Source organism: Ceratotherium simum, chromosome 31 (genome assembly GCF_057802395.1).
Source record: "Ceratotherium simum simum isolate JZ-2026a chromosome 31, ASM5780239v1, whole genome shotgun sequence".
Lineage (NCBI taxonomy): Eukaryota > Metazoa > Chordata > Mammalia > Perissodactyla > Rhinocerotidae > Ceratotherium > Ceratotherium simum.
This window is the reverse complement of record NC_141930.1, coordinates 15785106-15929284: the sequence shown is the minus strand read 5'-3', so window position 1 is coordinate 15929284 and position 144179 is coordinate 15785106.

The window sequence follows — 144179 nt, the reverse complement described above, 5'->3', positions numbered from 1 at the left end:
CTTTCTGTTACTTTGTTGTTAGTGTATAGAAATGCAACTGATTTTTGTATGTTGATTTTGTGTCCTGCAACTTGACTGTATTCATTTATTATTTTTAAAGTTTTTGGTGGATTCTTTAGGGTTTTCTATATATAAAATAACATCATCTTGCAAATAGTGACAGTTTTACTTTTTCCTTTCCAATTTGGATCCCTTTTATTTGTTTTTTCTTGCCTGATTGCTCTGGCTAGGACTTCTAAAACCATGTTAAATAAGAGTGGTGAAAGTGGGCATCCTTGTCTGGTTCCTGTTCTTAGAGGGATAGCTTTCAGTTTTTCTCCATGGAGAATGATATTAGCTGCAGGTTTGTCATATACGGCCTTTATTATGTTGAGATATTTTCCTTCTATACTCATTTTCTTCAAAGTTTTTATCATAAATGGATTCTTTAACTTGTCGAATGCTTTCTCTACATCTTTTAAGATGGTAGTGTGATTTTTATTCTTCATTTTGTTAATGAGGCGTATCATGTTGTTTGATTTGCAGATGTTGAACCATCCCTGTGTCCCTAGAATAAATCCCACCTCATCATGGTGTATGATCTTTTTAATGTATTGTTGTATGCAATTTGCTAGTATTTTGTTGAGGATTTTTGCATCTATGTTCATCGGTGATATTGGCCTGTAATTTTCTTTTTTTGTGTTGTCCTTGTCTGGTTTTGGTATCAGGGTAATGTTGGCTTCATAGAATGAGTTAGGAAGCTTCCCCTCTTCAATATTTTGGAAGAGTTTGAGAGGGATAGGTATTAAATCCTCTTTGCATGTTTGGTAGAATTAACCAGGGAGGCCATCTGGTCCTGGACTTAAATTTTTTGGGATGTTTTTGATTACTGTTTCGATCTCCTTACTGGTGATTGGTCTATTCAAATTGTCTGTTTCTTCTTGATTCAGTTTTGGAAGGTGGTATGATTCTAAGAATTTATCCGTTTCTTCTAGATTATAAAATTTGTTGGCATATAGCATTTTGTAGTATTCTCTTAGAATCTTTTGTATTTCTGAGGTGTCCACTGTAATTTCTCCTGTTTCATTTCTGATTTTATTTATTTGAGCCTTCTCTCTTTTTTCTTGGTGAGTCTAGCTAAAGGTTTGTCAATTTTGTTCATCTTTTCAAAAACCACCTCTTAGTTTCATTGATTTTTTTCTTTTTTTTTTTTTACTCATTTTGGGCTTTGTTTATTCTTCTCTTTCCAGTTCCTCTAGGTGCTCTTTTCGATTGTTTATTTGAGATTTTTCTTATTTGTTGAGGTAGGCCTGTATTGCTATAAACTTCCCTCTTAGAACTGCTTTTGCTGTATCCCATAAATTTTGGCATGCTGTATTTTCATTTTCATTTGTCTCCAGGTATTTTTTGATTTCTCCTTTGATTTCTTCATTGACCCCATGTTGTTCAGTAGCATTTTATTTAATCTCCACATATTTGTGGCTTTTCTCATTTTCTTCCGTAGTTGATTTCTAGTTTCATACTGTTGTGGTCAGAAAAGATGGTTGGAATTACTTCAGTCTTCTTAAATTTATGGAGACTTGTTTTGTGGCCTAATATGTGATCTATCCTGGAGAATGTTCCATGTGCATTTGAAAAGAATGTGTATTCTGTGGCTTTTGGATGGAATGTTCTGTATATATCTACTAAGTCCATCTGGTCTAATGTGTCATTTATGGCCAATGTTTCCTTATTGATCTTCTGTTTGGATGATCTATCCATTGATGTAAGTGGAGTGTTAAAGTCTCCTACTATTATTGTGTTATTGTCTATTTCTCCTTTTATGTCTGTTAATAATTGCTTTATATATTTAGGTGCTCCTATGTTGGGTGCATAGATATTTACAAGTGTTATATCTTCTTGTTGCATTGTTCCCTTGATCATTATGTAATGCCCTTCTTTATCTGTTGTTACAATTTTTGTTTTAGAGTCTAATTGTCTGAGATAAGTATTGCTACCCCAGCTTTCTTTTCATTGCCATTTGCATGGAGTATCTTTTTCCATCCCTTCACTTTCAGTTTGTGAGTGTCCTTAGGTCTGAAGTGTGTCTCTTGTATGCAGAATATATATAGGCCTTGTTTTTTTTAATCCAATAAGCCACCCTATGTCTTTTGATTGGAGTATTTAGTCCATTAACATTTAAATTAGCTATTGATAAGTATGTACCTGTTGCCATTTTGTTACTTTTTTTCTGGGTGTTTTAGTAGTTCTTCTCTGTTCCTTTCTTCTTCTCTTACTCTCTTCTTTTGTGGTTTGATGGCTTTCTTTAGTATTATGTTTGGGTTCCTTTATTTTAACTTTTTTTGTATTTATTATAGGTTTCTGTTTGTGATTGCCATAAGGTTCATATATAATAACCTATGTATATAGCAATCTATATTAAGTTGATGGCCTCTTAAGTTTGACCTCGTGGTAAAAGCTCTACTCATTTACTCTCCTTCTCCCACATTTTATGTTTTTGACACCACATTTAACCTCCTTTTTGTGCATATGTATCCATTACCCTCTGTAGTTGCTTTTTAATTTGTCCAAAGTTTATAGTTGCAGTAGTACGAGAGAGGGGCTGTAGCAGGCTTACTCCATTTTGGCTGAAAGTGTCACCTTTGCTTTTTTTTCAATTTAATAATACATCTTGTAGATGTTTCCATATCAATACTTACAGATTTGCTTTATTCATTTTAAAGTGACAGAGTATTCCATTTTATGGATATATCATAGTTTATTTAACAAGTTGTCTATATATTTTTGCTATTAAAAAAGCCAAGACAACATTTTATACATATATCTTGCATATTTTTGTGAGTGCATCTGTAAGGTAAATTTGTAACTAGGGAATAATAGTTCAAAGGATGTGTGCATACACCTCCAGAAACAGTTCCTGAGAATGTCCGTTTCTCCACACCCATGTTTGACTAGAAAATTTAAAAATGTTTGCAGTCTCATAAGTGAAAAAGGTATCTTGTTTTGATTTACATTTCTTTTTTATAGAGGCTGAGCATTCTTTCATAACATATTGACCACTGTATTCCTTTTTCTGATAACTGCTTTGGGGTTGTGTTTAGTTAGAAAGGTCAATTCTTCACCATCCCCTACTCCACCCAGATTTTAAATAAATTAGCCCAGATCTTCCACTGGCTTCTTTATGACGTTATTCAGTATACATTCTTCACCACTAGCAACCAATACAAAAATGGTCAATTAAAAAGAAACTCCAACATTTTAGCATAGTTGGCTCGTGTATCCTTAAGTAGATTTTTCATACATGTCTTAAAGGTCTAAGTCTAATTTTGGAATAGAAAGAACTTGATTATTTGATTCCAAGACTTGAGTTTAGCACGTTATTAAACTTTACAGGGTAGCCTATGAAGGCTGACAAAGCAAAGTGGAAAGAAAAAAATACAACACATTAGCTTCTGTCCATGCATGTGGCCCTTTTAGTTCTAGGCCTAGAAGAAGGGACACTGGTGGGGTATATTCTCAGGGCCAAGCTGCTCTGCTTCATTTGCTGATCTGAGGGGATTTCTTCATCAACTTGATAATTATAGTGAATATTGGCCACACAAGCTATTGGCTAAAAGGTAAAACACTTATCTACATAAATTATCTACCATTCATCTTGAATGGTGAATTGAGAAAGAAAGTAGAGAATGGGTTTTCTATCCTTTCTCTGTTCATTCTGAAATGTTAGCTTAAAAGATATGGGGAGAATAAATGTGTTCCTGTTAATGGATATGCTTTTTCACACTGCTGTCTGTATTACTAATATATCCCTTCCTCTGATGAATGTATGAAAGGTTTTCCAAGATAATTAGGTTTATATGTATACAATATTTAACATTTTTTATTTTAAAATTTACATACAGTAAAATTCACTCTTTGGTGCACAGTTCTATGAGTTTTGACATTTGACAAATTTGACATTTGACAAATGCATAGTTTGTGTAACTACCACCACCATCAAGTTATAGTTCTAACACCCCTCAAATTTCCCTTGTGGTGCCCATTGGTTGTCAATCCTTTGTGCCCATTGGTTGTCAATCCTTTCTTCATTTCCAACTCAGCAGCCAACGATCTGTTATCTGTCTTACAGCTTTGCCTTTTCCGGAATCATATATAACATTTAAAAGTGGAAATGTGAAACATGCTAACACATTTTAGTCACCATTTCCTATGAAAATCACTATGCTTTGCCTGCTAGAGACCTATAAGGATTCTGTTTGAAATTCCATGGACTGTTTCATCTCTGCCCAATCTCTGTGGAGTCGTAAATATTTTCTCAAGGAGTCAGTAATCTTAGATTTTTGGTCAAAACATTGTTATAATGCTGTTTTGTATAAAATTTTGTGCAGTTAATAACAATTAATAGTGATAGAATAGATTACACTTCCTATTCATCATTGCTTTTTCAAAAGTCAGACATGCCTTTATGACAGTCTGGACTGAAACCATACCCACTGCCACGACTAAAGACTTTCTATTGATTGATATACCCATATGTTTAGAATTCCTCCCTCTCTCTCAACTTCTCTTTCTCTTCCTGTCTCCAAAACAGCATATGTACACTGAAGAAATGTTGAAAATATCGATGAGCATAGCACAATTGGTAAGGGGACATGATTTAACAACTAGTATCAATTCTTGTGCAGTATGGAAATGGTTAACTGTCTGTGATTGATATTTCAACCTACTTTAGACACCACAATAATAATTTCTGAAAGGTTGTTAACTTTTCTTATACTCAAACATGACCTCTAACTTTATTCTGTTTTGATCTTTATCATTTATTTAAAATATCACATTATATTTATTCTTTGCTTTGTAAGTTTTGCAAAGGACCTTGGCCAAAAACAATAATATTCTGATATAACCTGATCTAATTTGACTATTTGAATTAGGTTTAAATGCTAAAAATAGCTTAAATGCTAAAAATACTAAAAATAATTTGTGCCAGAGTTAAAAGGAAACTGTTGTTTCAGAAAACTGAGTAAGTGAAAATTGACATTTTATGACTATTGTCTTGTAATCTTATGCATATTATTCTCTTAAGTCTTTGGAACATTACTAAAGTAATCTCTGGGGATCTTTTTCAAGTTAAACCTATATTTTTTGTGTAAATGGACAAGGTTCGTTTTTGAAAAGTGTTCTGTGGCATTGAAATGAACATAAACTATGGCCCAAGTGCCTTGGATGGAGACTACTTCAATGAGGAGTAATTAATTCATGCATTCATACAGTTCTTACTGAGTACCTTTACTGCTAGGTACTGGGGATATAGAAAGGTGATTTCATTCTTTGCCTTCAAGGAGCTCACAATAACAATGACAATCCTCAAAAATGTGTTTTTAAATTCATATAATCTTTCTTTCCTTCACCAATCACGTCTAATCAATCACTAAGTTCTGTCAATATAACCCTCTCAATTGGTGGTTCTCAACGTTGACCGCACAGGTTAAAGCTCACCAGGGAGCGTTAAAAAAATACTGCTGCCTGGGTTCCACCCCTAGAGATCTGACTTGGGAAATGCAGATGATTCCAACGTGCAGCCAAGACTGAGAACCACTGCTCTAGATCAGGAGTTGGCAACCTTCCTGTAAGGGACTAGATAGTAAATATTTTAGGCTTTGGGCCATATGTTCCTTGTGGCTACTACTCAACTCTGTCATTGTAGTAGGAAAGCAGTCATAGACAATATGTAAACAAATGAATGTGACTGTGTTCCAATAAAACTTTACTTATGGACACTGATATTTGAATTTCATATAATTTTCATGTGTCATGAAATATTCTTCTTGATTTCTTTTCAACCACTTAAAAATGTAGAAACCATTCTTAGCTCACAGGCTGTACAAAAACAGGCAGTGGGTCAGATTTGGTCCATGGCTGCAGTTTGCTAACACCTGCTCTAGAACAGCTCAGAAATGTAGGTGCTCATCAGAATCATCTGTGACTTTTAGAAAAGTGCCTGGCCTTGCCCCTGGAGATTCTGATTCAGGAGGTCTGGATGCTACCAGAGGATTTTATTGTGCAAGCAGGGTTTAAGAATCGCTGTTGTGAAGATTTATTGAATCTTTCTTCTCCTCCAAATCCCCACCACCGTTTTTCCCTTTCAAGTCTTTATTTGCTGGCACCTGCACTATGGTAATAGCCTCTACCTACGTTTCCAGTCTAGACTCCCACTAATCAATCTTCTACACTGCCACATTTCTTAGCTTGCTTCAACCCTTCCAATGGCTTCCATTGCCTACAGGACAAAGTTCATACTCCCTAGCAAGTCACACAATGGTTTTTATTATCTGGCTTTTGCCTATGAACTTGTCTCCTGACACTCTTGATTCTTGGCAAAATGGGCTACTTGCAGTTCATACTGTGCTATTTCTTGTCTGTATGCTTGAGCTCATGTTGGTTCTCCTGTCTGGAAAGCCGTTTTCTGCTGGCAAATATCTACTTGTCCTTCAAGAGGCAGGAGTATTCTTTACCTCCTCTGTCTTCATGTCTGGGTTAGGTGTCTGGATTAGATGGCCCTCCCCACGGTCCCATAGCCCATTTGTTTACCTTTGCATAACATCTATCACATGAAATTGAAATAATCTGTTTGTAAGTGAATTATTTGAGATCAGGAACCCAGTTTTATCATAGCACTCAGTGCAATACTTGGTACGTAGTAGGTGCTCAATAAATGCTTATTGACCTGAACTCTGTAAAGAAAGCAGGGCAGGTAATATTTTTCCCATTGTACAGACAAGAGAACTGAGGCTCTGAGGCAAGGAATGACTTCCTCAGGATTTATCCAACAACTAAGTCAGAGAGCCAAGAACAAACTTCTAGTTTCTTACTGCCAGCCTTAGGCTTTCTCCCTCCTACCCTGATGTGCCTCTAGCACAGCTGCCTGCCATTTACAAGTGCTGCAGTTACTTCTTGTTGTGGAATGAGCACTAGGCTGGGAGTTAGGAAACCTGACCTCAAATCTCAGCTTTTCTACTAATTGGGGAAGGGACCCCAGCTTTCTAGCCTGTAAAATAAGGAGATTCAATTAGATTTTTAAGATTGTTCTGAATTCTTAAAAAAAATTAAGCTTTATGAAGTAGTTATTTTTACTTAATTTGTTTATTTTCAAGCCCATTTATTGGTAGAAACTGATACCAAACTAAAACACAGAAATGTGAAATAATTTGTTCAGAGACTCCCTGCAAACTGGTGGTAGGATAGGAAATGAACTTCTATTAGTTTTCTATTGCTGCCACGATAAATTATCACACATTAGTAGCTTAAAATAACACAAGTTTATTATCTCACAGTTTTGTAGGTCAGAAGTCTGGGTGGCTCAGCTGGTTTCTCTGTTGAGTCTCGTAAGGCCAAATTAAAACTGTCAGCTGGCCTGGGCTCTTACCTGGAGGCTCTAGGAAAGAATTAGCTTCCAGGCTCATGCAAATTATTGGCCAAATTCAGTTACATGTGGTTGTAGGACTGATGTCCTGTTTCCTTGCTGGCTACCAGCTGGAGGCTGTTCTCAGCGTCTAGATGCCACCCACATTCTTTGGCTTGTGGTTCTCTTTCTTCGTCTTCAAAACAATCAACTGGTGTATGCACACTGACCTTCTCTTCTGTTGCATCTCCTCTGACTCTCTGCCTTCCTTTTCTGCTTCTAAGGGCTCAAGTGATTATATTGTGCCTACTTGGTTAATGCAGGATAATCTCCCTCTATTAAGGACAGCTGATTAGTGACCTTAATTACATCTGCAGTGTCTTTTCATAGCAATATTTAGTGTCTGAATAACCAGGGGATGGGAATCTTGGGGGACCTGTTTAGAATTATGCCTATCACAAAGTCCAAATTATCTGATTTTTAAGCAGAAGTGCTGGCCATTATTGCTTATTTCCTAATACAAGTTTGTTTGTCTTGGTATTAAATAATTTTCAACAATCTCCTTTATTTACATAACTTGGTCACAGACATACCGTACCCACCTCATGTATGTGAGATAATACAAATTTAATATATATTTTTGGTGGAGCAGTTATTAGGGCCATCTATCTGTCTGTTAATTCATCAAATATTTATTAGATATATATTTTGTGTCAATAACACTAGTTCTAAGAGCTGAGGATATAATGACGTAAAAGTTGGAAACTTTACATACAAAGAAAACATTCTTTTATTTGTTTATCACATATTTATCTAGCACTTCTGTGTCAGGGACTCTTTTGGTTCTGGGAATACAGTGGTGAAATAATACATTGTTCTCATGAATTGTATGCCATATGTGGGAAGTCGAAACTAAACAAACGAACAAATGAATAGATAATACATTGCTGGGTGGTTATTAGTGCCATGAGGAAAAGTAAAGCAGGGTAAGGGGATAGAGAGTGATAAGATGGATGCAGTTTTAGATAGGATAGTCAGGTAAGGCTTCTTTTAGGTAGAGACCTGAGTAAAGTTAGAACATTTTAGTTGGGAAGACAGAAAATAGGCCAACAGTGACCACGCAGTGTGGTCAATGCTATGAGAGAAGTGAACATACATATGAGAGAGTAAGGGCATACAGAAGACTAGCATCTAAGTCAGAGGCCAGCGAAGCCTGGAGCAGGAGTTGATACCTAAGTCAACACTTGAAAGATGGGTATAAATTAGGAAGACACTCGAGTGAAGGAGGAGGGTGTTAAAGGCAAATGAGCAGCGTGTGGGAAAATATATATGTTACAAGAGACAGAGAGAAAATTGCATGTGGTTCAGAATGGCTGTGTTTGGAGTTTGGTGGGGGGAGAAATAATGGAAGATAAGACTAGTGACGAAGGCTGTATCCAATAATAAAGGATGTTGTTGTCTCTGTTTAGAAGTCTTATACAGAAGACTACTTGGAAACATTTTGAGCCCAAATGTGACATGATCAGATTTGTAGTTTTATAATACTACCAGAAGTGAAATGTGAATATGGAAAAACTAGAGGCAAGACTAGAGGAAGAGAGAAGAGCTATAGCCATACTACATGAAGACTAGACCTAGGTGGGTCTGGGGATAAAAGGAGGGGAAGAATCTAGAGATAAAGGTGTAAAATAGATAGGATTTGAAAGGCTTCTGGATGTGGGCGGTGAAAGCAACAGAATCAAGCGTCTGCCCTGGTTGACTGGGTACAGTAGTTCATGCACATAGGAAATACAGGAAGAAGAGACTTGGGGTAAAAGGTGAGGAGTCCAGTTTTTGACATATTGAATCTGGGTTCCCAAGGGATACTTAAATGAGCATTTTCAACAGTTAATTGAATATTCTTGTTTGGAGTTCAGACTGGAGATATTAGGAATTGTCATCATATTGATGGTAGTTGAAACCACAGCCATGAATGAGATCACCCAGGGGAAATGTATAGAACGGGAAGGGAAAATGGGCTTAAGAGAGAGGTGGCAGAAAAGAACCTGCAAAGGAAATTGAGAAGAATTGGCTTAAGAGGTAATTAGTGTCACAGAAGCCAAGAGAATTTCAAGAACTCTTTCTTTTTAATACCTTAAGAAATTCTACTACATCCTCTGAAATGACAAAGTAATTAAACAACAAAGATTAAGTGGTTAAACTCAAGTAACAACAAATACCAACCTTGCCCTGACTCCTCACTCCACTTCTCCAAAATAATGTGGACCAGAGGAAAGTTTTGTAGCGCACACAAAAAAATGAGAACTCATGGAAAATTAAAAGTCACCAAAATGAATGGTCCATAAGAGTGTTTTCCAAAGAGTAACGGGGGAGCGACTGCATCACAACAGTTGAGGTGTGTGTGAAAATGAACATCCCCAGTCTCTATCCCAAATCTTACTGAGTCAGAATTTCTGCTGAGAACAAGGATCATGCATTTTAATTAAACATGTTCCTCAAGTGATGTTTATGTACGTTATCAATTGAGAACCGATGGTCTTCAAGAGACACCAATTTTTCAAATGTTGAAAATCTGTTCTCAGAGAGTAGAAGGACAAACAAAACATATATTAAGCTTGAATAAAACTAAAAAGTATTACTAAATAGTGAAAACTGTGGTTGATAAGTATTGGAAATACTGAAGAGTATCAGTGAAACAGATTGTAAATCTGATAGATAATAATGTACCTATCAGATTTATATAATAATACATAATTATAATATGTATAATTCTAGAAGAAGAAAAATGACGTGGAATTTATAATAAAGAAAAACTTAGTAGAGAAAAATTTCCAGTAATTAAAAAATTATTAACTAATTAATAACAATTATTAACTAAAATGATGTATTATTATGGAAAGGGGTCATAGAGTCTTAGTCAATATTTTTTAATGCATTCTTTATTGGGTTCAACATTTGTGAAAGTATAATAATCATAAATATGTAGCTCGATGAATTGTCACAAAGTGAGCATACCTGTGTCACTATGGCCCAGATCAAGAAACAGAATATTACTAGTCCCCCAAAGTCCTACCTAAGTCCCTCCCAGGTCACTAGCCTCTCTCCTCCCCAAAGGTGGCTATCTTGACTTCTAATATCTTGGGTTATTTTGCCTGTTTTGGAACCTTATATAAATGGGATCATGTACTATGTATTCTTTTATCATATATTCTTTTATGCCTGCCTTTTTACACTCAACATTATGTTTGAGTTTTATCTATGTTGTGTGTAATAATAGTTTATTTCTTTTCATAGGTGACAGTATTCCTTGTATCAGTATACCATAATTTATTATACTGTTGATAGAAATGTGGGTTGTTTCCAGTTTTTGGAAACTATTATACTATGAACATTTTAAAACATCTTTTGGTGGTCATATGAACACATTTGTGTTGCGTATATACTTAGAAGTGGAATTGCTGCACCACAGAATATGCATATGTTTGCTTTTAGTAGACACAAATAATTTTCCACAGTGGCTGCACCAATTTACCCTTCCACTAGAAATGTATGTGAGTTCCAGTTGTTATGCATACTTGTCAATATTTAGCATTGTCGGTCTTTTTAATTTTAGATCTGGTGAGTGTGTAGTGGTATCTCATTGTAGCTTTGATTTTCATTTCTCTTTTGATTTATGAGGTTTATTGGCCATTTGGATATTTTGTGAAATGGCTTGTACAAATATTTTGCCCATTTTTCTGTTGGATTGTCTGTTTTTCTCTTATTGATTTGTGGGAATTCTTTATATATTCTGAACATGTCTTTTGTTGGATAGATGTATTATAAATATTTTCTCCCATTCACTAGCTTGCATTTTTACTCTCTTAATGGCATATTTTAATGAAAAGAAGTCCTTAATTTCAATTAAGTCCAATTTATAAATCTTTTCCTTTATGGTTACTGCTTTTGTAACCAGTTTCAAAATCTTTTCTTACCTTGAGGTCATGAAGATATTTTCTGGTACTACCTTCTAAAAGACTGATTTTTATTGCCTTTTGCATGAATCTACATTCCATCTAGAATTAGTTTTTGTGTTTGGTGTGAAGTAGAGACAAAGATTCATTTGTTTTCATATGAATATTTAATTGATCCAGTGTCTTTCACCATCCATTCTTCATTGCACCACAGTGGCATCTTTGACAAATCGAGTAATCATGTATGTCTGGGTCTGTTTCTGTATTCTCTATTCTGTTCCATTGATCTATTTTTGAACCACTTAGATGGGAGACTGCCTAGGAATACCGAGCACTGTAGGCTTAAAAAAAACTACTCTATCTTAATTACTGTAGCTTTATAATAACTCTTGATATATGGTAGTATAAGTCTTCCAACTTTGTTTTACTTCTTCAAGATTATCTTGGCTATTCTTGGCTCTTGAAATTTCTATAAAGATTTTAGAATCATTTTAATAATTTCCACAAAATATCTTGTTAGATTTTCAATTGACATTGTATTGCATCTATAGATAAATTTGTGGAGAATTAACATTTTTTAAAATATTGAGTCTTCTAATCCATGAACAGGATATATCCAGGATATATCTTTCTTAATTTCCTTCAGTAATGTTTTGCAGTTTTCTGTGCAGAAGTTTGTACGTCTTTCATAAGACTTGTTCCTAGGTATTTGATGTTTTTTGATACTAATGTAATTGGTATTATTAAAACATTTAATTTTCTATTTACTGCTAATTTATTGATATGCTGTTCATTTTTTTGTGTTGCCTTAGTGTCCAGGAATCTTGCTAAATCCAGTTGTTAATTCTAATAGTTTATCTGTAACTTCTTTGGGATTTTTCATGTATGTAATAATGTCGTTTGTAAATTTTGAGAGTTTTATTTCTTCTTTTCCATCTTGTAACTTTTCTTTCTTTATCTTGCCTTATTTGCTTTGGCTAAGATTTAAGTATATTGTTAAAGAAAAATGGTGCTAGAGGGTCTTCTTATTTTGATTTAGACCTCAGAGGGAAGATGATGACTGTTTTAAGGAAATTTCTTCTAATTTTAGTTTGCTGAGAAATTTGGAATTTTATTAGATTTTTCTTTCTGCGTCTATTAAGAAAATTATATGTTTCTTTTTCTTCTTTTATTCATTTAATGTGGGAAATTACATTGATTGATTTTTAAATGTTAAGCCATCTTTGAATTCCTGAAATGAAACCAATTTTGTCATGATATTATATGCTTTTTATACATTGCTGGCTTCAGTTTGCCTATACCTGTGTATGAATGCACATATATTTATATATTATGTATTACCATACAAATATAAATATATAATATATTATTTATATCTATTTAGGATTGTTCATGAAGGAGATTGACCTGTAAATTTTCTTTCCTTGAAATATTCAGCTTTGATATCAAGGTTATGTTGGTCTCTGCTTGGCTTTGTGTATTCCCTTGCACTGTTCCCCAGAGAGTCTGTTTTTTTGGAGCTCTCTCACCTCTTTTCCACTGTTATTTTCACTCAGATGCGTGGGAAGAGAGACAGTGGGGCATTCTTTGAGGTTCTAATTAAGCCTCAGTCTTAGGCAGGCAGTGTGAACCCGGGTCTCAGGGGTATGGCCTTCACAAGTGTTCTTGCCCCTTCTGTAGATGTGATGCTGGACCAAATCCTTTTCCTTCTCCCAGTGGTAGAGCTTCTTGCCCCCTCCTCCCACCATTCCTGTCCCTCAGATGCAGTGGGTTTCTATCAATGCTCTATGGCTACAGTTTTGATGCTCTTTTCCCTGAAGTTTAAAGCTTTTGTTCCATAGGGGAGATCAGGGAGGTAGTTCTGGATGGAGTTTTGGCAGTGGCTGCTGTTCCGCTTCTCCAGAAATCACCATGGAGGAAGATTTCTCAGCATTCTCCCTGATCTTCTCTGTGAGTACCTGGAAGCATTTCTGGAGGAAATGTCTACAAGAAGGTGCAAACTTTTCTTATGTCTGTGGCCACCAGGGGCTTCACACTCTCACGCTAGCCCAGACTCAGCCTTTAGCAATTTGTTAAAAATTTCTGGCATAATCTTCTTGCTGGCTGCTATGGACTGAATTCTGTCACTGCAAAATTCTAATGTGATGGTATTTGGGAGGTAATTAGGTTTAGATGAGCTCATGAGAGTGGAGATCCTCATGACAGGATTAGTGCCCTTATAAGATAAGACACACCAGAGAGCTTGATCTCTGTCTTTCTCTCTGCCATGTGAGGATGCAGTGAGAAGGCAGCTGTCTGCAAGCCAGGAAGAGAGCACTTCACTAGAACTTAACCGTGGTGCAACCTTGATCTCGCACTCCCAGCCTCAAGAACTAAGAGAAAATAAATTTCTGTTGTTTAAGCCACTCAGTCTATGGTATTTTGTTATGGCAGCCCAAGCTAACTAATACACTGGCTTAGGTGATGTTTGCCTGCATCTACCCCAGCTAAGCAAATGCTCCGGTCCTGTTTCTCCCTGCAGGTGCCAGTCTCTCTCTCAACTTGGAATTAGTTGTTCTGTGACTTCAGTTCTCTGACAGGTTCAAGAAAAATAATTAATTTTCAATTTGTCCAGCTTTTTCTTATTCTAAGAGCTTTTTCTAGCTCTTTTTTCTCTGAGATGAACTGTTAAGATTAATTAATGTCCTCTTGGTCACATTGCTCTAACCCACTTCAGTGATAGGGTGCAATAGAAATTTGCTTCAGATACAGTATTCAGAATGCTGGCGTTCTGCACAACAGATCTGCTGTAGGGCAACCCATAAGAGAAAAATAAATAAAAACTAAATTGGCTTTCTCTCCCTTCTTCATGTATATGTACCACAAACACATTTTCTGCACTAATAACGGGGGCACACTGTCTAGTACATGGTCTATAATGTCACCAAATGTTTGTAAATGGGGCTGTCTCAGAAAATCTGTCAGTACACGAGACATAAAACAAAATTGTGGTAGATATGCCACTTAGATCCCCCTTTAAGGAAGGACTTGCTACTCAGCTGTGGAGAGTGCTATCAGTAGATAGCATTCGGGTATTAGCTTCTTAAGGGTCTGCCTCAGCTACTAAGGGCTGCCTTGCTCAAAGTCACACCCTTCCCAGGGAGCTTGCGTCCTATAACTGAAAGGTGGGGTTATTTCTGACGGGCAATACTCACTCCAGGGCTCCCCACTGGTTTGGCCAAGAATTTGTCATCCTTGAATTACAGTTCAACTCCTCCGTCTCCCCAATCCTGCTTCCTCTTCTTTCCTTTCATGGTGTGAATCTCTAATAAATATCCAGCACTCCAAACTCCTATCAATAACTGCTTCCAGAGAAACCAACCTGAAACAGGCATTGTACTCTAATTTTTTCCTTTGTAGTTTTGTATCCTCATATTGTTCATAGTGGTCATCATGTTTTAAGTGCAAAAAAATATGTTGATTGATTGTTAACTGATGATTGATTAGAATCAATAAGAAATGGGATGGATACCACAAACTTAGTTTATTGTGGTATGCAGTGCACTACATTTTTTCACCCTTGACTCCGTCCCTTTCTCTCATTCCCCACATCCAGTCCATTCAAATGTCTTTGAAGTCCTACCTTCAAATTCTTCCATTCTTTCCCACCCCCAACCAATCTATTTTTCGCAAAGAAACCAGAGAGATCTTTTTAAAAATGTTAAGTTAGATCATATTCCTGACATAAAACGCTTTGATGGCTCCCCATTGCACTTAGAATAAAGTCCAGACTCCTTAATGTGGTCAAGAAGGCTTTGCTTGAGCTTCTCTGGTATTACCTTCTATTATTCTCCCCTTCACTCTGTGTCTGCCTATTCCTTGACTTCACTTGCTTATACCTCAGGGCCTTTTCCCTCACAGTTCCTTTAACCTGAATGCCTCACCAGATCGTTGGCTGGGTCAGTCTCACCTTTCAGTTCAAATAACACCTTTTCTGAAAGACTTTCTCTGATCATGCTCCCAAGATCATACTCCCAAATGCTTTCCTCTTTACACCACATTTTCCTTATATCACTTTTTATTATTTGAAATTACTTTATTTGTTATTTGCTTATGATCCATCTTACTCCAGTAGATTACAAGCCATAGGAGGTCAGATCACTTATCCATCTTGTTCACTTCTGTGTCCAGTTCCTAGAAGAGTATTGTTCCTGACTTTATAAATATTTATTTAAAGAATTAATAAATGCTGTGGTTGAATCTATTTAACTTTCTCCAAATGTTGGCATCTTGTAAACATGGATTATTGTCATAATCTTTAGAAGTATAGCAGTTAAGCATATGGGCTTTTAAGCCAGATTGCTTGGATTCAAATACCAGTTTTAGAGATTGCTAAATGATGTGATGTTGAGCAAGTTACATATTTCTGCAAGCCTCTTTCCTCCCCTTTCTCCCACCATGGGAATAATACTAGTTAGTATCTACCTCAAGGGTTCCTCCCACCATGGAGATAATACTAGTTAGTATCTACCTCAACCATGATGCTGGTTATATGAGATAATCCATGCAACATACTCAGAACAAAGCCAGGTACACAGTAAATGCTTCATAAATATTAGTTATTAATTGTAGCCTAGGGAGTTACGTGGAGACCTTGTCATAAATGTAGGTAGAATCAGCAGTCATCTGTGTGGTAAGCTTTGAGAGACAGTGGGAAAGTTCTCCCTTCAAAATCTTCTACATGTCTGCTAAATTGCTTGACATTTTACCTTTGGGTATGTTTTCCTTTGGATTTAGTCATGGTTCATCCTCACCAAGAAGCTATACAGGTTGAACAAGGAATGCTCAGGGCTGGAAGACAGAAGATAGTGTCCAGAGACTGGGGGAGACCAATACAGAAGGAAACCAACTAGGGTGGGTGCAGGTAGCACATAGACTGTATCAGGGAGACCCAGAGAGGGTGAGGACATAGCTGAAAGGTAGTACGTAAGAATGAGGCTCCTACCCTTGGAAGGAATTGGAGGAAATAAAGCCCTCAGATACAAAGGAACTGGATCTGGAAACCAAGTCAGAGATTAGGGAATAGAAAACATCTAGCTCCTGGACTGGAATATAAAATGGTTAATGCAACTGGGGAGCAACTCAGTTGGCCTCAGGCTGAGCCAAGGGGTCTTACAGAGCTCCTGTAAAGGGAATATTCGTCTCAGATTTGGCCATTTGGTTATAATATAACTAGAGGTGTTTAAAAGCTGGCATCCAAACTAGCATCCCAAATGATATATATCTAACAGAAGTTTTTTGGAAGATTAAGTGAGCTAACATGTGAAAGCATTCAACAGAGTTCCAGGCATGATACAGAAGGTCAATAAATGATAGTTTCTCTCCCTATTATTGGTCATTCATACATTAGGGTGAATGTTTCTGCATTTGCTCTATTAATAACAGTTGTTTTTGCCTGCCAAGGGTAAAACATTATAGCAATGAATGGTTTGATTAGGGGAAGGTGGAAAAAGAAAGGAAGAGGAAATACTATTGAATGTCAGGCCTGGTTGGAGTATGCAGTGGAGTATCACTGATATGCTCTCGAGTATTCCAGAGTAGTGCTTTAGCAACTGGGAAGAGTGGCTTGCACATGTCCAATTGACTCCTCCTCACCTTTCTCTTCACTTCCTCGAGGAAGTATTCTTTTTTCTTACTTCCCTGTCCAAATCACAGTGATTACAGAGTGTACCTTTGTTCTTGTGATTATTTGATTACTAGCTGTCTTCTTCACTGGGCTGCCTGCTCCATGAGGGCAGGGAACCTGTCTGTATGCAGTGTGCCCACAGTGTGCAAAATGACCGCAACAGCACCTAACCCATAGTAAGGGGGCACCAGGATTGGGAAGAGGAACATTAAAAAACTGAAAGCATTGGGATCATTTAAAACAAACCTTTCTTTATAGTTTGCCTCGTGCTGTCAGAATTGTTAAAATGCACAGATTAAGATTCCTTTGAGAGATTTTAGAGATTTATAAACTCTTATCATGGGCATAATTTCCTTTCTGAAAGGTCTTGATATAGTTACTTATAAGGCCTCTGCTGGTATCAGGAGCAGTGCACGTAATGCCTATAGGACAACAACTATATGGCTGCTACAGTGTTTCAAAGAGAATGAATATAAAGATTAGCTATACCTTGGTAAATTTCATAAAAATATGATATCTTAATAATAGATATTCCATCACACCTATTTTTAGAAATACATGTTTTTTTCACCAATGAATTTTTATTCATAGGAGTACCTAAAGGTGGAATCTCATTGTGAAAGTTGGATATTAAGGATAAACAAAACTTTGTCTAAAAATATTGTAAAGTATGAGACTTAGTGAAGAATGAAAATATAAAATTCTACTTTAAAAAGTATATTTACAATAAATTGTGTCTCTATATTAACTTTTATTATGATTTTTTGGTTCAATCATGGAAAATAACCTGAATGTTAAACAAAACTTTGCTTACCAGAACTTTTTTTGGCTTTAGCACAAAAATGAAGGTTGTTAAACTTGAACAGCTAGAAGTTTTTCTTGGACGAGTGGATATGAAATATGACATCTTCTCTTTTGATAAAACACCAAAAATAATGATGTGGAATTAAGTGAGTTCACTAGTTTTAAAATGCAAACAGTTCAGGGAAAAGAATGCATAAGAAGTAGACACTTAAGGGAAATTTTTGCACTCACCTATCTCAAATTGTTAGGACATGATTGTGATGTTTTCCTAGTAATCTGTCTACGTTTTTGAGTAATTGTTTCCATTATTTTGAAATAAAGCAAGCAAGAAAAAAAGTAATAAAAAATATTTTAACTTCACTAGAGTAAGTGAAATAAGCATTTTCTACATGCTTTCCTGAGCTACCATTTATTGACCCTGTATGGTGCCAAGTCCTTTAAACATGTTCTCACTGTCTTCACAACAGTTTCAGCTATTATTATCCCTTTTTTACAGATGCAGAAACTGATGCTTGCCCAAGGTCACACATTGAGTAGAAACAGCCTGAATTTTCACTTAGATCTGAATTTCCATTAAAATGTGTTGTACTCTCTGGATTAAAATTCTAAAAATGTTACCATGATAAATATAATTTTAAATGCTAAAAAGAAATCAAAGAATTCAATACAACAAAGTAGCTTCTTTTATAATGCATTCAATTTATAATAATAACATAGGGGCCGGCCCCGTGGCTTAGCAGTTAAGTGCGTGGGCTCTGCTGCTGGTGGCCCGGGGTTCGGATCCTGGGCGTGCACCGACACACCGCTTCTCTGGCCATGCTGAGGCCGCGTCCCACATACAGCAACTAGAAGGATGTGCAGCTATGACATACAACTATCTACTGGGGCTTTGGGGGGGAAAAATAGATAAAATTATATAATAATAGCATATATGAAAAGATTTTTATATGAATCTTTTTATATAACTCTCTTAACAAGTCTCTTAGATAAGGAATCACTACAGATAATGTCACTGATTTCCAATCCCCTTATTAGGGATAATTACCTATTGAGCTATTATAATGGTGACATTTTTCTTGGATAGAAAGGAGAAGGAAGACATTTTATCAGTGTAAACATTGACCCATTTAAAATTTGTTCCTAGGTGATTATGGGGTATTATCGTTATTGATGAGACGAAGAGGCTGAGAGAAACACATCAAAAAACTCCCTAACCTGGCTACTTGGCAAATAGCTTCTTTATCTGACAGAGAAAGGATATGCAGTCCCTCAAACCAACAATGACAGGATGCTCTCAGGCACAGCAGGATCTCTCTCTGCTCTTGCCTTGTGTGGCACATGACAAACAGTAGAGAAAAATTAGCAATTATTGGCATTTGTCAACTCTCTGGTCCTGTGGCAGGAAAACGGAAACGGCAGCAATCATGCTCAATTTAAGTCTCTGGTGATGTCAGGCTTTTCACGGACTCACACGGACATCAGAAGAGACTCAAAAAGGTTTACAGATGTGCAGGCAGCCATGACAGTGATGCTGCCAACGTGGCTTACGGATCAACTAACTATTAAGATATCAAAAGCGATCCCTGTAGCTTGCTGACAGCTGGTTCAATTGTTTGCACCTGTTTCCCCTGCATTACACATGTGTCTGGAATGGATTATTCTGGCTTGCACTAGATACATTTCACCTTTCCTCACTGTAACGTCCTTCAGGAGCATCACTGCCAAAGACCAGGCTGCTCTCGACAAGAGCCCACAGAAGGAAGAAGCCAGTGTGTTTTGAAAATGGCTCTGGGATGTGGGGGCTGACAAGGTTATCAGTAAAGCTTGGTTCTTGATAACAGTTAACAGTGATATATGAACAGTGCTTGCTTTCTCCGTGAATAAGGGAGAGAGCTCTGTGATCTCACGGTGATACTTTGCGCTCGCCTCCTCTTCGGGTAATAGTGTCACCCTTCACCAGCCATCTTGAGTCTGTTGTGGAACTAGATAGGAGCACGTGTAAGGAAGTAAATCAGTGAGCCATCCCCCGGTCTCCTGAATCTTCGTGTTACCCTGGATACCTCTTCACTCTCAGACACAAATTCACCATGAAGCTGACGAAGCTCGAGCTTTGAATTCTTGCAATTGCATGGGCCCTTCCCCAGGTTCTGAGAGTTGCCCTAGCAAGAGGTTCACATGGTTATATATTTTTGTAAAATGTGCAAAAGTAAGACGTTTTAACCACAGTGGGTTAAGCCTGCTGTTTCTTTCCACTTTGACTTCTCCTCTGACATGCTTCCCATCATGTGATGTGGTGTTGGAGCGGTTGTGGGCACTTCTAGTGTCTGGCTAAAGACGAGCTGAGTTGGGACACATTTAGTTTGGGTTTAGTGGGATATTTTTATGCGGTTTCCACGCACTTCCGTGTGTATTTAAGTTATTGCTGGCTTCCAGGAATACTCCTACTGTCCATTATTTATGCCTAATTTTGAATTCCTAGTTCTGCATTCTTTTTCTTAAGGAGGATTCCCCAAATTGTAAAAGCTTCAGTCCCCATAAAACCTGCTATCTCCTGCTTGCTCCTTATATCTAGTCACCAAATCCCATCAATTCCATCTAGTGGTATGCTGGTAACCTGGCTGTCTGAAAAAAAGCCCTGATTTATAGCATTTGCTAACTTCTGTGGCCGATTTCCATTGCTGATTCCAACTACCAATGGTTTAGCAACCAGCTCACAACATTTCTGAATATGTAATCATTGATCCTTGCAAGCTGGTACAAGATGGCTCCAGTATGTCACTAATTCCCCTTCAGAAATATTTCTATGAACTGGCTTCTTTTCTCGTCTTCATTTCTAATTACCTTAGTTCAGACTTCCATCTCTCCTCAACCCCATCCTCCCAAGACCATTGTAACAGCTTCTTATCCTGCTTTCAGCTACCTGGCTGTTCTGCGTTCAGTCTATCTTCTAAAATATCACCAGATTTTACTTCTTAAAATGCAAATTTGACCATGCGAGCCTCTTGCTTTGATCCTCCTCTGGCTTCTCTATTATCCTTTGGGGAAAAATGTAAATTCTCGAGCTTGCTTACAAGCTCCTTCATGTTCTGGCTCTTACCTGTCATCTGGCCTCATCTCCCTCCGTAGCAGTGAGGCTTGCTGAGTGAACTCAACACTTCCTAAACATGCTGAAACCATCACTTTTCTGTGCCTTTGTTCATGCTGTGCCTCTGCTTGGATTCTGCTTCTTTTCTTTCTCCACTTGGCAAACTTCTACACACATGTCTACACACTGGTTTGTTTTTCAGACTGTAGAAAAGTTTCTCTGCACCGAGGCCTCAAGGATGTCTTCTGTGGGGACTCACTAAATTCATGAAAGTTCACTTGAAGACCCAGGACAAAAAAAAGAGACAAAAGAACAAAACGTCTCCATATAAGGAGTTACATTTCCCCAGATTCCCTCTGCACCTGACCAAACAGTACCAAATAAAATGTTCCACTATACGAGACCACTCCTTTCAATGCTGGCTCTAAAACGACTTGCTCACTATTGCAGAATTAAAGAAATTGAGCTTGGATATAGGCTCCCTAAGCTGGGAATATCAAAATTTAACCTCAGGTTTTCTGCCCAAATCAGCTTTCGGGGTAGTCGTTAAAATAATGCGCTCTGCTTGCTGAAACTATAACCTGTGTGACATTGTCACATTTAAAAACCATTCTGTGTCTCTCTTGTACTTTCAGTTGCATTCCCTGTGAAGGTTATTCAACTTCATAAGGTTCTTAGGTCCTCTGGCAGGATTCTTTCCATACTTTTTACAGCACTCATGCCCTACGTTATTCCCACACCATTAGCGAGGGTCATACTTCCCTGGACTTGGTCTTGAATGACCAGAGTATCTCTCCTGCAAAGCTAGTCGGACTTCAAAGTTATGTAATCATCTGTTTATATGCCTATCTCCTATGACTAGACGGCACACTCCTCAAGAATAGGCACCATATCTCGTAAATCTTGGTATCTTTAATGCCTGACAAAGTGGATCCTCAATAGCATATATAAACCCTCAACAAATATGTGTTGAATAAAGAATGAATGGATGGATAAATGAATGAAAGGACAAAGTAGGCAAGGCAGTAGTCATGGTAGGATGCATAAGTTTTCCCATGTCCATGCAAGTGGCAATCAGAATACTCTACTTCCAGGATGATAGAATCAAACTACAACTCTGGAAATAAACTGAAGCTCTTCTTAATGTTCACAAGTGTAATGCCTTTATGAAATTAATCTTTATTCTTGATGTGTTAAATTTTAAACCTTAAAAAAAAGAGAGGTGGTTAGGATAATAGGAGAAAGTTCACTAGAATAGAAGGCTGGCTTATGCGTGTAGTGGATATATGATCAGCACCTAATGCATACTAAGTGTTGTTTAAGAAAAAGAGATAACAGGGCCCACGAGAGGAAGACATGGTAAGCTAAGAGATGAGAGAAGGAAAAGCAGTGTGCAAAAGAAATGCAGAGGAGACTGTTGTGATAATTAAAAAAAACACTTGCTAGTTGGGTATGTAGGAAAAACTGGGATGGGGCACAGGATGGAGGGAAGGAATGAATATTTAGAACAGATAGATATTCAGTAAACTAAGTGAGAAAATGATAGGAATTTCTGAAACGGGTGAGAAGATGGTTGCAGGCACTTATTTCACAGACTGATTTACAGAGAACTTTCTTATACATTATAAATACACATTATATAAATGATGTTTCTAAACTTTGTGACAGTGTTTCCCAAACTATGTTCTGTGCAACACTAATGTCTTCAAGATGGTAAAAGTTGTTTTACTGGAAAAATATTCCACATACCTTATAATCCTTCTTGTAGATTTATTACACTTACTTAGGTATTAAAGGCTCTGAGAATTAAAAAACATTTTTCCCTTTTTTTAACCCAACTTTTTCCAAACAGATCTAACCACTGAATGCTTCTTTTGTGAAATATCTGCTGAGACATCAAAGGATGAGAGTTTTCCTCAGAACACAGTTTGGTAAATATATGTATTTCACCCAATTCACTTCAAGGAGGACCCCGAGAGTGACATGGAGGGTAACTCTTTATTTCAACCAATCTTAATTTTTAGTAATTAGAGACAAAATATGCACAAGCGACTTACAATTTGAAGCTCAGTTGTCTTCTCCTTGGTGTGGTAATGGATGGCTGCCCTACCAACTTGTGAGGATGAAGGGGAATGGCACCTTTGAAAATACACTGGAAAAATTTAGAACAGCTGCTGGAAGGCAGCATGACCAGACCATCAGACTAGGAGTCAGGAGACCTAGGGCACCTGGGTTTGACCACCAGTCTTGCCATTAAGTATATGGGTTTACAAAAATTATATGAACTTTCAGGACTTCACTTGGATACGTATATTGCATACATACATACAAGGGACTCGGCCTAAAGGAGTTATAAGGTCCTGAGCTGGGATTATTTGATAGTAAGCTGAAAACAAGATGGGACATAGGATAAGTGCCCAGTGTAGGGGTGAGAAGTAGAAAGTAGCTGGGAATACTACAAAATAGAAGTAGGAGCCAACAGTGGAGAGAGGAGGGTGCCATTGATCAACCTTGGCTGGACCAGGAACCTCTGTGGGTGGTGGGTAACAAAACCAGGAGTGGAGGACAGTGGGGTGGCATCTCCTTTCCTGTCCCTACCTGTATATGTACCATCCCTGTGCCAGCTTGTCCCTGTCTTGGCTGCCTGTTATGATGTCTATACTTGGTGGTTTAGGTCATGGGCCAGTGGGTGCTGTATCTGGTGGTACAGAGAAAATCCTCTCTACTCTTTATAAGGAGAGTGGTCTGGGAATGGTCTGTTACCCCCCACTTATCTCACTAAGGCTGAACTGAGCTCCAGGGCCCATCTGAGCCTGAGGTGTAGACTTCCTGACCATTAATCCGTGTCTGTGGCCTGCTCAGTGCTAGGTGTAGGTGTTGGGCCCTCTGACTGGCTCTGTTTTGCCTACCTTCTGTATTTTCCCACCTTCCCAGGACCCTGGCATCTGGTTCTTCCTTCCATCTCCCTGGAATGACTTGAGTCCAGATTTGGCATTTCACCTAATTCCTGTATTTTCCTTTTCTGCCAGGGCTTAAACGAAAATCTGATTTTCAGGGTTTTACTAGGATATTTTGTTATTTGACTATGTGGTCTTACCACAGCCTTAGGAACATTCCTAAGCACACTCTGTGGGATGAAGATATCTGTTGCAAAATAAAAAAAGGCTTCAAATGTGATTTTTTTTTTTTAGGTTCATGAAATATGTGCAAATAACAAATAGGCCTGGTATAACATTGGTCAAAATTTTATCACCTTTCAGGAAAGCAATTCTGTGGCCTACCATCTATACTTTAGTTGATCTCTAGATTCATTGCCACCTTAAAGTCTGGGTGCTTTTCCTTGGTCTGTGCCCTACATTATCCCCACACCATTAGCGGGGGTCATACTTCCCTGGACTTGGTTTTGAATGACCAGAGTATCCCTTCTGTAAAGCTAGTCAGACTCTAAAGTTAGTCCCAACTTGTTCTCTTCTTCCAGATGGTCCAGGCATTCTGATTGCTAGCCTTCTGCAAAAAGGGAGTAGAAAGTTTACAGTGGAATCACATTATATGCACATTTGACTAAAACAAGTCCAACTATAGGAGTTCAGAGAGGTTGGGTGGAAATAATATAAATTTTATCCACCATTTTACAAATTGATTATGCATCTGGGAATGAGCAGGAAATGGAAGACAGAAATATATTTCCATTGATCAGTGTTAATTTCCTTTTATTTCTCCATGGTGTGAGCATCTTACAGGGCTGAATGTAATTACAATATTAAAGATACATATTTTACTTACCACATGGCGTTAAGTGCAATTCAGTTATACCATTTTCTGCTCAACCAAAGAAATAGTCATCTGGCCAAAGCTGCAAGAAAAGTGGTTCTTTTGGATCTTCCAGAGCAGTACTGTCCAATAGAACTTTTTGTGATGATGGGAAAGTTCTATAGTCTATAGTGTCTATAGTGTCCAATATGGTAGCAAGTAGCCACATGTGGCTATAGAGTACTTGACGTGTGGCTAGTGTGACAGAGGAATTTAAACTAATAAAAATTAATTTAGATGAAATAGATTCATGCTACTTATTGAACAGTACAGATCTAGAGAATTTCCAGTGTAGCATTGTATTAGTTTTTTATTTCTGTGTAGCAGATTACCACAAACTTAGCAGTTTACACACACTCCTTTATTAGCTCACAGTTCTTTAGGTCAGAAGTCTGGTTACTTTGACTGGGTTCTCTGCTTAGAGTCTCAAAAGACTGAAATCAAGGTGCTGGCTGGGCTGGACTCTTATCCTAAGACTCGAGAAGAATCTGCTTCCAGGCTCATTCAGGTTATCGGCAGAATTCAGTTTCTTGCAGTTGTAGGACTAAGGTTTTTGTTTCCTTGCTGGCTCTTGGCCAGGGATTGCTCTCAGTAGCTAGCAGCCAATCTCTGATCCTCCTGCATGGCCACTTCCATCTGCACCCTGCAATGGCGTAGGAATCCTTCTGGAACTTTGAATCTCTCTGATTTCCCCTTCTGCTACCAGCCTAAGAAAACTCTTTGCTTTTAAAGGGCTCAATTGATTGGGTCAGGCTCCCCCAGATAATCTCTGTATTTTAAGGCCAACTGACTAGGGACTTTGCATCTGCAAAATCCCTTCAAAGCAGTACTTAGGTGAGTGTTTGACTGAATAACTGGGGATGGGAATCTCCAGAGGCCACCTTTAGAATTCTGCCTACCACAATCACTTTCTTAAGATTTCCAATGGTAATTTTGACCAGGCTTGATTTTTGTATCTCACACTAACTCTAGAACCCAACTTCCAAGTAAAATATGATCTCATAGTAAGTAGAGTAACTTCATTGCTTTGGGTTTTGAATTTTTTTTCTGTTCTCAAGCATCACTTTAAAAATGTAGAAGCCTAGGAGTTAGTGGGTGGGGGTTGTATGTGGGGTGGAGTAGGAGAACGTAAGTTTATATCTACGAAGACTTTAACTTTTAACACTCTAGTTAAGATTAGGTAATATATAAGTGAGATGGGCTGGCTGAATTTGGGGGAAGAAGGATGAAGAGCCACCTGAGGAGGGTTGAGAGGAAGGACTCTAATGGGAGGATTTCATGGCTACCAAAGGACAACTTAATTCCTCTCTCTCAAAGTTATCTACCACTTTGGTATTTGGGCCATAGGTTGCCACTCCATGCCTCAGCATATATTGAGAGATATTAAGGTCAACAAAACAGCATGATTTGTTAAAAGAGAAAGATCCCTCAAATCCTTTCAAAGTGATATCAGTCTGAGTTAATGGAAGCATTATGTCCTAAACCAGAAAAAAAAAAATTATTTCCAGCAACTTGGCTCTAATCTTGCCTGAACATATTTCAACTGCTTTTAGTTTGGGATACCACATGTTGAAAAAGAGACAAATTAGAGAGAATTCAGAAAGCGGCAACGAACATGATAAAATGTCTAGCTAAAGGGTCACGGCGTGGCTCAGGGGATTGGTAATGGGATATAAATTCTCTCTCTCTCGTCAGCACTTCATTTTTATCAATGTCTATCTGATGGCTGTCGTCACTGCTTAGATTCAGAGACCAGCATGCGAGGAACTGACGGTCGGGGTATGGCTCAGATTGATGTAGTCCACATTCCAAATAGCATCACCATCAGAGCCTTTTTCACCTATCCAGTGAAGAAGTGAAGGGTTTAAACACAGAGGCTAAATCAGGTATTCACTTTGACTTAAGACAGTTAGTTGCAAGTTTGGCTGGGTGTATGCTAGTTACTCTGAGTAGTCGACTTTGCTATATTTGAATTAGGAATGAGAGAAATTCTTTTTCTCAAGTTTAAATAAATATCCACAGTAGTTGAACTATTTCCAAGAAGTTTGCAATCTGCTTCAAATTTAAGTTAAAAAAAATTAGAAGGCCAATTTATTTAACCACAATGAGAAATAAAACGATAATCTAAACTACAATGCTCATGTTGATGAGATCTGTGCATTCTATACTTATAGGAAGACCTCCAGTGGAAGCCAAATCACAATCAGAAGGTTCCTCTGTGTCGACAATTCTAAAATAGCTGGATGTATCCATCTACAATTTTTGATCAAGTCTGGATGAGTGACAGGTTGCTTGGTGAGATGGGGCCTAGGATTCAGGAGACCTCTGTTTCAGTCCTGGATCTGTTATTAACTCACTGGGTGATGCTTGGTGAATAGGTAAAATGAGAAACTGGAGATAAATGGTTTCTAAGACCTTTTTAGCTATAAAATTCTTTGACTTTATGTATATGCTCTATAGGTAGCTAAGTAGGTAGATAATTAACTGTTTTGGCTATATTCACTAAAGACCTCAAGGCTTTTTATAAATATCAGTTAATTCAATAAACATTTATTGATGGCTTCCTATGTGCAAATTATTGTTAGGCATGGAAGTAGACATGGTCTCTTCCCACAAGGAATTTAAATGACTAATTAAAATATGAATATTGTCATTATGAATTAATATAAATATTAATGAGATGAATGATAATATGAATATGATAGTATAATATGAATAATGACTGATGACTATATAAGCCAGAATTAAATAGAGCCAGCAATAGAAGTGCAGACACCTGTAGGATAGGATATGGAGTAGGGAAAAATATTTCATTTAAGGAGATTAGAGAAGAATTCATAGAGTATAATATTTGAGCTGGACTTTAAGGATGAGTGTGGTCAGCGGACTTCAAGAACCACTGGTCTAGGTCAGAGTTGGAGTTGCTATAATGGTGGTGTGAAATTCAGTTTGCCTGGTAGGAGAGGAGGATATAAGAAGAAGCTAGTTTCAGTGCTTCTCAACTGCATGAACCTGTTCTGTACTAGTTTACTAGGGCTGCAGTACCAAAATACCGCAGACTGGGAGGCTTAAACAACAGAAATTTCTTTTCCCAGTTTGGCAGGGATGATTTCCTCTGAGGCCTCTCTCATGGCTTGTTGTATGGCCACCTCTTGCTATGTCTTCACATGGCCTTTTCTCCGTGCGTGTGCATCCTGGTGTCTCTCTCTCCTCTTATAAGGACAGCAGTTGTATTGGATCAGGGCCCTACCCTTATGTTCTCATTAAACTTAAATTACCTCCTAAAAGGCCTTATTTCCAAATACAGTCATATTGGGGGTTAGGGCTTCTATATATGAATGTGGAGGCAGGGACAAAAAACAGTTCATAACAACTTCTAAGACTCTGAGAGGGACCCTAGCCTTAAATTCACATGATCATATGCTTTTTGTTAAAAGTAAGTTATTTTTGAATTCTTTGTCTTTAAGAGTGCCCCCCAAATGGAATAGGCTTCAGACCCCATAAAACCTGGGTCCACTTCTGCCTGGGAGCAAGATATTCAATAGGCCCATTGTTCAGCAGGGGAGGTAGCCCTGAGTAGGGATGATGTAAAGGGAAAGTAGGCAAATGAGAGAGGTTCCTTCATTGCCTGACATGGAGGACATAGGGGCTGATGTGAATCTCAAATTCTGATGGAGCTATGAATGATTTTAGATTGGGGATCAATACACAGAAAGTAAATGTGCGGGTCTACAGCAATCATCCTAATTTTCCCATCGTACACCACTAGTGTCAAAAGGAACCAACACTAATGGAAATCCAAACGAATGGGATGTAATGGAGCACTGAGGGCATTTAGGGCACAGAGGGATATGTTGTTAAACTTGGAAGAAAATGTGGTCAGAGTTGGTGGAGATGAAGGGGAGAACCATTCTGATTCCTTTTTTTTTCCCCCCTAGCATAACCCAAATATAAGTTAGATTTAGGACCGAGATTTCTTGGTCTCAGAGTCAGGAGAACGTAGTTAATGTTAGTAAAAAATGAAAAACCTTAGGGAGCAGGGGCGTGCATTCTATTCCTCTTTCTTCCTTTAAGGTCCTCTGCTCCTCCTCCTGAATCATTGCTTTTCTTTAGAATCACTTGGAGGTACTTGTGAAAAATGGGGATTCCCATGCCTAATGACTCAGAATCTTTGGTGGGTGGCACCCAGAAATCTTGTTTTGTAAGTTTAGATTTGATTTTTTTTAGTGTCTAGAGATTGGGATTTACTGCCCTACTTCCACAGCGAAGTTGAGTAGCACTGCTCTTAATTTCAGTATCGCCACCATTAATACGTATTAATTCTAACAAGAACTACCATTTTTGGACCACTTATTATGAGCTAAGTACTGTCCTGAGCAACGCACTCACCTGACTTTCACAGTAAACGTTTATGGTGATAATATTACTCCCATCTTGCAGATGAGAAACGAAGGCTCAGAAAAGTTAAACACATTTCTCAACACCACATTAATGTTATTCAAAAAAGTAAAAAGGAAAATAGAGAAGGAAAATTTTATGAACACTAATTTGCAAATATTTCTGTTATGCAAAAAACTACACTAGTGTTATATATTGCCGTAATTGTGTGGGTGTTAAAACAAATATTAACTCCTAAGATTCTCACCTGCTTGATCATTGCTGAGCTGTCCAGTTAAACTGATATTCTGATGAAATGGAATGCCGGGAAATTCCAGGAACTTGTGGCGGAAGAAATAGATTTCATGCACTTTTCTTGCCAATACTAACATCCTTCTATGACACTTATGAGGCTATGGAGACTTGTTTGGTTGGCTAATGTTCACATTTTTGGTGTGATAAGAAGGCAGCTTCAGGAATAAGGTATATAGTTTTGGAAAATATGCTCAAAAACCTACTGTGTGTAAGCTGTTTTATTTCAGTAGGGTATGCATCAATACATATGTTTCATTTTGTAAAGCAAAACGAAATAACTCATAGTCAAAACACTTATTGGGAATATTGTAATATTCCATCCTTTAGTCTTCCACAGTTTCACTTAAAAGAAGATAATTTCCATTCAATGCACCAAAAAATATAATAAAATTTCTTGAGGCAACACTTGCAATTACCATGTAAGCTTATAACACAAGCAATGCATTTTCATTCCTTCAACAAATTTGGATTTCAAATATACAAAAAGCAATAAAATATCCATGTTTATATTTTTAGACTGACTGGATATCAATTATAAGAGATGGCAAAGGAAAAGAGTCCAAGTTGATGTACTCATTTTAACAAATGTAGTTCTCCCTAAATTGAGGTCAATTATTTCATACATGTTTTATTCTGCAGATGATGAGAATAAATATTTACTTCTTTTAATATTTATTTAAATATAGGTTTGTGGTTTCTAAATGTTTTTATAGTTTAAAAATGTTTTGCAATATACTGAAAAATAAAAATAAATAGAATTCACCTGTCATTCTTCCATTATGTTTGGATTTTATAAAATAAGCATCCAAAGACCCCTTTCACTCATACATTTACTCCTCCCAGGATTAAAAACTATCAGCTAGGTATTTGATGTATATCCTTCCTCTTTCCTAGGTTTATACTTTACATGTACATATACATTTGATATGCTAAGTTAGAATATTATTAAGTATATTTATCTAGAATCAGTTTTATTTACTAAAAGTATAGTATGGAAATTTTTCTAGGTCACTTCATGCAGAACTTTTTAGCTTTTTAATGACTATGTATTGTTACTATTGAGCCATTCTCCTATTTAATTTTTTTATTTTTATTTTGATTTTTTCCTTTATTTAATCTTTTTGCTGTTGTAACCAATTTTTCAATGAATAGCCTTACAAGGTATGCACATTTCAAATTTCAATAGATATTGCCAACCAAATTACTTTCCACAAAATTTGTATATTTTCCCCATGTATTTGTATTTATGTATTTGTATTTGTATATTTTCCTCATGTTTGCTGTCACTGGCTGTTAGCAATCATTTTAATCACTGACAATATGCTGAGGGAAAATTATATTTTGTTTTACTTTGCAATAAAGAACTGGATGATTCTAAATGTTTTCGTATAGTTAAAATTTTTCTGGTATATTTCTAAAAGGTACTCTTAGAGTCAAGAATAAGAAAAGAAGATGCTTACTTAGGACTAAACATCACTTAAAACAACTACTATTTACATCTTTAACTTCAGATTCCAAGCATTTTTTATTTGCTAGGATGGGTAATTAATTTAAAATGTTTCAAACATTAACCTCGATTTTTGCAACTTCTGTAAGGGAACTAGATGAGGAATAAGTAATTCTGCTTGTTTGAGAAATTCAAACTGTTTTGTTTTTACCATCTGCACTTTGTTTTTGGGAACAATCTTCTTCTTTATTGCCCCATATGACAAATTATATTTTTAATTTTGAGATCTATATAAAACACCAAAGATAATGAGTTGGGGCAGTTTCTGACTAGTGCTAATTCATTTGAGCTTTTTCACTTGTGGTCTCTTAAATTAAAGCTATTTTTTTTCTTCTAAAATAAGTTATTGGATCTTAGCGGATAAGAAACTGAAAGGAGATGCTCTTGACTCAATCAAACGAGCAAATACGTCTGCAGGCTTAGTCATAAACCCCGCACGGAAATAATACTTGTCTCACAATCAGGTCAGAAATGATAACTGAAACCATGGAATCCTTAAGATAAGCTACCTGTGTAATCAGGGGAAATAGCTGAGAGCCTAATAGAAGGCTTTGTGTTGGAGGACAGTGATTGAAGTTCAGAAGGCTTAGCAGAGGTCAAGTTGGCAATGTCAGGTATTTCCCCAAGTTTACTTCATTCAATTAAGTTGAAACAATCTGCTCCTGTGAAAGAGTTAGTGGCTTTCCTTCCACGGGGGGGCCCAGGCAAAGGGATGCTCGATTTGCTCTGTACCAGAAGCCTTGTCTGGGATAATTTTAAAAAAAGAAATAGAGTTGATTTTCATGAACTCTTTGTGGGGAACCTATGTGCAATACAATGACTGTAAATCTTGTGAATTTACCAGACACATTTGTAAGGGATGGAAGATGCAATAACTTATCTGCATGTATTAGCCAATTATCAGCAACCAAATTCTTCTCAATCTTTTGTTGTTTCTAAATGGGATGACCATTCCTGTGTCTGTCACATTAATTGAGCTGGTTTTCTTCCTGTTTAGTCTAAACTACTGTTGATTGCCTTGACCCCTGCCCAGTTGAGGGAAAAATGCCCCGGATTGAGGGGTTTCTTAGGAGTGCCTTCTTTCTACCCTATTAGGGTAGAAAAGTGCCCCAAATTGCTCCTTTAAAAACTAAGTTTCACATGCTTAGGATTTTGTCTTTTTTCTCGGCACGTCATTTTTCTTTTTTCCTCTTTTGAAATGTACTGTCTTATTTCTTAGTTGGAGTAATTGTTTTACAAACATGACTGAACTCTGTGGAGGAATAGAAATGGGACATACCCTGACTGCAGCAAATGATCAGATTACAGAGATAAATTGATATATGAGAGGTTCCGGAATACTGGGTAATTACGGCACATACCTCCGGGAAATTCACACACACACAGAGACACCACATTAACCTCCTGCATATGTGTGCATATGTGACTATATGTATCTTAATTATAAGAAAGATTTAGGAGATAAAACCTATTTTTAAGTTGAATAGCACCAAATGTCATTATCAATGTGTTTATTACAGTTGAAGATATATTTCTAACAGCCTATAATCCAGTAACTATTCGTTAGTCAGATACTAGGCAAAACAAATGTGGACAAAAATGATTTCATGCAGTAGATCCTAAACCTGGCTAATTGTTAGATTCACTTGGGCCTATCCAAACCTCCTGAATCAGAATCTCCAAAATTAGGATCCAGGAATCTAGTATAACAAGGTCCCCAGATGATTTTGATAGTCAGCCAAGTTTGTGAAGCCTAAAAAAATCAGTCTAGAATAATAAGTCATTTTGTTCTAATCAGTTTGATGTTGAAGGAATTGTGCAATTTACTTAGGAACCATTAGTGCATGATTTTGGTGACGCGTATAAACACTATAGGCATACATTATCGCATAGGAGCTTCCCAATAGTCCCCTGACTTAGACATTGTGAGTTCCATTTTACAGATGAGGAAACTGATACTGTTAAAACAATTAATAACAGGGCCGGCCCAGTGGTGCAAGCAGTTAGGTGCGCGCACTCCACTGCGGTGGCCCGGAGTTTGCCAGTTCGGATCCTGGGAGCACACTGACGCACTGCTTGGCAAGCCATGCTGTGGCCGCGTCCCATGTAAAGTGGAGGAAGATGGGCACGGATGTTAGTCCAGGGCCAGTCTTCCTCAGCAAAAAAAGAGGAGGATTGGCAGATGTTAGCACAGGGCTGATCTCCTCCCGCCTCCCCCCAAAAAATTAAAATAAAATAAAATAATTAATAACATAAAGTTAATAACTAGAATAACCAGGATTCAGTCCCAAGCTCCTGGCTAGATGTCCGAGGCTTCCAGCACGTTGACTTCTAGTAGGCTTGAGGCAAAAATCATTAAAGCCTTTTTCCAGTAGGACCACTAGTTTAGATGTAGCATTTTATCTTTCTGTCATCCTAAAATAACTTTTGAGGTCAGCGTTATTTCAGTTTAGAACATGTTTGTTGAGTTGCTATATGCCTAACTTTGTGTCGGATGATGGGTTAGGCATCCGAGGGATGGGCGTTACCCTCAGAGAGGCTTGTTGGGGACATGAGATTTACTTGGGACAAGAGTAGAAAGCAACAGGCTAAAGTGATCAAACGTACAATGTGGACTTTCAGTGCTGTAGCGGTTCAGAGAAAACCATTTTGGGCTAAAATTTTCAGGGAAGACCCCAGGAGAAGCAGGATTTGATTTGGGTCTTAAAGAGTGGGATTTGGAAAGTCCAGGAGAAGACATTCCAAGTACGGGAACAGTAGGAGCAACAGAATGTGTGTGCGTCTGTGTATTTAGTCATACTCAGTGCTCAAGAGAGGATGGTCCAGCTGGGGAGCAGTGAGAGAGAGGGAACAGGCCACACCCCATCCTTCATGGTGGCGCCCCACGCTCCATAGTGCGCAGAGATTGTCAAGTCAAAAGATGCCTTTTGGAGTTACTGCCCTCTTCGTCCATGTGTTATTTATTATTCTCTCATGTATGTGCTCCCAGCCCCTAGAAAATACTTTAACCCAATGCTCCAAAAGCCTCTGTCATTGTCCAGAATCAAATTAAGCACAGTGAGTATGACCACCGCTCTGAGATACACATGGGATTTGGGATGTTGCAAGACACAAAAGCCTCAGCACAATAGACAGAGAATCAGCAGCTTCCCGGGATATGACTAATTTTTTTGTGGCTGTTTAGTAACAGGTGGTATTTATCTAAGCAGACTGCCCTGGGCAGCTGGTTGATGGGTTCCTCCAGCTGGACATCTTCTCCCCGTTTAGTCCAACCACACCTGCTTCAGACAGCAAACAAGAGCTTTTCTCATCTCCAGTGTCTACATATGGGGGGCTGGGGTGTAGATGAACCGTTCAGCTTCCAGCTGTAGTGTTTCATGGTGTTCAAGGATCCCATCTGGCCTCCCACCAGGAAAAAAAAAAGGAGGTTTTAGGTTTAGAGGTGCGCCTTTTTTTTCCAGGGAGTGGTTTTGCTCTGTTGGGTTGCTTTCTTTTAAAAAAGAGATTTCATCATCGCCTGCTATCATGTGATCAGACTTATCTCATACTAAAACTTCCTTTCCTTGAAGCATGCACTGACATGAGGGTGCCTGTCCCTTCAAGCTTTTATTGTAGTGCATTAAGGAATAGTAGAATAGTCTCATGAAAGATTAATCACTTCCTGTAAACATCGTGTACCTGCAGACAGGCAATTACTGAAATATGTCTGAAAGAAAACAAGAAAGGATGTTAAAATGTATGGGCCAGGTAGTTTTTGGCAGTGTGACCACGAAACTTGTTTGGGTGGCAGCTTTTTTGGAGCCAAAAAGGACTTCTGTGCTGAGTTAATGGATCATAGTTTGTTTTGTACACGAGTAGCAATGTTTTCTTTGTAATGATAGCGAAAACTTTGACACTGCACAGGTTTTTCTCTGGAGGCTGTACAACTGTGTGCATTCTTATTTATTTCCCTGTCTAAACTGAATGATAAATCAACCATCTGGATTAAATTGAGTCCTGGCAATTTAGGGAACCCTGTATCCCCAGTGCTGAGTCTGCTGGATAGTAGGTGTTCAATAAATATTTGATGAATAACAATCTATTTTATAGTTGTCAAAGGGTTTACAACAAAAGAGTGAGATTTTAGGGGAGATCATAGCCTCAGTCCTGAAAAATCCCACTAATCAATAGAGCACTGTGTTTACCACCACCTTGATTCGAAGCTTTCTATTTACCCACTATGCTCCAGACTTTGTACTAGAGGCTGGAGATAAAAAAACAACACGAGGTCTTTGCTTTTAAGAAGCTGAGAATTCCTGATAAGGGAAATAGTAATACAACAACAATATCAACAACAAAAACAACATTTACTGAGCACTTGCTATATTGTAGACCCTGCTATATTGTAAGCCCTTTGGATATATTAATTCATTTAATCCAGAATTATTATTAATATTGTTCTAGTTTTTCAGATCTGTAAACAGAGAGTTACACACCTTTCTGTAATTTACCCAAAGTTAGTAAGTGATGGAATTGGAATAAGAATAAAAATACAACCCAAACATTGAATTTGTGGAGTCCTCTGATGGGGTAAGCGCAGGGTGCAGAGAGGAGGCGCCTCAACTCAGTGTAACGGGGATTGGGGGCAAGTTTCAGGAGCAGTTGATGTCCAAGCCTTTTCCTCCTCACCTCTACTTTCGGCCCTGGGATCTGGGACATCTGTTTCTCCCCAGATCTTGTCCCAGTTCTCTCCGTGTCCTTTGCCACTGACAGGGAGCATCAGGCTCTACTATGTGACATCTCTCCACTGATGTCTCAACAAGTTATTCAGCTTCCGGTAGCTGTAATTATGTCCTGTATGATTGGCAGCCTGCTGTAGCGGCAGGTGTGTGGGCTCAGGGAGTCAGACACACTTAGATTTGCCTCTTGTCTTTCATTTGCAAGCTATGCAATATTGGGCAAGTTACTTAACTTTGTAGGGTTAAATATACTCTTCTCTTTGGTCTGTTTAAAGAATTAGTTGAGATAATGTATGTAAAATATTCATCATATAGAAGATGCTTAGTAAAGGCTAGTTTTATTTCTCTTGTAAGACTGCCATTTTTTGCCTGTTTCTCCCAGCACCTAGCACGGTTCCCCACAAATAGGAGATGATTGATACGTATTTGTTAATTTGACTTTATGGGAGAGGAGAAATAATTTATGTCAGTGTTATATTATTAAATCATCATACACACAACACCTTCCTGGAATATTTTTCTCTTCCTTTTCCTCATCCACATCTACCTTCCCTGCTTAGTCTAAACCAAACTTGTCTTTCAGGTCTCGGCTTCGATGTAATCCTCTCTAAAGAGTTTTCCCTGCCTGAATTAGGCTCCCCTTCTCTCTGCTTCTGGAGCACCTTGGACTATAGGAGCTATAGGTGCCAGACAAGATTTATTAGTATTTTTTTTTATTGAAGTGAAATTCACACAACATAAAATTAACCATTTTAAAGTGAACAATTCAGTGGCATTTAGTACATTCACAATGTTGTGCAACCTCCACCTCTACCTAGTTCTAAAACATTTTCATCACCTTACAATCAAACTCCATACCCATTACGTAGTTGCTCCCTATTCCCCCTCCCCCTAGCTTTTGGCAACCACCAATCTGCTTTCTGTCTCTATGGATTTACCTATTCTGGATATTTCAGATAAATGGAATCATACAATATGTGACCTTTTGTGTCTGGCTTCTTTTACTTAGCATAACACTTTTGAGGTTATAGAATTACCAGTACTTCTCTTCTTTTTATGGCTAATATTCCCATATTCCAAATGTGTAGGTATATAACACACTTTGCTTATTTATTCACTCATTTATGGACATGTGGGTTGTTTGACCTTTTGGTTACTGTGAATAGTGCTATTATGAACATTTGTGTACAAGTATTTGTTTGTATACTTGTTTTCAATTCTTTTGGGTATATATTTAGAGTGAAATTGCTGAGTCATAAGATAATTCTATGTTTAACTTTTTGAGCAAATGCCAGCTTTATTATTTTCTAATTTCAAAATGTTGCCCAAGTCAAACCTAAAGACAAGCCCAGGATCTGGAGTCAATTATACTTAAAGAAAGCCCAATGCCAGCAGATCTTGAAGACTTTGGTTCAGGGAAAAAAGATACCCAAGGTGGTACATATAAATCTTTTTCGTAAAGATCATTTTGCTGTACGACAATCTGACTATGAGACATTCTAATGGAGGAGAGAAGAATAAACAGTCTTAACCCAGCTCCCCAGAGTCCTCCCAAAGCCCCTGGGTTAACTCTTAGCAGCTGGGCTCTCTGAGATTTCACTGTTTATCCAGACTCTTCAGGTTGCATTTTAGAGAGCATCAACCTGGGCCGGCCCGTGGCTTAGCGGTTAAGTGCGCATGCTCCGCTGCTGACAGCCCGGGTTCGGATCCCGGGCGCGCACCGACGCACGGCTTCTCCGGCCATGCTGAGGCCGCGTCCCACATGCAGTAACTAGAAGGATGTGTAGCTATGACATACAACTATCTACTGGGGCTTTGGGGGAAAAAATAAATAAATAGAGAGCATCAACCCAAGCCTAATAACTCTAGCACCAAGAGCTGTCTGCAGAATGAAGAGAACTCAGATTTTGAATTATTGAACAGACACCGCCATGTGGAAGGCAGCACGCTGGGTGCTGAAGCAGGTATAATTTGGGGAGGATTTAGATTGATTTTATTGTACGTTATTTTCTTCATTTGAGGGACTAATAATTTAAGTGAAATTATGATGTTGAGACATAAAAAGATGATTAACTTTGCCGGGAAATGCATGATTATGCCACATGAATGCTACACAGGGGGACAGTCATAGGAAAAAGCAAACACTTTAGTGAGGATTATCAGAGAAAGCTTCAACAGAAAAAGGGGAACTTGAGCTGTTTTTAAAGATATGTAGGATTTGTATCTAGAGAGGAGAAGATGAGGGTTAGCTCCAGGTAAGAAATGATCTGAGGTAGGCCGCTGAGTTTGGCTATTGAGTTTGGTACTGAGCCGGCTTATTGTTTCAACAAAACAGAAAATAAAACCCAGAGCAGGTTGTAATCATTCCAGAGCAAGCTAACAGAGACAGCACATCTGAAAAGGGGAATGAATTTCCTTAAGAAAACAAAGAACTGAAATCTGGGTCAGAAATGGTGGCCAATTCAATCTGATGAAGGGGGTTTACTACAGAGGAACCCCAGGTGAAAGAAAATTGAGTGTCTCATATCTTAAAACTAGATGTGGAAGTGGCTCTGATAATAGTCTTAAAACTTCTAAATTCTCCTTATGTAAGTCCTGGGAGTAATTATAAAGGCTATCCCTGCCGAAAGTTAGTGTTCTCTATCTCTCTGGACTCAGGGGTGTGAATCTCCCTTTGATAAGATGTCTGTCTAAACACAAAACCAGTAGACACCTTTGTTCCATGATTTGGCTACTTTCAGCTCACTATTATTAGGTATTCACTTTGTTTTTCTTGGAGGGGCAACCTGGAGAAATAAAACTGTACAAGTTGCAGACTGGAAATCACACTCTATGTATCTGTTGAGAAAGGAATGCTGTTCTCTCCCAGAGTCTCTAACTTCCACCTAGATAAGGAACGCTACACCTGGTGCTCTCAAATCATGATTTCTGTCATGGAAAAGGATTTTATTTTTTCCATTTGGGTAATGTGCTTATTGAGTAGTTGTATTTTCATTTATGAATTCGCCTAGTCTCTGTGTAAGTTAAGAAAGTGTTTTAAGCAGGCTCTTGCTATAACAGTGGGGTCAGTCTAGTCCTTGGGTAATAGAGACACAAGATGCTTCCTTGTCTCCTAGAAACACATCACCTTGCAGCTAGTTAAAAAGTGATCATAGTTGATAACTATATTTGACTTTTGTGGTTCCCCAGGAACATTTCTATGATCTGCCTGGATAATATCTGGATTCAGATTAGAGGTAACTTTACAGCATTATGTTTTACAGGAACCTTGACATTAATCTCTTACTTACGTTCCTTGGTAACTTAAAAACAGGCAAAGGAGGGAGCAATAGTCCAAGGGCAGGGCGGCGTGGGAAAATCCTATAAGGGGGAAGTGACTGTTTGTCGCAGTCACAGCTGCATTCCCTGATTTTAAAGGCCTTCCTCACTGCAGTTTCATTTAGGAATGTGTAAGGGTGCCGGCTTTGGACACACACAGTCTTGAGGTTTAAACCAGGGCTCACCTTACCGGCCATGTAACCTGGGATCAGTTATTCAACCTTTCTAAACTTCAGTTTTCAGATCTCAAAATGGGGATAAAAATATTACTGACTTCTTAGGGTTTTTATGAGGGTTAAATAAAATAATGTGTATGGTGCATAGAGCACAATGCCTGGCACAGGATAAGCTCTTAGTAGATGGTAGCTGTTGTTGGAGTTCTGGTATCACATTCTGCGGCCAGTTGATAAGTCTTACCTCCATTTGCTGTTATATTCCCATTTTAAATGGGAAGTTCATTTTGCCAATCTCTTCCATACTTTTAGTAAACCTGTGTATTATTTCAAAGTCAGGCGAGATTTACATTTCAAAAATGGTTTATAAGAGCATATGGGAATTTATAATATACCCTAGAAAATGTATGAAAATTGTATTTATATTAGCCAAATTAATACTTGAAGGAAATAAAAGGCTGTCTCTGGCACTGTGATAAAATTTTCATTTCCTTTTTTTCCCCAGTTTTATTGAGATATAATTGACATATAGCATTGTATAAGTTTAAGATATACGGCATGGATAAAATTTTCAATCAATACTTACTGATAGAGTTTAAAAACCTATTTAAGTATTATCTGGATGGTTTTGGGTTCCCCTACTTGGCATTCACTCATTCACTCATTTGTTTATTCATTTACTGAAGTGTCTCTTTAAGATCTAAAGTATTCATGATTGTAATAAATACTTGGTTTTCTAAACTCATAATTTAACAATTGTTAGTCAAATACAATTTAATAGTTAAATGACAAAATCTGGAAATGGATTAAGGCTTTTTAGCTGCCAAATGATCTTCCAAAATAAAATGTTGAAGAATTAAAAGGAATAAACTAGAAGCATACGGATTTCATTTTCCTTGAAATACATTTTGATTCAAAAATTAAGGGAAAACTGAGACAAATTTTTTTTGAAGCCAGTTTTTAAAAAAGGTAAATATTTGGCTAAATACAAAGTAATACCAAACTTGAATATTTAAGTTTTAAGCACCATTGCCAACTACCAAAAGATGTTTCTCTTTTAAATGGCAACGAAAGGTAATAGATCTTTCTTTACCAAAATCTGCTTTCTTCTTTTCTTTCCCATATAATTAATAGACCTTGTGAAAAGAAATTCTAAATAAAGCTCAATTGTTAAAATCTTGAGCTGGGAGCTTGGAGATTCGGGTACCATATTTCCAGATAAAGACGAAAATTTTCAGAGATCAGGAACTATGGAAATGGCATTTTAAATTAAAGTCTAATTTTGAAACTTGATAATTTTGTTACTATAGTGAATGCTATCTTCAGATTTTTATTTTTTCCCATAATAAGAAAGATATTTTTAGTAGTTATATTCTGGTTAAATTTCTTACTAAGTTGCACACATCAGTACTTTTAAGAATTCAGGCTTATACATCTGAGTGTTTTCTGAAAAAGAATAAATAAAAATGTTTCATAATTGTCTAAGCTTCAAATAATTCAAAAAAACTAACATGTTTCTATGAGTCTTTGTCTTGTGCAGAATTTTCAAGTTCATCTTCCATGTATACATCGGGCAAACTTGTACTTCTTAGAGATTGAGAGAATTGTCTCCCCCCAAATAGTTGTATTTCATTTTAGAGAGCTGCACCCAAAACAGATTTTCATCTGAGGAAGAAGCTGTTACACAAGTCTTAAAAGGAGAATAAATCCATCTTTGTAGGCAAATCACATCCCAATTCACAGTGTAAAATATGATTGCCTAGCCTAAGAGAAAAACAATTGGGTTGTTCTAGAGAACAAAGAATTTTGCCTAACATGGGGAAACTCTGTGAGTCAAAAAAAAGAAAAAACATAATCTTCCTTAGAATGTTAGGGATATAAAGTTATGAGAGGAAAAACTGCCCAGGAAGAAGAGTAAATGAGAGTCTGGGGTCTTATCTGAGTTTCCAGTTCTTACTCCAGGCAGGGAAAATTCACCACAGCTATGGATCATCTCTACGAACACCAATCCTCATCTTTTTTATGGTCTCTTCCCCATGAGTCTCAGTTTACATCCTATAGCAGCTAAGATTGAATGAGGAATTTCCTTTCTCTTAGCAGCAAAGTCTCTGTCTAGGAGCTGCCCTCTCTGTGAAAGGGCGGCCAGTTAGCTGTGATGAGTAAGGAAGAGTTTGAAGACGCAGTCGGAATGTTCACTTACCGCGAGCTTCAGAAGAAAGGGATTAGGTTGCCCCTTTATATCCCATCCTCCTGGCATACAAGCACATACATAGAAATCTGTCTGTAAAATTGCCCCCTGGGTCCATGTTTTCAGGCCATCTTACAGTTGAGCCTGTCTTGTAATAAAGAGGTTTTCTGAAACTGCAGAAAATAGCAAATGCAGGGCCACCTATGACAGACGGTTTGTTGTTAAATCCCAACCTGTAGGGACTATAACATGAGGTAAGACAAATAATGCAATAAGAGAAAATACCTGCCAGCACGGCACTTGGTACAAATTATTTTCTTAAGAAACACATAATCATTAAAAAGTGTTATAGTGATGTTTTGGTATAATTTATACTGTAATACTTTATCATTGTTAATGTGCATATATTGAATCTCTCTAACTAAACTATATGTTCATATGGATTTTGGCCTGTATTTCTCCATGACTTATTATGAGTATTTACTTAATTAATAAAAGTTTGTGGTAGATAGTGCGTGGGAAAATAATTAATAACAAGACCTTGTATTGTGCAAGACCTTGCACGAGTCAGTGTATGCTTAGAGCCTGAAAACATATATGATGATCAGTGGGTACTGACTTGGTCTTATAACTCAGTAAAATCTCACAGAATTACATTAAATGAGAAATGAAACTTGACACTTCTGGCTTCAAAATTTAATTTTGAAAAAGGGGATCATGGCATCCCCCGAATGGCACATGTCTGCTGACTAAGCAGTGCAAGATGCTGTAACTAAATCCTAAAAGTGAAGGCTGAAAATAGAAATAATTGGAGAAAAGGAAAGAAAATTGTGTTAGTAAATTCAGCAATCACTAATCCCTGTTTTTTGATCAAAGGAGTCTAGACACTACCTAACTCTATTCTAGCTTTTACGACTGCTACAAAGGAGTGTGCATTCTTATTATCTTATTTACAGTGTTAGAAGATGTCTGTGTAAACAAACATCTCCTAAACACTTGTCCATTTGTCAGAGTTGCCTGTTCTCTGGGCTTATTTAGAAATCTGATTTGGTGTTAACTAGCATTCTTTTGGAAGCTACACCCAGCAGCCCGTGGACTTACTACAACTGAAAACCATACATACTATTTTATATCTAGTGCTCTAATTCTGGCCTGTCTAGGAGATCCTCTAACTCCAAGTAGCACTTTTCCAAGTGTGTAGCAGACACTACAGACATGTTGTCTCTAGGACCCAGATATTTGGGTGACAATCTTGACCTCAAATGTTTTTGTCCTTCTGTCCCCCTATGTCATTTACACCTTTCATGTCCTGAATACGTAGTTTTTGAAACAAAAAATATAGTCATCGTAAATATAAGTGCCCCCATCTTTCCACTGGAAGTAATAATGTCAAACATTTATTTGAGAATTTATATTCCAGATACTTTGCATACATATTCCCTACAACAATCCTTCAAAGTAAAATATCACTATCCTTGTTTTACAAATAGCAAACTGAGAACACAGGTAGGTTAAGTAGCTTGTCCAAGATCACACAGCTAGTAAACCAAAAAATCAGGATTAAACTGAGGCCTGACTGTAAAGCCCCTGTTCTTCTTATTACCTGACTCTAGGAAGTGTCACTGGTTCAGGCCAGTCTGGGGAATATGTTGAATAGAAGACCTCTGGGATATGATTTGCCTATGAAGCTTTGCTGCTCAAAAGCTTTTCCTCTGTCCAGCTAGGTATGAGGAATCCCTTTGACATAAAACGTTGCAACACTGGGGAAGGGATGGAAATTCACATTCACAATTTAAGTTAGTTAACAGAGTTACCTACCAGGACTCTGAGAATGGGATACAGGACTGATGGGTTTTACTATGGAGTGGTTCAAGAAGGGAACTTTGCTGCTGAAGGAGGGGTGTAATTGGAAGCTCAAGAGGCTTTGCGGGGTCTAGTTTCTGCCACCAGGGGTCAGTATGCAGGTGCTAGAAATCTAGGCATGAGGCAGCGTTGGGAAAACAAACTTGGATCAAAATGGAAAATGGAAATGGAAACTGTATTTCAGGTAGTAAGACTTGGCAAAGAGCCCTTGGCAGGTTAAACTCCAAACTGAAACTATAAATCAGAAGTTACTTATGATGAGGTCCATCTGAAGACCTGCAAATATATCCTGCCTAGATGAAGACAAAATGTACCTACCGTTATGATTGGTAATAAGTGATACCTTTAAATGAAAATGTGACTGAGTTACAGCACACAGAAAGATACTGACAACAGTCTTCTCAGATTTATTAAAATTTCCCTTACTGATTACACTTTAGGGTGATCACATGACAAGGTGAATAGAGAAAGGTCAAAAGAAAGAGGAAGACTGAGAGGTGTATTTTATAAATTATCAAGATTTAAGTACAAGCATCTCATTTTTTAAAATAAAAAAGTATTCTTTAATGTGTTAAATAATTGTTAAAGGCTATTTCAATCCTTTATGTCTTCATTTTTTTAGGCAAGACAAAGTATGCAGTAAGCGGAAAATATCTAAGTGACATTAAATATTTAAGAAAATACATTCTACAACAAAATGTCACATTCAGTTTTATTGCTTCCAAATATTTTATTTTTACCTCAACTCATTTGTGAGCTTTTTTGCTAGGTTGTACCAGGGTTATTTCGCAAGAAATGCTTATATTCTTTTCTGTAGATATAGCTATTTGGATATCTTTTATATGGTTTGACCATCAAGAGGGTTTAAAATTTTGATGTTAAAATAATTGCTCCGGGAAACTGTAAGGTATGAGTTCTCTTCTTATTTTCCTAAATGTAAATACATTCATCTAGTACTTGGGAAAACGTATTCAAAATGGTACTTTGCATCCTTCATGATTTAATAGGAGCATGTGTCTGCTAAAAAGCACCGTGAAAGTTAATTGCTGTCTACTTGGAAAGCTCGAAGCAGCAGATTTTGCCCCTGGCAAGATAATTTTACAAAAGCAAGAACAAATAATGAGCCAAGCTGTCTCTTAGCCATTACTGTGTCAGATGAAAGCTTCTGTCTCTCTCTCTAGTCTCTCTCTATATGTACGATGAACTTAAGAAAAGAGGCACATATTCAAAATGACTGTTTGTGGTCCAAGCCGCAAAAAGCATAACACAACGCATAGTATCATAAAAGGCTTCATCTGTGCCAGTGACTTTTGAGTGACGTGTTTCTAGGGTCTAAAAGTACAAATTATTTTCTGGCTAAAATACCTGCCTGCATTAGCTTTTACTTACTTCATGTAGGTCTTTCAGCACTGGGACTTAACATTCTGACCTAACATTTAATGTATTAATCCTAATTTTAATCCGATACCAAGACTCTGTTGTCTTGAATCAATTCAGGTTAATTTAGAATTATGTTGCTCCCACCCAGAATCAATAGGCCCACTGTTGGTTCTCTCCAAAGCTGACCACCCAGTTTTGTGAGAATCTGCAGTGAATTAGAAAATCTGTCATTGCTGGGGAGACTGGGCAGCTCAGATATGGCATGTCATTCTCTCTGGTCTATACAATACCCACTCTTTGTCTACCGTCTCCTAAACTAACCTGACATAACTGAGCCTGCCGGTCAATGAGATCTTTATTCTCCCGGAAGGAATGCCTTGTACACCAGCATTATTAAGAAATTTCTGGACAATGTTTAGTGGCTGAAGAATAATCCAAGTTTCTATTAAAAAGCCATCTGGGTAATTAATAGCACATTTGTTTTCAGCCTCCTCCCAATTTGTCCATTAGTGGAATAAAAACTCAGGACAAAGGGTAATGCGGTTCAGTTATATTTTACAAGAATTCTTCAGGAAGTTGAAAACACATGATAGTTTTCCAAAGATACATATGTTTATAGGCTCTTAGAGCAGCAAACAGGAAAATCTATGAGCTTTAAACCGAGGTTTTCTGCTGCCCTAGCGATTTAAATTAAGAAAACTGATATAGAAGATTGACAATCTGTCCTTAGCATTGACTAGTGTGCTGCTAGAATGCCCCAAAACATGTATAGGCTGGGATGTCTTCATCATATTTAGGTTAAAAAATTTTTTCCTCAAGTATTTACAAATTTGAAAAAACAGGACTTTTATACCCTTTTACCTGGCTTGAAGGCTTTTCTGGGATCTCTTTTTAATGTATTTTCACGAGTAGTAGTCGCAGGCAGCATATTTCTGCATCTTTGCCAAGTAAACTCTGTTTTTCTTATTGATGCTTTCTCTCTTCGTTTGCCTTTTTTCTTAACTGCATGCGCAGAGAAACTTTGAAATCCTAGATATTTGAAGATAAAAGTTAAAAACACCTCTGCAAAATTAAATGAGGATTTAGTATGTTTCTTTCTGTCTTTTTAGATTTATTTTAAAGCACTGACCAGCTAAACAGCAGAGGAACGTGGAATTTATGAAATACATTGCCACAGTGTCTCTGTGTGTGTGTGTGTGTGTGTGTGTGTGTGTGTGTGTTGGGGGATGTGGTGGAGTGAGGATGGGGGCAATGTCAGGGTCACAACCAGTATATTTGCAAACATACTCCAGTAGGTTGGGAGGTGATGAGACTCAGAAAGAGAGAGAGAGGGATAGAAAGGGATAGTGGGTGGGTGGGGAGAGAGAGAGAGAGTGGGAGAGAAAACCTCTCTTGGATAAAGGTCTGTATATTTTGGAGGTCTCAGATCCTGCAAGACATCAGTTTTAGTTACTTTTTACTACGTGCCATGCTAAGTACTTTCATGGATTATTTTATTTAATTTTTATAGCAATGCTATAAAGTAGGTGTTATCCTCGTTTTGAGAGGTTAAGGTCACACAGCTAGTAAGCAGCAGAGGCTCGAGGCTCTATGGCTACAGACCCTTGTTCATTCTACCCCGTTAGGCACCTTTCTCTTCCCTGAACACACGGGGAATCTTTGCGCTTGGTAATCCCTTCACCTGCAGGGCTCTCGCCCTAACTTGTGGAGACGCTCTTCCCTTCTCATCCTCACCTTCCTACCCCTTTTCCTCCCTCTCTCTTCTCTCTGTACCCAGACTGACCTCATTCAGGAAATTACCTCAGTCATTTCCTTTCATCATGAGATTTCATTGTGGCTTTTAGGGGCACCTTTGCCCCTGGATGCCTTCGGCACCGTGGGTTCCGGAGAGGGTCTGGAGGGCTCAGCAAATGGTGGTCACCACTACCCTAGGACAGCTTCAGGTATGGGCCCCTCTGACCAGGAAAGCACAGTTTTATTCTTAAATGAAGTTCTGTTTTAGAGACACAGACTCTCAGATAAGCCAAGGAATGAAACTGTTTAAATATCCATTTATGACTAAGTGTTTTTTAAATTTCACCGATTTAGGAGGTCAGTTGCCGAGGCTGCCAAAGTGGGAGGGGAGCACAGATCTAGAGGCCTGGGGCCCTCACTCGGGCTGGTCTTGGCTAGGCTGACAACGCTGGGCCTCTCCTCAGCAGAACAAATATTTGTTAGCACTTTAGACAAGAATACTCTTGAGCTCATCATATTTACATTGCAAATGCTCTATAAACAGTAAAGCAGTTATGTGTACCTGAAATTTGTCGTTTGTTTGAGGACACTATATTCATAGAAGATGAGAGAAGTGAGTTTTGGAAGAAAGAGGAGTGCCATGGAAAAGCAAACAAACACAAAACCTCCAGCAGAACCTCTCTTTGCCAGGGCAGATACTTAAAAGGCCACCCCTAAATGAATCCCAAATGAACGCTCCTTCCAAGTCTCTCCCTTGGCAGGTTAAGTGGACCTAGGATTATAAACCCAACTGTCAGTACAAGCTGTCTCTGAAAGGAGCAAATGGGCAGCCCTGCCCTGGCTCCAATACAGGGGTCTTGAGCATCATGGGGGTTTTTCTTCCTGTAGGACCTCCCAGTGTCCAGCTCCTGTGGCCTATAATTTATTAGCAACCTCCAGAAGAGAAGAGAAGAGAAGAGAAGAGAAGAGAACACCATCCCTGTCTGCTAAAAACAATGTGTCTTCAACACTTTCAAGAGCTAGATTTTCATGTCAACACAGGTCAAAACATATGGATCAATTAGTGTCATGTGTATAGAGCACTTTTCTATATGTTTTGGGATCATGCATTTCCATTATAAAATGAAAAAAAAAAAAGAACACATTTCAAATAAAGAAGAGTTAGTTTGAGCAAAAAAAAAAGAAATCTTGACTTTCATGAAACAAAGACAACTCTCTTCACATTGTAAGGGAAGTTATTCCAGTATTTTTGTCTATGTAGTTTTAAAATTTTATTTATATATATTCTACATGAGGATTATTGACACACGGCGTGATGCTTCTGGAAGTGTTACCACCAAAAAAGGGGTTCGTCTGCCAGCCGCAAGACATGCCAATAGTCAAGAGGCAAATTGGTAGGAGAAAAAGGACCTTTTATTACAGCTTGCTAGCAAGAGGGAAGATGGCTGACTAATGTCCGAAAAAAAACCATCTTACAGAACAAAGACTACAGGCCAGTTATATAGGGAGGCACTTGGTCCCAGGGTGGGGTCATCCATCTGATTACTGGGTGGAGGCATCTGGTCTCAGAGTGGGGGCATCCATCTGGTCTTAGTTCCTGGCAGTCTTTTGTTTTACTGGATATGCATCAGAGACCGGAGCAATGCCCTATACCCTGATCTTTCAGTTGTCTTTGATGATGGCTGTCAGCCTAGACTCTCTGCCCAGGGGTCATCACATTCCTAAGGAACTCAAAAGAACAAAGTTATCAACCTATAGCAGCTGGGAGGGGCCATAGAGTCCAGTTAGTCAGAGGACATCGAAAGTTACAATATGGTTTTTTTCCTACAATATGGCTTCCCTTATGTCAACCTTGTCTTGAGCTGGTATCAGAAGTATCTCTTTTACCGAGCCCTAAGGGACTGGTGACCGGCAAGTGGGTCCTTTTGCCGGGGGTCACTTGTGCCAGTGGAAAGAGACAGGATTTGGAATAGCAGAGCAGAAACTTTGTTTGTTGGTCAAGGAATGGAGAAGGAGAGTTTGTGCTCTAAATCACCTTCTTTCCAAAGGCGGGGAAATGGGGAACTTTTAAAGGGCAAGGGGTCATGGTGTCATCAGGGTTCCAGGGGAAAAGGGTGGAGACTTCCAGGAACAGTTGGTGCAGACGCAGTCTTCCGAAGTCCTTTGCTCATGGCACCAAATGTGCTTAGCAAGGTACGGGGGCGGGGGGTGGGGGAGGCGTTTTTTTGTAGGTTAAGGAAGCAGAGGCAACTTGAGGTCACCTCCAAGTCCCTCTGCACAGGCACAGCTGCTGTGGTCAGGCCAGAGCTGGTTTAGAGCCGTGTGCAGGTGCTATTTCTTCTCAGCTCAGCTGAGACACATCTCAAAGGAAATGTTAAGTGTGGGCCAAAGCTAAGTTTTTCTATTAGGAATACATGTTGGTGTACCAGGGATAAGTATGGGTAACATCTGCTCTATTCTCCCAAACCTGTCCCCCAACTGAAGCATGAAATCTAGTCATTAATATTTCTTTTTTTTCAAATGCTAACATTTTTACTTGTTTGAAAAGCTTTTTTGAGATGTCATTAACAAACATATAATTCGTCCATTTAAAGTGTATAATTCAATGTTTTTTACTATATTCATGAGGTTATGCAACCATCGTCACAATCTAATTTTAGATCATTTTTGTCCCTCCAAAAAAAAAATCCCATGCCCATAGTAGTCACTCCTCGTTCCTCTCTACTGCACTCCACCCCCAGCCTTAGGCAACCACTAATCTACTTTCAATCTCTATGGATTTGCCTATTCTGGACATTTCATAGAAATAGGATCATACAATATGTGGTCTTTTTTGACTGCCTTTTTTTCACTTGCCATATTTTTAAGTTTCATCTATTTTGTAGCATGATCAGTACCTCATTTCTTTTTACTGCTAATAATGTTCCATTGTGTGGTTATACTACAGTTTATTTTTCCATTCATCAGTGAATGGACATTTGGATTGTTTCTCCTTTTTCACTATTATAAATAATGCCTCTTTAAACATTCATGTACAGGTTTTTGGTGAGGACATATGTTTTCATTTCTCCCGGGTAGATACTTAAAAATAGAATTGCTAGGTCATATGGGAACTCTGTGCCTAACATTTTGAGGAAATGCCAGGCTGTTTTCCAAAGAGCTACACCATTTTACATTTCCACTAGTAACGTATGGTGGTTCCAATTTCTCACAATGCTTGCAATTGTCTGCCTAATATTTCTTTATATCAAGCATTAGTCTTCCTTTACTACTATTTTGCAATTCAAATTCCTTTCTTATCCCATCCCCTTACTCTAAGTCCCTAACACGATAGTTTATCAAATGACTTTCTTGTGAGAGTGGGCTTTTCATTACTTTAGTGCATCTCTGTGCCAGGTTGGGTTGGGGAGAAAGTGTGAGGAGACAGAGGGAATGGGCACCGGAAGGAGCATGGGGCCTGGGGATGGGGGCGGGGGTTGGGGGGGACACGGACTTTGACTACTTCACAGATTGTTTAGCTGCAGGCCTGGGGTGGAGACAAGGTTATAGAATTTTGGTTGGTAAGCACACCTCTGGTTCCTTGAAGAAATGGGTAGAGGTGTATTAGTTGTCTCTAAGGCTAAGTACATTTTCAGAGACTGCTGGAACTCAGAGTGATCTGGCCTGGTAGAACTCTGCTCAAGAGCTCTAGTCAACCACTAACCACTACTACTCAAAGTGTGGTCTGTGAACTCTTTCGTTACTGGTCCATGACAGAAATTGAGAACAAGCATTTAGAAACATTTTTAACGATAGAACATTGCTGTGACATCCGAGTGTGATGGACTCATGGTTGGTGAACTCATCTCATTAAATGGGGTTTAACTTTGTCACTCGTCAGAGTCACATAGTGAGCTGCATGTGGCATGAGCCGCATTCTAGACATATTCAGTGGGACCAGGACAGATTGGAAATTAAAAACAAAATTAATCCTTAGCCACAAAGTAAAAGCATTAGTGAACTCATGCTTTTCAGCATTTTTCCTCCTTCAACTACATTGGACTTTGATACGGGGATGGAGGAGGGTCAGGGTGTAAGAGAATAATGATAATAGCAGACATTAGTGGAGCACTCACTAAATGCTAGGGTCTGTGCTAAGCACTTTACTCATGTCAACTAATTTAATTTATGCTATTACTATTTCCTTTCTATTATACTATTATTATTTCCATTCTGGGAAACTGGGGGACAGGAGGCATAAGTACTAGCTCTGTGGGTAGATTTCCATCCTGATGGGTTAGCAGGGTGAGCCCTGACTCAGCTTCAAGCCCTTCCATTTCGTGGGGGTCTGCCTTCTCACTGTTTGGATCCTCGTCCCCTCTGCTTGCTTTGGCTCTCCCTCTCCCGGCCTCTGGCTCTGCCTGCCCCTTTCCTTGGCTGATTCATAGGATCACAGAGACGTGGGAAAGTCCTGTGAGGCAAAGGGGTGGGAATGCAAATGGGAGGAATCAAGGGAAGAAAAGAAGCTGTGAAAAGCTCAGAGCAGTGAAGGAGAGCTTGTCTGGAGGCCTTTCTTTAAGGGAAGAGTTGTAGCAACCGTTTTGGAAAGTGGAAATTTGGAGGAAGAAATCGATATTTAAAGAACTAAGTGTGAGGTAATCACCTCCTGTGTCTCCACAACCTTGGGGAAAATCCACAGAACTTTCTATGCTTTTGGAGCGAGGTTTGTATTTTCCTTTTGCAAAAATGGTCCTGGGTGAGAGCAAGGCAGGCTGCCTGGCCATGTGTGGATTACATTTGTTTAACCCAGAGCCCTTCAATCTCCTTCCCAGTCGTGTAGCCTGGGTCATGCTGCTTACACCAGAGGGAGAGGAGCCTCTTAGTTCTCTCCTTGGTTTTTTAGGAGGGCTGGGGTTAGGGATGGGAAGAGGATGGAGCCTCCCTGCCCACTCTCTTCCCACAGAGTGACCACACAGGTGTGTAACAGTTTCTTCTCTCCTTGTTCCACCTACGTGTCAGCAAAACGTTACCTTAGAGAAGTCCATTTTTTAGCCAGCGTTATTTTTGCTTGATGCAGATTTTCCAAGATGGACCTGTGCTAAACTCAGTATCCTCCTTTGCGTTGTTTTCCATCAAAACAATTATTTTAATGATTTGTAAAGTGGTCTTGTTATTTAGGGATCTGTAGTTAGTGACCCTTAGGAAGAACTAACCTTGAGCAGACTTCTCTAGGCTTTACCCTCAGGTTCATTTCTACTCCATGAGCGTCATGGGGGTCCTCTTATAGCTCTACACAGATGTACTGGTCATTTACATTCACATACCATATCGATGCTCTCAGGGAGAAACTTTCTTGTACACAAATCCTTACACATTTGCATGCCAGATAGCAGTATTGTTTGTTCTTTACTAGTCTTTCAGGTAAGTTGCTGGAACCAAGATGTACTGTGTAGAATATTTAGGAGACTTTCCTGAGAGATTCTTTGAGATGCATAATTTGCTGGCTGGAGAAGACATCAGTCTTTTGTAAGTCTGAGAATTTTCAATGTAAAATGAAATATTTTGCTTCTGGGGACTCCTCTCCATGGAGTTGTAAAGTGCCCTTGCATCAATGTGTAATTTATTCAACAATACCTTTGTCTTGGGAGCACTGCAGTGGCTGGGAATTAAGAAACTTCTGTTTCAATTCCAACTTCACCAGTGACTTCTGTGTGATCTTAGGGAAATTAGTTAACCTCCTTGGGTTTTATGTGCTTCAAATGAGGATCAGACTATTACCTCATAGTCTGGGCGCAAGACTTAGCAAGGAGTTGAAGCCCAGCATGATCCCCATGTGAAGTCTGCTAAAACTCGGCTTGTTCTGCAGTGTGGAAGGCCTTCCCTCAGTTCAGACATGCACAGTTACTGACTCTGTCAGCCTTCAGTCCTTTGGGAGGCTTATTATATACTAACAATACTTATATTTGAGGAGTGTGTCACAGTTTTTGAAAGGATGTTATGTATTTAATCTTCTCATTTGATTGTCTCCATCCTGGGAAAGGCAGGATTTATTATCACCTTAAGCTTAAAAGGGGTGTTAAAAGTTAATTTAATGACTCAACAACATATAGGGCAATGCATATTCTTACACACTCTAGCCATGGAATGGTAGTTTCTATGGCACTATGCACACTTTTAGTATACATTACACCTTGGTGGTATACTAGATCTAAAATCAGAGTGGCTGCGTTTAAATCTTGGCTCTGTCACTCAATGAGGAACCTTAGACAAGTTGCTTAGCTTCTCTAAGCCTCATTCTTCTCATTTGCAAAACGAGGATAATAAAAGTACTCATCTCATAAAGTCCTTAGTATATTGCCTACTATATAATAAACTCCCAATTATTATGTTGTTTTATTACATTTTATTTTCTTATGTACCATCAAGCTATTCTTCTTTTAAGTATGTACTTTAAAATATATAACACATATTAGTCTTTTTATAAATCAGAAAAATACAAAGAAGAAAATATAAAAATGATTTCTGTTCTCCCCAATCAGATAATCCCTTTTGACATTTTAAAAAACAAAATAACACATTTATAATGTTAGAAACAACTAGTAGAGATGTGTGTAATATGGAAAGTGGGAATGTTTCCCTTTTTGCAAGGTAATCTCTGTCAACCTTTTGATTATTTCCAGAAAAATATGTACATGCCCACATATGGGCAGCTACCTTTTCTTTTTCACACATAAAATGTCATACAAAGCCCACTGTTCTGCACTTGTTTTTCTCCACTTCTATATAGATCCACTTACTTCCTTTTAATGTTCTCCTAGTATTCCACCATATAGATTTATCATAGTTTATTTATCTTGTTATCTATTAATGGACTAGATTGGGTTGTTGTTTCAATTCCAACTTCACCAGTGACTGGTTGTTTTCAGTGAATATCCCTGAATGTATGTCTTAGAGAATTTTTGCAAGTTTATCGATATGGTAGTTTGCTAGCAATGGGCTTGCTGAGTCATGCATTTTAGTTTTGATAGTTGTTTGATAGATCCTTCTCTACCAATTTACACCAACTTAACACTTCCACTAAAGGCCATTTCTTATGCCTTTGCAGGTACTGAGTATCTTCCAACCATAAGCATTTTCAAGATTAAAAAATAGCACCTTGTGATTTATATTTTTGATAAGTGAAGAACATTATGTCTTTCTTGTTTTGATTTTATTATGAGTGAGGCTAAACAGCTTTTCCTATATTTGTCTTTTTTCACTGTGAACTCCATGTTTGTATACTTTGCCCAATTTTCTGTTAGGTTATTTATCTTTTCTTATTTATATACAAGATCTTTTAAAAATAAATAAGTATGTGGTTTCAAGAGATATGTTAAATCATATGTAATTTTAACTATATCTTGGGATAAAACAAATTTGCTTAAGAGACACAGTGGATAAAAATTGTGTTTGCTGGCCCAACGTCTATTTCCCCGTCTGCAAATAGCACCTAGATTTTCCTTTTGGGCAACAGCAGATTTTTATTTTATACATTTTAGGTTTCTCTAGATCTGGACACATGACCTAGACTTGCCCACCAAAGCCCTACATCCCCCTGGCCACGGTACAGAGACGGAGACCCACGCCTGACCAATGGGATCCTTTCCGTGACTTTGCTGTATCCATTTGAAAAGAAGTGCCTTCTTCTCATTTCACTGCGGTTGCTGAGAAGGATAGATACGATGCTATAGAACATACAGTACAGTGGAACCTCGAGTCAGGAAGTAGAAGAAGGCAAGCATATAAAAAAGAATTATCTTCTCTAATCCCATGGCCTTATAGGTGAAGTTGGCTGGATTTGGAAGGTTGATATGAAAGGATGATCTGAAGATATGAAGGGGCAGGTGGAAGAAATGCTATCAGGACGACTTGAAATTCAGAATAATCCTGGCAGAGCTATAAACGACAAGCAACAGTTCATTCAACAAGGGGAAGTGGGGACTTGTTCTGAGTAATTGCATTATGACTTCTATGTTGTGAAATGGCCAAGTCTTCACAAGAGACTGGTTTCATAAATATTAGTCAGGCTGCAGCCTGCAGTCTAGGGGACAAACTTCCTCTATACGTGATTCAATGTGCTTAAGTCTTTTTCTGGTAAAGTCACACACACTGATAACTACAGAAGCATTTGAAATGAAGGATGTCTCTTGTTTCTGTTTCTCTCATTCTTTCTCTTCCTCCCTTTCTGTATGAATTGGGAATCTGGGATTTGCACTTTACTGTAAGTCAGGGGGTGAGATACTACCACATTACACATATTTTAATAGCCAGAGTTCAAGATTAAAAACACGTAAAGCCAGGACTTAAGAGTACAACTTCATAATGCTGCTTACTTTTGGCATTGAGCAGCAGTTTATGATCATATTCCTTTTGGCAAGCCAGAAGTTTAGCTTTCAATAAGAAGAGTTAAGTGGTGAAAATGTGTAAGATAAACTCATAAAATTAAGCTTCTAAAACAAGAGTTAGCTAAGTGAAAAGCATAAAATCAGCTCATAGTAAGTACAACTAGTAATTTATATCCACTTAAAAATGTTTTTATTTTTTTACAGTGTGATAGTAGCAGGAATGACAGATCAGCAAAATTCAAACCATGCAATAAAACCAGCCACACTGATTAAAGAGAAAAGTTTACTAAATGTAGATCAAAATGATTTTCTCTCTTCGGGATGAACTCATTAGAAAGGTCAGACCGGAACCATATGAACTAAATTCCGACCAAAAAGCCATGGACTGAATTAAAATGGAAAAGTGGCAGCTCCTTTTCTCCCATTGGAACCTTTGGGATTTGACTGTGAGATGAGGCTGGGAACCAACAGGGCCACAGATCCATTGTCTTTTGTAAGTTCATCTATTTTCATGAAAGCTGCTGTCCCAAATTCCTCTTTCTCCTTTTCCATATTTTTTTTATGGCTATGTATAAAAATAACTATTATTTGGCATTATTAGGAGTGAAATATTTAATTAATTAATTAATTAATTAATTATTGAAATATAGTAGACATACAGTATTATATTAGTTTCAGGTGTACCCATAGTAATTCTACACTTATACATTACAAGATGATCACCATGATAAGTCTGGTAACCATCTGTCACCAGACAAAGTTATTACCATTTTATTGACTATATCCCCTATGCTGTACATTACATCCCCATGACTTATTTATTTTATAGCTAGAAGTTTGTATCACTTAACCTCCTTCACTTATTTTACCCAACACCCCTCTTCTGACAACCAACAGTTTGCTCTCTGTATCTATATGTCTGTTTCTCTTCTGTTTGTTTGCTTGTTTTGTTTTTTTTAGATTCCACATATAAGTGAAATCATACAGTATTTCTGTTTGTCTGACTTATTTCACTTAGCATAATACCTCTAGGTCCATCCGTGTTGTCACAAATGGCAAGCTTTTGTTCTTTTTTATGGCTAAGTAATATTCCATTGTATATATATACCACATCTTTTTTATCCATTCATCTATCTGTGGATACTTAGGTTTCTTCTGTATCTTGACCATTGCAAATAATTCTGCAGAGTATTATTTATGGTAATTCTATTTTTAGTTTTTGGTAGTTCTATTTTTAATAGTAGTTCTATTTGGTAGTTCTGTTTTTTTTAATAGTAGTTCTATTTTTAATTTTTTTAAGAAATTCCATACTGTTTTCCATAGTGGCTGCACCAGTTTACCTTTTCACCAACAGCACACAACGATTCCCTTTTCTCCATATCCTCACCAACGCTTGTTATTTCTTGTCTTGTTTTTTTTTTGTGAGGAAGATCAACCCTGAACTGACATCTGTTGTCAATCCTCCTCTTTTTGCTGAGGAAGATTGGCCCTGGGCTAACATCCGTGCCCATCTTCCTCTACTTTATATGTGAGACGTCTGCCAGCATGGCTTGAGAAGCGGTGCGTAGGTCCATGTCCAAGATCAGAACCTGGGAACCCCAGGCCACCAAAGTGGAGTGCACGAACTTAATCACTAAGCCACCGGGCTGGCCCCCATTTCTTGTCTTTTTGATAAATAGCCATTCTGACAGGTCTATCCACTGTGGTTTTGATTTGCATTTCCCTGATGATTAGTGATGCTGAGCATCATTTATGTGTCTGTTGGCCATCTGCATATCTCCTTTGGAAAAATGTCTGTTCAGGTCCTCCGCCCATCTTTTAATAGGATTGTTTGTTTTTTTGACATTAAGTTGTATGAGTTCTGACTTTGGATGTTAACCCCTTGTCAGAAATATCATTTGCAAATATCTTCTCCCATTCAGTAGGTTGCCTTTTCATTTTGTTGATGGTTTCCTTCACGGTGAAAAAGCTTTTTAGTTTTATGTAGTCCCATTCATTTATTTTTGCTTTTGTTCCCTTTGCCTGAGGAGATGGAATCAGGAAAAAATTTCTAAAATCGATGTCAAAGAGTTTACTACCCATGTTTTCTTCTAGGAGTTTTACGATTTCAGGTCTCATATTTAAGTCTTTAATCCATTTTCAGTTTATTTTTGTGTATGGTGTAAGAAAGTAGTCCAGTTTCACTCTTTTGCACATAGCTGTCCAGTTTTCCCAACACCGTTTATTAAAGAGACTGTCTTTTCCCATTGCATATTCTTGCCTCCTTTATCGTAGATTAATTGACCATATAAGTGTGGGTTTATTTCTGGGCTCTCTATTCTGCTCTATTGATTTATATGCCTTTTTTTGTGCCAGTACCATACCGTTTTGATGACTATAGCTTTGTAGTACAGTTTGAAATCAGGGAGCATGATGCCTCCAGCTTTGTTTTTCTTTCTCAAATAGCTTTGGCATTGTTAAACCATGAATTGCCTCCATCTATGAGCCAATTAGGTAAAAAGCACAAAGGCCTAGAAGAGAATAAAAGAGATTTTTTAGAAAATGTTTGCCTCTAATTTGACTGAAAGCATTTTTTTTGGTGATATGGAAAATGGAAATGATTGAAAACCTTAATTGATTGATTCTAATTTTGCTTTAAAACCATCCTATGTGCTCTGCCATATTGGATACTGTGATGGTTAATTTTATGTGTCAACTTGGCTAGGTTATGGTGGCCAGTTGTTTGGTCAAATACTAGATGTTACTGTGAAGGTATTTGTAGACACAATTAACATTTACAATCAGTTGACTTTGATTGTAAAGGAGATTACCCTCAATAATGTGGGTGGGTCTCATCTAATCAATTGAAGGTTTTAAGAGCAAAAACAGGTTTCCTAGAGAGGAAGGAATTCTGCCTTCTGCCTCAAGATTGTAACATAGAAGCCTGCCTGCCTGCCCTACAAATTTACAGATTTTGGATTTGCCAGTCCCCACAATCACAGGAGCCAATTCCTTAAAATTTCCTTCTCTCTCTCTCTCTATCTATCCTATTGGTTCTGTTTCTCTGGAGAACCCAGACTGATACAGATACTATTTTTTGATATTACTGTCTAGCATTCAATTCTTACAGAAAGCTTAAAAAGAAAACAGTAACAACTGAATAAACAGACCTTGCAAAACTGTCAAAGACATGTTCAAAAGTTACTATCTCTTTTCCTTCAACCTCCTTCTGCAAATGTCATTGGATGAGAGAATGTAGGCATCTGCCTTTAAGACATGTAGTCTGCTTTTAAGATATCTCTGAATTTACTATCACATACTTGGCTAGAGATTAATTTGAATACAGTGGAGAGAATCTTGAGTTGAGCAAACTTACTTTTAAGTTCAACTACAGTAGAAGCTCTCTTGCCCAATCTCCACTTAACTGACTCGCTGAATTAATGGAAGCTTGTCATTACCTCTACAGGTAAAGAATACTCCCTGATGCTTCTGATACTCTGAAAGCAACTGTGGGTGACATGCTTCTCCCTGGTACGCCTAGGCACATCTGCTCCCAGCAGGTAGATTGCGTGTCTTCTTGGAATCCATTGAGTTTTTCTGAAATTTCTACGTTGCCAGTTGTATTGCTATTGTCGTTATGTTATTTAATTGAATATTATGTAAACCAATGAAATAGGAGTGCTTAAACCAAGTTGAATGCTTTAAAAAACCTTCATAAGTTGTTTGCTAGAAGAAATTGCTGTTGAATTAGGCATGAGATAACTATAAAAGCCTGAAAATGAATGATAAAATTCTAAAAGAAATTCTACCCTCAGATTGCTTTGCAAGCATCTTTAAGTTTTCACTTTAAAGAAATTGAAATGGAAAATCATAGACTATACGTTAATGCATTACAGATGTGGCTATGTAAGAAAGAAGATTTGGAACTCCAATCAGTGGGCCCATTCTGACAGAGAGGCCCGTGGTCCAACAATGATAAAAAATGTAAATTTGTGTAGATTTAGGTATTCTAAGGAAAAAATTTAAAATTATATTATGAATGTAATAATTTTTTTATGATTATATACTTTAATTTGCTATTTTTATTTACCAACCAACTATTGGTCCTGTTTTCATTGACTAAGAAGACTTCTATTACATTTGATTACTATCTAGATACCAACCATAGGCGTGACTTTAAGCAAATCTCACAGTATTACTGGGGCTAAGTTTCCTCAGCTATAAAATGAGGAGTGTTATCTAGATAATCTTGGAGGTCCCTGTCAGTTTAAAATTCTAGAATTGATACCTGCTTGAGCTGAAATTGCTTTCAGAGTGCTCAGATGGGATAGCTTTTGCAAGGATTTGATTAAGCAGGTGATACTAAAGTGGTGTCACCACAACGAGCTTTAGAGTGCATCTAATTTTCCATCATCACAAGCAAGGCTGAAATGGACAATCCTTGTACAGTGTATTTGAACAATGATTCTAGCATTTCTGAGAACTACTCTGTTTTAAAGGAGTGATCATAACCTCTAAGGATGAGCTCCTTGAGGGAAATAATTGTCTCCTTTCCTTTCTCTTCCCAGCTTCTCTCTCTATTTTTTCTTTCTAAATTACTTTTCTGTAGAGAATTGAAAAAAAGAATACAAGGATGAATCTGGTAAGAATTTCATTTTTTTTAAGCAATATTTTTATGCTTTTGCTGAGAACACTGTAGACAGCATGCACAAATATTATGTAAGAAAGGTAATAAAAATAATGAAAATAATCTATAATTCTTCTTCCCAAATAGACATTTTGTTAAACTGTTGATAGTTTTACAGTTATATTAATATTGAAGTCTAGTAGATAGACTAGAAATCAAACGATTAGAGAGAAAAAGTAGTTAATATGGGAGAAATTCCTTATATCAAGTAGCAAACAAAATTCAATGTAGGCCAAGTAATAATACAGGTCATAATAGAGTTCTAATGTTCTGCAAAATTTGTGGAAAAGAACTCATGTTAAATAATTAATAGGGAGACAATACAGAGAAAATAGTGATCTTGGAGTTGACGAAGATAAAATGAAATGCTCGTTTTGCCATTTACTCTCATGTAAGCTTGGACAACTCGCTTAACTTTTCTTTGTCTTTGTTTTCTCATCCATAAAATAGGAACAAAAACACCAACCTTGCAGGGCACTAAAAAGTGAATTATAGGGCCGGCTCCGTGGCTTAGCGGTTAAGTGTGCGCGCTCTGATGCTGGCGGCCCGGGTTCGGATCCCGGGAGCGCCCCGAGGCACCACTTCTCCGTCCAACGTGAGGCCGAGTCCCACGTACAGCAACTAGAAGGATGTGAACCTATGACATACAGCTATCTACTGGGGCTTTGGGGGGAAAAAACTGAATAAATAAAATCTTTAAAAAAAAAAAAGTGAATTATAAATCCTGTTTCACTACTGTATGTTATGGTATTGGTGATATGCTCTGCTGAAAACTTTTTCACTCTAATAAAATGCTAAAAATCTCATGCATGTAAGGGAAAAAAAGATAATTTCTGTTTATTAGACATGCTTTGTTCCTTGACCTGTCCAGAACAAGGAACATCCTTCCATGTTATGTGACCCTGGCTGTCAGTGAATAAACCTCTCCCTCTCAAGAATTCAAACTGGGAGATGTAGGTTTAGAGACAGTAGGCTTTTGAACTGAAAGGGGATGGAAAGGACAGCCATCTTGTTGAGTCAAGAAGAAGCTAATTAATAATGAAAGAAAGATGGACTGTAGATAAAGGAGATATACAAAATACTTATGAGAGTACTCCTGTCTGGATTCTGTTTTAAACACTTTGCCGTATTAGCTCCTCTTATAGATGATGAAATCAAGGACACTGAGTTAATAAGAGGCAGATCTAACTTCAGGCAGTCCCATTTGGAGTCTAAACTCTAAACAATTATACTCCATCATCAACCTACAGCATGCAGAAGAGGCATAGAGAGAGGATCCTTAATTCTAGTCCAGCTCCTGTGAGACCCTGCTGGGCATTGAGCCCCTGTGGTGAATTTCTAAGGTGCTTACTGTACTCTTACAATAAACTTCCTTTTTCTTGAGAAGATCTTTGTTCTTTAAGAAAATTATCTCTGACCAGCATATCCAAGAAAATCCTAAAATTCTACTATGCATGGTAAAAATCAAACAAATAACCAACAAGAAGCAATAATACCCTTTTAAAACAAGCATGTTAATTTTCCTTAGGCTGCTCAGTATTGAATGGCATCTTTACATATCCATGGTGCTGCCATCATTGCCTGGGCACACAGCCTGTTGTATGTGCTGAGGACAAGAAAGATACTTCTGGTGGAATTATACAGATCGTCACAGAGACATGACGCATGGCTTCCTGCATGTCTGACTTGTTTCTTCAGTCTGTTTTTCCCTCCAAGTGAGCCTCAGCTCTTATTTTATCAGTTCTTCATCCAATTGCTATGACCCTTTTCTTAATTGCAGTAAAAAACACATAATAAATTTACCATCTTAACCATTTTTAAGTGTACAGTTCAGTAGTGTTAAGTATATTTCCATTGTTGTGCAAAAGATCCCTAGAACTTTTCCATTTCACAACACTGAAACTGTATACCCATTAACACTAATTCTCCTCCCCCAGCCCCGCAGTCTCCCAGCCCTTAGCAACCACTTTTCTACTTTCTGTTTCTGTGATCTTGACTGCTTTCAATGCTTCATATGAGTAGATCATATAGTTTGTCCTCTTATGACTAGCTTAATTCACTTAGCAGATTGTCCTTGAAGTTCATCCATGTTGTAGCATGTGACAGGATTTCTTTCTTTTTAAAGGCTGTATAATATTCCATAGTATGTATATACCACATTTTCTTTATCCATTTGTCTGTCTTTGGATATTTTGTTTGCTTCTACCTCTTGGTTATGCCACAATAAATATGGATATGCAGATATCTTTCTGAGATCCTGCTTTGAATTCTTTTGGATATATACCCAGAAGTGAGATTGTTGGATCATATGATAATTCTATTTTTAGTTTTCTGAGGAACCTCTATACTGTTTTCCATAATGGCTGCACCATTTTAAATTCCTACCCAAAAGTGCACAAAGGTTCCAATTTCTCTACATCCTCACCAACGTTTATTATTTTCTGTTCTTTTGGTAGTAGCCATCCTGATGGATGTGAGTTGATATCTCACTGTGGTTTTGATGTGCATTAGTGATGTTGATTAGTGATTTTGAGCATTTTTTCATATGCTTATCAGCCATTTATATGTTTTGTTTGAAGAATTGTCTATTAAAGTCCTTTGCGTGGCCAGCCCTGTGGCTTAGCAGTTAAGTACGCGCGCTCCGCTACTGGCGGCCTGGGTTCGGATCCTGGGCGCGCACCGACGCACTGCTTCTCGGGCCATGCTGAGGCCGTGTCCTACATACAGCAACTACAAAGATGTGCAACTATGACATACAACTATCTACTAGGGCTTTGGGGGGAAAAAAAAGGAAGAGGATTGGCAATAGATGTTAGCTCAGAGCCGGTCTTCCTCAGAAAAAGAGGAGGATTAGCATGGATGTTAGCTCAGGGCTGATCTTCCTCACAAAAAAAATAAAAAAATAAAAAATAAAGTCCTTTGCTCACTTTTTAATGGGGTTATTTGTGCGTTGTTGTTGTTGTTGAATTATAGAAGTTCCTTATGTATTCTGGATATTAACCCCTTATCAGATATATGATTTGCAAATATTTTTTCCCATTCTGAAGGTTGTTTTTTCACTCTGTTCACTGTTTCCTTTGATGCACAGAAGTTTTTTTTTTTTTTTTTAAAGATTTTTATTTATTTATTTTTCCCCCAAAGCCCCAGTACATAGTTGTCTGTCATAGCTGCACATCCTTCTAGTTGCTGTATGTGGGACGCGGCCTCAGCATGGCTGGAGGAGTGGTGCCTCGGTGCGCACCCGGGATCCGAACCCGGGCCGCCGGCAGCGGAGTGCACGCACTTAACCGCTAAGCCACGGGGCCGGCCCAGCACAGAAGTTTTTAAGTTTGCTATAGAAATATTTGTCTATTTTTATTTTTTATTTATTTATTTTTTGCTGAGGATGATTTGCCCTGAGCTAACATATGTTGCCAATCTTCCTCTTTTTGCTTAGGAAGATTTGCTCTGAGCTAACATCTGTGCCCATCTGCCTCTATTTTGTATGTGGGATGCTGCCATAGCCTGGCCGCTGACAAGAGATGTAGGTCCGCGCTTGGGAACCGAACCTGGGCCGTGGAAGCAGAGTGCATCAAACTTAACCATTAGGCTGGGGGGCCAGTGCCTATTTTTATTTTTATTTCCTATGCTTTTGATGTCATATCCAAGAAATCATTGCCAAATCCAATGTTCTGAAATTTTCTCCCTATGTTTCCTTCTGGGAGTTTTAGGTCTTACATTTAGGTCTTTAATCCATTTTGAGTTAATTTTTGTATATGAGTTAAGGTAAGGGTCCAATTTCATTCTTTTACATGTGGATATCTAGTTTTCCCAGCCCCATTTGTTGCAGAGACTATCCTCTCCCCATTGTGTAATCTTGGCACCCTAGTTGAAAACTATTTAGCCATGTATGTGTGACCAGGGAACCAGGCAAAGAAAGGGTTACTGAGGATCTGATCAATAACTAACACGGTCCATCAAATGTTTTCCAGACAAGAAAAAACTATGTGTTCTGTTTTTCAGAAGTTGATGTCCCCGTTTGGCAGATGTTGCCATCTTGCAGAGAAACTCACAGGCTTGCAGCAAACTCCTGCAAAATACTCCAGCTCCAAATGTCTAAAAGTTACCTTAAACTCATTATGTAATGGCATGTTTACTTACTATGCATGTACTCTGATTAAGCACAGTTATTACACAATTGTAACAAACCCGTTATCCACTGCTCTCTTCTGTATAAAGTCATCATGGGCACTGACCTCAGAGAGACACTGCTTTGGGGAAATATCCCAGGTGTTCTCCATTGCTTGTGCAAGCAATAAACACTTTTCTTCACCTACTTCTGCCTTGGTTGTGCTTTTTGCCTCTGCAGTCACCAAGAGACAAACCCACTGAGTTCGGTTACATATGCAAGGGTTTATTTCTGTGCTCTGTATTCTGTTCCATTGACATATATATCTGTCTTTATGCCAGTACCACATTGTTTTAATTATTGTTGTTTTATAGTATGTTTCAAAATCAGGAAGTGTGAGGCCTTTAACTTTCCTCTTCATTTTCAAGATTGTTTTGGCTATTTGGGGTCCCTTGAAATTGCATGTGGATTTTAGGTTGGTTTTTCTATATCTGCAAAAAATGCCATTGGGATTTTGATAGGGATTGCATTGGATTCTAGGTCACTCTGGGTAGTAAGAACATTCTAATGATATTAAATCTGCTAATCCATGAGCACAGGTTGTGTTTCATTTATTTTTGTCTTCTTTGAATTCTTTTAGCAACAAATACTACAAATATTTTGTAGTTTTAAGTGTACAAGTATTTCACCTCCTTGGTTAAGTTTAATCTTAAGTATTATGCCCTTTTTGATGCTATGGTAAATGGGATTGTTTTCTTAATTTTCTTTTCGGATTGGTCATTTTTAGTGTATAGAAATGCAACTGATTTTTGTGTATTCATTTTGTGTCCTGAAACTTTGCTGAAATCATTTATTAGTTCTAAAAGATTTTTAGTGGAGTCTTCATAGTTTTCCACCTATAAGATCATGTCATCTGTGAACTGAGGTAATTTGAATTCTTCTTTTCTTATTTGGATGTCCTTTATTTCTTTTTCTTGTTTAATTGCTCTGGCTAGGACTTCTAGCACTATGTTGAACCATAGTGGCAGGAGTGGGCATTCTTGCCTTTTCACTAATCTTGAAGGAAAAATCTTTTAGTCTTTCATCATTAAGTATGATGTTAGCTGTGGATTTTTTTATATATGGCCTTTATTACATTGAGGTAGTTTCCTCTCTTCCTAGTTTGTTGCCCAGAACTTTTTTGTACTTGACTTTGCCTTATGGATCACAGACTGTATTGGGCACTGATTTTTCAGGTACAAAAATCTTGAGTGAGCTCTCTCTTGCATTGGGTTTTATGCTCTAGGCATGACTTACATGTTCTTTCTATTTTAGAGGCAATGATCTCTAAACTTTGGCACCTGAACTGAATTTTAAACTTACCTTAAGTAGCTTCTACATTCTTTTAGTGCACACACAACACATGCTCAGTAAATGTGTATTTACATTTTTTATCACTTAAACCTTCTGCTTTTTACTAGCATCTTTAATAGTCCACACAATAAATATGTACCAAATGAAGCAATGAATGAATTGCATGTTCTTAAATAGGCAGAGATAACTAAAGAACCATCTATTTTTTTTTCTCCCAATAATGCAAGCTTGCCCCAGTGTTTCATGGGGTTTTGTTGCTGATAGAAATTAGATAATATCCATAAGCTGTAGAGAATTAATATATTTATGATTGTTGAAACCATTTTGTTGCATGCTTGGTGACTCTCCCCCATTGAGGATTATTAAAACCTCAAATCGGTAGTGTGGAAAATGGCAAACAATTGATTGATACATTATTTTGGACTTTAGCTAACAGCCAGAATTTAGATTTGATATGGAAACTAGCACTCTGATGATAGCAGTAGCAGAGTGCAAGAAGAAAGCATGGAACTCCCAAATTATTTACATAAGTTGTATGATAAATTTATATACAAAAGGTATCCAAAATTAGTATTTGCTCTTTTTAAAAATCAACTTATTGAAATAAATTTATCTTGTTTGCTCTTTTTTAAAGATAAATTAACTTAATGAGTGTATTTAACTTTGTTATGCAAGGAATATCTTTAATGGTTTTAAGATTTTTTAATATAATAAAATTCTTTACAAAAAAATTTTCAGTACAGAAATGCTATTTTATGGTTCTTAAGTCTTAAAAAGGATGTGATTCCTTTTTCCAAGTGTCTAGTAAGGACTTCAATTGCTGAGCTGATGATAGTAGCTGGCTGTGAATGTGAGCCGGAGCAGACCCTCAGGTGGAAAAGAGAGCAAACAAGAAAAGAACATAGGCTCAGGAGTTACATGTCCTGGACTTAGGTCATCCTTGCCTCTTATTCCTGTGTGTTCCTGGGCAAGTCATGTAACCTCTCTGTCTCTATGTCCTCCAGTGAAAAACAAAGATAATAATATTGATACCTGGGCCGGCCCCGTGGCTTAGTGGTTAAGTACGTGCGCTCCGCTGCTGGCGGCCCGGGTTCGGATCCCGGGCGCGCACTGACGCACCGCTTCTCCGGCCATGCTGAGGCCGCGTCCCGCATACATCAACTAGAAGGATGTGCAACTATGACATACGACTATCTACTGGGGCTTTGGGGGAAAAAAATAAATAAATAAAAATTATAAAAAAAAAAAATAATGTTGATACCTGCTTAATTTCCCTCCTGGGCTATTTGGATAATCAAGTAAAATAACATCAGTGAAAATATTTTATAAACTGTAAATTTCTATATTAATGCTAGTTGCTTTAATTTAAATAACTCTCCTTTACACATGTCTTATAGCAGAGATCTTATTATCTCTGATATAAAATCTCACATACTGGGACTTCTCCCATGACAGGAAAATATGGTGTGATCAGCCTTCGCAAGATGCCTGAAGCTTGAGGCAGCATCTGGAAATTTAAAATATGGAACTGGAATTCATTTATTTTAATACAATCCTACAAAAAGGAAAGAATTTATACCTTTTTGAAATGAAATTTAACTTGTCTGCATTCCATAAAAGCAGAGTTATATTTGTCATTCTTAACTAATTTGGGCTTTCAAAATTTCTGAAATGTTATTCTGCCAGTTAATATTTCCTAAAGGTTCCCCATTTTAATTCAGTTCTTTGAAGCCACGTTCCATTTTAACCCCAATTGCAAGTTTGCTGTCCAGCCCTTTAACAGAAAGTGATAATAGGCAAGAGAAAACTTCTGAGAGACCCATAAATCAGGAAATTTTAGAAAAGAGAGAAAGAGGGAAGAAGAGAGGAAGAGAGGGAGAGGGGGGAGAGAGTGAACCAGCGTGTGTATTTAATGCATTTACAAAGCACCATCTGGGAACTTTCAGAAACTTGGGGTCATTTTATAGTTTGCTTTCAAAATGCGTGTGGAGACAGACCGTTCTTTCCTGGAATAATCAGGTGAAGTAAAATTACCATGGAATATGTGAAGATTGCCGTTGGTGAGAGGTGTGTTTATCTAATTTCATAATACGACGATATGTATTTCATTTTCTTATAAGTCCATTATTGATTTTAGCCAAATTATATTTAGGGTGGGAGAACTGAGGTGTTTTTTTTTCCCCCCATGATGGTCACCGATTTTGGAATTTTGGGAAAATAAGGAAGAGTACAATCTACCCAGAAGAGCAGTAGAGCTGCCTATGAGCAATTCTATTGTGTCTCGCCATAGGGAGTTATTCCACACGGGTTGTGTGGGACCCGTCAAGAAGTGCCTAGGGCCCAATAAGGTAGCATGCTAAGGGGAGTGTTGCTTAACTGGCCTATCCTTGACACCAGAATCTTGCCTGCAAGGAATAGTTTGAACCCATCAGATCTGAACATTTTTGTAAAATGACATCCAGAGGGGTTTTACATTTTGATTTTATTAAGACAACAAAGGATGAAACGAAAATGAATTTATTCTATGAAATGGGGAATTAAATGCTATTTACAGACAATATATAGCAACATATTGCAAACTGTGTGCTAAAAAAACTCATTCAGGGAGATGCTTATTGAAACCAGGCTCTTGGTTTAAATAAATTGAGGAAACGTTGGTTTAAAGTTAAGCATTTCTCTTTACAGTAAGACTCTTAGGACCTTTAATCTGCTAATGTGAATCCTGAAGCTCCAAGAGATCACAGAATATTTTTTCTTTTGTGGAGTCCCTCTTAGAACTATATGCACCTCCTAAAACTGTATCTGTCAAACACTAGTTTGGGAGCCAATGCTATACAGTTAATTTAAACAAATATTAACGACTACCAGTAGTATACTATGGGGTTTTGATATAAACTTTGAATTCCTCCCCTGTCATGATCAGTCCAGTGCTTAGCCTGGTATAAAGGAGATGTCTCTGACCTTGTTAGGTTTGGTTATCTCCTTTGCCTCTTGACTTCTGCATGTGCCCATTTCTCCTTTCACTGTCTGCTCTGCATTTGCTGTGTCCATTGTCAGAGCCTTTAACATTAATTGCAGAGAATTCTTGGTACCTCAGTCTGTAATTCCTCCAAACCCAGATTTTTGTTAAGGACAGAGTTTCAATGACTATTTCTAAAGAGATTTTGCTTTCTTCTGATGTACCCTGCAAAATGCCTGTCACTAGTTATTTAGGAACGATCGCTATGAGCATTTGATTCCACTTTATGCTTCCTCTCTCAATCTCTGTGTTCCACATACTTTGAGCTGTACATTGAGTGGGTAAAGCATTATATCATTTTTTAACTTCCCCCCACAAGCCATAACTGACCAAACCTCTTAAATTCAAAAATCAAAATATTTTTGCCACCTTTTTGGAAATTGTGGTCTCTGTCCTCTAATATGATCCTAGTCTTCTGGAGTTCCTATGTTCCCTTTGACTTCCCAGCAACCATTTACCTTTTCCCCAGCAACCCAGTTTCCGCTGAACTATTACTTCAATCATTGTGTTGGTCTCGGTGGAGTGATGTGCCAGTGGTTAAGCGATTGTCTCACAGCTCTCTCCCTCTCCTCTATACGTGGCTTTGTGATATTAGGGCCAGGATTACGTAAATTAATGTTTCTCCTTTGCTAGCTGACTTCTGTTTATAGAGGGCTTCTAGAGGGAGACTACAAGGCAGGAGAAGGCACTTGCTCCTTCCTGTTGACTTGCCTTCAGCACCCCAGAATTGGTGTTTCACCCCTGCAGCAGTTCGTTCCAGCGTCCGGCTTCTTGCAGCTCGTCCAGAACCAGGCTCAGGCAAACCAGCAGCAGCCTGGGAGAGCAGCCCCTCCTCAGAGGGCTGAGGCCCATTTGCAGGCCCTTCCTATGAGTTCTTCAGAGACCAGCAGCAGCTGGACTCTGCTCTCTTTCTCAGAAGTTGGATTTCAGCAATGCAGTGTTCCCCCTACTTCTGGATTCTGATACCCAACCTCTTCCCTTCGTTCTGGTAGCCCTGGGGTGGTAAATGCCTCCTGAGTTATTACCTCCGTGTTTCTTCAGCATTCTTATTTCATTTTTCAATCCTCCACTTGCCTATGTTAAACTCTCTCTGTTAAAATAACTAATGTGGCTTCTGTCTTCCTGGGTGACTTCTGACTGCAATAGAGATAGGGATAGAGCCAGTGCCTGCCTCCAAATAAAAGTCAAAAGCCCTAGGGGCTGGCCTGGTGGGGTAGTGGTTAAGTTCACGTGCTCCACTTCAGCAACCCGGGTTTTCGGGTTCAGATCCCGGGTGCGGACTGACACACCACTTGTCAAGCTGTGCTGTGGTGGTGTCCCATATAAAGTAGAGGAAGATGGGCATGGATGTTAGCCCAGGGCCAGTCTTCCTCAGGAAAAAAAGAGGAAGATTGGCAATAGATGTTAGCTTAGGGCTAATCTTCCTCACCAAAAAAGAAAAAACAAATAAGAAAATTAAAGATATTATTTTAACTTCATTTATCTTTTCCTGATGCTCTTCTGTTCTTTACATAGATCCAAGTTTTCTGAAGAAATTCTTTTAAAATTTCTTATAGGGCAGGTCTACTGCTGATTAAGTTCTTCAGTTTTTGTTTGTCTGAGAAAGTCTTTTATTTCTCCTTCCCTATTGATGAATAATTTTGCTGGGCATAGAATTCTAGGTTGGTGTCTTGTTTTAACACTTTAAATATTTCACCCCACTCTCTTCTTGCTTGCATGGTGTCTGCTGTAATTCTTATCCTTTTTCTTCTATAAATAAGGTTTTTGTTTGTTTGTTTGTTTGTTTTTTAACCTCTGACTTCTTTCACAATTTTCTCTTTGTCTTTGGTTGTCTGCAGTTTGAATGAGATACACTGAAAGTAGGCTTTTTTGGCATTTAACCTGCTCGGTGTTATCTGAGTTTTCTGTATCTGTTGTTTGGTGTCTGTCATTAATTTTGGAAAATTCTCAGCCATTATTATTTCAAATGTTCTTCTGTTATGTTCTCTCTTCTTCTGCTATTCCAATTACACATATGTTATACTTTTTGAAATTATCTCACGATTCTTAGATGTTCTATTCTGTTTTTTTCATTCTGTTTTTCTCTTTGTATTTCAGTTTGGGAAGTTTCTAGTGACCTTATTTTGTTTTAATTGAGGTGAAATTTACAAATATAAAAGTAACCATTTTAAAGTGTACAATTCAGTGACATTTAGTACATTCACAGTATTGTGCAACCATCATCTATATCTAGCTCCAAAACATTTTTATCACCTCAAAAGAAAACCCCTTGCCCATTAAACAGTCATTCCCCTGTTTCCCCTCCTAGCAGTGCTTGGCAACCACCAATTTACTTTCTATCTCTTTGGATTTAACTGTTCTGGATATTTCATATAAGTGGAATCATACAATTTGTGACCTTTTGTGTCTGGCTTCTTTTACTTAGCATACTTTTGAGATTCATTCGAGTTATAGCATGTACCATATCAGTACTTCACTACTTTTTATGGCTGAGTAGTATTCCATTATAGCTATGTATCGCATTTTATTTACCCATTTATCTATTGATAGACTCTTGGGTTGTTTGCACCTTTTGACTCTTATGAATAGTGCTTCTAGTGACCTGTTTCACTATCTTCTCAAAGGAGTGCACTTATTCTTTTCACAGCTGCGTCTATGTTACTGATGAGCCCATCGAAAGCATTCTTCATTTACGGTGTTTGTAATTTATAGCATTTGCTTTTGTAATAGGAACTGAGGTAAACAGGCCTGTAGTGTGAGGTTTTATGTTAATCTAGTTAGAAGTTGGATTATATTTAATGTTTGTTGTAGCTATAGGTGGCAGAGGCTTCAAATTCTTCTAGTGGCCTTGTTTGTACCTCTTCTCTTGACTTTGGGCTTCCGTAAGTAGTCCTCCCAAGAGAAAGTCTGCATCTTGGATCTCTTTCTGCTGTAATCCACTGTTATTCTATGGGAGCCCTGTTAAAGTGGTGGTAAGGTTGGGAGAGGGGAAGCGTTCTATAATTTTATGATGAAATCTCAGTCTTTTGGTGGGCGTGTCTCTGGGCTGTGACCTTCAAAGTATTTCTTAGCTTCCCCCATCCCCTTAGTTGAGACAAGAAGACTAGAGGGGCCTGGGAGTGGGAGAAAAGCCCTTCCCCTGGGAGGAATAAAGCTCTGATAAAGTCTTTATCATAGAAAGTAGGCCTTTGCTATGAAGAATGCTTTGTGAGTATCTCACAATGATTACTCCTCCCCTCTCTGTGTTAAAGTCACAGATGATCCTAATCAGCTCTTCATTGTGAGAACCTGGTGGAGTTCTAGAGGTAAAACCCATGAAAGTGTGGGCGCCCCCCAAGACTGCCACCCCCAGGAGTTCCTCATTCTCATGCCAGTCCATACTCAGCTTCCCTCAGTTTGTCAAAATTACCATTTATGTTTCCTACCAGTTTATGGTTCTGGCAGCTTCTGCTTCAGGTAAACAGACCTAGACTGTGACTCTGAATTTACCTATCCTTCCAGATTTTAGGGTGGCCCTTTACCCTGTGAGTGCAGTTCTTTCATGGGTCAAAAAGAAGTTGGTTTTTAGTTTGTTCAGCTTTTTCTTAGTGTAAGAACAAGAGTGACAACTTCCAAGCTCCTTACATAGCAGATCTGAAGCCGAGTCATTATTATTAAAAATTCAAGAAAAACTTTTTTACCTTGATAATGTACATTTCATTTTCTCAGAATCCTCAGTCAGAAAGCTGTTCTCAGTGTCTATGCTAAGTCCTCAAATCTCATTGCTTCAGGTTTGTCCCTTCTCTCTGTCCCGTCTTTAGTTAACATCGAGAACAGCCATAAACCTAATATCTTCTCATGCTTGAAAGAGACTTTTAGGTCTCTCCTAGCTTTCTTTTCTCTAAGCTAAATAAAGACAAGTGTTCTAGACTTCTTAATGGCACTATTTTCTGAATCTTTAATTTTTTTTCGGTTGCTCTTTTTCTGAGCCTTCTGAACCTTCTGTGCTCTAAGCTAAATAAAGACAAGTGTTCTAGACTTCTTAATGGCACTATTTTCTGAATCTTTAATTTTTTTTCGGTTGCTCTTTTTCTGAGCCTTCTGAACCTTCTGTGCTTTTGAACTCTGATTTCTTGGGCTCTTGGTAAAACTGGTAGCTTCAGTGGTTCTGGAGAGTCTCAGATTTTTAAACCTTTCAGGGGTTTATAGTGAAACTGGGGAGATAGGAAAATTGTATACAAAGATAAGTAAAAATAGAAGGTATCAAGTGGTAAGCATAAATGAATGGCACAGACAAGAGTGCTAAATAATTCTGAAGATGGAGTGACTATTCAGGGCTGGTTCGGTGAGAAGGTGATGGTAGAGGATGTAAAATGTGACTTGGGTTTTGAAGGAAGAGTAGGACTTTGCTAAGTGGAAAATGATCAGGGAGGGAATTCTGAATAGAAAGGCTAATATGGAATAAGACACAGGAGAAGGCATATCCAAAGAACAAATAGTTTGGCTGGCACAGAATTCCCATAAGAACATGTCACTGGAGACATACCAAGGGACCCGCTTAAGGGGCGTAAGTTTCTTCCTGTGGGCAAAAGAGGGTCCTTTAAGATGTTTGACCAAGAGATGTCTTGTTCAAGGCTGAGTTTTGGGAAGATTAAAATGAGGGTGGTATATTTGGATGGATTGCCACAGAAGAGTGAGTGAAAAAGAATTAGAACAAGCATATTTGGGGCTGTAGATAATTGTCATTTCTGTTAATGTGTGTTGTTAATAACAACAGTGGTGGTTATAGTAAGAATGATCAGGGATTATTACACTAATATTTATTTCTTAATATCTAGGAGTGGACATAGGCAAGGCATGGAGTAGGGTGGTGGGGGCTATCATGAAAGTGGGAACAATCTCCCTTGATAGATTCTTAGATCTGATCTGCTTCCTCTCTCTTAGTCATTTACCATTTCTCCGTCTGGTTTTAGTCTTTATATTTTGGTACAGATTTCTCTTGTTACGTTATTTGGCTGTGATTTTTAAAAGGACAATAACTTTTTGCCACCATCTTGAAAAACACAATTTCTGGGATAGGCAGCTTAAACATTACCTCAGTACATACTTATAACCATAATCTCTGAAGCAAGGATCACCCCTTTCTGTGGATGAGAAAATTGAATAAGAGTTATACAGCTGGTAAGAGGTGGAAAAAATCCAAACTCAAGTCTACTTGACTCTAAAGCTCATGTTCCTAAACTCTAAGCTGCACTTTGCTTTATGGTCATGGGACTGTCTATATGTACGTTTCTATTATGTCTGTCCAAAACTCTTCAGTGGTCTGCCATCTCCCTCAAAGGATAAACAAAGTCTTTACAACGGCCTGTAAGGATCTACATGATCTGTTACTCCTTCCCCATTACTCTTGGATCTAATATCCTACCATTCCCCCTCACCGTCCTCCACTTCTCTGTTGGCCTCTGTGTAATTGCTTGTACCAGCCAGGCTTGCTCCCACCCTTAGGGCCTTTGCACTAACCTTTCCCACTGTGTGGAACACGCTTTCCCATAAATATCTGCTTTGTAACGACCTCACCTCCTTCAAGTCTGTGCTCAAATCTTCGCCTTCTTATTTGGGACTATCCTGATAATCCTATTAAAATTGCAACCAGCCTCCCCTCCCCCTCACTTCCACACCCTCTTACTCTATTTTTTCCACAGTACTAATCACCATCTTATATACATACTGTATAATTTACTTTTTATTATATTTTTTGTTTTTTTCTCCCAAGTAGAATGGAGGCACAATTTTTGTCTTTTTTTATTGTTCACTGAAGTATGCCAAGCATGTAGAAAACAACATCTAAAAACATAGTAGTCATGCAAAAAAAATTCATTGAATGAACTACTTTTCTTGCTTTTGTATCTCCTATAGTCCATCCTAAAACTACTTGGAGTGTTATAAAAATCATGTCATAGTTAGAATATCTCTTAATGTATTCTCCTGGGATAACATTAAAGAATGTTTGTACAAGTTGTGGCAAAAGGCTGGATTTCTTCATTTCAGATATGAAATGAAGATATGAAGTATAAGGGCTACCTGTTACTCAGATATTCTTTGTTGCAAGTTCAAGAAAAATTATTAGGACCTGAGAGTTTGATATCTATATTATTTTAATTAGTTGAACAGATTTTAATTGCCTAGTAGTTTTTATTCACTCAATATTATGCACTACTTCTGTATACAGTGATTTATAATTTTATGTATTTATTTATTTTTTCCCCCAAAGCCCCAGTAAATAGTTGTATGTCATAGCTGTACATCCTTCTAATTGCTGTATGTGGCCTCAGCATGGCCGGAGAAGCGGTGCATCAGTGCGCGCCGGGGATCCGAACCCAGGCCGCCAGCAGCGGAGCGTGAGCACTGAACTGCTAAGCCACGGGGCCGGCCCTGTATACAGTGATTTAAGTGAACAGACAAACTAAAGTTGTCTCCAGCATCAGAAACAAAACTTAAATTGGATACAATATCACACCATACCCAAGTTGGTACCTTTGAAGGTGCGCATTGCAGGACGGATGCTGGTTTAAATTGTTGCTAAGAGAGGAATTTAGGAAATATATCTTAGGTCATTTGGTGAGCAGTAATTCCAACCATTAAATCCCTGTTAGGAGCCTACAAAATTTGTAACTAAGCTACTTTCAGTAAAAAAAAATTGCTAGATTAAACAACAGTCACCAAATCCAAGATGCTACCTCCATTTAAGCAGCATTAAAGTTACACTCTAGACTTCAGACTTCAAAAGAGCTCTTTTTCTCACTCTTAACAATAACAACCGTTTCTGTGCACAGCCTTTTAGCACCCTGTATATTTCTTAGTACCTCATAGATCCTCAAATTTAATTGAACATGCACTCTCTAATTATCCAATTTCTATACAAAGCCTGTCTCAACTGAGTGACTCCCGGGGACCTGCAGGCATTTAGATTGCTCTTTGGTGAATGTGCTTCCTCTCTGAGTGATTAGCAGTAATGAGTTCAACTGTCTCGAGGAGCACAGGGACTCTGCTTTTAAGCCTCCAATTATACTGATGGTTAGCCACCCTGCCCCCACCCCATAATGCTTTCTCTCTGAAATAGAATAGAAATGAATACTTCTCTTCCCAGCTTCAGACATGCATTAAATTTTAGTTCTTGAGGGTCAGAGTCGGATGTCAGCACCTTATATTTCTTTAAAGGACTACAGACGGTATGAATAACTTTGGGCCCATTTTTAGTCCACTGGCTCTCAATTTTTGTTGTGATGAAGAATTGCCTCGAGAGCGTATTAAACATAGATTCCTGGGCTCCACCTCCAGAGACTGCGATTCTCTGTGTGGAGAGGAACTCAGGAGTTTGTATGTCTAACAAGTCTTCCAAGGGATTCACATGCAGATGTTTTGAGCAGCAGGACAGTTTATCACAGCATCATCACAGCATCGTTTGTGTGGAGTTTGGGAAGGTCCCTGAACGTTCCCATGTGTAATACTACGAATGTAGCTGCTGGTGAAGCTTTTTCCCTACTGCCCTTTTTTCTGCATAGTTCTCACTAACTATAGGTTAGTGAGAACACAGGAAAATGAAGAATGTTGCTACATCAGTAGAATTCTGATAAGATAGACTACATTGAATAGGTGTCAGAGTGAAAAACTTAATTTTTGTTTTTATTTTAAGGATTTCCCCCAAAGATCACTTTTTCTTTTACCTCACTATTTACAGATACTGTAGCCCAGTGAAATTGTTTGCAACTTGCTCTAGCTCATACATAAATGAGCTGGCTTTAGTCCATTTTTTGCTTCCACCATACCATGAGCTCTGTATGTCACATTAATTTTGCATTTTATTATGACCAAAATCACTGAGCTATTCTAGGCTACTGCTGGCATTTTAGACAGTAAGGATAAAAAAGTAATATAATCACGAGCCTAGAAAAAAGTAAAATACCAGTATTCCACCGAATAGATTAGTAATTATACTAGCAGAAATAAAGAACAGACATGGCTTCAGGGGGTCCTTTTGATCTGTTCTTCATGGTGGAAAAAAAACTTAATGTGTTCATACATGATTCTCACTGACTTCGAGAAACTGCCTTTGTCACTGAAATACAGAGCAACCACAAAGTAACAAGAATCAGACAATTTTGTTCTTGTAGTAGCTGTTTCATGTCATTTACAAATTCAGACCATTGAAACTGTCAAAGTAATTTAGCGACAAAGTGGTCAGTTTCAAACTCCAATGTTCCTTTCCTTTAGGAAGTAGCCGCATAACCTAACAAAAACATGCTTTTTAAAATAGCCACTGCATTTATTTCCTGTTATATATTTTATAAAATATATATGTCACTGCAGGAGCTTATATTGGTAGCTGCTAAGAGGCATTTCAGTTCTCACTAGAACATTACATCCTTTTCTCCAATGAAAAACAATTATCTGTTGAAGTGAACCAATTTATCTCTCATTATTTTTCCGCTAACTCCGTCCAAGAAAAAAGGCGATGTTAAATTTATTTTTAGTGTTCATTGAATTTTGTGCACAGTTTATTCACCTAAAAAGTTGTGAGAACATTTCAGCTTATGTCACATTAAATTAGAAATTCTCTATAGACAAGTGTTTTTTGACTCTAGATAGGGAAAATTGCAATGCCCTTAATTCACTATAAAGAAGTTATAGAGAGAAAATTATTTATCATTATTAAGTGGTTTGAACCCAGCTTTCTCATTCCATTGACAAAAAAAAGGTCAGAGCTTTCGATATAGTTGATCTGGGTAGGGACAAGGCATTAGTATTCTTTAAAAGCACCAAGGTGATCTTAATGCACAGCTGTGTAGAGACCCACCACTCAGACAAATAGGAGCCATACAGTGAATACGGCACATTGCCTCTGAATAAGATGAGGGTTCTGTTAGTGAGGGATAGGTGAAATGGCTTGTGCTACTGTCACCGACTAGATGCCTCTAGAAACTCAAAGGTGGGTTTGGAAGCAATTAACTGTTTTTCCAAGTTGTTTCTTTTCCTTTTGTGTGTTAAGGAGATGAAACCACCAGCCATCCTGAAACTGACTAAGTGAGGCACTCAAGGGAGATGTAACCACCAGCCATCCTGAAACTGACCAAGCCTCCCCACAAGAGCTGTGCCCATGACCTTTGCCTTAGTTTTAATGCAAAGATCTCTCCAGAAGGAGCTTAGACCTCATTATGTGGAAGCATGTTCTCCAACTGAGCCTGTGCAAGTGAATACCCGCCTCTCCCTTTTGAATATTCATTCCCCAACCAAATAAAAGTTCCTGCTTCCCTTTGTTCGGGAACACCATGACTTTGGAAATGATTCCTCATGGCCTCCTATTTGCTGCAAATACACTTTACTTTGTCAGACAACTTCCACTGGTGTAGAGTCTTATTTAACTCACCAGGAGTTGAGCCCACTTGGTTTGGTATCACTATGAGGCCATAAGTCTGAAATAAAAGTTGGAAAATAACTTTTAATTTATTTAAATTCAAGCTGCAAATGACAGATCCTAAAAAAAAAGGAAAAAAAGACCGTATTATATAAAATGCACCCTCCCACCCTAAGCACTGTACATTTTCCCCTATTTGGCAAGAAAGGAAATCAAGAGTAGATGTCATATCCATGATTAGAAAGTACATTGGAGTCAGAATCAGGATTGCACTTTGTGCTCCTAAATGACTTAGTTTCTTGTTGGACTGACAGAACCCTCTGCCTTCTTTGTGTCCCTTTTTTATGTTAGTCATGATCAGGTCTGTCATATGGTCAGCTGTGCACGTGTCTGAACTTGCTGCAGGAAGATGAGCCCTTGGAAGGTAGAGGAAGTGCCATTGATCCTGTACCCCCTGAAGAGCCTGGCACACTGCCTGCCCATTGCAGGCTCACAGTAATTAAGTGTGGAAATGAGGGCGCTGCCTCTTGGAGGGTTAGGAAGAGTAACAAGAAATAGCAGACAGAAGGGCACTGAACACAGAATCTGAAGGTCTCAGCTCCTGTTCTAGCTCTGGCGCTTATTAGTAGGGTGATTTGGGACCCTACTGAGTCTCAGTTTTCTGATCAACAAAATGGGAAAGCTACATCCCACACTCTTCTCACAAGTCATCACACAGATCAGTGAAACCATAAAAAATGTAATAGTTTGTGGATTAACAACTACTTAAAAAAATAAATGACGCAAGATGATGTGGTACAGTCAGTGGAGAGAGAAATGGGTTTGGGATCAGAAGACCTGGCTCTGGTAACAGCTTGACCACTTACTTATTTTACTTCCATGCATATATTAAGTTTTCTAAGCCTCAGTTTCCTCATCTCTAGAGTGAGAATATTTATACCTGGCATGCATACTCAAATGAAATTGCTCATTGCACAAAAATAGAGTTAGCATTTCACTGCGCCAGGCACAAGGGATACAGCTCTGAATAGGGCAACTCGGCCCTGCCGTGGTGAAGCTTACAGCCTAGTGGAAGAGAGGTGGACGTAAAACTACTTTGTAAATTGTAAAGTAGTAAACAAATGTGTAGTATTATGACGATTGTTAACGTTACAAAATAGAAGAAGGACATTCTAGCTAAACTTAAATAATTAACCGTTTATCTTGTTTTGTGGTTCCAAATGTCCCAAATATAAGCAAAACTCGCAGCAATTTCTGAATTGGTGCCAGAGAATTCATGAGATCAGCTTTAAAAAGTTGGATTAGTTTGAATTTCCATATTTAATTATCAAATATATGTTAAAAAATCTAGCAGAGTGTTTCAAATGTTTACAAAAAATAGATATGATGACACAAATCTCTAAGTGTGTAATTGAGTACTGGAGATCACGTGGTCCTAAGAGAAATTCCACTACTGTTTTCAGGCCGTTGGGATACCATGTAAGGAATTCCTTGTTGTTGCAGGAAGTATAGTTAATTCTGTCATGTCCTTATAGGCTGTGTCAGTGATCATTATGCATCCTAATGCTAGGGAGAATATGGTTGAAGATAGTTTAACTATGATAGTAAAGACTGCTAGGAATGGGCCCATCATACTTGGTAAGAGTTTGTTTTAAATGATTTTAACTTAATTTAATGTTTAAAATAAGGGCTAAAGTTGTGGTAGGTTTTCGCCTTTTTCAAAAATAATTCAAGTTGTATTTATTTATATTATTTTTCTTTTCAGTATGTTCTGTCCCTCTACTGACAGCATACAAAATTAGCTTTCTAATTCTGTTTACTGTAGCTTAGAGTAAATTTATGTGAAATGATCTAAAATAAAAGGCAAAGCACTTGCATTCAATAGGGACATTCTATTTTATGTAGTCTGCCTTTTTATTCTTTCTTATTGATATTATTGTAACTGTAATGAAAAACATACTCACCTTTATGTATGTAATTGAGCAAAGCTTCATAATGGTTGAAAGTACTAGTAAAGTGAAAATGCTAAAACTCCTACTCTGAGAAATGAATAACGATCTACAATTCCGTGTCCTGATCACCTAACTTGCAAGAAATACAGGCATGGAAATATAAACTAGAGGAAAGCCCTTGGTGAGCTGTCTGATTTGACCGTCATGTTCAGATGCCTTTTCAAATGGAAATTTCTTTGCATTTGGTAAATGAAGCTCCTCCTCCTTGTGCAGCAGGAGACAAATCCTCCAATTAGGAATGTGTTAGGCCGTCAAAAGTGGAGGGTCTAGTTGGGTGAAGTCTCCCTTTGGCACAAGTTCTGTAAGTCGTGAGGGGATGACATTTGGCATCCATGTGCTGTGCTTAGCAATGCACTTCAAAGCAAACCCTTTCAACAATTTTTGAGTTAGTGAGTACATCACACTCAAGTCCTGTCTGGTGCTTCGAAAAGCATTGCTGTGTTTTGAATGTGATCTCTTTCACACAAAGCTTATTTTCGGGTCATTAAGGGAATCAATGCTCAGAAACTCTATAAAACGCTTGGGGTTTTCATCCTGGCTTTGGAAGTCATCTGCCTGATAGGCTCCTGTATAACATAAAGGTCTCGCAGCAGGGAGCTTCAAAGGCAAACGCTCACAAAGAAAAGAATAGGAAAAAAAGTCTTGTGAAACGGTGAACAATTCCTCAACAATTCCTCTTTCAACTGTAACTGTGATACATTACATTTAACCAAGTCGGGGCAGAATGCGAGTACAGTATTTTCCTGGCTCACATTAGTTAGTTTCAGTTTTTTTCTTTTTCAACCCAAAGATTATTTCCCGGTTACCTTTCCACAAATCTCTGATAAAGTAATGGATCTAAGACCTAAGTAATGCCTGCCAATGTTTCGCCAAGGAGACTCCCCTGTAAAGGCTCTTTGCCATTTTCTGTGTTAGGGGGGAGGCCCCTGGTTTATGACTATCTCCCAGCACCTGGAACAGTGTATAGCACGTGTTAGGCGCCTGATAAATATTGCTTGAGTGAATGAATACATATGTCCCCTCTGTCTAAACTGAGAGGGAGAATAAAGTTATCAACCTTTCCTAAAGTGGGTGATTTGCGCTTTTGAGGACCACAGATTTGCTGTAATAACTAGTTTACTAGGCCTCTGATCTTCCCGAGAATTAATACCCTCAGAGGTATTCTTCGGAGACAAAACTTGTAAACAAATAATAATATTACAAAACCTTATGGGAACTTGGAGAAGGGAGCACGAACTATTATAGAGGAGAAGATATTTAAACGTGGCTTTGAAGTATGACTAATTTACTAGATGAGGATGAGGGGAGGAGGGGCATCATGGGTAGAGAGAATAACACATTACAAAGGAAACAAGCAATAAATGAACATGGCATTTGGGGGAGAGGGAGGGAAGAGTGAGTAGGAAATCAGGCCAGTAATGTTGGCTGGGGTCACCCTGGAAAGGACCATGCTCTCAAACATGAACTTCCCTTATGTCCTGGGAAGGAAGCTATAGAAAAGTTGTTGGCAGCGTGATGATATAATCAGATATTGAATGATTTCTGTGTCATCTCTAAGAGGACTGGGAATGTGCTGCTTCTCTGAGAGGCGGGTGGCCAACAGACTTCAGTATCCCAGTTAACAAGGACAAATAATCTGTTCACACACAGGGAACTTATTAGCAGCTCATTTGCCTCCAAAGAGAGAAAGTGTGTGACATGAAGGACACATGGGTCATTATTTCAATAATGTGTGAGGCAATGTTTGGTTTTGGGGATAGAAAGATGACTAAAATGGAAAGACAAATAATTGTGAAATGGGTCGAACAGAGACAGAGGTGCCGCCTTCGAGAGGCTTACAGTTTAGTTGGGAGACAGACTTGTAAGCAGCTCCTTACTGGATGCTGGTAGAAATAAATGCAATAGTACCGGAGAATCTTATTTCTGTGTTGTGCCCTTTCTTTTATAGGAAGTAGGTGGCTCTTTCTAAATCTACCACAGCAGGCATCTCAGCTTGAACCACACAAGCAGTTGTGAAGCTTGATCCAAATAAGTTGGCAAGGAACTGATGGCGCCTTTAGCAGAATTCAGGCAGTAGCTGGTGTCCGGGCTGGCCAGGGTAGGCAGGTGGTAAATGTTCACTGAGCGTGGAAGAATTGTGTCTACAGTGGGAAAATCTCTGACCTGGAATTACTGAGGCCTGGATTCTTGACTTCATTCTGCTCTTAACCCTGTGGTATTGGAAAATTCATTTAACTATTCTGGGCCTCAGTTTCCTCATCTGTAAAATAAAAGGACTAAACTAGATGATTTCTAAAGTGTCATGGTTTATGATTTCATGGACTGTAGGAAAAATTCTTATCCACATCTGGCAGTGGAAAATATGAGGTGTTTTCAAGAAAACAAATAGGGATTCTTGGCTTCCAATTGAGTATGAACAACAAGGCATATTCTTTTTTTTTTTTTTTTTTAAGATTTTATTTATTTTTATTTTTTACCCCCAAAGCCCCATTGGATAGTTGTGTGTCGTAGCTGCACATCCTTCTAGTTGCTGTATGTGGGACTCGGCCTCAGGGTGAACGGAGAAGTGGTGCCTCGATGCACACCCGGGATCCGAACCCGGGTCACCAGCATCGCAGCGCGTGCACTTAACCACCAAGCCACAGGGCCGGCCCAACAAGGCATATTCTGAACATCTTATTAGAGAGAAAAACAAAATGAGAAGGAAGAGATCCTCATTCTATGAGTCCAGGAGCTCAGTGTCAGCCCCCTAACAGGGTCTGAGTTCGGAAGGCCAGTCCATCGTCATCATTGTGAGGATATTTTCTCCTTACAACTGCCAAGATGGCATCGCTGCTAACCTCAAGATGAAAAGTTGTCAGTTTTGTATCTTTACATTTAGGATTTTATTTAGCCACATTCCACAAGAGGAATGTTACTCATAAGAAGGGACTTTCCAGAGAATGTAGTGAGTTTGGGATTACACATCTTAGGGTTGTTAGTTGCATGACTTGACCTGAAAAGAGCAGTCTAATTTACTCAGATAAAAGTACGGAATGGCTATGTTCTTTTGATATGAGAGTTTTGGGGGCTTTCAGACCAAATAATTAATGTAAAGGCAATATTTAGTGAATAGTTAAATGGCTAAGGATAGTTAATGCAAGCTAGAGAGTGGAGACTGACATTTGGAGGGATACCTTGGGGCCCAAAGCCCTTAGCCAGACAAAGGGTGGGGGGAAGACTGGTATGGTAGTGGATATCTGGTTGGTGGGTAAGGTTGTCAATGAGACAATTCCACCTAAAAGAGTCAATTTCTTTCGTGAACAGGCCTCCAACTGGGCTACATATGAGGTGTAGAAGGTGAAAGAAACGTTAAACCAGGGGGTCAGACTAGATTAACCAGGTTATTTTTCAGGGACTCAAGCCAATACAAAATGGCATCTAGCTCTTTGGTAAGAACATGTTTGATCCACTTCTCTGTGTCTTCAAGGCTTTGGGGGTTGAAAACAGATGTATAATAAAAAAAATGGAAGCAGCCATTGTTGTGGGCCCTAAACTCTACAAGAGACATTCACTTCCACTCTAACTTGTCTTTGGTTTTCTTAATGAAGAGGTGGAATTGGGGAGACAGACACTAAGAAGGTTATCCAGGAACTCTGCTTTAAATGAATGATGAGACACAATGTTGATAATAGATTGGAGACGAGTGGATGTAAGATTCCAAAATCTTGGCGGTGGAGCCTGCAATAATGGCTCTGTTCATGAAGTATTATTGGAAGGTTCAATATCGTCAGGCTCCTTGTTAAAATCAGAGAGGCTTTACTCAGGAGTCCTCCCTGAATGGAGCTTCCTCCTCCCCTCTGCGTCCTGTTGTGTAGCAACCAATTCTTTCCGAATGTCTGTAATTATATATGCCATAGCTGTGGGGTCATGTAACTCCAAGAAAAGGTGGAAGAAAGCCATACTGTTCCAGTAGCCCAAGAATGCTGCCTGCCTGGGTAAAATTATTAGAATCCTGGGAGGGAATTCAACCTACGGATTTTCTTACTTGCTTCAAGGAAATTGAGGAGGGATATGATCTCTATTATGAAGAGCTTGAAGGACTGTTGTGAAGTAAGTCCTCAGCCAGCCTGTTTGGGAAGTCTTTCTGTGGGTCATTCATAAATTCAGAGTGGAAGCAATTAAAAAATAAAAACCTCCTAAGCAATAACAAGCAAAGTAAATGAAAAACTTAATTAAAATAATAACAAAGACTCTATTTAAAAAGCAGAATGAACATAAATAGTATAAGAAAACTAATAGAGGGACAAAAATGTGTGTGGATAAGGAAAACCAAAATACACTGTAAACAATAAAACAAAGAGGTCAAAGATGAGAAAGCTAAACCAGAGAATTAGAAACAAAGTAAAATAGGGTAAAAGTAGCCAAACTCAGAGGAAATTTAGAATATTTTGCCAGGAAAATAGTATGGAAGTGTATACAACTAGGCGTAGTGTATTATTATCTTTGGGTGGATGGGAGTATGATTTTTTTTTGATTATTCATTTTGTTTGTATGTAATATGTGATTTCTCTGAAATTATCCTACATTGTATGTGCAATAAAAAAATGAGAAAAACTGCCTGTGAAAAACATGAAATTAAAATAAATAGACCATATTTAGAAGCCAAAAAAGCATTAAATTAGACTAAATGGTAAAAACTGTAAGGAAGACAAAGAAACCAGAGAATAATGAGTATTCCACAAAGCAGTACAAACTAGAAATTAAAAGATCAAAAGAATCAAAAAAATGTACTATAAGAATGTAAATATTTATGAAATTTAAGAGACTAAGGGATTTTTAAAAAGGAAAAAATTAAAAGGGCTCAGGAATTCTTTGGTTCAACGCTGTTTTTTAGGGGCTAAACTGGAGCACATCCCTCGGCTTGAAGTCCCCTCACATGTCCTTGGGAAGGAGGTCTAAGGGCAAAGAGCAAGTCCCTGGCCTCTCTAGCTCACCTTACACTGAGGGTCCTGGTCCTGTGTCCCTCTAAAAATGTCCAGCAAATGGGATGGCAGAATCAAATTTCCTTCGCTCCATGTACGTGTGATAAAGCAGTCAGGAGTCGGGGCACGCTCACCGCTTCTGAAAATTCCTTGAACATGGCAGCCGTGAGTTTGCTGTCATTCTTCATTGTCTTGGCAGTTTTCCTCTCTGCATTGAACTGCGGCTGCAGCCTTTGGAGGCAGACACTGAGCGGTACACATTCCAAGAGGAGAAAGGAGAAACGAGAGAATGAATGTGTATTGGGCATCTCCTCTAGATCAGGCGTTGTGCTAGGAATGTTACTATGCTCCTTTGTTTGGTCTTTGCCATATCTTGTAAGGTAAATATTTTACTGCCAGTTTTGAGGAGGATGAATCAAAGGCCCAGAGAGGTCATGTAAGTTGCTCAAGGGCACATCCAGTAGTGGAAGTCTGATTCTAAAACCCTTGGAAATTTTACCATGCCCTGCCAGCTGAGAAAGTGCTCTTGAGCAAGCCTACGCCATGCTTCTTTCTATAGACGAGGAAGCCAATGAGAATGGAGGCTTTCCACTGAAGCCAAGTCAGGGCCTAGGGTGTCAGAACATATCTGCCCTGCAGTCCTGGTTAGGCCGAGAGGGCGCAAGCAACTCGGCTCTTTGCCTGCCAGTGAGGAAGAAGGCCTCCAGCGGTGAGAAAGTAGCAGAGAAACTAGAAGTCAGGCTGGCAGTGGCTCTCAAAGGGTGGCCCCCAGACCAGCAGATTTGACATCACTTGTGAGCTTGTCAGAAATGCACAGTCTCAGGCTCCACCCTGATCTATTGAACGGGAATATCTGGGGATGGGCATAGGAAACTGAACAAGCTCCTCAGGTGATTTTTTTTTTTTTTTTTTTTTGGTGAGGAAGATCAGCCCTGAGCTAACATCTGTGCCAATCCTCCAATGCCAATCCTCCTCTTTTTTTGCTGAGGAAGATTAGCCCTGAGCTAACATCTGTTGCCAATTCTCCTCTTTTTGCCGAGGAAGATTGGCCCTGGGCTAACATCCGTGCCCATCTTCCTCTACTTTTTATACGGGATGCCACCACAGCATGGCTTGACAAGCGGTGAGTAGGTCCACGCCCGGGATCCGAACCTGCAAACCCTGAGCCACCAAAGCAGAGCACGTGCACTTAACTACTGTGCCACTGGGCCAGCTCCTTCAGGTGATTTTTAAACACAATGAAGTTTGAGAACCACTGCTGTAAGGGGACCAAGGAGTTGGATGTGGGATTTGGAGGCAGAGTAAGGGAGCTTAGATGTTGGGGGAGAGAATGGTAAATGATTGAGGACTCTGAGCTGGTCAACAGTGTGAGAGATGGGGTTTTGGTGAGAAGAATAAGAAAAATTAGGAGCTGGGATGATGCGGACAGTTGTGGGGGTAGGAAATGGCCTACACTCAAGACCGTGTTTGAATCTCGTCTCAGTTACTAACAGTCGAGTGGGCTCCAGCAATCTCTTTCCTTTTCCTGAGCCTCACTTCCTTAGGCTTGGGTGATGTTGCTTTGAGGCTGCAAAGAAAACTAATATAAGTGTGTGTACCTGACATATAGTCAATGCTCAATAAATAGTACTTGAATTTGGGTTTAAATGGGGAGCTGACTGGGTAGGGCAGAAAAGTGGTGGAAGGCAGCAGTTCTCTCACTCTCAGGATGACGCTGGCCCACTCAGACAACTCCTGCCATTGAAGTGTTCCATTCCAGTATCCTGGGAGCCTGAAGTCACTTGGAAAGCTAAATTCTCAACCTGGACTTATTGAAACAATGAAGCAAATATTTTGCCTATCTTCCATTGAGGCAAAAGCTAAATACATCCCACGAAAGACAAAAAGGATAGATTTTCTCCAAGTCATAAATTTTGTGCTGTATGGCGAATGGAAAAAGAGATTGATTAATGCAGCCCTAGCAAGCGGGGGAGCAGTGTAGTGTAATGAAAAGTAGCATGTGCTCAGAGGGAAAACACCTGGATTTGAATCAACCCTGGTCTGTGACTTCCTAGGTGGGTAACCTTAGCAAATTATTCAATCTCTCTGAATTGTAAATTCTTCATTTTCAAAAGGAGGATAATTCTCCACCTCCCAGTACTGTGGAGATTGAAGCAAAATATAGTTGAAAACATTCCTAATGATGCCAGGCACATGATAGCTGACAAGAAATGTTTTCTGAATCTCGATTCTATACCTAGCCTTTGTCCCGAATAAAGCCAGAGGAAGTCACTCTGCTTCAACACCTGAGCGATTTCACCTCTGCAAGCTTTGCTAACGTGGACTCTTTTGAAGAAGCTGTGTCTTTAATGATCCTTGTGTGTTTACATGGCATGATTCCTTTGCCCATGGATGCTTCACGTTCCTCAGACCTTACTGGGTTTGGGAGAACGTTTGCCAAGCCAGTTGATCAGCTTCTGTCTGCGACATAGGTTGTTTTGGGCCCTGTCTCTTCTGTCTGCATTATGGAGTCAGGGCAGCCCCCCCCGCCCCGCCCCTTTCTTACTGTCTTATGTTTGGAGACCTTCAAGCTGGGAATGGGGTCTCTTTCTGGCCAACATGACTAAGACTAAGACAAGAGGCAGCTGGGAAACAGCATCATTTCATGGACACTGATTTTATTGTAAGGCCAGGAGGACTGCAAAGTGGGGGACGTTTTTAGTTTCTGTAATAGTCTCCTCTACAGGGATAGTGAGAGAGAAAGAAAAATCAAACAATCAGTCTGCTCTCTTGCCCCAGGCTCCATAATTTGCCTTTTACTTTCTGCATTTTCATATTTGAGTCTGAAAAGCAGAGGACCAAAACAATCAGCAACAGATGTCCTAGTGCAATCTGCATGGTACATGAATTCAGTTAGCATGCAAATTGTCATCCTAGGGCAATTCCAGGGGACTGCTGAAAAGACAGCAGGCCTGCTTTGCCAAATAGATAGAGGGCATGATTAAAATGTCTGGATCCAATCATATGTTTAATTACAACCCCTTTTTTATCTCAACTACAATGACTGGTAGCTATTATGACACAATATTGAAAATGTGTATGACGCATGGTGGCACTTGGAAGGCTGATAGGTGGTCTGTGTTTGATCAAAATGATCAAAGCTCCTCACCCAGGAGAGCCCCCTCTCCTTCTCCCTCATCTGATCCACTTAGACGAGCAAAATATGATTTAGAGGAGACAGTTAATGTGATTTTCATTCCCCAAGAGCAGGGGCATAATTTTTGCACCACCATTTCCCCTAGAAACAATGGGAGCTTGACAGTGCTTATAAACACACAGTAACAGACCCTACCCCGTGGTGTCTACAGGGCATCTCTCATGCTTCAGCTTAAATTTACTCTCAGAGGTTCAAACGCTTTTGAACTTTATTATTGATATAATCAGAAAACGACAAAAAAAAAATCTTAAAAGTGCCGAGAGGAGAAACTCGTGATTATTTCATTCTATTCATCTATCCAAATCATATTTTTGGGACTTCAGATAAAACTAAAAGTGAATTTCTCACAAGAGGAGATGTTGAGTATGAAGCTTAATTTCTTGGTTGATATAAAGACTGAATTTCACTATGTAAACCTGCGGAAGGGGCATCAACTAAAACTGTTGTTGTGTCCCTTATAAGAAAGAATTTATATTGCAGGTTTTTTTTTTTTTTTGCTTTAGCTGAAACTCCGGAAGGCAGAGAATTACAGAACATAGAAATTGACTTGGTCCACATGCCTCATCACGGGTGTTTTAAACATGTAACCAGCATTATGGGGAGAACTAAGTTTGCTAACACCTTCATGAAAATATCTAGTACTAATTTGGACTACATTTTATCAGATAAGAGTCTTTTACACATTTCACAGCTGGGTAGCAGCATATTTTTCATATCTTGAAGGCTTTTGGTTAGGACTTCATACAAAAGCTGGGTTTTGGTTTCACATATACTCATTTCTCTATTTTAGAGGTGTCCTGCCCTACCTTGTTCTCTTTTTTCATCAGTTATTCTTAACCAGCAATAAGAAATGGAATCAAGTGTTTATTGTGCTACAGCTCTGCACTCAGTGCTGGGGTCTGTGGGGGCCTCAGCTGCCTCGTTAAGGCTTGAATTCTGCCCTCAAGGATTTTGCAGCCTAGTGCAAGTTCTACAGTGAGTCATATCTGAAGAAGAAAAAATGATAAAGAGATGGATAGTAGGACAGATGAGGAGAGGGATAGGGAGATGGAGAGGAGGGAGGGGAGAAGCTGAGGCAGGAGGATAGGCAGAGAGAAAGAAACGGCTGGAGTCCTCTCATCCTTAATCAGCTGTGCCCCACTACTGCAGGTGTGCAAAGAAGGGGAGGGGAGGGGACATTCCAGGGAAGAACGCTCTGTTTACTGCCATAAGGCTTTGGCTCCAGACTCATTTGTTGAAATTCTCGCCATGATCGGCTGAGATGGACCCTGGGTGAATCACAAACACTGTTTTTGTGTCTGAGACCTAAGGTTTACCCTAAAAACAGGCTGCATGACCTAGTCAGCTCTTCCTCTAATTCAGCCCTTCAGATCCTATACCAACTGCTAACTTTTCTGGGCTCTTATCATGTGCCAGGCATTGTACTAAGCACTTAATAGGTGTTTTCTCATTTAATCCTCACACAACTCCCCTTTGAGGTAAGTGCCACGTGTCCAATGGTTCAGGTGAAGAAAGTGAGGCACAGAGAAGTTAAGTAACTTCCCCACGGTTAGCTCCAGTAGTCAACATTCAGAACCTGGGTGTTTAACCACTATGCTGAGCTATCTAAGTATATACCGATGGTGAGAGAGTAAACCTAAGGAAAGATGGAAAAACTTAATAAGAAGAAAAGATGATGCTTACCCCAATACAGTCTTACTATATTCCTGCTACTGAAACTCCATCGCTTAATAATATGAACCAATTTTATTCTAGTCTCTGCTTGCATCCAATCTCACTCTCCTCTTTGAGAGAAGGGTGGAGGTGGGAGGGGTGAGATGCTCCTTGTCACGAAGGGAAGGGTATGTTGTAATGACAGGATGAAAGGTTGCCATTTGAGTAGTTGGAGCAGAACTTAAGCTGATCTTTGAAAAATGAGGAGAAGCTGAATAGGTAGTGAGGAGAAGGAGGGCAGACTCAATTTGTGTAGGAAGGTGTCTAGAAGAATGGAGGAGACAGCATGAATGAAGGTGAAGGGTAGGGACAACTGTGGGGTCTCTGTGGAGCCATAAAGAGATCATCCCAGCAGAGGTGGATGGCTTGTGTAGGGGAGATGAGGACCATTATTGAAAGTCTTCTATCAGATTCCTTTAACTTCCCGGATTGCACGTGCCCCTTCCCCCTCCTGTGAGCTGATAGTATTTGAAAGAGGCTGGGTACTATGACAATCTGGCATAGAGCTCTCATGTAACCCCACAGTGGGGGAGATCCCCGGATTGCCACAGGGCAGAAGGGAATCTTCAGAGTTTCTACAAGTTGTTCCAAGCTCGTACTAGTTTCCCAGAAAGCCAGCAGGGCTGCTGCTGGCCAGAAGTAGATCATAAGGGAGCCTTAAAAGAAGACAGCCAGCACAAATAGTTGGCAGTTGGCAGGAGATAGCAGAATGGCTCGATCACCACAGCTGCATGAATGTGTTAAAGAATATTAGCTACTTTTATTCCCTAAGAAATGCCTTCCTGTTCCGTTGCTTTGCTCCTCCTGGTGCAGAGACGGGGATGGTCGCTAAATGTCGCTGCTTCAGGGGCTCAGAGCCTTTTGTATGTTCTGAGGAGCTAGATCAAGATTTTCTGGAGATGTCTACATCTATGCAGTAACTCTGATGTGCTCTCCAAACTCAGCTACCTCGGGATAAAGAGAAAGACTTTAATTTAATGGTGCTTTATACTTCATAACAGCGTGCTGCCTGTGTGTGTAGTCAAATATGAGCTGATAGCCCCACTCAGACCGAGTTTTGCATTGTTTTCTAGGGCTGAAGATGAATCTGCCCTGATCCCCCCACGCCCACCCCTTTGTACCCATTCTCCCTCATGCCAAGAAAGCTTTGTTGTGAATTTGGGCTCTGGGTAATTCTGTGACTCCGGAGTTTTCGTGAGTCTATTAGCAGCACAATCTGTGTCAATCTTCCAGGCATAGTGAGAAAAGTATCTTTAAAGTGTCTTTTATTTTTTTTTATTTTTATTTTATTTATTTATTTATTTATTTATTTATTTATTTATTTTTGAGGAAATTTGGCTCTGTGCTAACATTTGTTGCCAATTTTCCTCTTTTCCTTGTTTCTCCCCAAAGCCCCCAGTATATAGTTGTGTATCATAGTTGTAGAGTTGTAGCTCTTCTATGTGGGACACCGCCTCAGCATGGCTTGATGAGCTGTGAGTAGGTCCGTGCCCAGGATCTGAACCAGCGAACCATGGGCCGCTGAAGTGGAACGTGTGAACTTAACCCCTCTTTAAAGTATCTTTTCACCTAGGGGTTCATCTGGAACCTTTTCTGAAGGAAGCGTAAACATCTTCTTGGTTGAAATAACTTATGAAGCATTTAATTTAGTTCACATTTTAAAACTCTAACATACTATAATATCATTGTATTAGTTTACTGTTGCTGCTGTAACAAATTGCCACAAACTAGGTGGCTGATAACAACAGAAATTTGTTCTTTCACAGTTCTGGAGGCCAGAAGTCTGAAATCAAAGTGTTAGCAGAGCCATGCTCCTTCCAAAGAATCCTTTCTAGCCTCTTCCCACCTCTGGTGGCTGCAGGCATTCTTGGCTTGTGCCTGCATGACTCCAATTTTTGCCTTTGTCTTCACATGGCCTTCTCTCTGTGTCTGAATCTTTTCTTCTTCTGTCTCTCATAAGGACACTTGTCATTGGATTTCGAGCCCACTTGGATAATCCAGGATGATCTCATCTCAAGGTCCTTAACTTAATTATGTCTGTAAACACCCTTTTCCCAAACAGGGTCACACTCACAGTTTCCAGGGGTTAGGATGTGAACATATTTTTTTGGGGGGCCACCATTCAATCCACTACAATCATACTCCCCAAATAGGCTGCCTTGAGAAAAGATCATACTCAACAATGGTAAGATATATCAAATGTTTAAAAATATTATACTTGTAATTTTTAAGATGTAGAATGATCCCAGAATATTCTTAGTCAGAGACCAGGAAAGATATTTCCACTTCTCTACATTTAAAAACCCTTGGTTTGAGACCTGGGTCCACTATTTACCAGCTGCAGTCAGGTCTCTCCTCTGGCTGAGCCTCAGATTCTTCCTCTGTCACAGGAACTAGTCACTTTGGGTGTTGGGAGGATTAAGTGCCATGTGACTGACTTTGTAAACTGAGGAGTGGGGCGCCAACATAGGCAGAGGAGTTTAGTGCTGTTACAGGGTGATGAGAACCTGCAAAGTGGTCCGCTTTTTTGGGAGCATGCTACAAAGATGCTTTGGAGTCCATAAAACCATCCAAGTTTGTATCATACCACTTGAATTAAACACTTTTTGTACGAAGCAACTAACTTCGAGTTAGGAGGATTTCTTCATAAATAATGTACATAGACATGCACTCTGTGAAAACACATCTAATGGTGGGATGTTAGAAAATGAAAAGACTATTTCCTTTGCAGTCCTTGGCACATACTTTTGGCCTCAGAAATGGCTCTACAGAGAGAAAACTGTCTTGATTTGGTCTTCTGCTCTGTGCTTTCTGTCATTCAGCACCTATGGCCTGGAGTAACAAAAGAGAAATCAGCAGTTTATGAACGCACAGCAGATTTCTGGGACGGTAGCTTTGTTGGATAAACACGTTTAACTGCAAGGTTTTTATCACTGCAAAATCATACAGAGAAATTTTAATGCATAGAGATCATCTTTAAATTAGAGTGCCAAGACTGGATTTTCAAAGACATTTGTTTTGATGGTGCCTCATTAGCTGTTAAAAACCCAAAACTTTTGAGTCACTATCTTACAAATGTTGAGTATTCTTCGTAGACAGGAACTGTCTGTTAAAGTAATATTTGACATCTACCAAACCAAAAATACTTTACAATGAAAGGCTGACATCTGTTTATTATCTGAAAAAAAGGTGCTGTGTATTTTTACTAGAAGAACTTTCCTTTAATAAGGCAACCAAAAGTCATATACACACACCATACCAATTTATAGCCAAAACCTGTTGAATACCGACACAGCATCATGGATTCTTAGAATCCATTTTTTTTCCCCCAATATTACCCTGATGTGGTATTGAATTTGTATAGGAAATATGTTTGTCTTTTTTTGAGGGAGAAGATATCATCGCAATAAAAAGGCCTGAGTTAATTATTAATTTGGTGAGCTTCAATCTTTTCAGTGCTCTCGACTTTGATTCCATTATATTGTTAGTTGATCTTCCTTATTTTAAGAAGATCAAACTGCAATGTAACTGAGTTCTTTTTATATTTTTCAATCATTTTAAGTAGTAGCAAACAAAATCTGTATGTTTGGCCAATTCCACCTGAGATCTAAGTCACTGCAATTAGGAAGAGATCAGACAGAAGGCAGTCAACTTGGTAAAAGGTTTAAATCTGTGTGTAATCTCATACAGGTGCTGCTTCCTGTGCTCTGGAAAATCCCTCATCACAAAACAGGCCAACTGAGCCACACCTGGGTTTAAGCAGAACATCTGGACCTACTCTTTCCGACTTGCTCATGTTCTTCAAATCTTCCTGAAACAAATGGTGCTTTAGCGCAAGTCTGACACCAGAGATTTGTAAACCCTATGTGCACTGCCAAATCCAGTTTGATACAAAACACAGCTACCCTTCTTGAATCAAATACATTACAGATATGATACCCCAGTCATATATTTCAATTAGTCAAGCCTCAAGTAATTTATGGAGGTCATTTCCACCAGCAGTAATAAATTTCATAATGGCATTAACAATTAAACAGGGAATTTTGGGGCAGGTTGAAGTCCAGCATCTATTAAATGCCCCAGCATTCATTGGTCATAAGCTCTTTGTTTTCTAGTCATACAACCAGTGGCTGGGTGAGTCCTGAAAATTAAATATGGGTGTAGATATAGTTAACGGAATGCCAGATTTAGTGGGTCTCGGTTTCCTTAAGAAAAAGCATGTATCTGTTAAACTCCTAAATGTCTGATTTGTACTTAATGGAGCCTCTTAATTCTTAGATGTACGATTATGAGAGAGTTTTATAATTAATTAATAACTATATATTGTAGGCATACTCTGGGCCTAGCATTATGCTGGAATAACTGAACTTACAAGTGATCCAGCAAACTATCAGTAAACTAATTTGTGTGGTCCTACCCATGGCCTTTCAGTAAGTGCTTTATGTGGAATTTTGGCATTTCGGCTCAAGTGGATGCCAGGGAATAGGAATGGTCAGCATGAAGAATGAACAGTATGGAGTAGGTATGCGTTTTATGACTCCCATAAAGTATACAGGAATAATGGGAATTGTGTGGAGGAGATCATTAATATCTGTGTACATTTTAGATAAATACATCTAAATATATCTTCCAGTGTTAACATTTTGACTTGCTAACCAATTCACACGAGTGAATTTATTACACTTGCAATGCTGTTCTGTTTATTGTTAGAGTTCCTTGGATTCAGTTGGTGTTAGTCAAGTTCACCAACTCCCAGAAGGTTCGGGAACAAAGAGGTCGGAGGCATTAAAGATCGAGGGCATGGTGGGATGGAGGAAGTGATGAAGAAGAGGAGCATAGAGAGTGCCTGTCACTCATACCAATGGGTAGTAATTCAGAAGGCAGGCTCTGGAATGTTCAGGAAGCAGTCTCAATGCTAAGGAAGTGTTAAAGATAAGCTCTGAAGCACCAAATAATACCTTATAGTCCTGAAAGGTCAGGATTGAGAGAGACCCCCCCGGCTATCCTTTGGAATTCAGAGTAACTTGGTCTGGTCCAGATGCTCCCAAGGTGGGGCTAATAGGAGGGCCTCCTAGATAAGCAGATACATCTGCCTTGACTTGCTAGTGATGCGACGTGGCCCTGAATCAAACTCAAGTGCCTCTTGGTAATGGGGGCCAGTCATTCAAATAACGAAGCACCAGAATTTCTTTGCTAAAAGTCCCTCTGCAGCGTGGTTTGGTTTTGGTTGGGTGGATACATGGTTATGGTATTGAATGTATGAACTGAATTTTTGTAAAAAGTTACTTTGCTTTCAAAATAATCAAAATTTAATAGGTTTTTTTAATCTGATCCTCATATTTTGTGGTGTGCGTGGAGAAGTTACCCATAACAAAGGTAAAGTTTTCTTGTGTCAATTTCTTGTATCCAGAAGAAGTGAAAGATATGAATTAAAAGGATTGCAGAGAGTGTGGGGAGTGGGGGAGAGGAGCAAAAGTTTTCGTAAAGGGAAAATCAGGCAAAGCATGAGTACCCAAAAATGGAAGCTAAAGTGTTTTAGAACATAAGCATAAGGATAGCCTTTATAAGATGACCAAGAAATGTAAAGGATTGGAAAAAGAAGCTGATGCTAAAATCTAACAATTTGGAGAGAAATGGCTCTTCCAAGAGGAAGATGTGGTATAATACAGACATAGGATACCTGCCCTAAAATTGTGTGAGGGTCAAAGAATTTTTGGCAGGGGGGAATAAGTTCTGAAATAGATATCTAATGGAGAGTCTGTGGGAACTTCTAAAGACATAAAGAAAGTAAGTGGAGTAACCCAGGTTATAAATAATGTGGGTAACACATTGTCTGAGTACAGGAAATGAGTTTTGTGAAGGTAGAGATCATGGTAGGAGATATTTGATTTGTCAACTCGGGCATAAGGCCTGGCACACAGTGGATAATCAACATTTGAGCAGAGCTGTAAAGGTGTAAAAATCAGCCCAAATTAGCGAGGGTGGAAAAGTATTTGTTAGACAATGGGGTAAGAACAGGGGAAAAGAAGATGATTTTCTGAATAAAAGAAACTGAAGATGACACCAATTAGCCTTTTTATGAATAAAATTTAGGTTGGAAAAGGTAATCCTAACACACTTTCTTGGAAAATATCTTTCGATGTATCAGATCACGTCTTCCAATCAAAACATACCCACTTGGGTATATGAACACAAGATAAAATTAAATGGCCCTATCAAACAGTTTAGCAACAAAAAAGCTGACTATCATTCAGATCTGTGATTGACAGCTGCATTCCACATAGTGCTTCTACAGCCAAAAAGGAAGGAGCTCATCGTCCCTGCTGTCTTACTGCTCTGTTGTAGCTGGTTGATTTCAAGTTTGTTGATTACCTAAATTATTTTGATGAGACTACACAATGCTTTTGCTCTGCATCCACTTTCTAAAAATGAGAGTATAATTTTTTTCTATGTAAGATCCAAGTGAGAAATACCTTTGTCAGGAAGGGGAAAATTTCCCGCTACACCTCTTGGTTCTTTTGGCTAGTCTCATAATTAAATTGATGCCAGATAGATTAACAGGAGAAAAGCAAATTTTAATTTTGTGTGTATGGGAACCGCAAAGATATGAGGCTCAGGGAAGTGAGCAAAGCAGGTAGCTTTCATACCTTTTAGACAAAGAAACAATAAATTTGTGAAGAACTGACAAGTACTCAAGACAAATAAACTTAGGCTTAGGTACTAATTAGTGAAGAAACTAAGCAGGGTTTGTTTACATAGCCTTCTGGGCCCTGAATTCCCTTGCTCTGGCGATGAGGGTGTCTCTCCACCTGCTGGTGCAAGGAGGGTGCCTTTCACGTGGGAGACTTATTTCTTGCTTTCAGGGGGACAGAGAGGAGGGTCAGAGTGTCCTTCTTGCACTGGCTGTTTCTTAAGTAACTTTAATTCAAAAAAGTCCGCTGCCATTTTGGCATATTTGGGGATGGCCTGCCCTGAGCCCCATAACCTTCTTTTTCTTCTTTTTGTTTAAATACTGTCTATTCCTCCAGGTGCTGTCAATAAGGTAAGCATGATGGGGACAAATACGGAAGGATTTGATTGGTTAAGAGATCTGAGTCTAGAATTTTAGTGAAATCCTTGCAAATGATTCACCATTGTCCTCATTCAGGTGATAAAGCAGGAAAAGGAGCCTGAAATGGAACACTAAGAAAATCTAGTTCTTAATTTTGGTGTTTACTGAAAGGATTGACCTAGAGGTATTACGAAGACCAAAACGTTCAGGATTATGGTCTCTATTCTTTCCCAAGCCATGCAGGAGGCTGCCTGAGAAACTTTCCCTCCCTGGTGTGGCTGGTGGAGGTTCACACCAGTAGGTTGGTTGAGTAGCTGCCTCTCAGTGCTGGATCCAATAAAGGGATCAACCTCTTCACTTTCCCTTAGAGTCTATAGTGGAACACAGGTTGGTCTTAGAGCTATTCTTTTATATTTTTGTTAAATCTCTAAGGTTGAGGTTGATTAACTTTTAAATTAAGCCTAACTCTGAAATGAAGTTTAAAATGTCTTAACCTTCGAATAGGAATGGAATTCTCACCAGTCATTATTAGAACTCACTGATGTTACAAATTTGTGGACGGATGTTATCCATTCAGGTGAAAGCAGAAAGGGGCTATAAAATGGACTCAGAAGGCTAAGTACTTTACCTTCAGGGAAGCACTTATAAAAATTTGTCCTGAACCATATATATAGTAATAGTTAAAGCTTTGAACACCTGGTTCTTAACTGGCCAGGCAAAGTCATATAAAATACTGACATACTTTCTACTTACTGTTATTTTGATCTTTAGGCCGGTTACTATTTTTATTATATGTGCTTAGGAATTTAGCCTCAGTGATCAGTCAACCAGAGGGCATTTATTGAATGCCAACCATGTGCCAGTTTAAACCTAAGATAAAGTTTTAGGTCAGGAGTAGGTTTCTCAGTATCTGCCTTGATCTAATACTTGGACTAATGGAAATAATGGTTACATTCAGTAACTCCTAACACCCATTCTCAGTGATTTGACAAGTCGACATTTTTCAGAGAGTTCAAAATTTGCAAGATGCTGCACGCCTGGTTTAGTTAGCTGAGCTGGTTGGAAATATGGCACTAATGAGGCCAAAGTTCAATTCCCATATGGCCTAGATTGTTTTGAAGGAGAAAAACTGTTCCACTGCCGTAGGCTGTATCTCTAACGCTTCCTAGCTTCTTTATTTGCCAACAATAGCCATGGCTCAGGAGGACCACTCTAGAGAGAATAGGACTCAGGGAAAATCCTTTATCGCTCCTGGAAAAATACTTTGAAGTTCACATACCATAATGGTATTTCAGTAGTATCACCTCTGCTAATAAACACCATTCTACTTGAAGTGGCCTGAACAAATGGGAGAGAGTGAAACCCAAGACTATCAACAATAAAAGTCAAACTTCTGTGTGTGTAATGGGATGTATGGAAAACAATAGCTAATTTTCACTGAGCATTTCCTAGCTTTTTTTTTTTTTTTTTTTTTTTGTGAGGAAGATCAGCCCTGAGCTAACATCCGATGTGGATCCTCCTCTTTTTGCTGAGGAAGACTGGCCTTGGGCTAACATCTGTGCCCATCTTTCTCTACTTTATATGGGACGCCTCCACAGCATGGCTTAACAAGTGGTGTGTCGGTGCGCGCCCGGGATCCGAAACTGTGACCCCAGGGCCACCAAAGTGGAGCGTGTGCACTTAACTGCTACGCCGCCGGGCTGGCCACCTGAGCATTTCCTATCTATCTGCCATTGTTCTAAGCTTTTTTATATGTATTAACTTATTTTATCTTCATAATAATCCTATGAAGTAGGCACTTTCAATAGCCCTACTTTATTCATATGGAAACTGAGGCATCTAGACGGTAATCACTTGTCCCAAGGTCGCACAGGCAGGCTGATTCCAGAGCTCTTGTATCAACTGCTACACTCAACCCAGGCACTGCCTAGAGAGGAAATGCATTGACTTGCCAGTCAGCTCTCGAGTAGATGAGAGCTATAACTCCCAGTTCACTGGTGAATGGTAGCCACATAAAGGTTTGATTATTTTGACTCTGTTGCTGGACCACCAAATACACCAATTAGCTAAAATTAGTCTATGAAAATTTCATCCTTTCAACACTTATGACACCTTAAACTAAGAAAACCATGCACTTGAATGTTTCTTTGCAAACATTGTTGGGTGTTTCTTTAAAAAGCCTTCTAAATTAAAAACTATTTTTATTATCCATCCAATAAAGCACCACATAAAGCTACTTCATAAAATCAAACTAGACATTCAAAATCAAAGTAAAAGACATGGTCTTCCCTCTGCTGCCTTCCTCCCATCAGCCTCACAAATAAGTCCAAGTCTCCCTTATGGAAAAAAGCCTTCTGTTGGCCTCAGCTTACCAACAGGCTGTTCATATCCAAATGTCCTTGCTTTTAAACTTGAATTCTGAAAATCACTCTCTTCCCTTAATTCATTGCTATGTGCCTTCCTGCTCTATTCTGCTGAAATTGGTCCATTGAACATTACCAATCCTTTCCTGTAAGTTAACTCTATCTATCTTCTCTGGGTCTTTTTACTTTGCCCACCTTTTCTGTAGCGTTTGATCTTGCTCCCCAACCCAGCCCTCACATTCACTGTGCTACGTCCTTCCATGCCTTCTAAGTTTCTCCTACCTCTCCTGTCTGTTTCACTTAATCAGCCTGGCTCAGACATAGGCCTTGCCTTAAGCTCTTGTCCTTAGCCCTCTCCTCTTCTCATCCTCTGCTTTCACCCGGGGTGGTCTCATTTCCATCCAGGCACTCAACAGTGTGTTCTGTATGGGAGACACCAAAAATCTAATCTGTGTAGTCTTGACTTCTCTTCCAAGTGCCAGGCCTATTTTTCATCTCCTTAGTTATTTTTCTTCTGGTTGGCCTACCAATATTTCAAACTCAATTCGTCCAAACTATGTCATGCCTTCAAACTGTTCTCAAATTTATGCCTTACCAAGCTGGAAATCAGAGTTATCCTTGGCTTTTCCCTGTCCCTTATTCCCTACTTCCAAGAGTTTGCCAAGTCTTGTTGATTCTATTTCTAAAAGCTCTTTGGAATCATTCTGTTTTCCAGTTCTATTCCTGTGGTCATAATTGAGACTTTTCATCCAAAATTACTGAGCACTTACTACGTGTCAGGCATTGGGCTAGGGATACAAAGGTAGATAAGGCTCCATTCCTGCATTAGGAGCCCTCCAGTTCAAGAATGGGGACAGAAGAAAAGAAGTGACTAGTGTGACAAATGTTATAATGGAAGGAAGTATCCACAATGGATCCTGCACATGCAGAGGTGGGAGAACAGTGTGGTATTGGCACAGGAAATGGAATCAGATAATTAAATGCATTGGAAGTGTTTGCCTGTACACAGTGAACTACCTCTTTCTGAGCATCAAATAAACAATTACATAAGCAATGTTTTATTAACCTATTTCACCACCAGTTGAGAGGTTTTTTTAACGATATTTATTATTCTCAGTGTGATCTGCCTCTCCCTCCTGGCAGTGATGGTTTGAGTATTACGAAAGTCTGCCTGTTGTGTGCCGTGTGACCCTGTGAAATTTAGAGTTGCCCTGAGGTTTCATATCACTGAGAGTAAAATACAGGACATTCTATCATAAAAGAACTACTCAAAATTGTCATTGTGGCTCTTACTAGTTCCAGAAATATATAACAACATTGAAAAACATTTTTAACACAACTGTTCATTTTTAAAACTTTTAAACATTTAGTTTACTTAGTGGTGCAAGAGTAGTTTATTAGTTCAAAAATCTATATTTAATCCAAATATGTTTGTATTTGGGGCCTTAAGTTATTAAAATTATTATTATATGTCAAAATGGTCAAATACTGGCAGTTTTATATCAACTGCCAACTCAATCTAAGAAATCTATAACTGTTTTTTCAGTTATTGGGACCAGTAGAATTGAGAGTGCATATTACGGTTCTTAAGGTAATCAAGGAGAGGTCATCTTTATGGCTCAGTCATTATCATTGTTTATTCTTATTTGATTTCTTTGATTTTCTGATTCCAGTAGAGATTCTTGAATGTTTAATACTTTGCTTTCTATGACCTGGATATATTTTGGGGGGGCAGGTCAACAAAGCACTGTTTACAAGCTCTCACCTAAGCAGCTCTTGGATTTGGCTCTCTGAGATAGCTGTGGTTGTCACAGGTGGGAGGTACTAGTTCTCTCTTTTTAAAGACAAAGCATCTCAGAATCAGGGATGTTAATATACCGAACACTATGCAGCTAACATTTCATAGAGCTAGGACTAGCGCTCTTTTTTTTTTTGCAGAGGCTAAGGATATATTCGAGAGTTGAGAGAGAGGAATTCAGAGGATTTATGACAGTATTAAGGAGTCAACCTCGTCTCTAGGCAACCATGACCTTCAAGATTTCCATTAATCCGTACTCCTCTGGCCATGCTGACTAGGGATCCTTCTACATAATCCTTCCCACCAGCTCTGTTGCCTTCCCATTGGTCTCCAGGTCACCAGATGAGCTGTTCTGTGGTAGGAGGAACAGGTACTTATGGTTCCAGGGGCTGGGATGAGATTTGGTCTTTGATTCCAAGAATTAGGAAATACAAAAACATTTCTTTAAAGAAAATCAGGTTTCTAATGTAAAATATTTAGTTACTTTGACAGATTTACTATCACTCTTATTCCTAAATGACGAGACACAAGATTAAATGGAACAAACATTTCAGCTATTTTTCTTTTCATGTGATCTTTGGAAGCGTTTTTGGGAAAATTTTCAGATTACTAATTGCATTCAGTGTGGGTTTTGTTTACTTATGAATATAGTGAAATTCTCAATTTTCTGGTTTGCCAACACGTGGAATTAAAAGGGGAAGGTATAGGGGCCAGCCGGTGGCGCAAGCGGTTAAGCGCGCGTGCTCCGCTGTGGCGGCCGGGGTTGAGCCCGGGGTTGCTGGTTTGGATCCTGGGCGCGCACCGACGCACCGCTTGGCAAGCCATGCTGTGCCGGCGTCCCATATAAAGTGGAGGAAGATGGGCACGGATGTTAGCCCAAGGCCAGTCTTCCTCAGCGAAAAGAGGAGGATTGGCATCAGATGTTAGCTTAGGGCTGATCTTCCTCACAGAAAAAATAAAAAAAAAAATAAATAAAACGGGAAGGTATAATTTCTTAATGAAATACTGTTCCAGAGGCTCTCTGGGCATAAATGATATTTCAGAGTTGTCTTATTTAGTTAATAGAAAACTATTTTGAAAATATAATATTGCCAATAGAGCAAAGATATTACTTCTAAAATTATTATTCTACTCTCAGGTTGGATATATTTAAAAATTTTTATTTAAGGAAACCCAGCAATTGAAAACATCACCGTATTCTTCTGTAAAACATATAAAAGAATATGGAACTAAAATGTAGTTTGCTAAGAAAAGTCGCTAGTCATCTTGGTGCATTGACAAAGTACTCACAGTACTCTCTGAACATTTAAGAGTCTGTTATATCATGCTCTGGACAAGCTTTTAGATTTTACAAAAGTTGGCTAATTGACCTATTTTAAAGTCTTCTCACTATTTCCCCAGCCTGAAGACCAGAGTGCTCTTCTAAAGAGCTGGATTTTTTATGAGGTGTTAAATCAACATTGCCAAATGTGACTTTGTGGAGCTCTCTGCAAACTCATAGTGGAGTGAGGCAGGCTACTTGATCATTTGTGTATCTTTAATAGCCTACAATTAACCCTTCTTATAAGGAAATGTGTGGGAAGTCTTGGTGAAATATAAATCATCAGGAATATAATGCATTTGTATTTATATAGGACTGAGGCCAGGAATCCCTCCACGTATCCATTTATATTTGTTCTGTAGACTTAAAAATGTTGGCAGGACAGATTGCATACACGGCATCTTGAGTAGTGATGCATTCTTGATACACTGATGAAGAAAAATGGGTAAACCAACTTGGGTTTCCTAGACTTTTTTGGGAGAAGAGAAGGACTTTGTTTCCAGATTTTGTTTCTTTTACCTCCATATAGTCCTTTCCAGCTCAGGTTGTCCCTTATACCCTGGTCATTGTGTTGCATGATCCCCACAGCAACCCTGAGAGCTGAGTAGAGCAGGTAACATCCTCAATTCATAGTTGAGGAAACCAGCACCCAAGAGAATTTGCTTGAAAATGTAGTGAAAGTGGTCTTCAAGTCCAATGTCCTTTCTAGTACTTTCACCACAGGATCCTCATAGTGTGGTCCCAGGAAGTCTGAGAAGGTGAAGCCTTGAAGAACTGTAACCTGCAGCATTGGTTGCTCAGGCCCTAGACTAAGCTGGTGGTTCATTTCTTCACAATCGGGAATTTGATGATAGAATTATCAGTCCGCTTGAAAATCTAGCCTGAGAATAGCATGCAAATGCATAGTAGAGACAACGAGGGGATTTAGGCGTGTAACCCTTCTATAAGTAAGTGGAAGTGGAGGGGAGAGAGAACTCAAGCAAATATTTTGATGATTCCCAAGTGAATGGTTTATGCTTCAGAATGACTTTATAGGTGAAATCTTGACCCTTTTTGGACAAAGTGCCAATTTCTTTAATTTAGTGAAGAATGTTATAGTTATAGCCTAGTATTAAGGCTATGCCTACTTTCTCAATGAAATAGCAATTTCTTTCCTTTGGTAGTGTTTGCTAAGTAAAGAGGAATAAATTCTCTTCTTGTTAGATGAATATTTGTATGTGTCTTGCCCTTCCAAACTAAATTGTGAATTCTGTAAAATGAGGACTTAATACTATATATATTAGTTGTACAATAATTATTTGTCGAATTCAATTACTTCTATAAAATTTGCTGGGTGCCTTTCAAATACTTACTATATATTATATGTCTCTATGCAATTGATCTTTTGTGCAATTTTTAAATAATTTTTTAAAAATAATGGTTCTAACTCCCTCATCCATATAGAAAATATCTACCTACTTAAGCAAAATAAATTCTGACCTTAAATTCCGTGGCTATTAAATAATCGATACATGCATGTGCAGAACATAATGAGTATACGGCCTTTACTTGTATGAAGGTCACTATGGTATCATTCAGTGATTTATTGCTGTACTTGGTTCAAATGCCAGCTCTGAAACGTCTTAGCTGTGAAACTTTGGGCAAATTACTACTATTCTAAGCCCCGGTGTCCTCATCTGGAAAATGATGAGGATAGCTCCTAAGAGTTGTGAGAACTAAATGAGGCAGTGTACAGTACTTGGCATATAGTAAATTCTCCTATATTAGATGTTATTAAGATTATTTTGAATTGAGGATATTTAGTGATGGAGTTACAAATGCTTGTTTCAAATAAGACAATTTTAAGATAAATGATATCCTCGAGCGGGAGTTTAATTGCTTTCGTAATATTTTTTCCAATCTGAGTAACTGAAAGAAAATTATTTTTTAAGTAATAAATACACAGTAAGTATTTGCTTCTTTTGACCTGTATAGTTCACTAGTATCTGCCTATCATGGCCTGTTCTCACCATTACATTGTAGTCTCCAAAGACGATAACATTTTCCATCCCATGTGTATCCTGTCTCATCTGAAAACACTACTGAAGTTACTACCACTCTAAGATGCTAGATTGCGTTTTAGGGCTGCCAGGAATCCTTTAGTCCCAGCCTTTAAGAGGCAGGTACTTCCTTATTACATAAAATCACTAGTTATGTTGTTGAGTGGTTTCTTTTATTTGAGTGGTTTCTGACAGCTACAGCAAAGAGAAGAAAAAAGAAAAGCCAAACAGATTTGAGAGAACTCAAACTTAATACATCATGTAGTAGTGATTCCTAACTTTACTTGATTATAAGTGTTTGCTAAAAATACAATTACCCAGGCCCCTTTCCTGAAGATTCTGAGCCAGTAGGTCTGTGGTGGGGTCCCAAATCTGTATATTTAACAAGTGTGTCAGATGATTCTTCTGATCTGGCCAGTTTGGAAAACGCTACATGTAGAAACCTATGAGAGTATAAGAACAGCCTCAAGGAAACACTCTTTTATTTTCCTCTCATTTTAGAAATATCAATAAGCAAAGAGAAACAGCAAATAAAATAACCTGTAATATTATTTCTCAGAATTATTATGGCCGTTTACAAGCATTACAAATGGGAGTTCTGGAACCAGACTGTCTGAGTTCCAATCCAGACTACCCCACTACCAGTGTGACCTTGGGCTAGTTAAATAATTTCTTTGTGTGGTGATTTCTTTTTTTTTTTTTGTGAGGAAGATCAGCCCTGAGCTAACATCCATGCCAATCCTCCTCTTTTTGCTGAGGAAGACTGGCCCTGGGCTAACATCCGTGCCTATATTCCTCTACTTTATATGGGATGCCGCCACAGCATGGCCTGACAAACGGTAAGTTGGTGCGTACCTGGGATCCGAACCCGGGGCACCAGCATTGGAGTGCATGCACTTAACAGCTACGCCACAGGGCCGGCGCCTGTGGTGATTTCTTTATTTGTAAGAAAGCAATGATAATATTACCTCCTAGGGCTGCTTCGAAGATTAAATGAGCCAATACTTATAAAAGTCTTAGAATAGTCCCTGGAACTCATAATAAGTACTCAACAAATACTAGCCATCCTTAAATATAATTTAAGAACTATTAATAGTAGCATTCTTATTGCTACTATCATTACTACGTTGTAGCAGATTGTATTTTCCAAAGATGACAATACTTCCCATCTCACATGGACCACAATGTGACCTTGCTACTCCCCACGTCAAGAGGAGAGTCTAATTCCTCTCTCCCTGAATTTGAGTAGGCCCATGACTGCTTTGACCTATAGATTAAAGTGGGACTTCCAAGGCTTGGTCGTAAAAATTGATGCTACTTGCTGAAATACTCGTGCTTGGAGTCCTGAGGTGACATGTAATAAGTCTGATTACTCTGAGGCCATCATGCTGGGAGGAAGCCAAATCACATGGAAAAGCTACCTGTAGGCACTCTGGTTGACAGTCCTAGCCTTTGATTCATCCCAGCCCAGGCAAGTCAGTGAAGGAGCCTCTAGGTGATTCCACCCTCCTGTTGTCAAGTCACCTCGAGCTTTCACATCTTCCCAGCTGAGGTCTCAGACATTGTGGAGAAGAGATAAACCATTCCTGCATGCCCTGTCCAAATTCCTCAACCATGTGATCTGTAAGCATAATAAAATGGTTGCTATTTTAAGCTACAAAATTTTGAAGTAGTTTGTTATAGAACAATAGTCACTAGAACATACATCTTTCCAACTTCATGAATGTGGTGACCATTTGTCTTGCTTGCTATGCAGTCTTTGTTACTTCGTTAACTATTTGTTGAACAACGTACTATATTTTATTTTATTTTTTATTTGTTTATTTTTTTCTGAGAAAGATTGGCCCTGAGCTAACATCTGCCAATACTGGCCCTGGGCTAACATCCATGCCCATCTTCCTCCACTGTATATGGGACGCCGTCACAGCATGGCTTAGTGAGCGGTGTGTCGGTGCATGCCTGGGATCCGAACCGGCGAACCCCGGGCCGCCGCAGCGGAGCGCTCGCACTTAACCGCTTGCGCCACCGGGCCGGCCCCAACAATGTACTATATTTTAAACAATTCTTCATTGTTGGGCAACTAGACAGTTTTCCATTATTCTCAATGATTCCACTTATCACTTCGAGTAAATACCTGGAAGTGGAATTGCTGAGGCATGGAATATTATAAATGGTTTTGATATGGAGATATTGAAACTTTCACTTGCTATTATTACCCACAAAGAATCATCCAGAGAAAGCCTGTCAAAGTTAAACCATCAACGTGTACCTTAAAGAACTAGCATGCGCTAATTAAACACACAACTGATTTATAAACCAGAATGATGACTTTTTGAATAGAATACCAACATATTAGCTTTAAAACAGGAGGTTTGCTAGCCCAGTGGTTCTCTACTTGACATCTAGCTGTCCAAGAAAGTAGTAAAGAGAGGTCCATAAGCGGTGTCAAATATTTCTGAAAACCTAACTTATTTTATGTGTTCTTGAATTAAGGCAAGATTTAATAAGCATAATGAGTTTCATTTCCTTTGGCCAAACTTGTACCTTATCCTGTGTTGCTCAGACATTCTGATGCTGAAGTCATAGGAATTTTGAGGCATAGTTGCTTCGCATATACTATTAGCATAGCCACATATCAGGTAGTTTCTGAATTGAACCCATTTCATTTATCATTTGACCAACTTTGACAAGATACAGTGTGATAGCCAAAATTAAGGGCCCAGTAGCAGTAAACAGTGCCTAACTGTCTAAATCCTTATTCAAATTAATTGCTTATTAGCATCATAGCCATATGAGTGATTTATATGATTTCATAATATGGCCGTTAGCACCTGCTGATTTGGGATCTTTGGGTAAAACTGAGATTTTGTAACAGAGCACACGTTACTTAATGTAACTAGTTTGGTCATCAAAAATATTTCAAGTCATGTAATCTATATGGACAAAATAATATAAAACCAGAGAGGCAGAAGTTTGAAAAATATAGATATGTGTGTGGGGGGGTGTCATTCGCAATTTCTCCAACACTGAAGAACACATTAAATTGTTTGTAAGTGTAAACAAAGGGAAATGGATTACTTTTTTTCATGTCTAGGGTAGTTAGAAAAAAACACTTGTTTTTGTTTTTTTTCCATTCACTGAAAAGTAAACATAATAGAATGCAAAAACATTGGGATTTGGGGTCAGAGAACAAGTGGGTCAAATTCTAGGCAGGTGATCCTGGGCAGTCCCGGGACACCTAGGAACTTCTTCTGTAATATTGGGATAATATTGTCTCATAAGGTTTTGTGAGGACTCAATGAATTAACATATGAAAGATCAAATCACAATGGATGACACACCAGTATATAATAAATGTTAGTGGAATCCAAATTTGTCTTTCTGGGTATCTGTCACTGCCTTTCAAAATTGGGGTATCCTTTTCCCTGGATAGTACTGTAAACAATAGTTCTTGAGTTTTCTAGCCACCAGATAGTTCAACCTTATGCTCATTTGTAATTTTATCAAACTCTCAGGTGAGATTACATATTTCTTTACCTTAGTTGTACTCAAGTTCCCTGGTAACCAAGGGAACACCACATTTGAAAACCACCTCATAACGTGAGTTGCTGGATAGATGATAAATCTTATTTGCTTTGTCTTATTTTAGTGTCAGTTCCAGAAGGTGGCTTTTTCTGACTTTATTCTTAACCTCTGACATAGCGTATCTTTTGGAACTTGTAGATTTCTATGCATTGATGATACCAATGAATGAAAATGTAATTACAATAATATTATTGGAAGTCAAATTAGAATTCATTTGGTTTTGTTATAATGTCCATTGATTTGATTAGGAAACTGATCAAATAGGTCGAGGAACTTCAGGAAGAAGTAGAAGCAAACTTAGTAACCATCCGACAAAATTCTTTTATTTTATATATTTAAAGGCTGGAGATTCATTGTTGTAAAACAAAGAGATTAGCTCTTGGGAATCATGTGTCCCAGTCCAGTGTTTTCCCAACAAATTCTTGTGATTTTATAACACATAAATTTGATATTACCAAATTAATAATAAAAATTTTAGATGCCTAATTGCTAATTGAGAGAGTGACTCACACTGGGTTGGAATACGGTCCCTATGAAAACATTGGGCACGATTTACAGAGATCCTTTGCTATAAAATGTTAAGACATTTTGAGTTGGAACATAAAGTGACTTTACAATGACAAATCTTCAGGTGATTGCAATAATTTTAGTGTCCACTGTATGCTTTTCATTTTGTCTTGAGTCTCAAATCCAAACAAAGTCACTGGAATAACAAAAGAATGAAATAAGTTCCTGTGTAGATTTGAAGCTCAATTTGACTCCTTATATGGATAAACCATATTAAAGCTCACATCTGTCTTTGGACAACAGGAACATAAAAATGTACATTAAATGCTGATAAAAGTTAGATTCATTTATTTTCACGAAAAAGATTTCACATTGTCTTGCTCACATAGGAACTGGAAGCAAGTATGTATTTAAATGTACAAAGTTTATACTTTTCTTCCTTTCCCTGGAAGTGAATTACTTTTAAAGATTTTTTTTTTTTTTTTTTTTGTCCTGAGCTCCTCTAGCAAAATGCTATCAGATCAGAACAACTTACCAATTAGCCTTTGTCACACAGTAGCAAGCTGGACAGAATATACTGTAAACTTATTGCTGGGACCTCACCTGGGTTAAAACCTACTGATTTCTTTAATCAATCATGTCATATATTTGTCGTTCTCTTTTGGTTGTCAAACCTTATCATAAAACCGAAGGAAACATATTAATTGTTTTATTCCAGCAGTTCTCATAAATAATTTTCCTAACTCACTTCCTTTTTAAAAAAGTGAATGAGACACTTTCCCCTTGGATGCTAATTTTAACAATTGTAACTCTGAAAAGGGCTGAGGAGGAAGTGAGAATTTTACAAAGGTGATTAGACACAGTTATATATTTATTCCTTGTAGTAAAGGAACTAAAAAAGAACAAAGACAAAAGAAAATGTAGATTATTTTCCAAAAAATGTGTCGGTAGAATATTGCCAAAGAGCTGCCTGTGATAGTGGAAATATTGCTTGACTGTTTTGAGTCTGTTCCAAGCCTCCTTACGTTGACAGCCCCTGCCTCTCCCAATCCCCAGGTTACCTATGATGTTTGTTGTTGGTTAATTGTCAGGGAGTGGGAAAGTGGGAAAGTGCATCATGTAGTGATATACAAAGAAAGGTTAAGAATCATGCTTTTCTCCTGCTTAAGCCCTGACGTCTATCTACATGATGACAGCAACATGGGACAAAGTCAGTGACACGTCTTATTTTTATTTTTTGGCAATATCGTATCAAATATCCAGTTGGATTTTCTTTGGGCTGGTTATTTGACCGCTGTGGGGTAGGAGGGAGGGAGACAGAGAGGGAGGGAAGGAGGGAGTGACTGCTGGGAGGTACAGATTATTTCGTCCTAATCTTGTGCAACATGTGGTAGTAGAGGCTCATTGACACTACTTGGTTGATAAAAACTGCTGTTTTTATTGGTCAAAATGGTTACATATCAGCAACGTCGTATGCTGCAACATATTAGGTAATAGTGAACACCTATGATCTCATTATCCATTAATTTAACAAGTATTTATTGAGTCCCACCTTGTATAAGATGGTGTGAAAGACCAAAGGATTTTCTAGAGTCCTTTGGCCCAGGCCTAGCATGCTCTTGTTTCTTTCCTTTTTGATTACATTCTACTAGTCTTTAAGACTAGGCTCCAAATCACTTCTTTTTGGGAGTTAGTGTATTTTGTTCCATTATCTTTTTTGCTTTGTAGAGTTCCTGATTTTCACATTGGAGTGATTAACTTGTACATGTAATTTTTGTATTACCTTTCCATTTAACATGAGAAAAATATTTCATGTTATAAAATTTTCATAACTATATTTCAAGGGCTATAAAATATCCCTTTAAGTGGCTAGATTATTAGCCATTCCCATATTTGAGGGACATTTAGGTAGTTGGCTTACTGTCTTTGTGCATAAGGATTTTTCTGTTATTTCAGGTTATTTCCCTAGGATAGAGTCCCCAAAGTAGAATTACTTGGTCAAAGGGTATGAACATTGAAAAATCTCTTGATACATGTCAACTGGAAATAGCTGTATTTTTAATACTGCTTGATATATGAAGTTTGACTCCTCAACAGTCACGGAATGTGTTAAAAAACTGTTTAAAATGACTTGCTTACATGGTGGTCCAATACCACATTCAATGACAGAGTCATGGTCTGGATAAGGGAAAAGGTTTGGAGTTGCTGGTATCAAGAGAACCACGGGCTTTTCTCAAAGGCAGTGGACTCTGAATAAGCTGATACCAAAAAGAAAGACTAAGTTCCCGATGCACGCAAGATTTCTTAAAGTTCTGTTTGTAATTATTTTGCCTTGGGGAAAGGAGGAAAAAGGAGACCAAGTGTCAGCCCGTGTTTGGGGAATTTTGTAAAGAACAAGTTACAATTTTCACACCCTGGGAAAGAAGAAGTAAAGGACAGAATATGTTTAGTTTTGGTAGTGTGTTTTGGCTTAAAATATATGATAAATCGGAGATAATTTAGTACTGGTCAGTAATATCTGTCAGAGCATATTAAAAAATTCTTGTGTATTTACTATAATGTATCTCCCTAAATAAGATAAAACAATTGAACTAATGCTAGTTTGACTCTAACTTCTCTGGGTCTGAGGAGAAAATAAACCAATGATGAATAAGCGCCTACGTATGATGTCATAACATTGAGTGAGATGGGCAGTGGGGAACTCAGGGGGACACAATGGGACCACAGAATGAAGGTGCAACTGCCCTGTGTGTTGGTCATCTTGCTTGCTCAGATGATGCTCTGAGACCAGCTTACCCTAGAATCCAGAAATAGGGCCTAGAAATAATCAAGACATGGTTTAAGTGGGGTCATTAACATCGTGTGGATCACAGCCACATCAAGGGAAAATGCCTGGACCGTGAGAATATCCTGCCTTGGGGCCAGGGTAAAGCGTAAGAGGACAGGTGGTTGTCAGGGCCTCTCAGAGCCACTTCCAGGGGAAGCAGTAGAGTATAGTAATTTGGAGCATGGACTCTGGATCTAGACAGCTTAGATTAGAAACACGGTGCCACCCCTTACTAGCTGCATGACCTCAGATGAGTTATTTAACCTCTCTGTGCTTTAGTTTACTCATCTGTAAGGTGGGGATAATAATAGTCCCTACCTCAGGATGGCTGTGAAGATTAAGTGATTTAATACACACTAAGTGCTTACAAAGGTGCTTGGCATGTAGTAAGTGTTGTTTATTTATTTTTTCATTCCAGTATATTAAAATAAACATCCAAACAGAGTTACAAACATTTTTAGTGTATTTTAAATGTGTATATTTTAAAAATTCATCTTTTACACACACAGTACAGTGATTGTATGGATAGCGTCATTTGGGGACCAAGTCGCAAGTCCAAATCTAAGGTCCTTTGTGGTGTGAGACATGACAGATGGGCCCCTGGTGCACCCCGTGCAAGGCTCTGGTGGTTATGCAACTGTTTCCGTCCTTGATGGCTGTGCTGATTCAAGAGGTATCTCGTCATTTTTTAAGCAGCTGATATTGGGAGTGCTCCACTCAAGTGAACCTTTTGTTGGGCTAGAGAGAAAGTTTGATAAGGTATTTCTGCTTCCCCAACTTTTCCAGCTACTTCGGGGCAGCTGTTTAGAGCAGAAAACATATTGTTGAGGCTCCATGCATTAGCAATCTTGAGTTCTGGAGGGCTGAGGGGTGTGGAGCATTGACCTCAGGACCAGAGAGACAAGCAGTCAAATTGGGATCATTCATGGAGAATTCATGCTTCTCCTGGGGCCCTGACACTGTGTGGTTGAATGGAAGATCAGACGCTGGTCATAGGAAACAGTGCAGAACAAGACAAAAAGTTTCTTTTGTTTCTATGCTAGTCAGAGGAGACTAAAGAATCCAAGACTTAGCAATACCAGCCACCCTATGCTTTGGAAGGTGATCTGGAGTAGTTATGCTTGAAAATGTCCAAATCTGGGTTCAAAGTAGAAGATATCATGGGTCCTTCTTTGTAATCAGACTCTTGAATGAATACTGTAAAACATTCATACCTGTCTGCAAGGTCTTTACAGAGGTCTAGAAGACTTCAAGTCTCGATCAGACTTGCAAACATCCTTGTGCATTAAGAAGAATGGTGTCTAAGATATGGACCAAGCAACTCTGGTTATTTTCAATATTCCAAGGACCAGATATCAAGGAAAAGTGTGTTATTTTATCTCCAAAACACAAACACCTAGAGTTTCAACAAAGAATTACTGTTCACTTTAGGTTACTTTTATGTGCCTGTAGTAAACTTAAGAACTTTTGCTTCTCTTGACAATTCAATCTAGCTATTATGTAAGGTGTTTTCACTGCCCCCACCACAATCATTTTTCCTTTTTTCCCTATTGATGTGTCACAATAATGCATCTAATTATGAGATGCTAAAAGTATCTTTGATCTTTCCTTTTTCTTTAATATATACTGATATATAAAAAGATAACGTTTATAAAAAATGTTGATTTTTACTTAAATTAGATCTTTTGACAGTAAAATGGACTCTAGTAGACATGAAAGATATAATTCCTTTTAAAATGACTTAAACAAAATTTTAATTATCTGATTCCAGGGCTATTAGCTATGTGTGAAAAGAAAAACTGCAAAATGTGAGTTAAAAAGATTCATTAAAATTCATGGCAAACTCACTGGGAGTGAGTCAAATTGGAAAATATTGTTAAAGCTACAGCAGAATGTGTGTTATGCCTCTAGGGGTCATTTCTTTGAAATCTTTCTCACATGCACATGCCATATACATAGATTTTTATCTGTTCCAAGTGTACTTAAGCTTACAGAAAGCATGTTAAATCTCCTCAAAAGAGAATTTCTCCGTTGTTCTGGAGAGTTATTTCTGTTTTGCCTCCCATGTGCTCCCGCCAGGTAGTTCTTTCAGCTGTTGAGATCACTCAGTTGGTGTGCTGCTTTGTGTCTGACAGGAGGAGTAACAAACCAGCCTCGGAGATGAGGGTTAGTTCAAGCAGTTGTGGAAAATGCTAGGGAAGATTAAAGACAACTGGAGAATTTGCTGGAGCAGCATAAAAAATAAATTATCTGAGTGAAGTAATGATTAATGGAGCCACTCCTAGAAACCAATGAGAATAGTTAAAGAATATTCTTAAATACATTTAGGAGTGCTTCTCTTTTTTCGTTTTGTGTACATAGAGAAATATATTGTAACATTACTTATGCTGTAAATTACCAATTTAGAAATACAATTTTTCTGTTAGACTTTAAAAAAATATTGGAATATACTCTCTCATCATTGCAAGATTCTGACTTCATTTCTCATGTCTTGCCAACAGCCTTTTGAAGTATGTAAGTCCCATGGTAATATAAAGAATAATTTAATGTATTGTCAAAAATGTCCTTGAAGTTAATAATTAAAATAAAGTGGCATTTTTTAACAACTTTCCTCAAAGGATTATATTATTCACACAAATAAATACAAGCAGAGTATTTTATTAACTGATCAACAGAAAGCTTTGTTCATGGGGAAATGCAAGCAAAAATTCTGTAGGAGGAAAATATTTAACTTGAGCACATTTATAGAATAATGGAATTTCTGAGACAAAGGTCTTAGATCAATATCATGCATTTTAATTTTGTGAGGGTGAAGAGAATAGAAGATAGCTAGATTTAGGTGTATAAGTTGGTGTGTGTATACTTTCTAGATGTGGGGAGGAGGAATAAATAGAGTCTTAGGAAAATAAAATACTCCTCCATTTCCAAGCACTGCATTTCATATTAAAGTAATTTATCAAGAAACCGTAAGTTATAAATCTTTAGCTTATGATTACAGCAAGGGCCTCTGCTTGAACTCAAGCTACATCCTCTCCGAGATTCCAGCATATCTGAAAGGCTTTTCATGTGCTACTGGGGACTATTTGAAAAAAATCCAAGAGGCCTCCTGAGAAGGAGTGAGTCATCCTAAGGAAGAGTCGTCCTACAGCAGAGAGAAAGGTGAGGACCAAAGGCCTATATGAACCAGGGGAGCCGGTTTTGCGTGTTTGTTGCTTCTCTTTGTCCTACATGTGCCCTTATTTTTCTTGGGGATTGTACCAGGTCCCAGTGGAGAAAACTCAAAGTGAAACCACTCAGAGAGCTTTTCCACTTTTTTACTAAAATGTCTCAGATACTAGGGGGCATAACATGGCACCACTTTTGTGACTCGGGTAGTAGAGTGTGGGAGGAAGCGGGTCCTCTGCATAGAACTGAGAAATTGCGTGCAGTGCACGCTCCCGGGGTCTGGGTGGATCACATGCTGAATCATAGGCAAGGCCCTCAGAAGAGTTGGTGTCAAGGTGACGTCATGGACACTGGAGACTGCTACAACTTTGGCAGGATGCAGCTTGCCCTGCATCTTGCAAGATGTAGTACATGCCCTGGGGCGTGGATGGCTTGAGAGGTTGGAGTGGCTTTGGAGAGTTAATTGCCTCCAGCACGGTAGGAGGTGGCACTTATCCCAGCAGTGGTAGTAGGAGGAGAAGTAGTAGGAGGAATGCCATGTGGGAGGTAGGAGGAATCTAGATTGTGAGCCCCCTGAAGACATCCAGCGGGGCCTCCTGGACCGGTAGGTGGGAAATCAAACTAGAGGAGAGAGAGAGTATGAGACTAAGGAAGAAACTGTTTTGTGACTTGTACCTCTACATGTACCCCCCTAGCTCATGTAGCTTCTGGAAAAATGATGTTCTGTAATATGATCATTTTATATTTCTGAGAAATAAAACCAGGAACTCGTTATTTGGTAATAAAGAATATAATTTGTCACTATTTATTGAATGGCCATTAAGTGTTAGGGAATATCTGCATTCCCTTAAATGGAAGTGCATAGACAATTAGTGTAGTTTCTTCCTGAAGGCTGAAACGAACCCAAGTCTGCAAGGGTGGTGGTGCAGGGATAGCTGAGATTCTCAAGGCTGTGGAGGGAGATCCTCCTTTGTATGGGTAGTATTTCAGGTAGCCGTGTTCCTTCTGTGCGTACATCTCTGCTCTGTGGGGCCACCTCATTTCCACTAAGATTTCTTTTCAATTTCTTTTACTCGTTCTCAGAGTGGACATGTGTCATCCCTTCCCTCTAATCTGTAACCCTCTGGAATGATTCAGTAGGTATCATAATACTCATCTGATAGATGGCAAAACTGAAGCTCATAGGAGTCAAACAAATTGCTAAAGTGGGCAGCAAGTAGAGGTATAATCTTAATTCAAGCCCAGATCCATGTCTTCCTACAACCAACGCTCTGGAAGGCATTCTCTTACAGCATCCCACTGTGGGTAGGGGGAAAAGACCTTAAGCATTAGAGATTTTTAGTGAAATTGCCTCATTAAATGGTAGAACACACCAATGGTGTTTTCTCAGATATAGCAAATACGGTTCAATGGAGGAACAGCCACACAATTAAATCATAAATCTAATTCTCCAGTTTGACACATATTCAAGTTGTGGTTGATTCCCTTGACTCATCCTCATATCTAACTTTGTATAAAAGCTATAAAGATGACTTTTTGGTCCCGAGAAAGAACATGGCCTCTAATTGAGGTCTGTTTCTTTATGAAACAAGATTTACCACAAATATGGAGAAATATGAACCCAAATTTGGTTTCTTGCTATGTCCATCTATTAGGATAATTGCTTTGTTCTTGCTGTTGTTATATTTATCTATATACAAACAAATGGAAAAACTTTAAAAGAATTATACATTGGTATTATCTCTTGCACAAACACATAATTAGCAGGAAAAGTTGTGGGAAAGAAGATTGGGTAAGAATAGAAAGTGATTCATAGCTGGCTTAGAAAAGCTAGAGATCCTAGCACATAACCAAATACTGCCCTATCTCGTTGTTCACTGTCACGTGTGTTATTTTTACTGTCTAGTTAAATTATAGACTCCCTGAAGGCAAACACCGCCACTTATTCTTTGTTTGTACACTCTGCAGTGCCCCTGTGCAGTGCAGGCAGAATAGACAACTGTATCATTGTTTTTATATTGAAATACAGACTTACAACTAACCTGGCTCTTAATTCCCACTAAGGCATGTGTTCCAATACCACCTCCTCCGCATCCAGTTTATTTGACCTCCAAAGTGACCATGTGCAGGAAATAAAGTTATCCTCTCATCCTGCAAGGCTCGGACCAAGTGTCACCCTTTCTGGGAAGCTTTTCCAGGTTCCTCACTTCGGGCCAGATGCATTCTTTCTGTGTTCTGTATGTACTGAATTTGAGAGGCATTTATCTCATCATTTAAAAATTGATTTGATTTGTCTCTTTTGCTTATGGGCAAGCTCCTTGAGGGCAGGAGTCACATTTTTTCTGCACCAACAGCACTTTCCCCAAGTCCTACCACTGCATAAAAGGCGACCAATAAACATGTGGTGAATGACGGTCCTCACAGCCCTTTTTTAAAATAACAATTCATTTGTATGTGGAAATATACTCATTTGCATATAGAAACATTTATTTTTAAATGGCCAAACTAGCTCGGCACTAATTTGGAGTCACTAAAAGCCATTAGCTTTGATTTAAATAAAATATGAGACAACTCTTAAAGTGGGAACCATAGAAATTAAATCCAAGTCTTCCCTATGACCATATTATTGGATATTACGTATTCTCATGTCTATTGGCTTCTTCCATTCTAGGAGGCATGGGAGACTCTCACATTCTGTGGGTATGGGAGTGACTGAAAAAAATGAGAAGTCAAGAGTTCTCTCCATGATGTATAAATATGACACTATTTGATTCTTATCTCTAGCTGCTATGTAAAAGGACTGTTGCTGTTTGATTTTTCTTTTTTTACCTGAGGTAAGTGATAAGACTACTTGAAAAATGCATTTCTTTTCTTTCTGCCTCTTGTCCAGCAGGCTGGTCTCTTAGTATCTGTGGTTTTCCATTCATTGTCACGCAACATGGCTTAAGGCCGAGCCTCCCTGAGTCCTTGAAATGTTGATTCTCTCCTCTCCTTTTTCATTTTTAAGATAATAGAAATGTATTAATAATAGATACATTTCTTAACAGAAATATTAAGGTAGATAATATTTCCTATATGGCTTATTTACGTATTTATAAAAGTAACTTTGAATGGGTTCATTGTTTGGTTCTGTTTTTAACAGTTATGAGACATTTGATAACTATATTATCACAGCTCTGTTCTCAAGTATCTGGATGTTACTTTTGAATGGCCAAAATGGTTTCCTGAATTTGTACATGGTTCTGGCCTTTGGCCTATAAATCACAATATCACCATACAATTTTGGTTTTTAGTATAAGTAAAAATGTGTATTTCTGTATCCACTTTCTATGAATTCAGAGAAGGGATTTTTCTTCTTCACTTATAATAGCTGATCATGATAATTGCTGGTATTTTTCTGAAGCATGGCAATGGGATAGGTACTAAAGAGTTGTGTTGGTGCAGCTTTCTGTGGCTGAGTTTATGAGTTATAACTCTTAATCCAACTGAAATACAATTTTATTTGAGGTAGATCTGCAAGTGGGAGAATGACTATTAATTCTGCAATTCCAAAATAACTAATGTACTTGGTTTGAAGCCAGGTACACTGTGAGTTCTGGATTTAAGTGCTCTTGTGGGAAATACAGAGAGAGACTTTAACATATGGATTCTCAGAAGAAAATGCAACTGTTCCACACAAGAAATATTGAGTTATTCTTAGTACTTTTTAATGTGTGGTTGACTATATATTTTTGAGTGGTGCCATTTTTAACGCTTGGCAATTCAAGCTAAAGATCTTCATTTCCTGGGGTAATTTTCATAATTCACCCATTCATGCAGCAAGCATTTAGTGAGGATTGATGGTATAGCTCTGTACTTGATTTGATGAGAAATGCAAAGAAAGTAGAAGCAAGATCTGTCTTCACTGGATTTACAATATTGTTAGAAAATAAAACTGATACATGCATATGTGTATATGTGTATGACAAAAAGAAAGCAAAATGGAACTGCATGTTAATGTATTAAAAATACACATCGACTCCCTCCTATGCTATGATATAGGCAGAGGTTTTCAGCACCTGCCTTTGAGGAGCTCGTAATCTGGTGGTGTGGGGGGGGAGGTAGATGTGTGGAGTGATAATCAAAGGATGAGCCAACTATTAGCTTGTTGACTATATAGCTTGTTGACACAGCTACAAGTTCCGCCTGTGAGAACTAGGGGAGACTTCAGAAAAGAACAGGCATTTGAAGAGGTCCTTGAAAGAAAGTGTAGCCACGTTGGGTTGTATATATACACACTGAGAGAGGGCAAAGAAGAAAGATTCCTGTGAGGTCAGAAAGCCTTCTTTGAGAACTGAGTTACATCTTGCAAAAAGTTTATATATCACAATGGTAAATACTTATAATTTATATTGTTTGATATATGCATGTCAAAAGAGAAAAATGGGAAGAGTGGCCAGGCAAGGAAATCCTCACAGGCAAAGGTGCAAGAGGTGGAAATATGTACACACAAGGAGAGTGGGGGTCCTTTTACTAAAAAGAGATCAAATTAGATGAATTTGGGGATGAACAGCATCTGACTGAAGGGTCGGGTCAAATGAGAAAGGAAATACAAGACGTTACATAGGTGCTAGTTATTCTAGGCTGAGGCAGCATAGTATATTGGTTAAACTCACAAACTGGGTTCTAATCATAGCTTTATCACTCTCTGGCTGTGTGATCGTGGGCAAATTATTTATCCTCTCTGCCTTAGTGGCCTCATCTACAAAAAGAGGGAAGTAATAGTTCCTACCTCACAGGGTTGTTATGACTATTAAATGAGTCGATATTTTTAAGTGCTTAGAACAAGCACGGCATATTAATTTATATAGCAAATAAAAGGATATTCACTAGGTTAGGAAAACTATTATGAGTTCTTAAGCAGGGGGAGATGTAATAAAATAATGTGTGAGGAAGATTATCCTGGTAATGATGTACAGGACAGACTCAAATGAAAGACAAGATGGGACAGATTCCATGAATATCTGGATAAGGACCGGGGGGCTCGGAGTAGGGTAGAGAAAACTAAGAGATTTGAATAGAAAGCATATTTCAAAGATGGAACTATTAGAACTTGGGGGTGGATATGGGGATGTGAGATGTTGTAGCCAAAGATGACTCTAATGTTGAGGTTTTGAGAGGCTGGGAAAAGAGTGGTGCCATAGACAACAAATGGGGGAAGTTATGCATGGATGGACCTCAAAGCTTAGTAAATGAAATCTACTACACTTAGCCTGAATTTGCTCAAATAATAATAATCATTAGCTAGAATTTCATCTTCCTTTGTGCTTTTGTGCACTTCTTTTGCCATCTGTTTTAGGAACAATACAGAATGTCAGTGCTCTTTGAATGGAAAGCAAATTCTAAAAGAAGAGATTTCTTATTTAAAAACTTGTACTTCCCAAGCATTTTGTTAAATTAAAAATAAGACAGAGATAAGGAAGAACTTAACTTTCCAATCACTTGGAATTTTACAAAATAAAGTTGAAAAAATTATTTCAGTAGGGAATAAAATAAAACAATGAACAAAATACAACAAAACAAAAACTAGGTCAAGAAATGACCCCGAGGCAAAGTCTTAAATCTTAAAGGTCAACAGGTCAGTATACTTTAAAAACTGTAATTACAGCTCTTAATTCTTCAACGGGCTTACTGTGTCATGTTAAGGTTATTCCTGTCCGTATACCATAGCCCATAATGTCACTCGAGGCATCCTTATGGCTTCTCCAGGTATTAAAGAAGCTTGATATGTTTTTGTTTCATTAATCTTTTCTCAGAGGCCAGTGATGAGTTCATCTGACTCTTTTCCATCAAGTCGAAAATTCTTTTCAATTAAAAACTCATCTCTACAGATGGTATTAGCATTAGGAGAGGCCTATTCTGTCTAAAATAACAAATATTGAGATATTTCAGGAATTGCTCTATAAATCATTGGAAGTAGAATCACCTAAAGGGTTTCAGTTGTGTGTGTGTGTGTGTGTGTGTGTGTCTAAAGTGAGTAAAAGTTGAACTGACGAGAATTTGGCCCATATGCTTTATTGTTGCCAGAATGGATCAGTTTCATCTCAGTGCCTGGGCAATTTTGTTGCACATTAATGTGAAATATTGTGAATGTTTTAACCAAGCTATCAACTATGAAATACTTTATCCAAAACATTATGATTACAAAGGCGATAATAGAAACAGTTAAAACCAGGAGAGAATGCTCTGTTAAAGAGGATTAGAAAGACCATTTATTGAATAGTATGGATTTCTTCCAAGCCCCTGTGTGCAGAAAGCATGCAATGCGTGAATAATTCATCTAGAAATTCTATCGTGAAGTTGTATCAGTTTCCACAGTAAAACCTGGCCATGGAGGAGGAAAATACATCAACATCTGTGACAAGCTCTATGAAGAGACAGTGGCAAAGCCTTTCAGGCACCAGGAGCAAAGCAAAATATAATAAATTCACTTAAGTGTCAAATTTGTGTCGGCTGAATAATGACACCATATGTCTGGGTTGCTATGTCACCGTAGGCTGCTCTGAAAAAACACGCGGCTTTATAGAAATGGCTGTCAGCCCGGGGAAGAAACTTTGCTGGCTACTGCCTTTCTGTCAAAGAAAACAGAGGCTGCCCAATAAATGCAGTGTCCGATGATCAAATAATCGAGGTTTTTTTTGTTTTGTTTTAACTAATTTGTCAGCATCTAGAGTGAGGCTGCTGTTTAGACTTGGGCGTGTGTTGTTAGAGAGGCCGTCTTAGGTGTGTTCCTTCAAATCCTTCAAATGTGTCGGAGCAAGGCTTTGAAACTCATCAGTTGGCCTTCTCTGCATGGGTCTTAATGATACACCTTGCCCTCATATAGGTCTCTGAGCAACTCACCTCATAGCATTTTATAGGCATTGTCTCACCAATTCTTACAGCACCCCAGGAGGAATCAAGGACTCAGATATTATTTTGCTCCAGAGCAAACTGAGGCACAGAAAGGTTGTGGTCACATTAGCCTTAGGAGGCATGATTCGGGAGAGCGCTCAGTGTTCTTTACTCCAGGCAGTCGGCATTCTACCAGGCGTGCCAGACACTCTTAATGGGAAGGAGGATTTGTCTTTCTCTCCTGGGCCTCTGCTTCCTTTCTGCTGACATGCACAGCACTGGCCGGTTGCCCACTTCATGGCTGCTTTCCCGCTCCAAAGACGCTGCACCTCGGTTCAGCAGCCATGTGAGTGGGGATTCCACAGATTGCGCAACGGGACGCTGTTACCAGAGTTTTCATGCTTGGACACAGACTCCTTTGCATGGCGATTATGTCCTGGTAACTGCTCTAAACAGCCTGGGGCTCTGCAGAGCACATGGTCCCACTACACACTGGAATCAGCATCCCCATCTCAGCTGCACACAGCCGGCTTTGTCTGCGCCTTGGTTTTCCATCACAATTAGTCCAGTGGTACTTAAAGTAGATAGTGGCAAAGATAAAGCCTTTGGAATGGGTACCTAATCACAAAGGCATAGGCAAGACCAAAGAAATTGTGTGAATCAATCTGTTTATAAGAAAAATTACTTTACATATATATTAGTTTTCCACATAAGAGCCTGCCCCTAAAGAATTTAAAGCTTAAAACTTTTAAACAATGGTTCCCAACAAAATGGCGCAGATCTGAATCACCTGGAGACTTTTTCTGTGTGTGTGCGTATGCGTGTTATGTGTGTATGTGTGTGTGTGCATGTGCGTGTACCTTCAGAGACACTGATTCACTTGACCTGGAGCACAGCCTGGGACTTTAAAAACCTCTCTCCCAGGCGAATCTGCTGTGAAGTCAATGATTCTTCCGAGGGCTGCACATGCCTTCGTTCCTCTAGCCTTGTCACTTGGGAGTATAAAACATCAAGTGCAAAGTGAACAGATAAAAAAGATTTGTGATTTCCTGACCAGACAAAGGTGTTTCCCATTCTGCAGTATAATGTCAAGAAATGGAGAAGATAATATAAATGCAGCAGTTCAGAATGAATCTGAAAAATGGAGTTGCAGGCATGTAAAGGAAGCCTGGGGAGCAACCACAGCCGGATGTTTCTGATTGATTCCCCTGCCTCACCACCACCTAGTCGCGTCCCAGTTGTTTGTGGTAATATCCCAGTTCACTGTCGGCTGCTTTACCCTCTCTTGAAATCAAAGGACAGAGGTTATGCAGAGGAAAGATGGCCACAAATTCAGAAGGGGAGCCTATTTCTCCAACCCCTTGAACTTGGGCTGAGCCTGTGACTGCCTTCATCAATAGATTATGTGAGAAGTGATGTTGTATCAATTCTCGTCTATGCCTTTGAAAGGACTGGCTGCCTATCCTTCTCCTCTCTCCCAGCACTAGCTCTGGGGTTGCTCCCTCTTGAGACTCAACGGCCATGCTGGTGAGTAGCCCAAGTCATAAGGAGAGGCTGCATTCAAGCATTTTGTTTAATGGTCTTAGCTAAGCCCCTGGCCAAGAACCAATGGCAACTGACAGTCATGAGAGTGAGCCAGCTTGGCCATTCCAGCCCAACTGGGCCCCAGATAACTGCAGCCTCAGTCAACATCACATGGAGCAGAAGTACCACCCAACCAAGCCCAGTTCACCCACAGAATCACGAGAATTAACACAACTGTTGGTGTTTTATGCCACTAAGCATTGGGGTGGTTTGGTACGCAGCAATAGATAACTGGACAAAGGGTCAGTGTATTTTCCAGTGCATGACAGTCTGAAGGTGAACTATTGGATCACAATCACAACTGCAATATAGTATTTTTGGCTCTACCTTCACCTACTTTGTGGTAACTCCGTTCCCCTCGTATTCTTCCCACACAATTTCTCTAAGGGATGTGTAGAATATATGACCTGTGAACCAGTACTTTTGACCCCCAAGTGGCATTGGCTATGTTTTTAATCTCACTCTGATGACGACTCTGCTCTGAAATGATATCTCTTTTCCATGCTGACACCAAGAGTAGCAGCCTGGCCCCCAAGGTCTCTGAAAGCAGCACTGCTGTAGGTGGCCATTTTGACTGAAGATGACCATGGGCCTGACGACGCCCAAAGGTGAAGGCCCTGGGATCTGTCTCAAGATGCCATCTCCAATACTACATGGCTCCTAGTGCCATTGTGGTTGATGCTTTGTGTCTGAAAGTTTCCATGGAGATATTAGGAAATAGTTCATTATTGTAATGGGTGACATAAGTACCCACATCCTTACACTTCATAATTGTTTGTTCAATTGAAATAAAGAGTTAAGTCATATTGCTTAGATTCTTTATTATTTCTTGGTAGGGAAGAGTCATATAATCTAAACTAAGAACACTGTATCAGTGTTGCTGAAGTTGAAACATTTAGCCTACAAAGACACTGATTAGACAAGTTGTTATAATAGGGTTCAGTTGAGGATGCTTCTCAATGAGATTTTCTTCAGAAAGAATTCGTGCTTTATTTGGGTAAGATGAGTATTTAACTTGTTTTTTATTCTTTAAAGAATATGACTAGAAGATGAAAGATTTTTCTCTTTAGACTTCAATGCCAACCTTAACAACGCATCCCAGCTTAACAAATAGAAAATATTTAGAAACAAAGATTGGAAACCCAGAGGAGAACAGATTTTAATCTCTAATGTACTAATTAAGTAGACGTTTGTATTACATTTATTACACTGATATCTTGGGATTATTTCTAGGAAATTATTATGTGTGTTTACTTCCTTTTCTATTCTAAAGGGATTGTGTCTCTCTCCAGGACTAAAGTTTAAACAGATGGAAGATATTTGAAGCATTGGATCATTGATTGAAAATATTGAGGATATATATAAATTTAATGAGATGAGAAAACAAGAAGGAATAAATAAACATTGAACAAGAGGGTATCAAGATGGAATTATCTTTTGAGATTATGTGGCAGAACAGCTCGATTTTCTTGTATGTGGTTTTGGAAAATTGGAGGGAAGGAGAAAGTCCTTGTTTCCTGGGCATCTAGGCCTCAAGAGATTAATGGGAAAATAAAGGGGACCTTTATGCCTGAAACAGAACCCTCTTTGATGTTCTCCTTTGAGATACTAAGAGAAATAAGATCAGAAAAGGATTCTACCAACCGATTAGGCTACTTCTGCAGTAATACATTGATTGGACAATGATTAATCCCCTGTGACACTGATGCATTTTCAGTGTCATGAAACATCTTAGAAAAATTGAAAAGTTAGAAAGAACTGAAAAATGGACTCTTGCCATACTATTTTAACCAAAAAATAAAGTGTTTGGGTCTATCTTCAGAAAGTTATACTAATGTTGGAGAATTATTGCTGAATATTTGTAAAAGTAAATTAAGTTCCTCTGAGTTATGTTAAACTTGGTAATTTTCATAGCAGAGTATGAATAGGTCCTTGCTTAGTTAACTTGGCTGGTTTTCCTCATAATGAACATCTGGTTAAGTTCTTATATACAAATGTGAAGAAATTATATTTTTTGGAGATACAGTTCTAGAAGTCCATGTGACATTTGGAAATCCCTTTAACCTGCCAAAAGATGCTCTGATAACTTTCAAATTTTGAGACTCCCTTGGTCAGACACATTGGCGAAGACCATCTAGAAGTAGGACTCCTTAGCCAATTTGGAAGATTTTGAATTTTTGTTGGAACAATAAAGTTGAGTCCTAAACCCTTTCACCACATGTTATAAATATTAACAATGAAGGTAATGTGGGTGGTGGAGATTTTTTTTGAAATGGGGATTTCAATATTGGCTGAGATGATAATAAAGTCATTCACTGAGAAATAGAACAGGAGGTTGTTCTAATTTTACCTTTGCCTTATTTCTCATGAAGGGAAAAGGAATAAGAAACAGCTTCAGCATAGTAATCAAGTTTATACACTCAATACTAATGGATATAATGGGTTAGGCCAAATTATACAAGTATTTATAGTTTGAAATTTTGAGGAGGCACATTGCTTAGTTAAGAAGGCAAGCTTTATGGTCAGATTCCCTGGGCTTATGCAATAACCCTGCCACTTACAAGCTAAGTGAACTTGAGGCGTCAGAAGTTAAGCAACTTACCCAATTTTCTCATCCTAATGCCTGCTAGAGTTAATAGTAGGACTTAACTCATGGAACAGTTGTGAAGATTTATTTATTTTAGTTCTTGGTACAATATCTGGGGCGAACACTAAGTGCTCAATAAACATTAGTTGTTGCTATCACTATTATTAAATAGAAAAAATTGCCCATGAACAAATTCATTCACTTGCAGAGAAAAAGAAAAATAATTTCTTGTTTGTTAGCATTGTCTAGTGTCTTTCAGATACTGGGAAAGAGGGGGAGGGAATTGAAAGAATTTCCACAATTATACACGACTTGAATGAATTATTCCTTAAATGAGAATCTTACTTATCCTTAATATATTGCTAATGGTTTTAACTCCTTTTTATACCATTCCTTGGCTAGATCCTGGGCTAGAACACTTCTTCTACCTTGCTGGACATGGAAGATCCTCTAGCATCCCTTTTATTTCATTGCTGAACCAAAATTATTTCAATGGGAAAGATGTTCCATGAGCACAAGAAAACGTTTGTGGCTGCAGAGTATCTGGCCTCTGCCACTGGGCTGGTATAGTGGGACACACACTGACAGAGCAGTCAGGCAGCAGAACGCAGCCCCACATCTGGAAGCAAGTTCAGAAAATGTCACTTCTAATGGTGAATATAAGAAGAGAAAACATTATGGATGAGCTTGTCCTCTGCTCATCTGCAGAAGTAAGCCCCCTGGGTGGAGTCTAATTTGTGTGTTGCCTTTGAAGCTATTGTGTTTCCAAATTGCCATATAGGAGATACAGGATGTCTCACAGAGTCAATCAAGGGCCCTAGTCCTTTTCCTTGCATCCTATCAAAATCATCAGGGTGTTTCGTTATATTTTGTTTTTTCAGAAAAAGAATGCTGTAATCTACTCAATACAAGTAGATTACGTATTTAAAGGGATTATTGCCTTATCATTTAGGGATGGCAGCAATTCACCTGCATTCTAGAAAAAGATTGGGAGGCTTATTTTTCAGAGGGTCAGCACTGACCAACAGACCATCCCTCCGGTCCTTTCTGAGAACCATTCCTGGAAATGGAGTTGGGTAGCACAGATTGTCACCCTTTGGTGGTACCTCCCATTAGCATCACACTGACACTACACTTGCCAAGCTGCCTTTTTTTTTTTTTTTTGGTGAGGAAGATTGGCCCTGAGCTAACATCTGTTCCCATCTTCCTCTGCTTTATATGTTGGATGCCTGCCACAGCATGGCATGATAAGCAGTGCATAGGTCCGTGCCCGGGATTTGAACTGGCAAACTCCAGGCTGCAGAAGCAGAGCATGCAAACTTAACCACTACACCACTGGGCTGGCCCCAACAAAGCTGCCTTTTAAATGTAGTTTAGATTCCCATGTAACTTTTCCTCAAGAGGAAAGAATGATCTGATCACACTCAAGAGCCACTCTGAGCCTTGGGAGTTCTATTTATCACTGTGAATTAATAAATTAGTGTTTTGAATCAGTCTCAGAGGTATTTGGCTAATGTTACTCTCTAGAAGCCGATCACTCTGGGTCAGTAGGAAAAACAAAACACAAAACATTGCAGGGCTGGACCTAGCGTGGACTACAGTGGACCTTTTTAAGATGTAGCCAAGCAATGTCGGTCTGGGACAGTCAGAAGCCCCGTTTGACCTTGCCCACCTGCAGGCAGGGACTAGAAATTCAGGGAAATGAAGCCTCTCTTTCCTCCACCCTCTCTCTGCAGAGACATGTATTACCACATTCCCCTTAGACGAGGCAATATTCTGATACTTCATAAATTGGCAGAGAGTGGGAAGAAAGTAATTCGATTGACGAAGGAATTAGTGAGTCTAACAACTGAGATCCTGTGAGGTTTCCTAATCTCAGCTCCAATCATGATGTCACTGGCACAGCGTCATCGGAGAAGACACTTGATTTGTGCCATGTTTTCTTGGCCTCTGTCCAATTCCATTAAAAACTGAAGACGACTTTTTATTTCTTATGTCTCAAATTCTTGGCAACTATCCAGAGAAGTACACTATCAAAACATTGTCACTGGGTTTGTTTAAAGTCTGTCTTATTCAGGGGGGTGATACAAGGCTGACCGCTGCGGAAATATGTCTCATAGTCACAGAAAGGTGAAAGCATTGAATAAAAATATGGCTAATATTTTAGTCTCCATGCCACTTATTACTTAACATTTGGAAACTTAATGTGGTAATAAAAACTCTTATCCTAGAAGAAATAAACCAACTGCCAAATTTGTTAGGGCCCAGGTAATAAAATGTTTTAATTAGACATATCCTGTTTGTTCTTATAAAATCTGAAGAAAATATTGACTGTTTTTGCCTGTGCTATTTGACATAATTCATTGAGAAATATTGTTTAAGAAAATCTATATACCTTCTGAGAACCAGTTTTAAATGAGTAATACTTTTCCTTGCCTTATAAAAAAAGTGCCAAGCAAAACACAAATGTGGAGTGTCAACCTTTGCTGACAGAAGCTGCCCTCTGCTTTACCTGTGGAAAATAGCAGCAAACCCCATGAGCCAGCCCAGAAAATGCCCTCAGGCACCAAACCTGCAGTCTCAGAAACCACTAACAAGAGGATTTCTTTTCCCTGACACTCCCTTCCCCTTTGCCAGAAATGTAAAGACGATGAGCCACCTCATAAACTCCTGGCTACCTTTGCTTTCCCTGAAGTCACAAGTTCTTTGTTTATCTTTTCTTTTTGAACCCTGGGAAAAGTATATCAAAGTGATTCGGTCTGCCAAGAGTTTGTGCACTTAGGAACTGGCGCTGTGACAAATGCCTGCAGAGAAGAGAAAAGATTTCTGTGTTTCTTAGTGTTATTTTCTCCCTTGAGATGTTTCCAGAAACTTGAAAGGAGGCTGCGCCGGGAAACCGATTAAACTTGCTTGTATTAAAATTGAAAGTCGGTGTGAACAACCAGCTCTCTCTGCCTCCACTCTGGGCCCGGCAGCCCAGGTAACCGGGATCACTTATCACAGAAATTAGAGCTGGAAAAGACTAGTCCCACCCTCAAACCCTTTTACCTGGCAAGGGGAGGATTGTTCCCGGTGGTCTCCATTATTTAGTCTGGTTGACTTTTAAAACATGCTTCAGGAATAGAGTCCCCCAAATTTCCTTCTGGAGTTCTCTTCGTAGATGAAGACTCATGAAACTTGTTCGGCTAATAAGTTGAAGATTTCTTTCGATTATGCTCATCTCATTATTTTGAGACAATCCTTGCCTCTCTGTGCTTTGTCGTCTTATGAAATTATTCAGTTCTCCAGTTTCTCCACATCTGAAGAGGGAAATTGTATCATCACTAAAATATTGCCTGGAAAAGACTGGGGAGCTGGGACCATAGAGTGTGGAATTCACCCCCTCCGTGTGGCCTCAACATTTCTTCAGAAAGCTCTAGTTTTTCCCAAGTCTAAAGAAAGTATTTATGAATCTTGAAGTTGGCCTGTTCTGTTGTGGAGATGCCGAACCTAGAGAATCTGGAGAGTAATCTGGGCCCCAAGCCTGAGGAGACAGTCTAACGTGACTCCTTGACCAAATTGAGAAGGTCAATAACGTTTTTGGGAGCACTTACCTCTGCATCTGAGCCCATGCTCCCCCTTCCGACTCACCCAGATACTGTTGACAGCTCTACAACTCCTCGTCTAGTGTTCTTACCTTCACTCATCCTCCCTAAAATTGTCACCTTGGAGAGCATTTGCTAAACCACTAAAAATGCTGAGCTGTTGGCTGGATACCCCTCCTCCTGGCCACCTCAGGGCTTTTACATTTAATGGTGAATACAACCTTTAAACTGAAGGATTTCTTTTCCAACTCCAGAATTCCAGATGCCTGGGACAGAAATGGCAATTGGGAATGTGTTTTTCTTTGTGAAGGTGTTGAGGAGAAGGGGGCTTATCAGAGCCCTTCAAATGTCATGCTATATAAAAAAATGATAGACAACATCTGAGAGCCAAGGGATATATTTATTTAACTTAACCTTCACTTCTGCCCCTTTTAGGCAGGTATTAGTGTGCTTCCTATTTTATGGATAAGCAAACTAAGTCTTGGGGAGTTTAAGTAACTTGCCCAAGATCACACAGTAAGAGATGGAATTGGGTTTGAACTTATGTAATCTGACTCCAAAATCCATATTCCTAAATCACCATATAGTTTTGGTGGTGGTAATGGTAGTGATACTAATCATAACAGGGAACATTTATGGAGGGCTTTTGTACCAGGCATTGTGGTCAGCCCTTCATGTGTGATATTCTGTTTAATCTTCAGAATCATCCCATGAGGTAGGTAGTTTTAATATATCTCCTTTTTGGATACAAGGAAAATGAAGCACAGAGGGGCAAAGGTTACTTTCATTTAAGGTTATCTCATTCAAGGGTATATTCAAAGTTACATAACTAGTAAGTTGCAGAGCTGTGGATTCAAACTGAAGCAAGCTGACTCTAGAGTCTGTGCTCTTCCCAAATCCCTGCCTTCCTTGATGACTCCATCTTTATCTCCATAGATAAAGAGGTGGCCCTGCCATCACAGTGGCCGTCATGACACACACGCCTTCAGACATGGCTTTAGAAACTAGTCCACTCATAACTTGCCCCAGAACTCCTGTACCTGCTGAAGACAGAGTTGGCACCCACAGGAGGCAGCAAGACGACAGAGTGGGGTTCCAGTCTTACCCATTAATTCCCAGGACCATCTGATCCATCATCTCTGTGCTCTCCTATGTAATTACACATAGTCCAGGTGGAGCCAAACTTCTCTCCCTTTAGTTTCTTGTCCCTCACTGCGTATATAAACCAATGATCTGAAAGCCAACCAAATGCTGCCTTTCAAAAGGCCCTCTGAATTGACACCACATTGGACAATGCTCAAGAGGAAGAGTTCAGTTGTTTTAAACAGAGACAGAGAGAGGCCAAGAGAGAGAGAGGCAGAGAGAGGTGGCAGAGTGGGAGATTATAGTCTGAAAGTCAGCTGGGATATGGATGCTAGGTGTCTATATCCCAAGGGACAGAGAAGCCACCCAGGGGAACCTTTGGCCTGAGGGAAGAAGGAACCAGGCAACACGCCCATCAGTAACACAGCGGCTATTAGTTAGGAAGATGAGATGACAATTCTGAGTATGACCTGGTATATTTAGGGGGCGGTGAGTAAAAATTTAAAAAACTATTCATAGTCTGTGACACTGTAGCATAAGCAATGTCGTCCGATTACTCCTTCTTAGAGAAGAAAAAGGCATTCTTCCTCCATTCTCCATTTCCCAGGCATTTAGCATTCCTGAGTTCATTGCGTTCCCCTAGCCAAAGTATTTGGTTCAGGGATGACCACACAATCAAACTGGAACCAGTCCTTAGTCTTTTGCAAAAGCAACTGGTAGGAAGGAGAGGCTATTTCCTCAGGGATTTAAATATGGGGGGATATAGCCTCCTGCTGCTGGTGGCCATCTTCTTATCACAGGACACTTGCCAATGAAGCCATCACGAGGGACGGCGGATCTGAGAGACAAAGAGACATCATTTGAGCCTCTGGATTAGTATCCCTTCCTGTTTAAACTAGTCTGATTTGGATTTTCCGACCTTTCCACCGTGGGGTTGATAGTGATGGATTGGGTCATTTTTTAGTTAGATTTGTCAGGGAAAACCTCTCTGAGCATCTGGAAGTCTATGGATCAAGGTGCTAATGGTGCACCATTTCCCAAGGATAGGATTAGAGGTGATTTTTTTAAAGAAACAATTATTTCTTTGTTAATAGAAAAATATTATATCTGCAATTTCAACTTTTCCTAAAATTGTGAGACGGTCCACGGATCACACTGCTTCTTTGTGTCCAGCCACTTGGTATTTAAGATACAGCATTTATTCCTCTAGACTCGCAGGGATAATTTGTGAGAGAGCTCACAGATGTGCTTTGCACTTTGCACACCTCATTTGTCTTCCTCTTATAAGGTGAGGTTTGGTCTCCTTTCCTGTAACTTGGTTTAGCATCTTTTCTAACCTAATATGTTTCCAAATTCTCTAACTTATAAGGTCAATTGCAGAGTTATTTCTCAAATAAAATAATGAATTTATTGTGATGTCTGCAAACTGGGAGATAATGATGACTAATAGCTTCCAGAGGCAAAATGGTGTTCTCCAAAGAGACTGGAGTGAGGAGAATTCAAGTGTGTGACCAGATTTGTTTTCCTGGCATATTTACCTCCTGCTCTCACACACACTCACACCATTCACATCAGAGGTAGAAAGGGAAGCTTTATTTGAATAAAAGTCCCTCAAGTAGGCTAGAGGCTCCACTTAAACCCAAGGTCATACTTGTCCTCTATCTGACTGCTGTACTTCTGGGTAGGAGCAAGAATTGTGCATGAGGGGGAGAGAAGGGGGAAGCACGGGGCCCTTAAAATGACTGAATTTACTAGCTACTCTGAATTGGCTTCCTGTGTTTCATCTTGGGAAAAAAAATTCAGAGCAAGTGACAAAAAACTACTTCTGGCTTTTTGGATACCCTCAGGGGGGAAGGTTTCTAACTTTTCGGAAAGTCTTTCAAACTGTAGCTTAAAGAGAATGTGTGAGTGCTCTAGTGTGCTCTCCACAAAAATTCTGCTTTTAATGTTAGTTGCACGTGGACTAAATTCTCCTGAACGTGCATCCTTGCATTTACCATGGATCACAAGATGAATAGTGCTAGCTATTGAAATCAAACTGTCTACTGTACAGCACAGCACCTAGGGTTAACAATAGCGTATTGTACGCTTAAGAATTTGCTAAGAGGGTAGATCTTAGTTGTGTTCTTATCACAAAATAATAATGAATAAGAGGGTGGGAGGAAAGTTTTAGAGGTGGTGGATAGGTTTATGGCATAGATTTTAGTGATGGTTTCATAGGTATATACTTATCTCCAAAATCATCAAGTTGCATACATTAATTATGTATAGCTTTTTGTACACCAAAAAAAGAATTAAATTGGCCCATCCTACTCAAAATGGAATTCTCATATTCTTTTTCAATTCTAAAAATAGGGAGAGTTATGGTCACTCCAAATCTACTGGTCAATGTGTACTCCTAGCAGCAGAAATGGGAAGAAAGGTGTGTGTTGCTCTAAATAGATATATGTGTATCTTTTCTCTTGAATCTTCTTATATGGGCCATTCATATGCTACTGAGTAGTCATAGTCTATTAAGTAATGCACTATTAATATTTTGCTTCTAAGATTTTGGTAACTTCATAGTATCCTATTATTTTTATTATGAATTTTTAGATCTATCTTTAGATATAAAGTCATTAGAGATGAAAGTACAGAGAATAGTCTAATGAACCACCATATACCTGTCACTGAGATTTAATACCTGTTTGCTCCATTTTTTGATGTATTAGAAAGTTAATCATACTATCTAATCAAACTTTCCACTATAACATTCCATTCCTAAATATTTACTTCCATGTGCATCTCTAAAATAATTCTTCTCTAATAACACCAGTGTCATCACAACCTATAAAAATTAATAATTCTTACTGGTAAACATAAGTGATAAGTTTTTTTATCTTTATGTAACAGAGAAAATATTTTACATGTTAAGTTTTTAAATTTATACCCAGAATCATCTATAAATTTATATCATTTCAACAGACAATAGTTTTGCTTTTTATATATGGTAAAATCTTGATTCTACATTATGGAATGAAACATTTCTTGTGTTCCATCTTAGAGGTTTCATTGAAAAGTTCATTGAATGAATCTGCATCTTCTTTTTTCTCTCACATTCTTTAACATAATGTTTTCTTGTTCAAAATACATGTGCTTTTGGCACCGTGAATAATCATTTATTCCTTTATGATTTTTTTTTTGTAGGACTTGGTGGCTTACTGTGAGAACAGCTGAATCTCCTCTCAAGCTATACTCCTGGTGCACATGAGAACAGATGACATATTAAACTGTTTCCATTCTATGGGGTTTAAGTCACTAATGTGCTAGATGGTCAAGTTTAAGAATTACAACGCTCGACTTTCATAGAAGGTCTCTCTAAGGATCTTGTTGGAAGCCATGTGTTTTCATAGTGTACGTGGATGCTTTATAAGGACATCTATTAAAAGGTGACCAATACAAAAGGTCATCTTGGACACTGGGAAAGAGCTCTAGAATCTGAATAAAAGGCATGTGTTGAGTTCCAGCTTGCCTCTTACTCGCTATGTGACCAAGGGCCAGCCAATTGACTTCTCTGAGCCTCAGTTTCTCAATTTGTTAAATGGAGCAAATCACAAAGTTATGGGGATTAGATGAGATATAAAAAATCATTTTGAAAAGTATAATACTCTTTTTCGACATAAAGTGATGAGGGGTGTGCCTTAGACTGAATTATGTCCCCCCCAAATTCATGTGTTGAAGCCTTAACCACCGAGGTGACTATATTTAGAGATAGGGCTTTTAGGAGAGCAGTAGGTTAAATAAGGTCATAAGGTTGGAGTCCTAATCCGATAGGATTGTTTATCTTAGAAGAAGAGGAAGAGAGACAGAGATGTCTCTCTCTCTTTCTCTGTGCCCAAATGACTAGGAAAGGCCATGTGAGGACAGACGAGATGGCAGTCACCAGCAAACCAGGAAGAAAGCTCTTAGAACCCAACCATACTGGCACCTTGATCTTGGACTTCCACCTTCCAGAACTGTGAGAAAATAAATTTCTGTTGTTTAAGACACAAAGTCTATGGTGTTTTGTTATGGCAGCCAAGCTAACTAATACAGGGTGTAAGAAAAGAATGCATCCAATGGATGGTGGCCTCCTCTCCATTCAACTCAAATAAGACCAGGAGAATGCATTGACTTTGTAGTTGGATGAAAGTAGGTTAGACATAATGTAGTATGTAGAGAAAGAACATCAGTCTAGAATGGTGGTATTGAGTTTCTAATCTTGCCTCAGTCATCTCCTGTCTGTGTGACCTTGGGCAAGTCATGAAAGATGAAAGGCTTTGGGATCTTAGTTTTCTAATTTCTAAAATAAAGAGATTTTAACAAAATGTTTTCCAAAGTCTTTCTTCTTCCTCTTAGAGATTTGTTTGAGCTCCATGATCTTTTTCGCCTTCTCCTGATGAAACAATGAAACACTTGAGAGCTACCTAGACGGATTGTGGAGGTGTGACCTTTTAAGATATGCTGAACCTCACCTGTCTTGAATAATATGTGCTATTTACCTGGACGTAGATCTGCTAATTTCTCGTTGGAGTTCTCTCAGGCCACCAGGTTTTCTGGTACTTGGTCTTTATTTTAAACAGTTTGTAGAGAGAGATGATGGAATTTTGAAATCAATAGACAGAAGCTGCAGTGAGACTATTAATCCAAGAAAAAGTACGCTAAACCTTACTTTACATTTTGAGAAAATGTTTTGCTTATTTTGAGCCTGGCCTTGTCACAGTGATTTTGCACACACACACACACACACTGTAGTGGGTTGAATGGTGCCCCGGCAAAAGATATGTCCACCTGGAATCTGTGAATGTGACTTTATTTAGAATGCTTTTTGCAGATGTAATAAAGATCATGAGATGAGATCATTCTGGATGATCCAGGTGGGCCCTAAATCTAATGATAAGTGTAATATAAAGACAAAAGGAGACACAGAGGGCAGAAGCCCATGTGAAGACAGAGGCAAAGATCTGAATGATTCGGCCAAAAGCCAAAGAATGCCTGGAGCCATCAGAAGCTGGAAGAGGAAGGAAGGATCCTCCCCTACTGCCTTCAGAGGGAATACAGCCCTGCTGACACCTTGGTTTTGGACTTCTAGCCTCCAGAACTGAAAGAGAATAAATTTCTCTTTTAAGCCACCACATTCTTTATTGTGGGAGGCTGTTCTGTGCATTGTAGGATGTTTAGCAGCATCCCTGGCCTCCACCCATAGATGCCAGCAGTACTGCCTTCCCCACTAACTGCGACAACTAAAAATACCTCCACACATTGCCAGATGTTCCCTGGGGGGCAAAATTACCTCCTGTTGAGAACTACTGATTTAAAAGATGACAAAAGTGTGGACTCTGTGAAAAGGATGAAAAAGTGCTTATGAAAAATACCCCACAGTACATGAAAATCAACAGAGGATTTTCTAAAGAAAGCCATTTTTCTAACAATAATAAATGACTCTCCTTTAACCCAAAATAAAAGTGGATCTATACGAGAAAAGATCTGTCATTTCCATGATTATCACCCTGACAATTTTTAATGTCAAAGGGGATCATCCTGTGACAGAAGAGAGATCTTTTCTCAGAGTGGAAAATGATATATATGTACATATTATGTATATGTGTATATACATATACACACAAGGATACATATATACGTATGTGTATATACATATAACATATGCATATATATACACACATGAATATATGTATATGGGTAGATACATATATGTGTATACCCATGTACATGTATGTATTTATGCATAATATGTTTAAATGCTTATTAAAAAAAAGGGGTATAAGGGTTTGATAGACTTCATTGTCTTGCCTGAGAATTCTGGAGCATCTATACAACTATACAATGAATAGTTTCTAATGATGATGAAGTAGATTAAAAGCCTTTGAGAAAGCTCACCTATCAGAAAGGGCTACAAGCCACATTGGTCTGAGTGAACTTAAGTGGAACAATTGTGTTGCTATCATTTTCAACAAGCCCTCATTTCTCTCACAAATCTGAGATGCATCCAGCTAATACGTAGACAGAATTCTGTTTTTTTATTTTGTTCTCTACAAAGTGCTTATTACCTATTTGGAACTTTGTAATCTTCACCATGTAATTCCGTGAGTCACACCGCTGAGAATGCCTCTATTTACTTACACACACAGTTGCCGAATGTGTTTTATGTGTCATGTATAATTACAGTGAAGAGTATCTTTCTAAAGATACACTTGTGGTAAGCTTGGGTTCTTTTACTTCTAGAAAAATGTTCACATGCAGGAAAAAAGTTTCCTTTGACAATATCTAAATTCTTCTTTAACTAGAGAAATATTTATCTTTACCTTTACACATTTCAAAGGCTGCAGACAGAGATTGAAAGTTGCTAAAGGCTCTTTCCTGGCTTGGAAATTGGACCGAACTGGCTGATCTAACAGTTCACTGAGATGGTGTTAGAATGACACCACTTCCCAGAGACAACAGCAATCATGAGATAAGCTCTGGAAACAAATCAAGGATTTTTGTGGAGAAACTCCTGTGGTCCCACGGAGCAAGAAAAATTGTAGGGAGTATCTTTTTGAAATTGTTTGTTTTTAAATTGAGGTTCATGAATCACAAGTGTTTCAAATGCTAGAAGCATGTAGTCTAGGCTTTAATTGACAGAAAGGTAAATTGGCATCAAGATGCAGAAGAAGGATAACATTAGGCCAACTAATAGCTAAAAGGTTTTCTTGCACAAGATTGTGCCCCTTTTGAGAGAAAAATATTTTTTGGCAGTTAGAAAATTCTTTTTCTGCTAGAAGCACATTCTCATTTTTTTGAATTATTAGCAGCCTGCTTGTGGTGGGAGCAGTGTAGTCACCCGAGGCTGAAGGCCAGTATGGAGCCGCCTCCCACATACATGAAGCTTGAGAATACCTCTGTTGCCTGAAATAATTCATAACAGGCCCAGTTCTGGCTACAGAATGCACTAGTAGGCTTTTGAAGGAAATGGCACCTGCTCCTGACCCGAGGCCTGAGGCTACACGACGAGGCCCCTTCGGTCGACCGCTGTGTGCGTGTGGATGGCGTGGGCTGGGTTTTTCCACAGTTAAGTGGGACAAAAACTCATTCCTTACGTACACTTTTGCTTGTACAAGTGCTGGGTTTTGCCCACACGAGCAACTCCAAACCCAAAAATGTAAGTCTCATTTGTGGTTACTAGGACGGAACCTGATGGAAAATTTGACCGTAAGTACAAAAAAGTCATGCGAAAAGAAAAAAAAAAAATCCTTTGGTACAGAAATCAGGAAATAATTTAAAAAATATATTATGTAACTAACACTTCCCTAATTTTCACAGCGGCCTGCCATGGTACATTTAAAGGCGTGTGGGTGAGAACAGCAACCACCACCGCCAATTTTTGATCTGAATCTTCACAAGCAGAATCACCGGCCTCTCAAGCCTGGGTCCCTGCCAGGGTCTGAGGGGGACGCCTCTCTCTTTGCCCACCTTGGATGCTCTTCTGAGGCAATGTGGGGTCCATCTCTGCCTCAGCATCTCATCTCAGGGGCCCTTGCCTCATCTCAGCTGCAGAGACTACTTTAGCTAAGGTTGGGGTTCTTACCACTGCGGTACAGATTTTATAAGTCTTCTAAAGCATGAGGGACTTGCTCCTTCCCAGTGGAAGCACCGTTAGGCCCCTCAAATCTTTCCCACTGCCCCCAAGTTATACAATAATAACAGTAGCAGTACAAAAGAAAAAAAAAAGGACATTTTTTGACATGGCCAATTATTGTTTCTCTTATAAATATGATATAAGATTATAATATGATATGTATAATAAGATACTATTTCTCGTAATCTTACGAAAAACTGTGCATGGACTTATCTTTAGAAAACTTAGCTATTTTGATCAAACTAACAGTGTCTAAAGCAAAAGCATGTGTTTAGAATGCAAACTCCACGCAGTTCACCCCCAACCGGGAAGCTTTTCTGGAAATTCTGGAGCATGTTTCTTTCAGGGTGGCTGGTGTTTGGTTTGCGTTTTCAGCTTCTTGCAAGCCATTCTCTAAGGGAATTTGTGACTGACTTCCTGGGAACTGGGTCAGTGGACAATAAGAGTGCTCTCCCCCGCCCCCCCAATTAATTGTAGGTCTAGAATTCAAACCCAGGGCTGTCACACCAGGGCATGTGCCAAATTGGCTTCCAAAGTCACTGTCCAGCTAACCTGCATATGTCACGAGTCTCCATTTTGAGAATGAAAGCTAGCTGTTTTTCATTGCTGTTTCCCTTCCTGTTTTCTTCCTTTCTTCCACACTTTGAAACAGAAATCTCATTCGTAAGGGACACCATCGGCGTTAAGGGGTTGTGGGGTGGAGGGCTGTGCACTGGGTTCTGGAGGCTGACTCACTGCTTTAAAAATCTCCACCTTCCAATATAACTACAACCACCTTCCACTATAACTATCCACTTAATCTCTAGGTCTCCAAGTGGAGAAGATTATGTCACCTTGTTGTTCTTGCGGCTAAAATAGTTTATTCATTTAAAACATGGAGCACGATCCATGCTTGACAAAGAAAGAGCCACTGGATCCCACCATCATGGTCACCATTAAAGAATTGAATTGGCTTTTTGTTGTCAAGATTGATAAAGGGCTTTTAAAAGTGGCTGGGGTGGGAAGAGGAGGAGCGAGGCAATAATCACGCTTCTCCTCCACCCCAACACATCTTACCTCTTCATCTCGGTCTTTCTTGAATTGGAAGGTCTTCCTAAACCTGTTAGTGGCTATGGTAACTGTGGTAGAGCAGATTCAATCAGAGGAGTGTAGTTTATTATTTATATTTTGAATCCACAGATCCTGTGAGATACCTGAACAGTGAATGGGAGCTGCCTCTAATCTTTATTTCGAGAGATACATGATCCTCAAAATGGAAACTTGGGGAATAAAAAAAAAAAAGTCATTTAATCACTTTACGATCACTCCTCTTTTCCTTTTAATTTCTCTTATTTCATACCAAGTCTGCATGGAATTCTGAAAGCTTTAAAATACTCCTAAAATCCCAACAAGAATTGTGTCTATTTGTCATTTCTTTTGTCTATCCCCATTACAGAACATGATTTTATGGGGTTGGGAGCACAAACAGTGAACTCTTCAGTTTTGTCTATGCACAGCTATTTTTGAATATAATTTCAATTTTTTTTTCTGGATGTGATTATAAGAAAGGCATAAAGATTTGAAAGATTTAGATCCTTAATTAGTTGATTTTTCTAAAACATTGGGAGAATTTTTGAGCACTAATCATACAGATTAATAGAAATTTCTGAGCAGTGGTAAACCATGTGCATGCCCCCAGCATGGCACCTCACCTCTACCTGGTCTCACTGGGGAATGACCTGCACAATATTCTTAAAATTAATATTCTCATTCCTCCCATTGCATAAATGGCTACTTTGGGAGAAAGGATCAGATAGTATTTATTTCTAGATACTTTAATGTGCTCCTGCCAGGGAATTTTACGTGTTAAACATTTGGGCTTGGTAAACCAAAGCATGGATCTCCAGCAGCATAATGGTAAAGGAATTGTCAAATATGCACCTTGTACTCTGTACAAGTGAGGAGTTACATTGCTGTAAGTAATAGGGACCCCACGCCTCACCCTCTCCCCCTCAAAAAACCCCAATGGCTTAAATAAATTAGGGGTCATTTTGAGCTTAGCAAACTCAAACTATGAATGAACCCCCTCATGCAAAGGCAGAATGGAGATAAGTAGTCCAGGGCTGGCATCGCAACTTCACGATGAATCAAGGCCTTGGATTTCTGCTTCGCCATCTTCAGGATGTGTCTCATGTCCTTATGCTCCCAAGATGGTATCCGGAGCCCAGGCCAACCTGTACACATCTCAAGGGGAGGGAGGGGAAGGGAGAAGGACAAAAAGCCGTGTCTCAGTTGCATCAGTAGCCTTGGAGAATTTTTGGAGCCCTGTCCATTCCCTTCTGCCTACACGTCACTGCCTGAACTGTAGCTTGTGACCTCCCCCACTGCAAAGGAGGCTGAGAAATGCAGTAGATTCTTTAGTTCTTTGTAAATGAGCACATTGCAACCCTGAAAAAAATGAGGTTCTACCGGAAAGGAAGAAGGAGAGAATGAAACGGCTATTGGAGAGATATTGGCAGCTCTGCACTCTCCTTCTCTATCATGAAGAGTATATAAATATCTGAAGTAAAGAAATGCTTTACAGAATAGAGTCAAATCCTAAAATCTCAACACGAATTTTCCCATTTGTCCTGTCTTCTGTCTATCCTCATTGCAGAACATGGTTCTATGGGGTTGGGAGGTCTCATAATAAACTCTTCAGTTTTCTCTATCCACAGCTATTTTTGAAGCATTTTCCATCACTAGGGCCATTTATATTTAACTCATTTCTACTGGTAAAACATCCCATCTAACAGCCTTGAGCATTAAACACCTCCTTAAAGCTACTCATATGGTTTACTCTTTAGCTTACAACACGGTTTACACCATCCTCCCAGAGAGGCAGTCAAACTGATGATAGCCACCTGTTCCCCTACCCGGCCCCGACTCTCATGTAGAAACACTCAGCATCAGCCTTTCAACCAACGCAGTGCTCACTTTCAAGTCACAGCTTGCTAAGACATCCTGGTAGAAGCAGCAACAACTCGGTTTGCCTTTTTAACTGAAATATGTGCCTGTGAATTTCAAGTTAACACATTTTGACGCTGACGTGGTTTCCTAGCTTTGATTTGCTTCATTTCAAATTTGTGCTCTTAGCTCCTGAGAAGTTCTCTGAACGAGTTTTTCATTATGCATGGTGCTACCTCTTCCTTGTAAACCCTGGGCTGTGGTCTTTACTATCCCATTGGCCTGCAGAAAAAGTACCGTAAAGTGATTTTCCTGCCACATCAGCTATAAGGCAAATCATTCCTTTATTCTTACTGTTGCTAAATTATCTGCCTTTGGCAAGAGATCACAGAGAAACTACAAACAGGGATATACCCATGCTGCCTGCAGTCCCACAGGTCTGGCCAGAAACACACTCTCTTCCAAACCCTATCCCCTTTCACCGAGTTCTCCAGGAGGTTCACTCTCCTATCATTTGCAGAGTGAATTTCTCCCTTCTCTCTACATCGCTGGCTTATTCCTCTTCATCCATATCATGTCACTGAAATTATCTTAAATAATGAATTAAAAGAGAAATTAGGAGCAAAGTGTGAAAATGATTTTATAAAAGAAAACCATTTCATGTTTTTGATGTATTTTAGCCATGTAAACCTTTCTTTTTAAAGCTCTTGTATCCACAAGTTTGTTGTGGTTCCCATATACTTTTTATACCAACTAAATTTAAAGTTCATCAATTGCTCCAGCTTGGATCGAGGATTGAGCTCTGAAATGTGATTGTTCGGAGGGAGGCGTAGATTAGCAGAATGATTTCCTTTTCTCTATGCATGGAAAAGATTATGCCACATTTAGTAAGTGCCTACTGGAATTCTTAACTGCAGTTAAATCATGTTAGTATTTTCCTTGGGGTAGAGGAAGAGTGGTTAAGCCTGCTGAATGATTCCATATAGGTGAAAACTTGGCGTGGAGCCTCATAACCTCAGGCTATGAATCTGAGCTCAGCCACACATCTCTACACATTCCCCAGCCTCCCTTATAATACATGTGAGGGACTAAGCTTTAAAGAGGCAGTGGAATTATTCCCATTTACCCAAGAACTGAACAGTGCTATTAGAAAGAAATCTTCAAGTCCTCTGTGGGATGAAAATAATTCTTCCACTGCTGCAAGACAGTGATGGAAGTTTTGTGAGCCAAGCGGAAAGCAGCTGAAAAGGGATAGAAAAATCATCATGAATGTTTTTCCACTCCTTTAAATCATTAAAATCGGCTTAAAATATTGCAAGTGATTTTTCGTTCAAATGGCTCCTCCTACCATAACCTGTCAACATAATGGTTCCTATTCTTCCTTGATTTTTAAAAGTGTTCTATTGAAGCAAGGTAAGTTTATTCAGAAATCCTACAGTGCTGATGTTTCTAGAAGTGTTAATACTCTTGGATGTTCCTTTTCTTGATGGTATGGTTTAAAAGAGAACTGGTTTTGAGGAAGAGTTTTGGAGTTTGATTCTGCGTTTTTCAGCCATGACCCTGGCCCAGTTACATGCCCTCAGAGCCTCAGTTTTCTTGTCTGAGAAAAATGGGGAAAATCATTTCCAAGTTCAGGCTTGTTGAAGGGTTACACAAAAGCCCCTAGCACAGCGCTTGGCATACAGTAGGGACTCAGTAAGTGCTCATTGCCTTCTTGATGCTAGTGATGTTATATTACTTTATTAGTACGATTATTTTATTATTTATAGCAGTACATTGGATTTATAAAGAACTACAAGCAAGTAAGTTAGATGAATACAAGAAAGAGTTTCTTAGCAGAGATTCTTTATTTTAGCAGGACACATAATATTGACATATATTGGCAGGTATAGTATGTCTGCAGAATTAATTCCTGGTAGTGAAATTACTGAGTCAAAAGAAGAGTGCATTTTTTATTAGATAATCATTAGCAAACTCCCCTCCAAAAAGGTTGCCCCAATTTTGTTCCCCCTAAAGGTGTATGGGAGTGTCCAATTCCCCATGCCCTGCTCAGAGCTGCGCATTTTAAAAGTTCTAATTTTGGGGTCACTATGAGAGGTAAGACCATCTATCCTACTGACAAAACATTAGTACAGGATTTAAACCTAAAAGTGCTGGGGAACTACCAGAAGTCTGATTCATGAAGTGCTATATATATTTTAATAAAATGACCTACCTTTTGCCTTCTATTGGCCTGTACTTCTTTTCACTGCTTAATCACTGGATGAAAATTCTCTCCTTCTCCTTCCTTTCACCCCTACTCCCCAGCTCCTTATTTTCTTCCAGGCTTTTGCAAAATCTCATTTCTTTAGGCCAAAGTAACACAAACAAGGGATGAGCAGACCATCTATAACACAGTCCCTTATTGCTAGAGAAACTTCTCTGGACTAGTGCCATACAAAATCAGTAGAGACTGTGATACTCAAACTTGAGTATGTGTAACAATCAGAGCGTTGTGAAAAATAAAGATTTGTGGGTTCTCCTCAGTAGAGTCTCATTCTGCAGATCTGGGGTGGAGCCTGAACATTTGTTTTTAACAACACCATAGATGATGCAGACAGCCCCTAAACCACACTGTCATAGCACATAGCCAGCTTTTACCCAACCAGATTCAGCCCCTGTGAAGATGTCTTTTATACTCATGAATGACAAATAGGCCCCAGACAGGAAATTGAGATTCCCCAGTTACTGTATCCTCTTTGCTTTTGGGCTATTATGAGTCTCTGGGAGGTACAGCTAAAAAGCCAACACCTGATGGGATTAAAAAAAAGTACTTTATTGTCCCGGTGCTCATTCAGTAGTCTGAAAGCAATTCTACTGAAGCTTCTTGTCATGGCAACATCACTCGCCTTGCCAACTGCTCCCTCCACTTCATACCACCTGGCACCTGTGATCTCAACTGAATTGGCAAAACTCTGTAGAAGCAGCATAATAATTGTGGTATGAAATTGTGGCTTGGGAGGGGGAGGAGGGAAAAGGCGCATCCAGAATTAGCTCTTGTTTGTCTTGGAGTTTTTCAGCTCCTTATTCAAGTTTGTAGATGTTCCTGTTAATTGATTCAGCAGGCCTGGCTCTGAGGGCCTCTGATTCCTTTTGCTTGCCTGATCTACACCTAGCACAGTCCCCAGTGCACGGCATGGAGTCAATACACGTTTATGAATATTCACACATGCTCATACTCCTTCAACAATTTCTATTGAAAGTCTGACTCTGCGCAGGCGTTTGTGTCCTAGGGATATGACGGCACACAAGATAACCTGGTCCTTGCCCTCATGGCTTACATTCTAATTGTCAAGTTCACTGCAAACTGGAGTTCTACCAAGTGCTGCAAAGAAGAACATACAGGGGCGGGCCCCGTGGCTTAGCGGTTAAGTGCGTGCGCTCTGATACTGGCGGCCCGGGGTTCGAATCCCGGGCACGCACCGACGCACCGCTTGTCCGGCCATGCTGAGGCCGTGTCCCACATACAGCAACTAGAAGGATGTGCAGCTATGACATACAACTATCTGCTGGGGCTTTGGGGGAAAAATAACTAAATAAAATTAAAAAAAAAAAAAAGAAGAACATACAAGCTTTAGTGGGAAGGAGCAATCAAACTGGGAGATCAGACTCAGAAGTGTTCCTTCAGAGAATTCAAAATCAAAAAGAAACAAACAAAAAAAAGTGATGAATCTTTTTGGTCAATAAGGTAATCTATTTCAGAGTATTGTAAGGTAAGTTGTTTTGAAGAAGAGCTCCTCGGGATTGACAGGTTTGTCTTCTAGAGTAGTTCTATAATGTGTAGGGCGTCTTAACCACAGCTCCTTGGTTCATTCTCACAGGTAAGAAGGTGTCTCTGCCTCTTTTTGCCCAATCTCCAGGCATGTGATAGGTTCCTTGTGATCTTCTCAATATCAGAGCTAATTTAAGGCCCCAGACATGGCTTCCAGCCAGAGTGTTCACATAACCACCTCCTGAATGTGCTCTGTGAAGCGTGATAACTACTATCTGGAATTATGATCCGATTTCTCTGAGCAGCGTGCTTTATAGACAGATGACTCCACGGATGGATGGATCGTGAACAGCTTGAACATCCTTACGTGGTTGCTTTTTGGATATCTCTTCATCACCATTTTTAGGAACATCTGCTGTTGGGGAT